Below are 144,179 nucleotides of genomic sequence, written 5' to 3' on the forward strand. Positions count from 1 at the left end.
GTTATTGTTCTTTTCCGACTCCGACGGTGTTACGTATGGAGCCCTAGGGAGTCTTTCACTTTCATGCCCTTCATGACCCTTGTCTGTCTTTGGCTGACACCTTCATTTCTCGACGTATCGTTTCCCTTCCATTCTTTTTCCTCGAATTAGTATTAATAGAAGATGGTTGCCCGGTTGTACTTACTCTGAAACCAATAATCACCACCAACACGGTATAATATTTGTGTATGCCAGTTGGTTAACAGATCGAACGTTTTCGGTAACGAAAGGTTGAGAAAGGGTTTGGTATTTGAAGTTAGCCGCTGTGGCGTTAATTACAGTCCAGCATTTGCGTAGTGTGAGAGTGGGAAACCACGGAACACTATCTTCAAGGCTGTCGGGATTAGAATCCGCTATCTCCCCAATGCAAGCGATCCTAACCGCATGGCCAAGTCGCTCGGCGTCTTAACATTTCCTTTTACTCTAAATCAATATGGATTTCCCTCCAGTAGATGGTTTTCCATTGGGCTCGAGGGGATCAGTGGAACCTAAAGGGTAAGGATAACGCCGATCGGTATCAAATTATTGCAGATGTGAGTCATTTTTAAGTTTATTTTATTGAGTTCTTGCTCTTCATCATGTAATTATGAAACAAAATATTTTTCAAATTGAAGTGTTTTATCCAATTTGATCGTCCATTAGTGAACTTGTGTTGAAGTTAATTGTGCTCTGGATCCATTTGATATAGTGAGAAACTTCAGTAAAGACGCCTGGGTACCCCTTAATAGCACAGGGCTTCCTAGACCACGATACTATGCCCACCTCATAGCCGTTGGACAGGAGTGGGCCACCGGAATCACCCTGAAAAAAAAAAGAACAACAAAGAAACACATGATTTAAAAGCAGTTTAATACCAGCACAGTAGACTATATATTTTGGGATAGATTGCCTTGGGAATATTTGCAGTGAACTTTGGATCACACTTAAGGCGATTCTGAATACCTTGTTAAACAAATTGATCTCTCATTATGGCCAAATTCCAAAGATAATGATTTTCCCATACGAGGAGCAACTAATCAAAATATGTAATGACCATTATGACATTTTTTATGGAGAAGCAGAAAACGGATAGCTGCTAAAGTATTCAGTAAAATATAATGCAGTTTTCGCAATTAGTTTCTTATTAAGATACTGAATTACATGTCATGTTGCAAGAGGTCAAGAATTTATTGAAGATGCTAGACAGTTAATTTGTTTTTAAACAATATACGTTTTAATATATTTTATATAGTGTGTATTTTGATGAGTTTACTGCATTTCTGTCATCATTAGTTCACATTAATTTTATTACCTGGAAATTAAAATTTACAAAATTAGACTTTCAGTCAGCTCCACCTAAAGAACTACTGGGTGGATTCAGTAGTTTAGTTGTGTTTTAGGTGGTCCCAATCCCGAATAAAGGAGAAGGTCTGGAGCGACTACCAATCGCTCTGTAAGAATCATCAACACTCCCGAATAAGATTCGGAGTGGCCAACCTTGAACCCTGTGTAAATCACTTTACTAGCTCTTATGCGATGCCCTTACTGATGAACAGGAACGGCACCATGGACGACCTGGCAGAAATTGAAAGACGTATCCTCCGAAGAATTCATGGACCAATAGTGCTCCCAGATGGAATTACCGGCTGAAAGCGACCTCTGAACTCTACTAACGGTTGGAAATGACTAACGCTAGTATGCGACGAAGCCGTCTGAAGTTTAACGGGCACCTTCTGAGATTGGACAACGGCAGGCTTACGAAGAACTTCTTACTCATCCAAAGCTACAAGACTGGAAGCATGTGGCTCAATGGAGTAAAACAGGACTTAGCTTCCGCTGGGATTTATGATACTGATATCTCAGACCACCCTCAATTTGTAAATCGGTAAATTCGTGGTATCCTCTACCAAAAGATTTAAATCTCGCAAACCTCTGTCACAGGAAAGGAAGAAGAAACTAATAGCAGGACTCAAGAGATATTGGCAACGAAAGCGAGCATCCAAAAAGAACTAGGCATGAGCTCTCCCTAGTGGGCTTAAATCACAAATAAATAGACTTTAATTCACTTTAAGCTGCCTAGAACAGTATAACGTGTATATCTACCCTTAGGAATTCCACAAAGACTATAATGACTTTGAAATAACTTGTTCAGTACAATAATTTGTTATGACCAGAATAGGCTACATTTATTACATTTTATGAAAGGAAAATAAAATGAAAATATGTCAATGGTGGACATTATAAGTTCTGATTCAGTTACCCGCGTGAATGATATACGATTTGTTCTAACCGCTCACCTTCAATGTTACAATATACAGATGAATACAATCTGAATGCGGCAACCTGTAGAGCATGAAACATACTTCCTAAAACTGCAGCAAACTCAATTTTGTCCAGAGGTGGACATTATGCGTTTTTATTGGTTGCTGCTCATATTACTGCCCATAACATTTTCTCCGTAACAGTAATATCTGAAAATTTGAAGTCCACTTGAATGGCCAGCCTAGTGCTATTCTAAGCCCCGGTTTATTATCAATCTTAGTTAAAATAATACTAACGCACTGTTTGTTAACCGTGCGTTAAAATTTAGCAGCATGTTAAGATTCTTGCGTTTATCCAAACATTTCTTGGAAACTGTTAGCCAAAACGGTGTTAATTCTCACAAGAATCACGATCAGTAAGAATCTAGGAGGCAGTGACAGAACCATGCAATTTTTTGAGGGAGCTCAGTTGCGCTTTTGTTCAAATACAGCTGTAAACCAAGGCGCTTGAGGTCAACGTTTATTAGAATTTTTGCCTTAACCGTGAATTTTCTGTTGCTCTATAGACCAATATGAAAAAAGGCGAGTAAAGTCGGAAATTATTTCCATGTATGTACCTATTATATAAAGTATGCAAAATTATGGATCCGTACTCAAAGCTAAAAGTGACTCTCGGCAAAATATTTTTAGCGATTTCAATGTACATAGTGACGGTAGCTAACGAACGATTAAGCAACGTAAAAAACTGTATGCACATATTCTCTCCTGTTTCTCTTTCTGAAAAAGCCCTGTCATATTCCAAGTATTCAAGATAGAGAAGTTCTGCACCTCATGCCCCTCCCATATTTTGAGATAAAAGAGAATTTAACTGATTGAACTTGGGCAGTTAAGTTAACTGAGAGTTTAACAGACTCCTAGTCTCAACCAATGTTGATTAAATGCTAATTTGGTTAAGTTCACTGTCAAATTATTTTAACATGCAGTTAAATGTTAACTGAGGTTGAATAAACCGGGCCTAAGTCTTCAAACTGCTTTAGTAACATTCTTGTTGCATGGACAGTAGATATACCTTCTTAAATTTGTGAATCAACAATGTGAATCTTCTAAGGCAATGTATCGGTGGAATTTGGTGAAAATGATGAGAAATCTCCATTTGTTTTACGTTTCTACTATATTCACACTTTGTAATTTATTTTTGCGCTTTGTTTTATTTTAATATATAAGCCATATAAAGCCGTTAGCGGCCATTTAAATGACTCTGCGTAAGTGGGCGTTGCATCACATTGTCACTATTCTCATAAATGATATATTTAGTTTTGTTTTTCGTAGAATCACCAAAACATGACAGTAGCAACAGGTAGCAGCAGGTAGTATGTAAAATAATACCTGTGTATCAAGAACTTGCTTGGGATGAGATTTTAAAGCGTTATACAGTATGTAAAATACAGAATTCCGATGAATCATTGCATAGTGTACGTGCCCGAAGAAAGTGTTTGTGTCAAAGAAGAATCGGAGATTGCTGTAACATCAGCAATTGCTGAATTGAGCATGGGTTGTGAAGCAAGTGAGAAACCAAAAGCTAGTGTTAGGGGTATTAAGTTAGCAGCTCAGGACAGAAAATTAGTGTAATTAGGAACAAGCATAGAGTGTCTGAACGACAAGGGTTCAAAACAGCCCGAAGGAAACTACAACTCTCAAAAACTGCTGGTGAGACCAGGATGAAGGCAGCAAAAGGTGCTGCGAATTTTAAGTGAACTACATTCAGGTACTGTACTATTGCTCACCTCTATAATTTCAATCCCATTTTTCTCAGAATTTTTCCTAGCACTTTTCAATATTCAAAATGCTACTCATGCCACAACTTTCCACCAATCTAAGATCATTTCAGATACAACAGAGTAACAAACTGATATGCAAATTTTACAATAAATGAAATATTTTAGGAGGAATTTGTTTTTTTTTCTCATCATAATCATAATAAAATATCAAAATTGAGTTATGCCTATGTAAGATACTTTTTCTTTTAGTGTAATTAAAATGTGTCAAAAATGTACATAATTTCTTTTATTATTAGTACTTTAGAACTGAGATGAAATTTTCAGCCAGATCTATTGAACCATTTGGCCTGAGGAGAATTTTATAAATACGACGAAAAGTTTAAAAATATTGTTACAGTTTTTAATATCTCAAAAACTGTTGATATAAATTTGATACTTTGTATGTTGTATCATGTTGATATTAACATGGTCAGAATTATTAGGCGAAAGGATGAAAATGTTAGATTTTAGGATTTTCACAGATGCACTGACAAGAAAACGAACGCTAAAACGAATGTTAACGATACAGCATGGTCCTCAGATATTCTAGCATACGGGTACAACTTCAGCATTTGAGCACCTTCCAGTCACGAAACATTCTTCTCTTCTAGGCAGGAATTTCTGGTTACTTTCTTGATTAGAAAATGTTCCAACCTTTCAGATGATAAGAAGAGGCCATCATTAAAATTCACATAAGATTTGGATATATGTTCTCATGTTGCGATATCCCCTGCCCGGTGATGTTCCCAGCTACGTGGAACCATCTTGCTATTCGAATTCCCAAAAAGCTGAGAGCGAATAAGAAGACAACTACCGTGTGGTGGTCCTCTTTTTATTCTCCATGCGGAGAGCCCGTAGTTTTATGTAGGCTGAGGATAAGTCATGAAAGATCTTCGCACTCTTATCACCTATGCCTCTGTGGGTGCGGCGGTAGAATAACACCCATGGTATTCTCTGTCTGGCGTAAAATGGGACTAAATGGGGATCCAGGGGCTCTTAACTTGGGAGCGTGAGTTGGTGATCACGGGGCCCTTAGCTGATTACTGACTTTGCTTCCAGTTACGTGTGCCAGGCTCCTCACTTTCATCTATCCTATTCGATCTCCCTTGGTCAACTCTTGTTCTTTTCCGACCCCGACTCTTTATAGTCTTTCATTTTCACGCCCTTGGTGGCCGTTGTCTTTCTTTGGTCGATACCTTCATTTTGCAAAGTGTCGGATACCTTCCATTTCTTCTTCTTTCTGATTAGTGTTATATAAAGGATGGTAGCCTATTTGCATTTCCTCTTAAAACAATAACCACCGCTACCACCACATTTGTGGTGCCGATTTCAGCGCGGCCCAAATCCTCACGGAGTGCGCCGACCTCTCTAGCCTAAGACGGAACCTCACCCTCACATCAGCCGAAGGCGCGACTACTGCTGATCTCGTCGTTCGCTTGATGTGTGAGAGTGGATTAATCAAGGGCATATGTAATATTTCAAGTGTTCTGTTACTCAGGGAACTTACATTCCCTTTTGATCCGTTTGTGACCGTTCCGGTTTAATACAATATTGTTAGTTTTTTAAATTTTGTAACTCATTTCGAAATTCCTTCGTTGAATAAATAATTGTCTTTTATTTTAATTTTTCCCCAATTAACTTGTTCAGAGAGGATGATTTAATTACCTAGTTGTACTTTCTCTTAAAACAATAATCACCACTCCTTTTTGTTTTTACGTAAGGTTCTTACAATCACTCAGCACTGTTTCGAAGGTGTTTTGACATAGTGCGTGGGAAGACAGTATGTAGCTAAAGACGCTCACCATGTAGTAGGGTGGGGGATCGTTCATAGCCAGAATTTTAATCTCGTATTTATCACGTTTGAGGATACATAAACCCGGAAGGGGCACTTTCCCCGAGTCCCTAACAATTGCCCATCTATTGTCAGATACAGGAGGATTTGCAATGAAATATGAATAATGTCCAAAACTCACATATAGGGGCAAATTTATAGTCACGATTTCGGATAGCAGATACGAAACGCAAACATGTTACGAGGAATCGAAATCTCTTTTCACACATCATACACCTTTAAACCCATGAGCCGTACGACGCGACGGCCACATTCCTGATGTTCTGAAAATGCTATCTTATAGACAACCAGGTACAAGAGTCCAATAAGGGCCCGCATTTCAGACGGTTTGGTCTCTTTCAAAATCGATGAACTGACAGGTAAGTTTCCCTTCACCATTCTATCTCCTAAATAGTGTATTTTACAATAATTTCAATCATGTATTGGTCTATCAGTACTTCAAATGTATGTTTTACAGATACCATAAATCTAGCATTTTTAATTGAGTTTGGGCCGATGACCTTAGATGTTATGCACCATTAAGCAACAAGCATCATCATCATTAATTGCGTGGGGAATACGCACAATATTTCGTGCTGAAGTCTTGGTGAATTGGAGGAAGAGATGACCACACATGTCCGTTTTTATCTTTCACTGTAGATCCTGTAGGCTGGCCATTTTTGACGCCAGAAGAATCTGTTTCAATTTCTTATTCCTCCTCTGAATTAATTCCAACATTGTCTTCACAGGAAGAAATGTCATCTTCGATCATGCAATGAGAGAACAGATAAGTGTTTGAGTCATAGCACGCAGTGTGAACAGTTATACGGTGATGATGATGATGATCAGGTGCCATCAAGTCGATGTCAACTCCTGGACTGCCTCCAGAGGTTTCGGTCTCAACCATATACCTTAGATCCTTCAGTGACATGCTCATGTTGAATTTGATGGAATCGGTTCATCTCAATGCTGGCCACCCTGGTCCCCGAGACCACTCCACCTTCCGAAGCATAATAGTATTTTCCGAAGAATCAGAGAATCTCATAGTGAGTCTAAAATAAGACAGATGTAATATTGTGATGAATTACTCAAGAGGCAGATCTGGTTTGATCTTTTGAATAACCCACGCATGTGTCTTCTTGGCTGTACAAGAGACACACAATATCCGTCTCCAACAGCAGAGCTCAAATGCATCAATATGTTTCCTATCTCACTTCCTTATGGTCCAGCTTTCACAACCATGTGTAGCTCTGGGAAGGGCTAATGTCTTAACAATTCTGACTTTAGGATGCAAAGATACATCTGAACACTTGAAGATCTTACTCATGCCTTTGAGCGCTGCTTTTCCAAGGGCAAGGCATTGGTAATTTTCTGTACTGTTTGAGCCACTTCTTCTGATGGTTGATCCAAAAAACAAACTATTATCCACTTTATACGGTAAAAACGAAGATATTCTTGGGTGGGTTGACTTACCACCCCGTGTTGTCTATATAGTGTTAAATTATCAGTTACAAGAGTCTCTAAGCATGTGGAATTTGTATGAGTAACTATAGAAAAGCTTGTTGCAGTGATCTAAACCGTGTGGTAGGTGGATATTCCTCGGTGAAGGATATTTACATACACTGCATTGTCCCTTGCCACCTTCTGGAACGCCAGCACAAATATTGCTGGAATGAGGTCGCCCGGAATGAGCTTTCAAGCAGTCTTCATCAGAGTACACTTGAAGTTCTACCATCTGCAGAGTGGGCATCACCATCCCTCCAGACTGAAATAGAGAAGAGGAAAAATTATTAGTAAATATGGCATCCGGCAAAACCAAGGCAGAGGTAGTAATGCTCATCTTCTGTCCACGTTTCTCTAGCAAAGGAAGTATTTATTTATTGCATGTAATAGTTTGACATAATGTGAATTCAGTGCTGTTATGACGTTGATTTCTACAATTATTATACCCACAATAGAGGAGAAGGTGTTAATCGCGGAACATATTTTCAGCCATACGGAGTGGGCGTCAGAATGAGCCGAGTTAGCTTCACGTTAAAGAACAGTACGAGAACCGATTTAATGAGGAGGCACCAAATAACGGTACAATGTTAGTTGTCGTTGATAAGTTCCGTTATACTGGATCGGACTTACGTCAGCGAAAGGGGACCAGAGAGTGACCAAGAACAGTTAGTCCAATCTTGTAATGATTAAAAGGGGGCCCCTCAGGGCGTTATTATTGCACCTTTATGTTTTCTTATGTACGTATATGAATGATATGAGTAAAGATCTGGAATCAAAGATAAGGCGATTTGCAGAGACATTATATAGAGTAGTAAATGAGTTTCAGGATTGTGTGCGACTGCAGGAGGACTTAAACAATGTTGTGGACAGCAGATAATGGTATGATTGTAAATGGGATGAAAAGTGAAGTTGTAAGTTTCACCAAGAGGAAAAGTCCTTTCATTTTCAATTATTGTATTGATGGGATGATAGTAACTTATGGGGATCACCTTTATAACATCCTTTGGCACATGCTTCGGCCTTGATGGCATTCTGTAACAAAAATAGCCTCCTTAAAGCACTAGCCTATATTCAGACCACGTACGGTAGCCCAAATTTAGACCATGACCATGGTCTACAGTTATTAAAAATAAACTCGAGTGTTTCGCCAACTGGTATTTAAGAGCACGTTTCACATACCCCGGTATCTCTTTTTGCGATGAATGACAAGCAAAGGAATGTTTCAATCTTACCTGTAAAACGTTTAGCAGCACCTGGGGTGACTGCAACACGAGATGTACGGATGGATCACTTCCTCCCCCCAGACTGACTCGTCTTATCTTCCTGCCTTCCGGCCTTAAGCCTCATAATCTCCAACACACAGTATCGTGCAAGGCTAGCACATTTGGACCACTTTGTCTACCTGTACATATTGAACTATAACCTGTTCCGTACCCCAGTGACTCTCCGCGTGTGAGCGTGGAATTGCGGCCATGGAGCCGAGCTGAGCCTGGTATTGTTTCTACTCATTTGTCTCATTCTCCGGTAAACATGTAGCCCGGCTGTCATGTTATTTGTAATGTTACATTAAATGGGAAATAATGAAATCTTATTAGGAGAGCATCTCAGAGGAGAGGTGTGTTCATTGCGAAGTCGAGGAACCCACCATCCCGCCCGAAGAAGTCTACTTACTTTTATAACCTAATGAAGACTGTTACACGCCATTTTCATTTCTGAAGTAGCTACTTGCATCCCTATTGGCCAATGTGAAGTGCAACGTGATGTCGTTGCAGTCAACAATGTTAATCATAATCCGTTACCAACCCCAGCACAGTAAAAGCACAACAAAGTGTAACATGTTAAAGGAACAATGTACAATACACAACAGCAATAAAGATATGTGAAACTTACCTCAATTTCATGTAATCTTAAATTAGAGGCTTCAAATGAGGTATTTTTCCTGGCAATAGCAAATCAAGTACATTGCACACCCCATTCGACTAGTCGACATCGAAAGCTTATTTGTTCAACTCTTTTGCGACACTTAATCACACACAATGGAACATCACGTCCACAGTTTTCACAAACTGTTTTATTGGATAGCAAAGCGTGACGTTGATAGAACTCCACTAAATCATTTAAATTGCTTTTATATTTTATAGCGGCTTCAGAAGGACTTTTAACGCAACCACGACAGGCAGACATTTTTCCATTTCATGAACAATGAATCAACAATGTCCAAGTAACTTATATTGGACAGAACGTCAGTAGCGAGTAAAAGTACACAAAGAACTTGTAATTCATATTACAAATATATTCATATTAGACGGATCGACAGTAGCGAATAAAAGTACACAAGGAAGTTGTAATTCATATTACAAACACTAGACGTCGTAGAATGCGCTGCTTTCGTGACACCATTGCCATAATAAATACATTGCGTTACCAATCCCGGCTGAATAAAAGGCAAATCGTGTTTCCACACGAAAATAGAGGTCTAGGGCCGCTTCGCGGCTTCTAACCGTCCAGACCAATGGTCTTGTCCACGGCAAAAATCCTAACCGTCCAGACCAATCGTCTTGTCCACGGCAAGAATCCTAAACCGTCCAGACCAATCGTCATCCGTCCAGACCAATCGTGATTACACATGAAAGTAGAGGTCTAGGGCCGCTTCGCGGCTTCTAACCGTCCTGACCAATGGTCTTGTCCACGGCAAGAATCCTAACCGTCCAGACCAAACGTCTTGTCCACGGCAAGAATCCTAACCGCCCAGACCAATCATCTTCCGTTCAGACCAATCGTGTTCCCTCACGAAAGTAAGGGCCACTTCGCGACTTCCAACCGTCCAGACCAATGGTCTTGTCCAGATCCTATCTTAACCGTCCGCACGGCAAGAACCACTCGAGACCAATCGTGTTTCCACACTAAACTAAAGGCCTAGGGCCGCTTCGCAGCTTCTAACCTGGGGGCTTAGACCCCCAGACCCCCTTTCGTTGTCACTCAATTACTTCCTAAGTACAGAGGTTGTCAGCACTGAAGACCGTTTGACAACATCCTTCCCTAGAAGGCAGCGAGCGTGTAAACAAACGACAAACGTTACGCGGGTGTGAATGTCAAAGGACAATCTTTGCGCGGGTGTGAAAATCTTGACAGCCGGGCTACAGTATTAATCATTCTCCTTGCATATATCTTACATATCCAACCTCCTATAGCCAACGCTAGTAACCTTCATGTGGCTCTTAACTTGGAAGAGTGGGTTGGCGATCACGAGGCCCTTAGCTCAGTCCTGTCATTGTTTCCACTTACTTATACCCCACTTGAATCTATCCTATCCAACCTCCCTTGATCAACTCTTGTTCTCTTTCTGACCTCTACGTCCATGATGGCCGTTTTCTTTCTTTGGCCGATGCCTTCATTTTTCAAAGGAATTTTATCTCACTGATTAGCGTTAAAGGATGGTTGCCCGGTTGTACTTCCTCTTCCATCACCAGCATTTAGACTCGTGAGGCCTACACTGGCTTGTATTTTTGATGATGTCTTCCATCTATAGCTTGTTTATGGTTAAGAGGGGATAATTGTCCTCAAACAATAGTCCCAGTCACTCCTTCCTTGGTCAAGAAGAATTTACTCACGTAAGGATATCCCCAGCCGATCAGAGTCGCCGAAGTCCCTCCAGGTGTTTCTTGCATCTCCTCTGGCAGCTTCACAGGCTGAATCATGCCATTGAATGTTAGTGGCGTCATCAACTGAAACAATACAATATCATCCGTCATCAATATTCAGCATGCTAGTAAACAACGTGGAGCGGGTATGAGTGTTCGAGGGTGGGCCAGCCTGTTTCCAGTTTCAACCGGGTCAGGAATGGAAAGAATGCCATTTAACAGCGAGGATAGGAAATGTACCGACTGCCGAAGCCTGCCGAACTCCTGTGGGGCCATGATTAATGACTGACAGATGAGGTGAAATGGTATTGGAGAGTGCTGTTCTAACGAAAGATAAGGAAATTTGGAGTACCCGGAGAAAAATCTGTCCCGCCTCCACTTTGTCCAGTAAAAACATCACATGGAGAGACCAGGATTTGAATCACGAAACCCAGCGGTGAAAGGCTGGCGCGCTGCCGTTTGAGCCATGGAGATTCTATATTGATAAATAATTTACATGTTTACATGAAGTTAACCAATCAGATCATTTCGCAGGCGAATTCAAGTTGAGTTTGGTAGGCGGTGTTGTTAAGCCTGCACACCGCTTAAGAACTGTTTGAGAGCACCAATCGAAGAAAAAACTTCGGCAAGGGAGGGATTTGGATATGGACCTCTACGCTGACAGGATCGCGCTATAGCATGGACGCTACAATGGCACCGGCTGAAACGCATGGTGTGTTTGTGTTTGATGCTGATTTCTCAGCATAGGTAGCTGCGAATTCAAGTGGATCTTATGAGGCGGTGTGGCAAAATTTGAACGTGGCTTAAGACCGAAGAAGGCTTGCGTTGCAATGCAAGTTCAGATCCACTACACGACTGCCTAACGAAGATTTCCAAAAACAGTATTTCGTAATGTTGCCATATTTATTTTATTCGTGTAATATAGGACTAAGGCTAACAGCGCACGGGACCGCCAACCACCGTGGAACGCAGTCGCGGTCGCGTGGTTTGTTCTCGCGGGCCCCGCAGCGGTTCCGGGTAGTGTACAAAATGTTATGGCGAATAGCAGATCAATCACGCTACATAATTTTAACAAATTTAGTAGTATAAAACTGACAAATAATGTATTCGTAAGACCCCTGTGGGTGGGGGCTGTACAATAACACCCACGGTATCCCCTGCCTGTCATAAGAGGCGACTAAAAGTGTCCCCAAGGGCTCATAACTTGGGAGCGTTGGTTGGCGACCACGGGCCCCTTAGCCCCGTCCTGGAATTGCTTCCACTTACTTGTGCGAAGCTTCTCACTTTTTTCTATCATATCCGACCTCCTTTGGTCAACTCTTGTTCTTTTCCGACCGCGAAGCTATTAGGTTTCCGAGGGCTAGGGTGTCTTTCATTGTCACGCCCTTCGTGGCCCTTGTCTTTCCTCGACAGATACTTTCATTTTTCGAAGTGTCGGGTCACTTCCATTTTTTCTCTCTGAGCAGTGTTATATAGAGGATGGTTGCCTAGTTGTATTTCCTCTTAAAACAGTAATCACCACCACCACCTCTATACGTAGGCTGTATTCTGTATAAACGTGTTAAGAACTTAAATTATGGTTGTCATTTAAGTACTTGTATAAAATTTTACTGGAAGTGGCAAATAAGGCCATATTTTAAGCGTGTAAATAATACTGTAATACTCTCAATCGAAATAAGTATAATAAAATCACGTACAGTATGTTTCAACAGATTTTTACTTACATAGTATGCAAACGAATATTGATAAATCTGTAACGTAACACAAAACTAAAAAAATATGTTAAAAATCATTTAATGAAATTAGAAAGCAAACTTACGCAGTTTTTCTTCTCATCTTGTGACATTTCTTTCCTTACAAATAGGCCTTCGTCGAACTATTTCCTTCCACATTTTAATTTTTAAGAGTCGATCACTGGACTCATTCACATTCATATTCCATAATGAAGGACGAGATTGCATCTCAAAAATAAGCTTTTCAACGTCGAAATCCATAGACAGACGCCCTTTCCCGAATAGAAGCCGTGCAGAAATGTAACGTCGTGCGTTATCTGCCTGTAAGTCTGCGCAAATCGGCCATCGAGTGACCGCGAGGTAGTCGAGTTTACCGCGGCCAATAGCGTCGGCCGCGCACTCGCGCGGTTAGGTGGAGGCCAATGCGTTGTCTTTTATGTGTTTCTACACACATCGACAGCCGCTCGACCGTCAACCGTCGCAGCAGTGCGTTGTTACCCTTATATTTCCTTTCCGTTAATGTTTCATTTTGAGTAACATCATTTACATGAACATACTTTCTAAGTGCCCAAAAATTATAAAACAATATGACAGTTGGCTGCTAATTACAAGTCTGGATCTGGAAACTTAACTGAGAAAATTCACTTGGTGCAATTGTTCGATCAATGGAACGGATGGTGTTTTCCAAAGACCAAGCGTTTTACAAGCGTAGTAACTCGAATTGAAGATAAACTTCTTCATTAGCTCTGTTTCTGTACTTCGTTTTCACTTGTATGAGAACAGAAAATGTACAATCACACGGCTATTTTTTCATGAAAGGCATTAAATGTAGTAGGCCCTACTTCCTTTGTGAAAATTGCAGAGTAAAGATGATGTTATTCCCTTGTGGGTGGGGACGGTAAAATAAGGGCAACGGTATCTCATACCTGTCGTAAGAGGAGACTAAAAGGGCACCATGGGAACTCAACTTGGGAACGTATATTGGCGACCACGGGGCCCGTAGATGAGTCCTAGCTTTCTTTCGACGTACTTGTATCAGGCTCCTCACTTTCATCTATCATATAAGACCTCCCTTGGTCGCTATTGTTCTTTTCCTACCCCGACGCTATTACGTATGGAGGCCTAAGGAGTATTTCATTTTCACGTTCTTCGCGGCCCTTGTCTTTCTTTGGCTGATACCTTCGTGTTTCGAAGTGTCGGACCCCTTCTATTTTTCTCTCTGATTTTCTCTTTGAAGTTGCAAATACCATCGAGAAGAAACAGCCTAACTTCAACAATCAATTCAAACATGCGGGTCAAAATTTTGTTTCTCGACAACTTGCAGGGATTCTTTGAGCACATCATTCAGTTCTGCAGGCAAGAGGGGGCGACAGCGAAATTAAGACCCCCCAGCTAAAACTGCCGTTTGGTTCTCTGGATTTACCTGGTTGCCAACCATTAAGGATTTACGTAGGTATTTCCCTTCTCTGTCCCTTCACTATTGTTATTTCGTCTCCGTGTTTTCCAAATTCGTGCGTTCCTCGCCGCTAGATGTTTCATTCCAGGCTTGTGTCAATATCATACACGTGTCAGTGTCATATGTTACGTACATATGACCCTCTTAGACTGATTCTGATGGTTCGGTCAGCTTCCGCTGTGCCACGACCGGGGAGCCGTCTGGTGACAAATGAACGTACCATTTCCACTTCTATTATGACGTCTAAATTTCAAAAAGTCATTGTTTAAGAAGGCTTTCTCGTGGACAGTCGAGATGACGCAGAGCACAGTTCTCTGCGAAACGTAAAGTATTTCACCTTATTTTCTTGACACGGCATAAGACCAAAAGCCTATATAGTATCAGGGCATATTTGTGTTTTGCTCCCCGTCCTCAAACGTTAGGGAACTTGAAGTGATGTCCGTGTCTGCGGAAGGAGTAGAATATGCTGATACTCTGCGAATCGCTCGAGACCCACCAAATCCTTCTAATATTTCTCGGCCACCTACTCGCAGAAATTTCACTCTCTGCAAATGTTATGCGCGTGGGTGTGCGGACAATTTACGAAATAAGTGTCCCCTGTTAAATAACAATGGATCTGAGAATGGATCGTCGTCTTCTGCAGGATGTTTCAAACGGGGATCATTTACACACCTGGATAAAAATTGTAATAGTACACCTTCTTGTTCTACCTCTAGTAACAACAACAACAACAACAACAACAATAACAGAATTAGACTAGAGTTCCAGGCTGAGTCCACTTCTCAGTCTGTCTTTCCGGGCTCAGGCCACTTTCAATCTGACTATACCATTGTATGTTCTGAGGAAAGAAGACCGTCTCAAGCTTTCTTTGAAGGTCCTAAGGAATGTCTAAAAATTGCCTTTGATACTCCAGGATTTGTTCCATTCCTCAAAATTGAAATAAACAATGAATCTGTTACTGCCTTCTTAGATTCAGGAAGTATTGTGTCCATTTTATCTGAATCATGGTATTCTAATATAAAGTACTGTTGTAAATTTTCTGAATATGTTTCTTCTTTTGTAAAATACGTTTCGGCTAACTCCTCTCCGTTAGAAATTTTAGGATTTATGCACGTGAAATTTTGTATTTCAAAATTTAATTTATTTGTTGCTAAAAGATTGTCCTTCCCTGTAATATTAGGGGCCAATTCCACGGCTAACTCCGGTCTCAGACCTGATCTTCAAAAGATGTTATGCACATTCAGGTTTGATAATAATGTCCACATGGTCATTTTGACGTGTCATTCTGATTCATGTCCGCTCATTTCGCCTCTTCACTGTGAAATGGCGTTAGACCTTACGCATCTACGTGAGGATCAGGCTAACTGCATTCGTAAATTATGTCATTTTCCGACGTGTTTCGGAAATCTTGGGCTGACTGACTTAACTGAATGTAAGATAGAGGTTACGGATTCGAATCCCGTAAGATTTCCTCATGTATGCTATCTTCGCCTAAAATGTATGCCCTCAAGGAAATTATAGACAGGATGTTGAGTGATGGTACCATTCGACCCACCAAGTCGGAGTATTCTTCACCTATTTTTGTGATGCCAAAACCACAAGGCAGCTTCAGGCCAGTAGTTGATTACAGGGCGTTGAATCATAATTTTTTCTACATTCAGTACCCCTTCCCGACGTGTAATCATGTTTTTCTTGGTGTCGTGTGGCTAAGTTCATCATCTTAGATCTACACCAAGCCTATAATCAGATACCTCTGGCGACAGAATCGAAACATCTGACAGCTTCCGCTACCGAATGGAACCTGAACGATTACAACCGCGTGTGCCTTTTGGACTCCCCACGGGCGTGGGGGTTCTTACTAGGCTGCTAGCCAGGATCATATCTGACATTGAATTTGAATAACTTTTTCATTTTTTAGATGATGTTATTTTTTTTCTGAGACCTTCGAAGAACATCTGTAAAACGCCTTCGTAAAGCGGGTTTGACGGTCAAGCTGTCAAAAGTATCTTTCTCTAAACCATCTAAGTCTTTCTTGGGGCATATTGTTTCACCTGATGGAGTTTCGGTAGATCATTCCAGAACTCAAGCCACCCATGGTTTTAGGCCTCCCAAAGATGTTAAAAGGGTTGCTAGATTCATCGGCATGGTAAATTTCTTTAGGAAATTCAACCCCAAATTCGCTAATAGAGCGGCACCCCTGAATCTTCTTCGCAGGAAATGTCTCAAATCCAAATGGGTTCCCTTTCTGGATCTCATATTAGCCCTCTGCAACGCCCCTGTCTGGGCTATTCCAGATTTTTCTAGCAAATTTATTGCACAGACCGACGCGTCTACATCGGTGGTCGTTGCGGTTCTTCTTCAGGAATCTTTACTCGGAAGACGGCCCATCGCCTATGCGTCTCGGAACTTGTCACCTCAAGAGGCCAAATACTCTATTTTCGGTATTAGAAGGACTAGCAGTACTCTTTGCCTTAGAGCCTTTACCTCGAGCAGCCCGGTCTCGAAAGCCAACGGCCGAGAGGATTCGTCGTGCTGACCACACGACACATCGTAATCTGCAGGACTTCGGGCTGAGCAGCAGTCGCATGGTAGGCCAAGGCCCTTCAAGGGCTGTAGTGCCATGGGGTTTTGGTTTTTTACCTTGAGCATGTTAAATTTGAATTAGAGACCGACAATCAGGCCCTAAGCTTGGTATTAGCCAGACCTCGTCCTACCGGGCGCACAGCCCGCTGGGATGTTAGAATTCCAGCTTTCCAGTTTGACGTGCGACACATTTTTGGATCTGAGAATGTGGTCGCAGATGTGTTAAGCCGAATACTTTCCACTGATCCTAATTCTGTTGACTCGGAGGAAAGCCCCCCGCTTTCTCTTTCCACACCTTCTGGTGTAAGTGCAATTCTGACTGACGCCCCTATGCTACATCATGACATAGCGAAATACCAACGTGCAAATCCGGGTCTGGCTCCCATTATGGAAATCCTTTCTTCTGGGGAACATGTCAACCCTTATGTTTTGAGAAATGTGTTGTGTTGCCCTTCAAGGCACGATCAAGAGATGAAAATTGTTGTTCCAACAGTTCTAGTACCTATTATTTTCAAATATTACCATGAGACCCCATTAGGGGGACATATGGGCATCATTAAACCAGAGAGAAGATAAGAGAATTGTTTATCTGGAAGAGTATGGACGGCGAAATTAAAGAACTGGTTAAAGCATGTAAAACTTGTTTGATTAGCTAGCCCACGTTTTCTACCAAAGTAGGGCTATTGTCATCACACCAAAGCTCTCGCTCTATGGAGCGATTATATATCGATTATGTGGGACCTTTCCCGCAATCCAAAGGGAACGGGAATAAATTCATTCTTGTGTGTGTGTGGATGGTTCTACACGATTCTCACGGCTGTTTCCGATCAGGCTTGCTACTGCACAAAATACTATTTATTTTCTCAATTCAATACTTGTATCTTTTGGACCCTGTCAGTATATTGTTTCAGATACGGATAAGGCGTTCACTTCAAATTTATTTCGTAAGTTCTGTTTTCATCTCTCTATTTCAGATGTCACTACGTCGGCATATTACTCACAGCTTCTCTAGCTGGGCGGGTTAATCGAAATCTTCGATCAGCCCTTATTGCCTTCCACCACGAAGATAATTCTCGTAGGGACACGTCTCTACAGTGGTTACCATTAGCCTCTAACTCGGCCGTTCAGGAGTCCCACAAGTTTTCTCCAATCTCTCTTATGTTTAAAATTGTCCCAAACACTCCCTTGTCAAATTTGTAGTCAATCAATGAGCTATTACCAGAGACGATAGGTCCAGATAATATCTGGGATCTACGGAGAAAGACTAGAAATAATTTTAGGGCATCTCATAAGAGAGTGTAAATGAGGTATGACCATGGACGAAAACTTTGTTAGATTTCATGGACCCTGTATTCTTTTAGATTTTCTTACTCCTGTCAGCCTTTTGGTGAGTGATCCGAAAATTTTTTTTTTGTGTTCACCTGTCTCAAGTCAAGCCAGTGTGAAGACCTTCGCTTTGTTCAGTAAATGCCACCAAGCGATCATGTTGCAGAATTAATTATATTTCTTTCCTTAGTATATTTATTAGTTTAAGTTTTATGGAAGTAAAGTGAAGGAGGCCTGCTGCTCCATTTGGTTATCAAAAGTTATGTTTGTAAACTCCAATTTATTTACATTTTTAAGTTACATCCAAAGTTAATTTCGGCACGTTGTTAAAATCCCTTTGTAAACATCTTCCCTTCTATAAGTTATATGTAATCTGCCATGAAAGCTCCTGCCTCCAAACCTGAATCAGAAACTCCATGTGCTCCTCCTCCGTAGTCGCGAACCTTATCTACAGCATATGTGACACCGTTTGAGAAACAGTTACTGTCGCCACAAAATTGAATGTTACAGTGCCCAACTTTCATCCGAGGCCATGTCATATCAAAATGGGAGAGATGCCGGCGCGGGGTTTCGGCCTGCCTCGTTCTGACTAAGACTCCAGATAAACGGCCTCCTTTCAGACTGTCATCATTGGGAGTTCCCGGGAGGCTTGATTCAATCTCTCAGTCCATCCTCGGAATGAGACGTGCTACTTGGTCTTTGGCTTTCATCACCTTGGTTTCAGCCCTCAATATATCGGGAGGATGGTATCTCAGGGTACCTAGGGGTCCGAGTGACTCCATCCAAACATCGGCAGTGGTGGCCTCTCCTGCCGCCAACCCTGGGCGCTACAGCCCGGACTTAGACTACTTCGGCAATGCTGTCAAGACTACTCTATGTGGATAATCCGAAGCAAGTAAACTAGAATGGACTCTCCGTCAATATATACTCCGACTTATTTATTTTTCTGATAATTAATGTACTCAGGATTTCAAGATTTCAAGCTGTTTATCCCATTATAAAACCTTAGGGGGTGGAGGTCTGTACCAGGGGTACACCATCTCCGGCCAGTTAAACTGCGCGCCTTCTATAAGGCTATCTCTACAAACAAACTTGAACTGGTGTATGACCAGATACTTTGGTTTCCAACTGTTAGATACCGGGAAGTACGCCTTAACCCCTTGCATTTAAATGAAGCGCCCTGAAGAACGCTATCTAACACATAAAGTTTGCAACAACTATTTAAAGAAATTTGGACATTTCTCCATAGATGTCTAATTCGAGGGGAAGATTTACAATCCTTAATAATGCAACTGTAAAAATCCGAAAATGTAAATTTTTCTTTCTTCTCATGTAAAAGTTTAACTAGTCTATAATACTTAACTAAAAACAGGGGATAGAGAGTGCGTTATCTTCTCGTAGTCCCCTTCAATATATTTTGAAGGTGACTACGAGCTTGTAACTGTTTTCACTATTGTACATACATACATACATATCTTTATTGCCCACCCTAGTGTACACCATCGGCTTACAGGCAATAAAGACAGACAGAGCGAAACAAAGGAAAACAAGCAATAATAACAACTACATATCTCTTAAAACTACTTAACTACATTTACTACCTCTACATCTACTCAGTATCATCCCACACGTACGCGGATAGCCAGCACACATGCACTATTGTAAATTGTAAGTTATCTTGTCCATCTAGTCACCTGAGTAGTGTGGGATTAGCCTGTGTGTCGTCGGGCTACAAGCCCAAGTAGGGTTTTAAGTCTTTGATCTTAAGGAGCGCATGTATCCCCCTCCATAACATTTTTTTAGTTTTGGGGCAATAACTTTGACCTGCACTTTTTCATAAAGGCCCGGTTGAATGGGTATTCGATACCCTTTATTATTTATTCTATGTAAACTTAAAAGACAACTAATACGGTCTTGTAAATTGTAGGTTGTGCCTAGAGAGGCCTGAAGGTGTAAATTTTATTGAGCAAAGACGCTCTAATCACAAATGTAAAAGTTAAAGGTTGCCTTGAGTAGGCTGTAAGGGTTTGGGAGCGTAGGCTCCCTGGCAGAATTATAGAGCATAGAGGCTCTTTCTTGTAACTTGTGAAAATATTGAATGGTGCCTTTGGAAGGCCGTACTTTGTAACCTTTGGTGCAAAAGGTGCTCGTGAAAATTGTGTGTGATTTAAATATCCTGTAAAAGAAATTGGGAGAATCGTCTCCTTGACTATGTAACTAAACGTAACAGTAGTGATGTAGGGACTTTTGTAAATTGGGAGCTGGATGCTCGAAGTTTGTAAGTAACGTTACTGGGTTTTTCTGTTTTTCCTACTTTGTACCAAACTAGGTCTGTGCCTAAAAATCTTGTTCTTTCGCCTATTGAATAGTTTTGTTAAAATTTAATATCTGAAAAGAAATGTAACCTTTATTTCTAAAGTTTTAAATTAACCTTTGACTGTCGTGGATAGACCCATTCCAGCCAGCACCTTTTTTGACCTCTCTGTTCTACGAAAACGCGGACGCGGTACCAGCTATCATCTCTTTGGTTGCTCCCTCTAGTGGGACGAACTCATATTACTCTAGAAAAGAAAGTTTACTTTTGCTGTTGCCAAACCTTAGGTTTTGAGGATTGTTTTGTTTAGGTATCAAAGTTGTCAGCACTTTAGCTGGTTCCCTCTTCATTAGTGATGAGCCTATCAGAAACTTGCAAATGTTTTCTCTAGCCAATTAAAATAGGTGGTGTGTACAGGAATCCAGCCTTTCAGTAAAGAGTTCTGGGAGCTTCCCCTCAAAAATACTATAAAAGATGGGCTCTTTAGGGACGTATTGTCTGAATTGCTCCAGTTATTTTCAGTGCTGCAAGGTCGCGGGTGGCGTTAGGAAGTCCTTTCCTACTTGGAAATACAGTATGTAACGTGAGCGAACAAAGAATGATTACCCTCTGCCTGTTCCCATTCAAGTTGGCATGGAGTGACTACAGTTTTTAAAACCTATACATTTCTTTAATCATATTTGGCTGTAGTATTCCTCACTTAGTCACCCCGCTGAAGAATAGGCTTAGCTTCTGTATCATTGGGCCATAAGTCCACTTAGGATTTTATCTATTTCTATAAGGAGAGCAAGTGTTTCGCCTCCTAGCATTTTATTTATAGCCAATCACGTTCAACCTTTGCTTTTTACTAAGGCCACTTAGTATGAGCAATTATGCCCCTGTAAATTTATTGTTGTGTGTAGAATTGTTTCTGGCGTGAAGTTCCCTTCAGGATCAGTAGGTCATAAACTGTTGAGCAATAGATAAGTCAACATCGGGGCTACTTAGTGTAAATACTATAATTGAGGATAACCGATGGATTGTCAGGTGTAACTTAGGTGCGCTATAATAAATTGATTCCTCTGCGAGGCTGGACTATAGTACCTTTCGGGAACTCAGAGTCCTATGTCGTATAAAGAATGAGAGGAAACATGCTCTTTGTAAAATACTGTCCCTATCAAGAGCAATAACGCTATTTTCTATGTAAATCAACCAAACTATCAACAATTGTAAATTTTGTACCTGATTTTCGGACTTTTAAGTCCTTGTTATTGCTAGAGCTGATGAGCTCATTAATATTGTTGTTATTCATTGAGCTTTTCTATTTATCAATTTTAAATTAAAAAAGAAAGGAAACAATAAAATTTCAGAATATGTTGTGTTGAGTTCTGCTGGAATTAAATTCTTTGTCCTCCCATTCAACCTCCACGGTTCTTACAACTCTGTGATCCACGAAATTTCCTTAACACTTCTGTAAATAATATGTGTTAAAATTTTGCAGACGTGAGATACTAAACTAATGGTGGGGTAGTTTTCACACTTGTCAGCACCGGCTTTCTTGGGAATAGGTATAATAACATTTTGCCGAATATCGAATGGCACTTCTCTCGCCATGCTGGTTTCTCCCAAGGCAGTGAGTAATTCAGAGGGTAATGCCATTAATTCCCAGTGTCTTGTTTTTATTTAGGTCTCGCAAAGCTCTGTCAAATTCTGACGTGAAATTTAGGTCTCCCATTTCATCAGCAACAAGAACCTCTTCTTGTTCCAGAACCATTCCATCTACTTTTTTTACCTTGATACAACTGTTGGATATGTCACTGTTATTCTCTTACCTTGTATTCCTTCTCATAAGTGGTTTTCGATCTGAGTTCTTAATAGTTGTACACATAATTTTCCTTTCTCCAAATACTTCCTTGACTTTCTTGTATGCTGCATCTACCTTTCCTACGACCATACAACCTTCAACATCCTTGCACTTCTCCTTCAGCCATTCTTCCTTAGCTGTTCTGAACTTTCTATCCACTTCATTCTTTAATCGCCTGTATTACTTTCTACCCTCTTCGTTTTTGCATTGTTGTACTTTCGTCGTTCATCAATCAGGTATTGTATCTCCTGAGTTATCCATTGATTCATAGGTGATCTTTCCTTTTCCCCTATAATTTCCTCAGCAGCCCTAGAGACCTCTTTCCTCACAACTGTGCATTCTTCCTCTATTGTGTTTCCTTCAGCCTTTTCATTTAGTCCTTGTGCAACATGTCCCTTGAAACAGTCCTCCACACTCTTTTAATTCAACTTGTCTAGATCCCATCTCCTTGAATTCCTCCCTTTCTTCAATTTCAGGTGGCATTTCATGACTAACAAGTTGTGGCCAGAGTCCATGTCTGCTCCTGAGAAAGTTTTGGAATCCAACATCTGGTTTCTGAATCTCTGCCTAATCATAATGAGGTATATATGATACCTCCCAGTGTCTCCAGGTCTCGTCCACGTGTACAGCCATCTTTTTTTTTCGTTTGAACCAAGTATTAGCAAGGGCTAAATTATGATCGGTGCAGAATTCAACCAGCCGGCTTTCTCTTTCATTTCTTTGTCCCAATCCAATTCTCGTACTGTGTTATCTTCTTTTCCTTGGCCATCAGTGCATTCCAGTTCCCGATCAAAATTAGATTCTCGTCACGTTTTACATATTGTATTAAATCTTATATTTCTTCATGTATATTTTCGATTTCATCATATTGAACTAGTAGTCATATAGTCCTGCACCATTGTGGTGGGCATTGGTTTGATGTCCATCTTGACAACAATAATCCTTTCACTATGCTGATCATAGTAGCTTACCCGCTGCCCTATTTTCTTATTCACTATTAAACCAACTTCTGCATTTCCCCTGTTTGATTTTCTGTTCATAATTCTGTAGTCGCCTGACCAGAAATCATGCTCTTCCTGTCTACGTGCTTCACTTATACCAACTACATCTAACTTTATTCTATCCATCTCCCGTTTCAGATTCTCTAACCTACCACAACAACGTAATGATTACCGTCTTGTAAGTCTGACGATCCATGTGCTAAAAAGATCTCTGCGTATTATACATGCACGCATAAGATCAAATTGGGCTTGGGCGGCAACCAAATGGGGCATCGTTCAGAGTAAGTGTTCTCTTTCAAAGATACCGTGAACAACGCAAAGATGTATTTGCATGTTTCATTGATTATGAGAAGGCATTCGACAGAGTCAAAAACGAGATTCTCCAGCAGAAACAGACATAAAAGATATCCTCATCATTCAAAATCTTTACTGGAACCACCGAGCCACCTTTGGACGAACAAGAACTTCAGAGATAAGTATCAAAAGAGGAGTTAGCCAAGGTTGCATAGTCTCGCCGCTCTATGCCGATCACTTCTTCAAAGAAGCCTTGCATGATACTGAGCTAGGTGTGAAAGTAAATGGAGTCGTCATAAACAATATTAGATATGCAGATGACGCCCTAATTATATGAGACAGCTCAGGACTGATCAGTAGAATTCATATCATTGTATTAACGTATGGTCTAAACATCAATACCACAAAAACGAAATTCATGGTATTTAGTAGAATCAACCATGAAGGTGTCTCCATTTCATTAAATAATCGAAACATTGAATGAATAAGTCAGTTCACATAACTTGCGAACACCATAACAGACAATCTGGACCCTGAAAAAGATATCAGACGCCGTATTGGGATTTCCAGATAATCTTTCCATTGTTTTGTGATAATAATTTAAACCTCAAACGCTGGCAAAAGCTGTTGCGATGTTACGTGTGGTCAACACTGCTTTATGGAGTAGAGACATGGACTGTCAAAACTACCTCCATGAACAAATTAGAGGCCTTTGAAATGTGGTTATGTAGGAGAATGCTCAGAATAGACTGGGCAGATCTCGTAACGAATGATGAAGTGTTATGGAGAGCTGGAGCTGAACGTGAGCTGGCAAAACATCAACAAAGCCAGGAAGACAATTTATTTAGGCCATGTTCTACGTCGTAGAAATTACTGGCTTCTATACCTCCTATTACGTAGAAAGAAAGACAGAAGGCAAGCGAAGAGCTGGTAGAGCACTGATGTCATGACTCCAAAACATTAAAGACTAGACTTGCATCAACAACACCGAGCAACTCTTCAAGTTAGTTAAAGAGAGGGGTGCTTTCTCCAGGGAGATCACCAACGTCTGAGGGTCTGATATGTTACTTGAAGAAGAAGGAGAAGAAGGGAGAAGAGAGCCTATCTCTCTAGCGTAGTGGTTAGTGTGATTAGGTGCCACCCCCGGAGGACCGGGTTCGATTCCCGGCTCTTCCAAGAAATTTGAAAAGTGGTACGATAACTGGAACGGGTTCAACTCAGCCTCGGGAAGACAACTGAGTAGAGGGGTTCGATTCCCATCTTAGCCATTCTCGAAGTGGTTTCCCACTTCTTCTCTAAGCAAATATTGGTCTGATACCTAACATAAGGTCACGGCCACTTCCTTCTCTCTTCCTTGTCTTTCCCTTCTAATCATCCCATCCCCCAAAACGCCCCTGATCCGTATAGCAGGTCAGGTCGCCTGGGCGAGATACTGGCCCTCCTCTCCAGTTGTAAGCCCGACCAAATGTCTCACGCTCCAAGACATTGTCCTTAAGGCGGTTGAGATGGAATCCCTCGCTGAGTCCGGCGGAAAAGCCAAACCTAGAGGTAAAACGGATTAAATAAAGAATAATACTTGTAGGGTATATTGAAAGTCAGGCTTTTCATTTACAGCATCAAAGTAGTATAATAGGAGAGTTCTGCGGCCTCCTCCCGCGGGAAATTTGAATTCTGGCGGGAAATTTGAATTTTTGGCGGGAAATTTGAATTTTGGCGCGAGATTTGAATTTGTAAACAAAGCCACGTGCTTTTTGACAGCTGTCATCGACAACAACGCATCGCTAACCTCACTGCTGCCATCTTGACGGGCCTAAACCTCAGTAGTGCTAACTTAACCTAACTAGCGCGAGGTAAACAAAGACACGTGTTTTTTGACAGCCACGTGCTTTTTGACAGGTGTCATCGACAACAACGCATCGCTAACCTCAGTACTGCCATCTTGACGGGCCTAAACCTCAGTGGTACCAACTTAACCTAACTAGCGCGAGATAAACAAAGCCACGTGTTTTTTGGCAGCCACGTGCTTTTTGACAGACAACAACGCATCGCTAACCTCAGTACTGCCATCTTGACGGGCTTAAACCTCAGTGGTACCAACTTAACCTAACTAACGCGAGATAAACAAATCCACGTGTTTTTTGACAGCCACGTGCTTTTTTGACAGCTGTCATCCGCCATCTTTAAACTACAGAGCACCGTGCTGCCCTCTTTATCGCAGTAGCTGCAAATTCGTCACCTGTCATCGGCAGTGCTGCCATCTTGGCGGGCCTAAACCTTAGTGCTACTAACTTAACCTCACTAGCGCGAGATAAACAAATCCACGTGCTTTTTTGACAGCTGTCATCCGCCATCTTTAAACTACAGAGCACTGTGCTGCCCTCTTTATCGCAGTAGCTGTAAATTCGCCACCTGTCATCCGCAGTGCTGCGATCTTGGCGGATCTAAACCTTAGTGCTACCAACTTAACCTCACTAGCGCGAGATAAACAAATCCACGTGCTTTTTTGACAGCTGTCATCCGCCATCTTTAATCTATAGAACACAGTGCTGCCCTCTTTAGCTACTTATCTTTGAAATGTGGTGGCGGATAATTTGAAAAATGCTTTTTGACAGCAGCCATCTTTGAGCACCGTGCTGCCCTCTTTAGCTAGATACCTGTGGTGGCAGGCAATTCCACGTGACAGCAGCCATCTTTAATCAAAAGAGCACCGTGCTGCCCTCTGTGTGGTGGCGGCAAATTCTACATGCTCTTGTTTGGAAACAAACTCACGCGCTTTTTTGACAGCCGTCATCCGCCATCTTTAATCAACAGAGCACAGTGCTGCCCTCTTTAGCTAGATACCTTTGAAATGTGGTGGCGGCAAATTCTACGTGCTCTTGTTTGGAAACAAAGCCATGTGCTTTTTATTGACACCTGTCATCCGCCATCTTTAATCAACAGAGCACAGTGCTGCCCTCTTTAGCTACTTACCTTTGAAATGTGGTACGCCACAGCTGTCATCCGCAGTGCTGCCATCTTAACGGGCCTAAACCTTAGTGCTACCAACTTAACCTTACTAGCGCGAGATTTGAATTGGTAAACAAATCCACGTGCTTTTTTGACAGCTGTCATCCACCATCTTTAATCCATAGAGCACAGTGGTGCCCTCTTTTGCTACTTACCTTTGAAATGTGGTGGCGGATAATTTGAAAAATGCCTTTTGATAGCAGCCATCTTTGAGCACCGTGCTGCCCTCTTTAGCTAGATACCTGTGGTGGCAGGCAATTCCACATGACAGCAGCCATCTTTAATCAAGAGGGCACCGTGCTACCCTCTTTGTGGTGGTAGCAAATTCCACGTGCTTTACAAGCTCACGTGCTTTTTTCTGACAGCTGTCATCCGCCATCTTGCATCACAAACCTCAGTGCTGCGCTCTTTAGCTAGTTACCTTTGAAATGTGGTGGCGGCAAATTCTATGTGCTCTTGTTTAGTAAACAAAGCCACGTGCTTTTTTTGACAGCTGTCATCCACCATCTTTAATCAATAGAGCACTGTGCTGCTAACATGCGGGCAATTTCGTCAGCTGTCATCCGCCATCTTTAATCTACAGAGCACCGTGCTGCCCTCTATGTAGTAGCGGGCAATTTGAAAAGTTCTGTTAGCTGTCATCCGCCATCTTTAATCAAGAGAGCACCGTGCTGCCATCTTTAGCTAGATACCTTTGAAATGTGGTGGCGGCAAATTCTATGTGCTCTTGTTTAGTAAACAAAGCCAGGTGCTTTTTTTTGACAGCTGTCATCCACCATCTTTAATCAATAGAGCACTGTGCTGCTATCATGCAGGCAATTTCATCAGCTGTCATCCGCCATCTTTAATCCACAGAGCACCGTGCTGCACTCTGTAGTAGCGGGCAATTTGAAAAGTTCTGTTAGCTGTCATCCACCATCTTTAATCAAGAGAGCACCGTGCTGCCATCTTTAGCTAGATACCTTTGAAATGTGGTGGCGGCAAATTCCACGTGCTCTTGTTTAGTAAACAAACTCACGCGCTTTTTGTCAGCTTCATCCGCCATCTTTAATCTATAGAGCTCAGTGCTACACTCTTTAGGTACATACCTTTGAAATATGGTGGCGGATAATTTAAAAAGAAAAATTCTACATCAGCCATCTCTCGACGCTAATTGCACAAGATGGTGGCTATACATGACTCCTTAAAGGTGCCTATGCAAGATGGCCACTATACATAGGTTCTTATGAGATGCCCTTGGGATGCTTGCGCAAGATGGCGGTTATACAAGGCTCCTTATGAGACGCCCTATAGATGCTTGCGCAAGATGGCGGTTGCTCTTATGAGGCGGCTTAAGGGTCCTTGCACAAGATGGCTAGAGATGCCCTAAAGATGCTTGCGCAAGATGGCGGACGCAAGATGGTGGCTTTACACGACTCCTTATGAGACGCCTTAAGGGTGCTTGTGCAAGATGGCTGCTGCTCATATGAAGAAAGCTAGCTTAGAGGCTAACGTGTCGTGCTAGTTCGATTCATTAAATTTGGGACTTAAATGCATAATGTTAAATATCTCGAAAACGGCGCATCGTAGAGCAAAACGGACAAAATTTTTCTACCCAATACCTCGGTTCGCAGTATGGGGAGCAAGAAAAACATAGTCTAATGATGAGATCAACGGTTCGGTTCTAACTTACGCCCTTTGGCATTAGCTCTGTTTCAGCTCGTAATGAAGCAAGTCTTCGTAACATGATCAGGTCTAGCTATGGTAGAGAGTATAACGTACCGTGCAGGTTCGATTCATTACATTTGGGGCTTAAATGCAAAATGTTAAATATCTCGAAAACGGACAAAATTTTTCTACCTGATACCTAGGTTTGCAGTATCAGGAACAAGAAAAAAACATAGTCTAATGATGAGATCGACGGTTCGATTCCTACTTAGGCCCTTTGGCATTGGCAGCTATCTACTTCTACAAGATGGCGGCTATACATAGCTTCTTATGAGACAGCTTAAGAGCGCTTGCACAAGATGACTGCTGCTCTTATGAGACGCCCTAGGGGTGCTTGCGGGAGGTAGCAGTGACAAGACGATGACTATACACAGCTGCTTATGATACGGCCTAGAGGTGCTTACACAAGATGGTGGCTGCTCTGATGAAGAAAGCTAGCTTTGAATCGTGCAGGTAATTTTACAGCACTAAACCTCATACTTTTGAAATGTGGTGGCGGGTAATTTGAAAAATTCGACGTGCTTTTTCATAAGCTGTTAAGGCCTCCTCTTATGTCAAGGCATAGCTCTATCGAACAAGTTTAAACCTGCATCGGAATAGCTAGAGTAAGCACGTGCTGCAGTGATGACGTCATTAAGCATGTTTAGACTTGCAAATCACAGAAGAAACGTAACAAGGCTGGAATCGAAAACTGCACTCTATGCCGTTAACTTTATCATGTGATCGGAACATTGATTGAAGTGTTTAGAACACTAAATAAGTAGAACCGAACACTGTACTCGGTACAACATGTGTTTAGAACATGTCAGGGGATACCTTTGTTCTAAGAAGATTAGTTTACCGCACATTCCTTGTAGGGCTAATAGGCTAAAGGGCTAATGGGCTAATGGGCAAAAGGGCTAAAGGGCTAAAGGGCTAAAGGAGCAACAACCTCATCGATCGCTACCAGCAAGAACGCTTGTACTTTGTTAAGTGTAGAAAATTAATCTTTATTTGTAAATGGTTTCATGTTCAGAACAAGGAATGGAACCTAGGGGTTACGTCTTACCTAATAAAATCCCCGAGGTGCGATGAGTTACGTTTTTCGAACTAGTGTTTGGAACACTGCACTTTTCAAGATGATAGCAGAGAGTTTAGCAATGTTCTGTTGTTGGATTATAAATTCCGCGCTACAACATGCATAAGGTGGCAGCCTTGAGGTTTACTGCCGTAAAGATGACAAGAGTGAGGTTAACAATGTTCCGTTGTTGGATTTGAAATTCCGCGCTGTAACATGCATAAGGTGGCAGCCTTGAGGTTTACCGCCGTAAAGATGGCAGCAGTGAGGCTAGCGACACTCTATTGTCCTTCAATGTGAGGTTAGGATTCGTCAAGAAGACAGTTGTCAAAAAAAAGCACGTGACTATGTTTACCAAACAAGAGCACGTGGTCGTGACGTCACGGTCAAGTAATCAATCCTTAGCTCGACGTCGTTAAGAGCAGCATTAGGATTAGCTATGCTTAAAAGTCTTGGGAACAGAGCAGCAGTATCAATTGCCATGTTTCAAAGCGTGTACACATCACCTATCGATTTTACATGCATCGACCATCGAACTAAACTTCTTCCGCTAGATAGTGCTGCTATCTTAGCATAACCTATACCCATAAAATTAAAGTACAATGAATAGCCATGTTTCAAAGCGTGTACACATTTCCTATCGATTTTGCATGCATCGACTCTCGTACTAAACTTCTTCCGCTAGATTGTGCTGCTATCCTAGCATAACCTATACGCATGACCTTAAGGTACAAAGAATAGCCATGTTTCAAAGTGTGTACACATCACCTATCGATTTTGCATGCAACAAATATCGTACTAAACTTCTTCCGCTAGATTGTGCTGCTATCTTAGCATAACTTATACACATAAACTTAAAGTACGAAGAATAGCCATGTTTCAAAGTGTGTACACATTGCTTATTGATTTTGCATGCATCAAATATCGTACTAAATTTCTTCCGCTAGATTGTGCTGCTATCTTAGCATAACCTATACCCATGAACTTAAAGTACAATGAATAGTCATGTTTCAAAGCATGTACGCATCAACTAACGAATTTGCATGTATCGACTCTCGTACTAAACTTCTGCAGGTAGATTGTGCTGCTATCTTAGCATAACTAAGACGCATGAACTTAAGGTACAAAGAATAGCTATGTCTCAAAGCGTGTACACGTTACCTATCGATTTTGCAAGCATCGACTCTCGTACTAAACTTCTTCCGCTAGATTGTGCTGCTATCTTAGCATAACCTATACGCATGTCCTTAAGGTACAAAGAATAGCCATGTTTCAAAGCGTGTACACATTACCTATCGACTTTGCATGCAACAAATATCGTACTAAACTTCTTCCGCTAGGTTGTGCTGCTATCTTAGCATAACCTATACCCATAAAATTAAAGTACAATGAATAGCCATGTTTCAAAGTGTGTACACATTTCCTATCGATTTTGCATGCATCGACTCTCGTACTAAACTTCTTCCGCTAGATTGTGCTGCTATCTTAGCATAACCTATACGCATGGCCTTAAAGTACAAAGAATAGCCATGTTTCAAAGTGTGTACACACTACTTATTGATTTTGCATGCATCAAATATCGCACTAAATGTCTTCCGCTAGATTGTGCTGCTATCTTAGCATAACCTATACCCATGAACTTAAAGTACAATGAATAGTCATGTTTCAAAACATGTACGCATCAACTATCGATTTTGCATGTATCGACTCTCGTACAAAACTTCTTCAGGTAGATTGTGTTGCTATGTTAGCATAACTAAGACGCATGAACTTAAAGTACAAAGAATAGCTATGTCTCAAAGCGTGTACACATCACTTATCGATTTTGCATTCATCGACTCTCGTACTAAACTTCTTACGCTAGACTGTGCTGCTATCTTAGCCTAACATATACGCATGAACTTAAAGTACGAAGAATAACCATGTTTTAAAGCGTGTACACGTCACCTATCGATTTTGCATGCATCAAATATCGTACTAAACTTCTTCCGCTAGGTTGTGCTGCTATCTTAGCATAACCTGTACGCATGAACTTAAAGTACAAAGAATAGCCTTGTTTCAAAGCGTGTACACATTACCTAATGATTTTGCATGAAACGACTATCATACTAAACTTTTTCCACTAGATTGTGCTAAAATTGTGTAAGTGTGCTGCTACCTTAGCAAAACCTATCGATTTTACATGCATCGACTATCGTACTAGACTTCTTCCGCTAGAGCATGTAGCAATCGCTTTTGTGTATCCCTAACCCATGTGCACGAACTTAAAGCACAAAGAAGAGCTATATTCTAAAGCGTGTACACATCACCCACCGATAATGTATGTATCGAATATCGTACTAAACTTCTCCTGCCAGAGCGTACGACTATCGCTTGTGTGTGCACGAACTTAAAGCATAAAGGATAGCAATGTATAAAAATCTTGTAAACAAAGCAGCAGCATTAAGTATAGCCATGTTTAAATGCGTGTACACATCATGTATCTATGATGCACGCAGTACTAAACATATTCCATTAGAATGTACAAAGTTCGCATGCGTTTGTGCTGCAATCTTAGCATAGCCTATGTGCATGAACTTAAAGCATAAAGAATAGTTATGTGTAAAACATCTTGTGAACATAGCAGAATGTTTACTACGTAGGTGTAGACATTGAACTTTGAATGCTGAGGCAGCATACTACGTGACCGTGACGTCACGACCACGTGCTCTTGTTTGGTAAACATAGTCACGTGCTTTTTTTTTGACATCTGTCTTTATGACGAACCCTAACCTCACATTGAAGGACAATAGAGCGTCGCTAACCTCACTGCTGCCATCTTTACGGCGGTAAACCTCAAGGCTGCCACCTTATGCATGTTATAGCGCGGAATTTAAAATCCAACAACGGAACATTGTTAACCTCACTCTTGTCATCTTTACGGCAGTAAACCTCAGGCTGCCACCTTATGCATGTTGTAGCGCGGAATTTATAATCCAACAACAGAACATTGCTAAACTCTCTGCTATCATCTTGAAAAGTGCAGTGTTCCAAACACTAGTTCGAAAAACGTAACTCATCGCACCTCGGGGATTTTATTAGGTAAGACGTAACCCCTAGGTTCCATTCCTTGTTCTGAACATGAAACCATTTACAAATAAAGATTAATTTTCTACACTTAACACAGTACAAGCGTTCTTGCTGATAGCGATCGATGAGGTTGTTGCTCCTTTAGCCCTTTAGCCCTTTAGCCCATTAGCCCTTTAGCCCTTTTGCCCATTAGCCCATTAGCCCTTTAGCCTATTAGCCCTACAAGGAATGTGCGGTAAACTAATCTTCTTAGAACAAAGGTATCCCCTGACATGTTCTAAACACATGTTGTATCGAGTACAGTGCTCGGTTCTACTTATTTAGTGTTCTAAACACTTCAATCAATGTTCCGATCACATGATAAAGTTAACGGCATAGAGTGCAGTTTTCGATTCCAGCCTTGTTACGTTTCTTCTGTGATTTGCAAGTCTAAACATGCTTAATGACGTCATCACTGCAGCACGTGCTTACTCTAGCTATTCCGATGCAGGTTTAAACTTGTTCGATAGAGCTATGCCTTGACATAAGAGGAGGCCTTAACAGCTTATGAAAAAGCACGTCGAATTTTTCAAATTACCCGCCACCACATTTTAAAGGTATGAGGTTTAGTGCTGTAAAAATACCTGCACGATGCAAAGCTAGCTTTCTTCATCAGAGCAGCCACCATCTTGTGTAAGCACCTCTAGGCCGTATCATAAGCAGCTGTGTATAGTCATCGTCTTGTCACTGCTACCTCCCGCAAGCACCCCTAGGGCGTCTCATAAGAGCAGCAGTCATCTTGTGCAAGCGCTCTTAAGCTGTCTCATAAGAAGCTATGTATAGCCGCCATCTTGTAGAAGTAGATAGCTGCCAATGCCAAAGGGCCTAAGTAGGAATCGAACCGTCGATCTCATCATTAGACTATGTTTTTTTCTTGTTCCTGATACTGCAAACCCAGGTATCAGGTAGAAAAATTTTGTCCGTTTTCGAGATATTTAACATTTTGCATTTAAGCCCCAAATGTAATGAATCGAACCTGCACGGTACGTTATACTCTCTACCATAGCTAGACCTGATCATGTTACGAAGACTTGCTTCATTACGAGCTGAAACAGAGCTAATGCCAAAGGGCGTAAGTTAGAACCGAACCGTTGATCTCATCATTAGACTATGTTTTTCTTGCTCCCCATACTGCGAACCGAGGTATTGGGTAGAAAAATTTTGTCCGTTTTGCTCTACGTTGCGCCGTTTTCGAGATATTTAACATTATGCATTTAAGTCCCAAATTTAATGAATCGAACTAGCACGACACGTTAGCCTCTAAGCTAGCTTTCTTCATAAGAGCAGCAGCCATCTTGCACAAGCACCCTTAAGGCGTCTCATAAGGAGTCGTGTATAGCCACCATCTTGCGTCCGCCATCTTGCGCAGGCATCTTTAGGGCATCTCTAGCCATCTTGTGCAAGGACCCTTAAGCCGCCTCATAAGAGCAACCGCCATCTTGCGCAAGCATCTATAGGGCGTCTCATAAGGAGCCTTGTATAACCGCCATCTTGCGCAAGCATCCCAAGGGCATCTCATAAGAACCTATGTATAGCGGTCATCTTGCATAAGCACCTTTAAGGAGTCATGTATAGCCACCATCTTGTGCAATTAGCGTCGAGAGATGGCTGATGTAGAATTTTTCTTTTTAAATTATCCGCCACCATATTTCAAAGGTATGTACCTAAAGGGTGTAGCACTGAGCTCTATAGATTAAAGATGGCGGATGAAGCTGACAAAAAGCGCGTGAGTTTGTTTACTAAACAAGAGCACGTGGAATTTGCCGCCACCACATTTCAAAGGTATCTAGCTAAAGATGGCAGCACGGTACTCTCTTGATTAAAGATGGTGGATGACAGCTAACAGAACTTTTCAAATTGCCCGCTACTACAGAGAGCAGCACGGTGCTCTGTGTATTAAAGATGGCGGATGACAGCTGATGAAATTGCCTCCATGATAGCAGCACAGTGCTCTATTGATTAAAGATGGTGGATGACAGCTGTCAAAAAAAGCACGTGGCTTTGTTTACTAAACAAGAGCACATAGAATTTGCCGCCACTACATTTCAAAGGTATCTAGCTAAAGATGGCAGCACGGTGCTCTCTTGATTAAAGATGGCGGATGACAGCTAACAGAACTTTTCAAATTGCCCGCTACTACATAGAGGGCAGCACGGTGCTCTGTAGATTAAAGATGGCGGATGGCAGCTGACGAAATTGCCCGCATGATAGCAGCACAGTGCTCTATTGATTAAAGATGGTGGATGACAGCTGTCAAAAAAAGCACGTGGCTTTGTTTACTAAACAAGAGCACATAGAATTTGCCGCCACCACATTTCAAAGGTAACTAGCTAAAGAGCGCAGCACTGAGGTTTGTGATGCAAGATGGCGGATGACAGCTGTCAGAAAAAAGCACGTGAGTTTGTAAAGCACGTGGAATTTGCTACCACCACAAAGAGGGTAGCACGGTGCCCTCTTGATTAAAGATGGCTGCTGTCACGTGGAATTGCCTGCCACCACAGGTATCTAGCTAAAGAGGGCAGCACGGTGCTCAAAGATGGCTGCTATCAAAAGGCATTTTTCAAATTATCCGCCACCACATTTCAAAGGTAAGTAGCAAAAGAGGGCACCACTGTGCTCTATGGATTAAAGATGGTGGATGACAGCTGTCAAAAAAGCACGTGGATTTGTTTACCGATTCAAATCTCGCGCTAGTAAGGTTAAGTTGGTAGCACTAAGGTTTAGGCCCGTTAAGATGGCAGCACTGCGGATGACAGCTGTGGCGTACCACATTTCAAAGGTAAGTAGCTAAAGAGGGCAGCACTGTGCTCTGTTGATTAAAGATGGCGGATGACAGGTGTCAATAAAAAGCACATGGCTTTGTTTCCAAACAAGAGCACGTAGAATTTGCCGCCACCACATTTCAAAGGTATCTAGCTAAAGAGGGCAGCACTGTGCTCTGTTGATTAAAGATGGCGGATGACGGCTGTCAAAAAAGCGCGTGAGTTTGTTTCCAAACAAGAGCATGTAGAATTTGCCGCCACCACACAGAGGGCAGCACGGTGCTCTTTTGATTAAAGATGGCTGCTGTCACGTGGAATTGCCTGCCACCACAGGTATCTAGCTAAAGAGGGCAGCACGGTGCTCAAAGATGGCTGCTGTCAAAAAGCATTTTTCAAATTATCCGCCACCACATTTCAAAGGTAAGTAGCTAAAGAGGGCAGCACTGTGTTCTATAGATTAAAGATGGCGGATGACAGCTGTCAAAAAAGCACGTGGATTTGTTTATCTCGCGCTAGTGAGGTTAAGTTGGTAGCACTAAGGTTTAGATCCGCCAAGATGGCAGCACTGCGTATGACAGGTGGCGAATTTACAGCTACTGCGATAAAGAGGGCAGCACAGTGCTCTGTAGTTTAAAGATGGCGGATGACAGCTGTCAAAAAAGCACGTGGATTTGTTTATCTCGCGCTAGTGAGGTTAAGTTAGTAGCACTAAGGTTTAGGCCCGCCAAGATGGCAGCACTGCCGATGACAGGTGACGAATTTGCAGCTACTGCGATAAAGAGGGCAGCACGGTGCTCTGTAGTTTAAAGATGGCGGATGACAGCTGTCAAAAAAGCACGTGGCTGTCAAAAAACACGTGGATTTGTTTATCTCGCGTTAGTTAGGTTAAGTTGGTACCACTGAGGTTTAAGCCCGTCAAGATGGCAGTACTGAGGTTAGCGATGCGTTGTTGTCTGTCAAAAAGCACGTGGCTGTCAAAAACACGTGGCTTTGTTTATCTCGCGCTAGTTAGGTTAAGTTGGTACCACTGAGGTTTAGGCCCGTCAAGATGGCAGTACTGAGGTTAGCGATGCGTTGTTGTCGATGACACCTGTCAAAAAGCACGTGGCTGTCAAAAGACACGTGTCTTTGTTTACCTCGCGCTAGTTAGGTTAAGTTAGCACTACTGAGGTTTAGGCCCGTCGAGATGGCAGCAGTGAGGTTAGCGATGCGTTGTTGTCGATGACAGCTGTCAAAAAGCACGTGTTTTTGTTTACAAATTCAAATCTCGCGCCAAAATTCAAATTTCCCGCCAAAAATTCAAATTTCCCGCCAGAATTCAAATTTCCTGCGGGAGGAGGCCGCAGAACTCTCCCATTATACTACTCATCAACTACGGAAAACTCTCAATTTATATTTCTTTTCTTATTTAATGAAACAAAATACATAGAGTAACAACTTTATTTTTACCCAGTCCCTAAGTCGTACGTTGTACCAAACTGCTGCTATTCTATGAACCTGTTGGAATTGTATAAAAGCATTCTGTAATTTAATCTTGTTAACTGTGTCCATGGAAATGTGTTGGTGTGATTGCCATACATTACAGCTAAATTGGACTTTAAACTTTAAATACCTGTAATACAGCGATGTCATTTTCATAGTTATTCTCCTCGGAGTAATTTGGGTGATAGATAGCCTTGTACACAGACACGACAGTTCCAGCATCAGCGCTAAGCTCCGTTGTTCCGGCCTGTACATCAAACAGTGAAGATCTGCTGACAGAAGGAAGAAACAGCAAGCGTTCAGAATGCACATTACAATAACATTTATTTACGAAATGGATCTGACGTCATAAACTTGTTAGAACATGGACACTGAAATGCTTGAAATGAAACGAACACCGTTTCATGAACCGAGTTGCCATGGCCTACTATGCTGAATGAAGAAGATCACACATCGTGGGTGGGGGCTGTAGAATAACATACTTTAAGATTAGGGCAACGTGTATTTCGCTATCTTTTCTGTAAATGGCCAGGACCTTCTGCCAGGTAACTGAAGAATGCTACCAGACAGTTATGGGTATATTTCGTAGATCTAGAGAAGCCATGTGACCGAGTACCGAGCGAAAATATTTTCGGCGCACTGGAACAATAGGAGATTAAAGGTAGATAATTAAAAGCATTCAAACGCATTAGTGTTGTCAATTGGACTGCGATGAGAATTGACGGCAGAATGAGTTCATGGTTGAAGATACTTCCAGAAGTTAACAAAGGCTGTAATCTTTCACGTTTTTCTTCATAATTTACATGAATCATTTACTGAAAATTAAAAGTGGTATGGAGGGATTAATATGGGTGGAAATCTAGTAATCAGGTTGGCTAATACCACGACTTGGTCTTAATGGCAGATTGTGCTGAAAGCCTGCAATGTAATATCTTGGAACTTGAAAATACGTGCAATGTGTATGATGTGAAAATAGCCTATCCGAGACTAAAGTGATGACAGTAGAGAAGAAACCTACGAGTACTGAATGCAGACTGGGAAAACTGGAACAGGTAGACAGTGGTGGTGGTGGTGGTGGTGATTATTTTTTAAGAGGGAGTACAACTGCGCAACCATACTCTATGTAACGCTAATCAGAAAGAAAGAATGGAAGGGATCCGAGACTTCAGAAAACTTATAACCCTACTCTAAACCACTGGTAGCACTTGATATCGGCCAAAGGAAGACAAGGGTCACGAAGGGCGTGAAAATGAAAGACTCCCTAGGCCTTGATAGCTAATAATGTCGGAGTCGGAAAAGAACAAAAGTTCACCAAGTGAGGTCGGATAGGATAGATGAAAGTGAGGAGCCTGGCACAAGTAGAAACAATGCCATAACTCAGCTCAGGGCCACGTAGTGGTGATTATTGTTTTAAGAGGAAGTGCAGCTAGGGAACCATCCTCTATAGAACACTAATCCGAGAGAAAAACTTAAAGGGAACCCGACAATTCGAAAAATGAAGTCATAGGCCAAAGGAAAACAAGGGCCGCGAAGGGCGTGACAATGAAAGACTCCCTAGGCCTCGAGTGCTCTAATACCGTCGGTGCTGGAAAAGAACAAGAGATGAAAGTGAGGAGCCTGACACAAGTAAGTGGAAGCAATATCAGGACTCAGCTAAGGGCCCCATGGTCGCCAACCCACGCTCCAAATTTCAGGGCCCCTGGGACCCAGTTTAGTTGCATCTTACGACAGGCAGGGGATACCGTGGGTGTTATTCTACCGCTACCAACCACAGGTGGTATGTGGTGGTGATCATTGTTTTACGAGGGAGTACAGCCAGGCAACCATCCTCTGTATATAACACTAATCAGAGAGAGAGAGAAAAACAAGAAGGGATCGACACTTCGAAATGTACAGGTATCGGCCAAAGAAAGACAAGGGCCACGAAGGGCGTGAAAATGAAAGACTCCCTGGGCCTCGGAAAACTAATACCTTCGGGGTCGGAAAAGAACAAGATTTGACCAAGGGAGATCGGATAGTACAGATGAGTGTGAGGGGCCTGGCACAATTAAGCGGAAGCAATGCCAGGATTCATCTGAGGGTCACATGATCGCCAACCCACGCTCCTACGTTGTGAACCCCTGGGACCCCATTTTAGTCGCCTCTTACGACAGACAGGGGTACCATGGGTATAATTTTACCGCCCCCATGTACAGGGGAGAATCGGTAGACCGTTTCAAGTATGTAGGATGTGTGTTCTCCCACGATGGTGGTATAGTAAGATTGATTCAAGCTGGAGCAAAGCAAATGTAGTGAGTTCACACTTGCGATCAACGGTGTTCTGAAAGAAGGAAGTCAGCTCCCGGGCGAAACTATCTTTTCACCGGTCTGCTTTCAGGCCGAATTTGCTGCATGGGAATGAAAGCTAGGTTGACTCACATAAGAATCAGACTTTAGAGTAGCTAGAATGATCGGTGGTATAAACAGGTGGCAACAATGGCAGGTGGGTACTCGGAATTATGAGATAAATGCTGTAGGAATGAAATTAATAATTGATGAAGTTGTGTGTATATACCGGCTTCGATAGTGGGGTCATGTGAGGCGAATATAGGAGGGCAAGTTACGTAGGAGAATAATGGATCTGGTCAGGTAGAAAGAGAAGCAGAGGGTTAGACTCATTCTCCCCCTGTGGGTGGGATCAAGAGAATAACACGCACGGTATCCCTTGCCTGTCGTAAGAGGCAGCTTAACCTTAATTTGCTCGCGCAGACGACAGATTGGCCGCATTTTTTTTATTGTGTAGCACATTTCGTGCCAGAGAGTTGAGAAAGGCCTGGGTGGGGCAGGTATTTCTTAGTTAGTTATCTCGTCGCCAGCCGGAGTTCGATTTCAGCCCGTCCACCACTCTCTACCATCTCAGTACAGTCCGAAAGCTGACAGTCACGGCCAAGCTGCCGTCTTGCGAGCGGAAGTGACAATTATTTTTCCATCCCTCACCAGAAGACGTAAGTAAATATTTACTTATTTTTGCTAGTGTTTCGGAATTATATTCATCTTTCGGTAAACTAGTGGGACATAAAGTTTTTCGTTGACAATAGCTTCCTCTTTTTTGCCAGTACTAACGATGAGTTACCTACTCTTTTGTTCATGGCTCAACGATATAGCGATTCTGAAGATATTTTTCGAATTCAGGAGGAACTGGGGAAGGAGAAAAAGGAAGTAACAGTTCTGGATTTCTGTTATTATTTTATTAGTACCATTTTCTCTTAAAGGAAACATGTAAAAAATGTAAGTAGGTCTTAGAGAGACTTTAATCTTTTTAATTTTATATAAGTTTTTCTATAAATACCTTTTACTGAGAGAAATAGTAAAGAAAAATAAATTACAAGGATAAAAAATGTGTTATTATTTTACTATCCAAAAGATAAGAAAAGCTAAATTCATTTCGAAGATGTCTGTGGTGTACGTAATGCATATTTCTGTGAATTATTTAATTAATATTTTTAGTCGAAACTGTGCTTGTGAAGTCTGTCAGCACCGCAGTCCTGATTAATTTGAAGAGGTGCGGGTGAAGTGGAGAGAATGTAATGAAAATGAAACACGATTGGCGGCCGCGCGAGTGCAAACATGACGCCAGGCCGCGTGGGCGGATGAAGGTAAAAGGGGCCTCAGGGGCTCTGAATTTGGGAGCGTGGATTGGAGACCACGGGGCCCTTATTTGAGTTCACTTACTTGTGCCAGATTCCTCACTTTCATCTCTCATATCTGTACCGGGAGGTACACTCCAACGCCGCGCATTTAAACCTAGCGCCTAAAAGAACTCTACTGGTGAAACAGTGAAATTGAAACTAGACCAACTTATAAATTTACTCAGAAGATGTCATCACTAAAATATGATATAATTTTTTTATTGTGAAGTTTCCTGAACTGACTGTATTTCTACTTGTTTGGTTTGCTATTCATCAAGAAGTTTGGACATTCTTCTATAGATGTCACTACTAAAAACTATGCTCATGCACCCTGGTGTGAAGTGAAAGAACTTTTGATTTAAAGAAGTTTTGCATTCATAAGATTTTTTACTAATTGATGTTCATTTATTTTTGGGTTGGCAATATTTATCTTTTCTTTCCGCCAGTTTTGAATCCAGCCAATTCCTAATTTCTGTAATTAATTTTCTACCAATCACAGTCTTCTTCTTCTTCTTCTTCGATTTTGAGTGTAACTTTTAAATTACCCAATACAATGAGAGGGTGTGGCTAGTTTAATCTTGAATGGTCTCGGACTTTCCCCGATGGTTTATAAACTGCAGAATTTCACGTCACTTGGCCAATTGATCGTCATCTTACTGAGTGTGTGTGTCAAGCAGGATGCGGGAGGCCTCTTCGTCAGCTGCTAGAACTTCTATAAGGAAATGGCCACATAACATCTTTATTTCTTGCTAGCTCCTCAGTTTAACCCGAGGGAAAGGTCTGAAATCGTTAACCATGTAACCTTCTTTTCTAAAAATGTAACTTTCTGCCGGCTAATGTAATAACTTCATAAAATCTTCAACTGTAAATCGGGGATAGAGAGTGATGTAACCTCTCGTGCTCCCCTTCATCTTGGTTTGAGGTGCCACGCTTTTGTAATCTTTCGTTTCTGCCATGTATTAAAGTTATTTCTATACGAGTCACCTCAGTAGTTTGGGAATAGCTCTTGTTTCATCGGCCTAGTGCCCATTAGGTTTTAAGAGTTCATATCTGGGAGTGCAAGTACACGCCTCCATTCAATTTGTGTTTCGGGCCCTTTACTTAACCTGATCTTTTCCGCAAAGGCCAAATAGGTTGGGTACAAGATACCCTTGTTTCAAATTTGTAAGTTGTGCCTTGATGGCGAGTGATTGTGATTTTCTGATATTGCCTTGAATAGGCTAGAAGAAACTGAGAGCCTGTTAGCTCTGTTTCAAAGTAAGATTTCGGAATGCCTCTGGAAGGCTAGGTGTTGTAATGTTGGGAGCAAGTGCTCCATGAATTAGTGGGATTTCTGCCCTTGAGTAAGTTTGTGATTTTTGTAAACTTGAGCGTGTAACTCAGGAAATGTAAAGCTAGGGGCTTAAAGCCCAAGGTGTTAAGATTCAGAATCTTGGAATTTTTAGCAATATTATTTAACGTTTGCTACTTGTAAAAACTGTCAATTTTGGTGTCTAAAAATTTAACCTTCACATTAAGTTTTACATGCTATTCTAGACATTGTAGTTAGACCCATTCATCCCGGCACCTTCTTTCACCTCTGCGATCCAAAAATACCCCGGAACAAGTGGTAGCAGAGCGTGGTTGAATGGGTCTCAATTAAGCCCCTTTTCACGGCTAAACATTGAATACACACCGAACTCTAAGAATTTTCTCAGTCGCTGGAATTTTTTTCCTTTTCTAAATTTGTAAATTGCTTTCATCATGTCTGGTCCTCGCGAAGTCCTCCATCCCGGCTACTTGCGCAAGGAGGAATTGATTTATGAATTACTTATTAGGAATGTTCAATCTGGAGGCACGGTTGCGGCAGATATAACCAAACTGAAGGAGTCCCTAGAATTGCCTATTAGTATCCCAACTTTGGGAGAGAAGGATATTGATGAGGCTCTAACCACTATCACGGACAACACCACCGAACTAGCTTCTGTAGTAAGTCCATCTCCTAACCAACTCAAAAGAGTACAGGTAAGATTGTTTCACTTTTACAATAGAGTTAGGGACCTATTGTCTCTCAAGTTAAAAGAAGGTCATGCTAAGGAGGCGAGTAATCTAGTTGATCATCTATCAAAGATGTCCAATAAAGTTAGTCAATTGTTAACTGGGGCAGCTGCTCCCAAAACCGACCAAGCCACTGTGGTAAACATTGTAAGTAAGGAGGATTCTTCCCAAGGACGAAGAAGGCAGAAAATCTGTAGCACCGCAACAAACATCTGCCCCATTAGGAATTGAGCCTGATCGTCGTACATCCATTCCACCTTTCTTTTTAATAATGCTGTGTCTGAAGCTTCTTCACCCCCTAGGCCGTTACCTACTATGACACCTGGGTTCAGCAGTTTGCCTCATCCTTTGGCTATGTTGCTTAGGGGAATCTCTAAATTTTCTATTAATTCTACTAATGATGTCATTTCATTTTTAAGATTCTTAGTTGAATTTCAAGATCACGCTCTAGTGTTTTCTCTCTCTTTTTCTCAAATTCTTCAAATTATTTACCCTTATTCCATAGGTGCCCTTTCGGACAAAATAGTCAGAGCAATAGTTGAACAATCTTCCATAGAAGACTTCCACGCACATCTCTTAGCTAACTTCATTCCGGCTCGGGCAATGTCATCATTAATTCAAAGGTACTATTTCAGAGTACAGCGACTGGATGAAAACCTGGCAGACTTCATCCAAGACAGTAAGTTCTACACAAGGGCATTCGCTTTTCATTTACCGGAAGATCAAATCGTGCAGACCATTGTGGAAGTCATCTCCCCACCCTATAGATCATATCTGTGTTTCGCGTTGCGTCCTCAAACCTTTGCTGAATTGGATTGGAGGCTATGGCGGTATCAGACGAAGGAGTTAGGTATGCCGACACCTTACGGGTCGCTAAGGAGCCCCCTCCGTCTTCGAGACTTTCGGCCTCAACCTCGCCGAACTTTCACCACCCGCAAATGTGATGCTTGTGGGTCGGCAGATCATCTGCGTAACAAGTGCCCAGTAGTAAAATCGAGTGGGACAAAGAATGGACCAGGGTCATCACAAGGATGTTTTTAATGTGGCTCGTTTTCTCATATCGCCAAGAATTGCCCTAACCTCAACAGCACACACTCCTGTTCAACTTCTGGTGCAACCTCCGCGAACTTTAATAATGGGAAGTGACTAGTGTCATCGGCGAGTCGGCGTGTTCATCTTTTCCAGGCTCAGCCCCTGTTAAACCCAGCGAAAGCTCAGGTACGGACCAAGGTTCCTCTAATTTATCATTCGAAGGTCCTAAAGAATGCCTCAGGATTGCAGCGGACTCCCCCGCACTGGTACCTTTTCTCAAAATTGAGTTGAACAATGAACCGGTCACTGCCCTGTTAGACTCAGGGAGTGTTTGTTCCATTATTTCGGCTGAATGTAAACTGTCTGTAAACTTTCTGATTCTTGTATGACTTCGGTTCATTGCGTTTCGGCTAATTCCTCTCCATTAGAAATTTTTTGTTTCATCTTTGCCAAAATTAGGATTTATAAGTTCACCTGGAAAATTAAATTGTTTGCGGCTAAGCACTTGTCTTGCCCCATAATATTATAAGCAGACTTCATGTCTCATACCGGTCTAGTGCTCGACATTTAGAGCAAGTCGTGCACCTTCAAATTTGATAGTAACTGTAAAATTCCCTTGCTTAAATGTAATTCTGTATCATGTTCATCTGTTTCGCCTACCCAGGATGAGATGTTGTTAGACCTTAGACATCTACCTGAGGAGCAGGCTGAGAGTATTCGTAAGTTGTGTCAATCATTTCCGGATGTATTTTCCGATACTCTTGGCGTTAATGACCTTATTGAATACAAGATTGAGGTTACGGATTCGATCCCAGTTAGGTTCCGCCTTATAGGCTATTTCCTCCTAGAATGAAGGCTCTCAAAGAGATCATCGACCAGATGTTAAAAGATGATATTATTCGACCTTGTATCTGATACATTGTTTTCCTTCACTAAGTGAAGACTTTGTTAAGTTTTGAGATTTGAAAAGAAATATAACGTTTATTTAAAGTTTTAAGTTAATTTTGATATCGTAGTTAGACCCATTCCAAGCAGCACCTTCTTTCACCTCTCTGTGATCCACTAAACCCCGGTAACTGTATCATCTCTTGACTCTGACGAAGAGTTCATTCCATCAGGAGAAATTCTTGATAATGTAAGCCTGGGCCTTTCTGATACTGATATTTCACACTGCGAAAACATTGCGAGTAAGCTGTCTAAAGCTGTGATGGGAGAAGTTCTATAAATAGCTGCTGAAGCATCAAGGAGTAATGCGATCCTTAACAGCATTAAGCCTGAAGGTACTGCTATACCATCGGGATCCGAAATTGTAGTGGGACATTCCGAGATAACCAGTGAAGGGGCTCAAGAAGAAATTTGTATGACTTCTGTGTACATTAAAGTCCCTGAAACAATTGAGGTTGAAGCTGTTGAAGTAACTGTGGAATCTCAGTGTGTAATGGAACCCTCTCAGGCCAGTGTCGAAGTTCAGAAAACTGTTAGCGAAACGTCATTAAATGCTGAGTGTAGTGGTACCTCAGACATTTTAATGGCTGCGTTTTTAAATGAAAATAAAGTGAACGATAGTGTGAATTCCCAGCCAGCATGTCTTAGAAGTGATTCCATTAGTGAAGGCAGGTTTGTCTTAGCTTTGATGAAGAAATCAAAAAGGTATTGTAAGCATCCATTTGTGACAGTGAACATACTGGATGAAGATCATTTCAGTGCAACTATTCTGAAACCTTTGAATCGGCTGCGAAAAGTGTATATAAGGGCCGATCAAAGACTGTATTTCTTGGCATGGATCGTATTGTTGAGAAGTTACCTTCCCCATCGATATATATGGCTCAGAAACTAACAAAAGAGATCAGCTTTCATGTTCACTCTTTTGAGTAACCTGTTACCATGCTTGTGTAAAATGGTTTGTCGTGTTATACAACCCGCCAGTACCACTTACTAATAAACTCTAAGGATTTTTATAAAACATTGTAGGTAATTAAATTTTGGTATCTGCAGTTAAGCGGTGTTATTATTTGCAAGTCAACTATTGATACATCACCTTGTCAACCACTGAAAATTTCAGAAGTTAAAGTGTCCACTACTGACTTAAATCAGAGCACTGAGAAATTTTATATATCTCCTTTCTTAGCAAAAGTAACGTACTTTTAAATGGAGATTCTCCAGGAGAAAGCATGGAGTATAGAGGGAAGCAAAAATAGAGGTGCTGTTACAGAAATTACAGAAATTAAAGCAAATATGGATGAAATTGTACAAAATATTTCTTATACTGTCAACTACGAGTGATTTTACCCTATAGACTATAGAGAATACATGCCACTTTGAGATATATCGCAAGACATTGATTGTCAGCGCACCTTGCGGGACGGCCTTTAAATTCAGTGTAGTAGTACACTATACATGATGATTTATGCCAAAAGGCGCAGGTTCCAAGTTGTTTTTAATTAAAAAGTGGTTACAGGAGTTTCCCCATTTCACATCGGGCGGTAAAATCATATTCTGTGACTTCTGCAGCAAAGAGTTGAGTGAAACGTGTTTTATACTTAGCCCTAACCAATTATTATCAATTTAGAAAAATAAGCATGGTATTTTAATTGATGCCTATTAATATACGTAAAATTGAATCTGCATAGAAATATTTTGGAACCTATTTGAGAGTCTGTTTTAGGCAGCTAAAATAACATTTAAGCACTTAAGTATCCGAGGTCTAGTAATCACTATTGCATGTTTTTGTGGTGGTTAGATGTGTAGTGTGTTGTCTGAATATGAACAAAAATGGCTTGGAACAAGCACCCAGTCCCCGAGCCAGAAGTATTAATTAGACGCGTTTCAAATCCCCGATCTGGCCTGGAATCGAATCCGGGACCTTCTGAACCGAAGGCCTCAACGCAGACCATTCAGCCAAGGATTTGGACAAAACGAAATCATTATTGAGTTTCATTATTTCTATCAATTTCAACATGCAACTTATGTAGTTTCAGTCTTACCGCCTGATATTTAACGCCGGGCCGCCAGGTGCGCCACTGTCAACATGTCTCTCAGTTTAGTATGGGAGAATACGGAAGTGTTCAGTATTGTCCAGTGGCGGCTCGTTTGGGAGGCGCTAAGGCGCGCGCCCCCCACGGGGTTCCATTAAATTAGGGAATCTTAAATGTTAAAAGGGAAATATTTTACTATTATTATCAAGGGCGCGAGTTGTACTGTACTGCGGCCCGATGCGCTGCTGGCCCTGCGCAGGAGGGCGCTCTCTCATAGCGGACCAAATACTCCGAGTTTCGCTCGACTGGCCTTGAGGGAGCCAATCAGAGGCGCAGTAGAGATGTGCTGTTCTAACGGAGATTCCGGCGCGTTTCTGCCGCGGCCTATCGTTGTAGCCAACCTACCCGAAACATTGCTGATTTGATTTCTATTTAACAGGGGTCAATTTGTGCCATTTCTATCCTAAAACTAGGAACTATTTTACTGACGCACTTACCTGAGTTAAATGTGCCGGTATATATTTAAAATAGTCTTGTACTGTTTGGGATTATTAACTAACGAAACGAGTAACGACTGTAACTACTGTCTCCTCGCACTTGACTCATGTTGGCGATACTCACTGGAGAGCGCGATGTTTAGCTGATAGCTGTGTGTTGATGAATGATCTCGTGAGGTGACTGTGACGAGGTGAAATTAGGAGAAAGGTTGTGACTTATATGTAGGCGTAGTGTTATGTTTGCACTTCGTACAGTATGATTACCGTCGAACATATTAAAGAACTAACGTTTTCTTCTTTTTCTATCGAAAAGAAAGTCGCACTGAAGGAGTGTGGTAGGCCTACACCAGACATCTCGTTGAAAAAACCGGAGACCAAGGAAAATGAAAATAGGGTTTTTCAAAGACAAATTAATTCTCCTGACGTATATAACAAGAACGCGCGGATATGTGGAAGTGATATCTCAGAAACCTTTTACTACATTCCTTGCCTGCTATTCTCCCGTTCTAGGAAAGGAGATAAATTGATCACCATAGGGGTGATATCTGAAATGCTTGGTAATGTCAATGTCGTGTCTTGTTTGAGTGATCACTACAGTGAAACTATTCGTAAACATAATTCGATCGTGGACAAGAACAGACAAATGTTAATAATAATAATAATAATAATAATAATAATAATAATAATGATAATAATAATAATAATAATAATAATAATAATAATACAACAAACAAAAGCGGACATGAAGAACGCACAAATTCAACCCGAAGACATTTTGAATCGAAATATATATAGAAAGAAAATTGACAAGTGGGAAGTTACTCCAGAGAATGAAGTACCAAAAAGAGCAGGTACCAAGTGGACGGAAGAAAGGAAGAGGATCATTAGTGAACAGATGAAAGCATCCTGGATCCTCCGTGAACGAAATCATAAATAAAGCTTCGTGTGTTCCGAAAGAGACCATTCACGAATAATAATAATAATAATAATAATAATAATAATAATAATAATAATAATAATAATTGCATATGCGTTGCACCGTAAAGTGTTCGAAGTGTGTATTTTGATAACATGGTTTGAAGAACTTGAGATATATTATGGAATTATGAAACTAAGGCGCGCCCCCCACTGCTGATATCCACTAGCCGCCACTGGTATTGTCTATAGTGTACTTCCTTTAACTCATTTCCTACAAAAGTGCTTCTAGACCCACTCATTTATGTTTCTAGTTTCATGAAGTTACCATAAAGAGAAAGTTACTCTTCGTTGGAGAAAGGGGGTTGAAATTTTATAGGAAAAATTATCCTTCATCCTACCAGACTGTTCTAAGGAAAGTTAACAACCATCTAGTGTACAGAATATGAACTGCGCAGGGGATCTATTACAGCACCGAAGTGACCGGTCTCCAAATCTTTGTGACCTTAGTCAATGGATTTCACAGTAAACCCAACCCCCATCCTCTCCTCCTCTCGCAGCTCTAAGTGAGGGTATGGTGCTGGTGAAGGAAAGAGGAAGTTCACAACTAGAATGTGACAATTGTTATGTTGCCAAGTTTTTTCTATCCTACGAGAAGAGAGCGTAAGATATAAACTGTACAGAAACCATTAAAAACTTTATAAATACTGTTCGTTTTCCTTTAATTGCTTCAAGGATGGCAGGGTACATGACCATATGACCTAAGGGCAGAACCACGCCTATTGTTATTAACCAACTTATTACCTACAAGACTCGACATAATGGTCTGGTACCTCCAGTAACCTTGAACGCCACCCTGTCATAATCTACTAGTCTTCATGAACTTGTCAACTTTCCTCTGATTCTCATGTTATCTTGCGTTATGAAGTATTTACCAGCTTTCCACCCACGTCAAATATGACGTGCATGTGAAGATCTCAAGACTCTCACGCCTACAATTATCACCCTTGAGAGTGATATTCCAGTTCTGAACCAGATGACGTATCCAATCTCATACGGTACAGTAATGTATTTCCGCTGATAAGGTGATGAGCTCTTTACTTTCGTACAATAATTTTATCAGTATGATATTATTATCTATTGAAATGAAGCTGAATATATGTTTCACTATAACACCTAACACTGTAATTTTGAACTTCAGATTAATTTAGTATATGTAAAAGTTTATGATAAACTACCTATCCATGTCAATAATCATAATTAATCAGATGTTTGTTTCTTATTTTATTGAGATTTCCGTAAAAAATCTCAACCGTTCTAAATATTAATTTCCGTCTCCTTCGGATATTACAACCGAACATCTAAAAGATTGTAAAGGTAATGTTAAAGAATCCTTAAACATCCCAAGTCTATTTTCATCCTGGTCTAAAGAGAAGAAGAGTTCATCAAGGGAAGGTGAACAAGAAAGATGACATGAGATGTTTGTTCCAAGAAAATTGAAGCTATGCTATAATTATTCATCCATGAGTATCATGAAGTGTGATTCCCCGCTAAGTATTAATATGCGCCCGCCGGTTGCAATATTACTACCACGCGGCGTGCGCCTGAGTGCCGCTGTTAGTAATACTACTACCACGATTTTGAAATTCAGCCACTCGAAAGCTATTCACGTTATCGAATTAGTTTTTGCTTTGACGTGTTGTCGATTTCCTTTACTATCGTTAGGTGGTGTTGTCGATCAATAGTGATTGGTGGTGCAACTTAGGGACGATGTTTCGTAGCCACGTGCGCTCAGTTAGATCTTACGTAATTGCTGACATTCGTATTCCACTCTCGCTCCGGTTAGATAAGCTCAAATTTATGTGCGTGTGTTGTAATGATAGATTATATGACTCCACAGATTTAGAATGAAAGTGTAATGAGACAACAGCCTGCAATCATTTCTCAAGTAGTCGATTTATTCTGTATACTTATGACCATCTGAGGGACTGTCAGACTAAAGCAGCTGGCACCGTGATGCCAAATCGGAAAGGAATGCCAAAATCAGAGTTCGCGAAAAAACTGAAAAAGGGTGAAAAAATATCATTACAGAAAGAACACCTTCTAGCAATAAAGTGGCGAAATGTTCGAGACGTGTATATGCTGAGCACTGCACATGATGACACGATTGAAGTACCTGCAACAAGAGGGGGCCATGAGAAATCCAAACCATCAGAAGTAGTAGACTATAACAAATTCAGTATTGGCGTTGATAAGTCCGACCAATTGTTGGCATATTATGCATTCACAAGGAAATCGATCAAGTTGTGGAAAAATTTATTCTTCCATCTGTTTGATCTTGCCATAGGGAATGCCTATATACTGTACCGTAAGGCTTCTTCACAAAAACTTCCCCTTTCGAAATTTTGTGAACGTTTAGCAGATGATTTGGTGAGTAGTGTTGGGGCTGAAATTACTGAAGAATCACGAGCATCGACTGCGGGAGGGCTGGTAGGTAGAGATCATTTTACAGACAGAGTACCTGCAGTAGGAGCGAAGAAGGAAGAACACGCGCAAGGTTTGCTACGACAAGTCCAAACATAACACCGGTCGTGCTGTGAAGAAAATGACAACCATATATTGTCAAAAATGTGACATAGGTCTTTGGAAAGGAGAATATTTTGAGTGTTACCATACCAAAGCTAGGTATAGTGAATAACAATGTGTAATTCTGTTATTCAGTGACTAAAAACTATCGAACTTTTCTAGTGAATTAGAAATTCAAGCGCGTGAACAAGGATATCAGAATGGACCAGTATTGTAGCCTAAGTTTCTTTCCAATGCTGCAGGTAAGCATTTTTTATTTGTTTTCATGGGATAGCCTACTCATTGTACAACACGTATATAAATTTGTTAATTTATAATGCGAAAACTGACAGAACTGTGATTTTTTTTCTGAGAATCTAAATTACGCCGGCACTGGGTAGGGACGCCATCTTGAAACGTCCGGGCTCACAGTGTTAATTTCATTTCCATTATACACTGAGTGGCCGAGTCACGGGAAGGGACGTCCCATTAAAAAAATGTGCCGTGTATAACCCCGGAGTGCTGTGGCTAGTTGCGGCGTAGCTGAGCGGTCTGTCACAGACACCAGTGTCGTGAAGATGGCAACAGCCGCTATTTAACAGACTTTGAACGTGGGATGATCATCTGCGCACGGCGCATGGGTCATAGCATTGCAGAGATTACACGTGAATTCGGAATTCCCAGGTCAACAGCGTCGAGGGCGGATCTTCAATATTGCAGAGAGAATGTTCCCACACTCATAAACCGCCGCACGGGAATACCACAGGCGTTTAACGAACGGACATCACGTCGCCTCCGTAGAACCATACTGAGCGCTCGACGGGCTACTGTGAGTCAGATCACCGGCCAGTAGAATGTAGAGAGTCAGGAACCCATTTCTACCAGGACTGTAAGGAGGCAACTGCACCGCATAGGCTTCACCTGCCGGCGACCAATTCGTGTCCCTTTGCTGACACCGCGACAAAGAGCTCAACGACGTGCATGGGCCCGCGAACATCGACAATGGACCATGGAACAGTGGCGGCGTGTGGTATGGTCCGATGAATCCCTGTTCCAGTTGTATCGAGCTGATGGGCGGGCGAGAGTGTGGCGTACGCCCCATAAAGATATGGATCCTGCGTGTCAACAAGGTTGTGTCCAGACGGGAGGTGACTCACTTCTGGTCTGGGCGGCGTTCTCAGGGTCTCAATTAGGCCCATGCGTCCAGCTGCAGGGAGCGCTTATAGGTGCACGTTATGTGGAGATTCCTTCAGACTATCTGCATCCCGTTTTGGTCCTAGAGAACCGTGATCGAGACGCCATGTTTCAGCAGGACAATGCGACATGTCACCGCTCTGTGGTGGCACGCAGGTATTTGGGTGAGCACTGCAGTGAAGTTACGACCATGGATTGGCCCTACACATCCCCCAATCTTAGTCCAATGGAGCATTCATGGGATGCTGTTGATGCTGGTGTACGCTACATGAACCCCGCACCAACTACACAAGACCAGTTATGGGTAGCAGTGCAAGATGCATGGGTCCAGATCCCTCCAGAACGATTCCAACACCTTGTAGAGTCGGTGACTCGGAGTGTTGCTGCCGTTTTGAGGACTCGCGGATGATAAACTCATTATTAACATCACATTCAGTGCCTTCCCATGATTTTTGGATACTCAGTGTATGCACCTTTGAACAACAAACGAACAATGAAGTGTTAGACCCACCAATAAAAGTTTCTTCCTCAAAAGATATTTGGAAATGGAAATTGGCTGAAGGATATCACACAATACCATTCCCTCAACTAGCTTAGCTGCAAGTTACTTTATTTTGTACTTACCTATAAACACAGTGAGCTGCAGTAAGGATCCAGAACTCGTTTATAATACTGCCACCACATATATGCTGCTCTCCCTGGCGCAGTGAAACCTATACAGAAATCATTTCTATGAGGTTGAGGATACAACTGCATGTAAAAATGCTCATAGGTTTTATCAAAGACGGCCACGAATTCTGAACTTACGCAGAGTTCTTTCACACTGTGCAGTCATCACTCCCTACCATTCTCGCCTGACTCCTGCATGGATGAAGAATAATCAAAGGTGAGACAACGTTACTATATTTGAAATTGATACTGGATATCCCCCAAGCTCCGAAGCAAAGACAACTTATGTTTATGGTCACAGACAGAACATGGACAACGGACATACCATGTTGCATGCGAAGGTTCCGTTCAAACACGCAAGTTAAGTAAAACTGGGTAAGGTCAGTACTTGGATGGATGGCCAATATCGCTTAATAACATGCAACTATGAGCTGTTGGAGTTTCGAAATGCACACAGATGAGTGGACCACTTTCTGCTAACTATACTCATCTTTCGCTCTGTCGAATTTTCACCCCCACTTTACAACCACGATCAGTAGATACAGTATTTGCACCTGTGTTACGACTGGCATGCAGCACTGCAATATTTTACACTTCATATCCTTTGGCCGACTCTGTGTTAGATTATTAACTGTCAGAAGAAAGGAAGGGTATATTATAGTCAACATTTTATCGAGAGATTAGAAACATCACAAACCATTTTTGTAAACTAAAGGATTCAACAATAGAATACTCTTCAGATTGCACCCGTCCCCCTGCACTGTTAAATGCACCGACAATGGCTCAGGGTCACGTTCAATCCGAGGTATGGACGACATTCTAAAATTATGGGCCTAGGAACTAACTACTACGAATGAGAAACAAATATATGTTAAATAAAAAAAGGGTTATTACCACTTGGTGATAATGAATAATGAAACAAAATCAACCCAGATGCATACAAACAAATGACATAATCATTACGCAAACTAATAATTTTCTGAATTATCTTTGTCGAGGGTAAGACGGAATGCAACTGTAAGGAGTGTCATTGTTATGGTTCCCCCATTGTGGGTGGGGCGGTAGAATAACATCCACGGTAACTCCTGCCTATCGTAAAAGGCAACTAAAAGGTGCCCTAGGGGCTTTTAACTTAGGAGCTTGGGTTGGCGACCACGGAGTCCTTAGTTGAGTCTTGGCATTGCTTCCACTTTCTTGTGCCAGGCTCCTCACTTTCGTCTACACTATCCGACCGCCCTCAGTCAACTCTTGTCCTTTTCCGGTCCAGACAGTATTAGAGCATTCGAAGCCGAGGGACTGTTTCATTTTCACGCTATTTGTGGCCCTTGCCTTTCTTAGGCCGATACATTCATTTTTCGAAGTGTCGGACCACTTCAATTTTTCTCTCTGGTAGGTGTTATATAGAGTATGGTTGCCTAGTTGTACTTCCTCTTAAAACAATAATCACGACCACTTTGTTATGACATTAGCGTGTGGAGACATAATTACCAAATGCCTTCGGTCGGGGATGAACAGAGAGTAGATGACCGAACAAAAATACATAATTAAATGGGATCTGATTTTTAAATATTTGCGGAAGTCCCAGTCGTAATCAAACCGCCTCTAACACAAATTTTCAGCAATCAACTTTTACCCAGTCGTACAACACCACACTGTAATTAGTTTTCTAACCCCTTATAAACTTATAAATCATTTAGAGATGAACGTATTAAAATAAACCCCACAGGGAAACGGTTTAACGAAGGGCATTATAATAACAATATTAATAAAACATAATTTGTAAGAACTACTCAAATGTGAAGAACATAAGAAGCCCATATACACTTCAATTTAAGAAGAAAAATTACAAGCGTAGAAACAGGAATTCATACGAGATGTGATTTTCAGAAATTTTACTTGAAGTAGTCCGGGTAATATGACCTCGTGAAAACTGATGTCGTTATCCAAGAAGATATTTTCGAAGATGCATGACGAGTAGGCCAGGATGATAACTCAGAACCTGAACTTACGGATCTTTAGGTCAGGTAAAATAATCCAGGGTTGTGTAAAATAATAATCACTGCAGTGCACGTTACTGACTATGAAAGCGTGGGTCTTGGAAATTAGAAATAATAACTAAATATATATATATATTATAGAAATAACGAGGACGACGAAGTCTGGAACAGTTTAGGATGAACACACCCTACTTAAAACGTTTCATCCAGAATCCATATCGCCAGAGAAGGCCTCCCTTAGACTGTGATACACCAACCAACGTTGATCCATTACGACTTCAGACTATCAGTTGCTGGCCGCCAGGTCGAATCTAAGCCTACATGCCGTGCTCTTAGTGGCCAGATACAAATCAGAAGTTTGTCTCGCTACCGACAAGTGGCAGCATCTGACGGGAAGCAGTGTTGAAAACACAGAGGTGATAGTAAATTCAGAAATAAGAGTGACAGAAAGTCACGGAGAAGGTAAATGAAGATAGAATAAGGGAAAATAAATCTCAGGGGACACAAATTTCAAAGGGGGAACCGTATATCGAAAATATTAATGGAAGGTGGGTAGAATAAATTCTATTACAGCCCCCTTCCCAAAATTGGCATATATACAGATATTACTTATTTCATAATACCGTAGTGTAGAATATACTAATGTTTACAATACGATTCACATAAGAAATTGACCACAGGTACCAAACAGACCTTCAAAGGCACCATACCATATAGATAATGCTTCATACTTAAGTACCACGCCTTCTTCCAGGTTAAATTCATGTTAGGTTTTACACCCACCTCGTTCATTTAAATGAAGCGCCTTGGAGAATGCTTTCTAAAGTCTAAAACTCACAACAACTAATACAAGAAGATACAGATGCCTCTACTATAAACTTAGTTTATGTTCTCTGGTGTGAAGATTGACTATGAAAATTGTAAAGTAATTTTTTATTTTAAGGTTTACTAAACTTAGTTGGTTATTCTTTATTCTTGGTGTGTTAAAGTTTACAACACTTCTGTCTTAAGATGTTGGCCAATAGAAAATTTTGTATATTTATTATTCACCCAAGGAAAGGTTTCTGGTATTTATTAAATTACGCAATAAGAATTGGGGTGTGTCGGGCCTTAGCCCAGAGTTTTCCGGAACTTTCCCCTCGGGTATAAAATGTGGCACATTTTTGGGCCAGGTTGTCTTATTGATCGTTCCAGTTTATTGAATGTGTGGTTAGAAAGGATGTGGTGGCGCCTCGTCCATCTTAGAGAAGTCCACCAGCTCAAGGTAATGGCAGTTATGGTTTAACTAAGTGATAGTCTTTGAAAGCTAGCTCGGGGGAAGGTTTTCAATCTTTAATAATGTAACTTCATTTTTAAAATGTAAATTTCAAACTTTAAATGTAAATTTCAAACAATCCGAAGTAACTTAACCGAAATCAGGGAATAGAGAGTGAGCTACCCTCTCGTGTTCCCTATCAACTTGATTTGAGGTGACTATGATTTTGTAGCCGTTTTTCAGTTTCTAATCTTTGTAACTTGAATGTTCTCTCCATCTCTTCACCTCTGTAGTAGCCTCTGTAACTTAGGGCCATAAGCTCAAATAAGGTTTTAGGTTTTTCATTACAATTTTCCAGGAGTGCACGTGTCTGTCTTCTCACCATTTTGATTTTTGGGCCAGTAACTTTAACCTGTTGTTCTTCACAAAGCCCTGGTATACTGGTTACTCGATGCCCCTGTTAAACTCTATTTCATTTCTTTCATGTAAAGATGTTAGTCAGTTGAGAATATAGGACAGTTAATACTGCTTGAATTTGTAAAATGCAGGTTATGCCTAGATAGGCCTGGACATTTCTGGAAACGGGTTCCTAAGTGTAAAGTTTTATAGAGCAAGGACGCTCTTTCAAATTATAAAGGTTGAATGGTGCCTTTGGAAGACTGTAATGGTGTAATGTTTGGAGAGTAGTCTCCAAGATAATTTTGTGGGGCAAAGGTGCTCTTATCATTTATTATATTACTTCTATATCTCATTGTTGTACCAGAAATCTTGTTTTCGCTTAGCGAATTGTTTGTTAAAATTTAACATTTGAAAAGAAACCAAAAAGTAGCAAAGAAAGAAATATAGCTCTAATTATAAAGTTTTAAATTAATTTTCTGATTGTCTTACATCGACCCATTTATACCCGCACCTTCTTTCACATCTGTGATCCACATAAATACTGTAATAATAATTATTATTATTATTCAATCATTCAATCAGTCACTACTGATCTGCATTTAGGGCAGTCGCCCAGGTGGCAGATTCACTATCTGTTGTTTTCTAGCCTTTTCTTAAATGATCGCAAATAAATTGGAAAATTATTGAGCATTTCTCTTGGTAAGCTATTCCAATCAATAACTCCCCTTCCTAATTTTTATTATTAGCACAAAGCTGATCGAATAATCCGTCCGCGCACACGGGTTCTTTATCGGCATTTATACTGATCCTAAATCACTCTAATAATGTTTTTCTTCACAATGTATGCATAAATTATTCTTACAAAGGAGAAAGTTCCACCAGATCGCCACATGTCTGTCCGGCACGAGATAGAGTAGTTATGTGTGTGTGGAAGGGTTGCCGAGATATTTACATGACATCAGATAAAAATGGCGTAACTTTGGATGACTTCCCCAGTACAAAATCGAGTACTTCCTTTCCACGGGCTTTTACTGATAAAATAGTCCGGTGGTCAGGTAGCCAATATTATTAGGTACAATTTGAGATTGGTCCGTAAAGAATCCGATCGTAAATTACCCAATAATGAGTATCGTGTTATTTTCCTCTCCCTGTTTGAGTTATCTGTCGGAAGATAGCCATTTGGCTTGTGGGAATTTCCGCTGTTATGTAGGACACATTATAACTATTTTTATCATCTGCAGTACAATATAGTATGCAACTGGTTCTTATAAATTCAAATATTAATATTCTGGATTTTTGACTTCATGTTCCACGTCGTACTAGTTAAATAATTGAAGTGAAATCAACGAGATCAATATCGGTCATACTCTCTTCGGATAGGGTTGGAGAGTTCGTTCACTAGAGATGATACCTCTCTTCGCTATCTGAGGGCACGTGACTGAATCAATCCACTCCTTCCTAGGGGATTCCATGGTTCGTTCCCCTGCATTTCCCTCACCCCCTACGAGTACGGGTTGCGTGTCACTTCTTAGCACTCCACGCTTCAAAATTACGCAAGCTACTTCTGCATACAAAGAAATAAACTTTATGATATATCTTCTAACCAGTGGTTCGTGTCCCTGTCGGGTACAATACCAAGGATACTCACCATGAATGGGAATTGTCCAGGTCTAGCATCAGTACCATTTACAATTCGGTTGCCAATGGCATCGTCAGTATCCGTCGCTCCTGTAAAGAAACATCACTTGCTGGCAATAGGATTTCTCGTCATTGTACTCTGCTAAAAACTCACACAAGTGAAAGACAGTGACACTGAGGTGGTTGGTGTGAATGTTCATATTGTCGGTTAATATAGGTACCTGTGTTCAACATTGGGGGTGGGGTGGGGTGGAGTAACACTCACGATATCCCATTCGTGTCGTAAGAGGCGACTAAAAGGGGACCTAGGGCTGTCAAGTTGGGAGCGTGGGTTGGCGACCACTGTGTCCACAATGAGAAGCATGGGCGTATCCTCAATCAGATGTTGGAGTCACCAAAACGAAGTCTTCGACGAACGTTCTTGAAACTAAACATCAGCGATACGTCGCTTAGGCGATTGTTTAAAGACCTCCGTACAGAATACTGGTTGGATAACAATTGCAGGAGCAAGATATGCATACCAGGATTGTGTATCGTGCAAGAGTTTTGGGTACGGTGTATGAGGATCCAGATTTCTTGCGCAATGTGTGATTCTCCGACGGAATTCACATTCATCTGGATGGTTTCACCAATCGCAGAACAACTCGCTTTCTTGATTTCGAGAGGCCAGATGTTAAAGGACAAAGTGATCAGCTGCACAGATCCACCCATAACTGTGCCTGCATTACGTGAGAAGTTCGATTTTCAGGAATGTGCAGCAACCTATGTTTCAGGGTATGTTTCAGAATCAGCGTGACCATATGAAGACTGCCTACAGCGCGATGGTGCACATTTTGAACACTCATTTTATCGTCCCTTTAATTAACAAATAATAGCTCCAGTTCTGTATACTCTGGGGCATACTGTACCTTTAAGTCTAAGTTGCCTATCTATTCTATGGCTGCGGGTGCTGACAATAAGAAATCAAACTAGGCTACCAGACCTTCTCTTCCGCTGAAATTGCTGTATACACTACCGGTACGACGAAACTCGATAACAACAGAGAGCATAGCTCTGTTGGTTGATAGCCATTTCTGTACGAGCGCAAATATGATCTATCACATTCAAAAACGCAATCTGGTGGACTGTCTGTGAAGGAGCACCCAGGTCGCATTGGCGAGGAGGGATTGAACCCCATTTAAAGAATGATTCGGCACAGATTCCGTGGTTAGTTCAAATCGTATTGAGGGCAGTCCACATCCCTCTAGACTGGTCAAAACTTGGAGCAAGGCTGTTTCCGATTAAATAACTCCAAACTTGAAGGTTGATGTTATTACACCATTCATTCTTCAATCGGATCTTCGGCTCAAAATGGTTTTCTGTGACGGTCCTAGCATTGTTGATTGGTGGATGTCTAGATTTCAGACTCGCGGATCAGGGCGACTTTCTTCCGTAGATTGCTGACAAGGAAGGGTACCTAGCTGTTGTACATTTTGAATTTTTATAGTGCATTTTATAGACAATATTGAAATATGCATACCATCCAAATTACAGCCGTTATGGATAAGAAACACATAGGAGCTACGAGCTGCCAAATATAGACTATAAGTACACATAAAGACAGGAATCTTCGTGCAGATTCATCCAATGTGGCTGAGTGTAGATGGGTGAGCAAATGCACTCAGTAACATTTAAATACTGGAAATAAAATAATTTACGCACCCATAGCAGTTCAAGTGCAGTAGAGATGAAGGTCGATAAATAATCCGTGGTCTAGACATAAACATCTATCCAAACCACTCTCGAAACACAGTATTCAGAATGTGTCCGAAATGATCCGGGATGTTCATCGGTGTAACCGCATTATTTTGAAGAAAGCAAATCGGATCAGTTGTCTGAATCTATTCGCCGAAAATTGAAAGTGTACAAAGGATTGAATCCGACGAAACTTTTTCTCTTTGCCGCACTTTATCTGTGGACGATAACACTATCGTATCAGTGATGAACCGTACCATACTTTTGAATGGACGGAAAAGAAAACGTCCGCTGGTTGTACCAAACCAGTACATTTTGCATGGATCAGATTATTATGAAACAACATCTTTTGGAACTGTCTCATGGCATAGAACATCATCTTTATTTGTCGCCCAAGAATCAAACAACAGAAGAACTAAATCTTTGCCGTGCAAATCCGGCCATAACACCTGTTCCAGGAACACTTTCAAATCCCATTTTGTCATGTTTGGTGATTTGCTAGTATATGCTTTCATATTGGGTAATTTCAAGTGTCATGCTTGCCGTAAATTTCCCACTGGGTTCCGAGATAAGAACATACATGTCTGGAAGAAGGGTGTCATCCATTACAACAACAGGTATTATCATATATGAATCGGTGATTGCTACAACTGAATCCTCAGAACCATAAATCATCTTTGCTCCGTTAATGGCAAGAGTTCTCCCAGAACGTAAATCTTTACAGAATCTTGACTGATCTGCATTAATTATCTGCTCTGGTGTAAAATTATACTTATCACTGAAACACCTTACTTCCCTGACAAACTCGTCAGCTTTCTCTTCTACATCAGTGGCATCACCAACAAATCTGCTGCAAACTTTATGCGTGATCTTGAGAGAAACAATCTTGTTTTTATCCTTTAACCGCTGCAGCTATGATATTTGAAGCTTTTTGTTTGGATAAATTTGTGCTCTAAAATACATCTCCCAGATTCGTAGCGTTCGGTCAAATTCACTACTGTAATGGCACGAAAAAGTAGTCTTTAGGTCTTCATTGTTTAAGAGGTTGACCGCTCTTTCTTTCTGCTTCAATTAATGTTAATGTAATTCCTTGTTAAATCTCTTAAAGTAACCACAACCAGCAGAGTGCCACATATTATTAGTCACGTTCTGAACCTGTTGTTTCTGGTTTAGGTTCTGAATAGAGTTTATGAGCACATGATCTGGGAGATCCTCATGAGTGTACTCAACGAACTCTCTTTTAAAATAATCGGGCATTACTTCGTTTCGTACGTCCCCATCCAGAAGACGTGATGAGGTGACCTTCGGATTACAGCTTAATCTGATGTTTCCACTTTCATGTACCAGCCTGCTGTCCTTCATTTTACCCAACTGACGTCAACTGATAATTCTCTTCTTATGTTGACACCATTTTGCTTCCTTGGTGTAGGAAGTCTTTCATTTTCCAACTCCCTTGATAAGCCTTTACTTGATTCTCTTCTTTTACTAGAGGTCTATGTCTTGCTTCCTTCGGTATCGGGAGCTCGTAAGCACATTTGAGGAGTGTCTGTTCGAAAGGTGTTATTTCCGCCTTAGGAAAGATGTGTGAAAAGCGCAAGAAACGTAACATAAAAGGCACTTGAAACGTACCCATGATCGGATTTGGCACACATTTTAAGGAATTACAACTTCCCGGTCTGGATTGCTCGTGTCAATCGATAATTTCAGCTACTGTTTGTTTGTGGACGAAATACTGCTTTATTTTTCGGAACGTTTTGAACAGACACTCCTCATTTTAAAAAGCCGCGTTGCAAATGTCACACTACCATCACTGCTCCCGCTAATAAACATCGTCCGCATTTTATGTCCTTTTCTTTTCTTTAATCAACATCATAGACGTATCGGATCTCTTCCTTCTCTCCTCTTTAAAATATTTTACGCAGCTGAGGTGCTCTGTGTTTTGTCCCTTAAAACTTCGATCACCGCCGGCAAAGGAAGTATTTTCATTTCCACATCCTTATTCGTCTTCGTCTTTCTTTAGTAAATAATGTCGTCTTCCTGGAGGTAAGAACTTCCACTTCTTCTACCATTAATGGTAAATCAGTTACTATTCGCCTATTTACACCATAATTAACTCTACTATCGTCAACAGAAACGTTAAATCTATACATGCAATTGATAAATCCTTAACCTAAATAAAAGCATTGGGTTAATAATCTGTAACATGTACATTGTTTACTGTAATGTATTAACAATGCAAATCTTACCTAGAAAAGAGGCACTTGTTGTCAGACAGATAGTTAAGTGGAGAAGCATTTTCATATCATAGTTATATTGCCTTTACAGTCAGGTTTCTTCGATACAATGTAGGCTGATGAAATGTATTCCAGGATCTGAAATCCAAAAGAGTAGGAAACTGAAAATAATGAACTGAAATGATGTATTTGCGTGGAATATCCAGAGTTGAAATTACCAAGGCTTCGGACGAAATACTAAACACTGATGTCAAAGACCTGTATGCATTCTGCATTACGAATTCTAGAAAATTAATTCACTTTAAGATAGTTATTGAGGTTGTAATGTACATTTATTCATTTCGGAAATATTTGTCATAACAGTGTCTTGACTTACCGGTACCTGTACAATTTTTACCTCCTACGCTTACGTACGACAAGAGCAAAGTGAAAGATTTTTGAATGAGTCAAGATATAGCCGCGTCTTGTCAGGGTCATTCAAACAAAAATGACTACACACAGAGGTAGTATCTTCTGTTAGCAACTATATATTCATGTCTACTTCAGTTCGATTTTTCCAATTCATGCAGTTTTGTTGTACTCATGAAGTTGGCTGTCCACACAAGTAGTGGTTTTACAGGGCTCCGGCGGTCACCTCAGGCTCCTGAGAGGCGACCTCCAACTCAGGGATGTGCCGGCTAATAGTGCATGCTTAACCTCACAGCCTTGCATTTTACTCCAGGCTTAACCTCACAGGGTCACTAAACGTACAGACCCGAGTTCGATGCAATAGAGTGCAAGTTTAACCTAAAAGTGGACGTGATCACGTAACCTGCCTTAACCTTACAGATTCAAAGTTCGATATCCTGGATAACCACATAAGAGTGCAAGCTTAACCGTACAGGCTAGTATTCGACTCCAGTCTTAACCTCATAGGAGTGCTAAACTCACAGACGCTTTGATTCAGTTCCAGGCTTAACTGAACTGACATTCTGGATAAGATAGCTGTTCTACATTGCTCTTATGGGACTAATTCTGGAGAGCTATCTCAGGGTCTCACAGCTTGTAACTTAGGACCTATTCGTCTTATCGATAATTTTACGGTACTATCACAAGGGCTACTGGGCAAGGTGACTGCTATGCATTGCTCTTAGCGGGCTAACTCTGGAGAGCAACTTCAGGGGATCACAACTAGTAACTTACGACTTATTTGATTTATCACACAAAATTCCGCTGCGTTGATTTTCCGTTCTCTCACAGGGCCTCTCCCACTGCAATGCCACCCCAAGAACAGTTCACTCCGCAAAATGCACTGATTCGCTCCGGTCTGGCTCTCGCTCTCGCTCTGGCTCCACCCATTCCTGCACCCTCAGCCATAATGTCACAATATATTCTTCGCTAGAATTTCGCCAAATAATTTTCTGTTCAGGCACTCTTAACTTGTGGTCATGGATTGGCGAGCATGGGGCCCGTAGCTGAATCCTGGCATTGCTTCCACCTACTTGTGCCAGGTTCCTCTTTAATCTATTCCATCCGACCTACCTTGGCCAGCTCTTGTTCTTTATCTGACTTCGACGGTATTAGAGCATTTGAGGCCTAAGGATTCTTTCATTTTCACGCCCTTCAAGGATGTTGTCTTTCTTTGCCCGAAATCATCATTATTCGATGTGTCGGATCTCTTCCATTTTATCCCTCTAATTACTGGTAGTAAAGGATGGTTGGCCAGTTTTACTTCCTCTTTAAACAATAATCATCACCCCCACCATTCTCTGTTCACCGAAATTATTCAGATCGAGCGATTTGGCCGTGCGGTTAGGGTCGCGTAGGTATGAGCTTGCATTCGGGAGATGGTGGGTTCGAAATGCACCATCGGTAGCCCTGCAGATGGTTACCCATGGTTTCCTATTTCCACACCAGGCAAATGCCTTAGTTAAGGACACCGCCACTACCTTCTCATTCCTAGTTCTTCCCATCGTTGCGTCACCGAAATGTCTTCGATGTGTTAGTGCGACGTTAATCAACTAGCAAAATAATTAAAAACCAGTGACTCTTTACATGTGATCCGATCTACTAATCCTACCCTCAGTTTTCTTTCTTTCTTTCTTTCTTTCTTTCTTTCTTTCTTTCTTTCTTTCTTTCTTCTTCTTATTCTTATTTCATTTTGGGCAGCTATGGAATACGCTACTTCAACCGTTTTCTGCCTTGAGCTTTAACACTCCCCCAGTACTTCCGCATCCTCTTTTCGGTGAGCTTCCTTCTTCGATCCATTTTAGATTTTGTTCGAAAATCCTGTTGTCATTCAAGTTTCTTCTTTAAAGGGTCTCGTTCCAAGATATCATCACATATTATTATTATTATTATTATTATTATTATTATTATTATTATTATTATTATTATTACCTTGAGCTCCGATAGAACACATCCACAGGACCCCTATTTGCCGAAAGAGTTAACGCTAGGTAGTCACTCTCCACAGATTCTTATATTGGTTATGTAGTAGTATGGTGATCATCGGGTTCCTAGCTGAGTTGGAATTGCTTCCACTTACTCGTGCTATGTTCCTCACTTAGAAGTTTCCTCTCCGACGTTCCTTATCAAACACTTCTTCTCTTTGGAATTGAACGGTTTTAGATTTGCGAGCCCGAGAGCCAACGACCGCTCCCAAGTTGAGAACCCCTGGGGCCCCTTTTATTCGCCTCTTACGACAGGCAGGGATAACGTATAAGTTATTTACCGCCCCCAACCACAAGGGAATGAGGTGGGAGCGACCGTGGCCTACAGAAGGATTAGTCCCCGTGTTGGCCTTAGCGAGGAGAATTGAAATGCACCGAAAACCATTCTGAAGAGAACCACCGCCTCCCGAATGCAGAGCCGTACACCTGTTACGTGAAGCTACTCTACTCGGTCGGAATAGACTACTGTAATCCGCGACGTAGCCGAAAACCGGGAATGTATTCTACGCTGTCGGCCACAGCGAAATGGCAGTGCAGAGCAAGGTAAGTTCATTTCTCAACGTTACTATTTGGGTTTGGTAAAACTGATGTCCATAGCGCCGTAATTGAAGCAGGAGACCGTGCGAACCTCGAAATGCATGGATGGTGCTCTTGCTACCATCTGCCGGAAGAATGAGTAAACTATTTCCTCTTCAATCGGTTAGTTCGCCTGTCTCACTCTAGATAGCAGACGATGGCTTATATTTTATTGATGGATGGAATCACTGCTCACTTGATGTACAGGTGCTGCAGGAAGCGCGGCAAGCCCTTCAGCTGATCGATTAGGGCGGTCTAAATGAATGTTATGAATTGTTCTCGTGAAAGTAATACATAGTTATTCATATCATTATTTTTATAATTAAGGCGGTCGACGTAGAAAGGCAAAATTGACCTATGGGCTCGTTTTACGCAGAATAAATAGGGTTTCCCGCCATTTTCTCTAGTTAATACATACATGCATATATACGTACATACATGCATACATACATACATGAGTGCGAGTCGGCTGAGATGTTCATCTCAAATACCCGTAAACCGTTAAAGATATTGAACACCTGTGTTCAGTTTCGGTAATGTTACCAAGGCGCTCATGACGAGGTTCAACCAAATACTTTAATATGACAATACGGGACAGCTTGCTGTTTTCAGCGAGAAAGTCGATAGTGCTGCTACCTACACAGCTTGGTGTGACCAACTCTTCAATAACATATTGCTATCTGCATGATTCTTGACGCACTGCCGTGTTGTTTATAATGTATCAGTGTTTGTCACTAAATAATCTTACATTGCAGTTATATTCCAAGAAAAGTGTTATGCGCTGAACAAATTACCCAGCAAGATAATGGGCAAGGGAACTGATAAGGACCGCAAGTATTAAAAAAGTAATGACCTCGCATCTGTGTTGAGGTTACATTCTATGCTCCTTATATTAAGAAAATCAATCAAATACTCTACTGAAATGTTAGTGGGACCTAAAACCAATAATCTTAACAAATATGGAACTCTAGTATACTCAAACTTGAGGGTCCACATTATTAAACAGTACCATAAATTTCACAATCGGAAACTTGTGGGCCTGTAGCGTAATGGTTATCGTGGTAGTCTTGAAATTGATAATTGAAGGACATGAGTTTCGAATCCAGTCACCTTTTTTTACTGTAAGAAAATAATAATAATATATTTTTTACATCCCACTAAGTACTTTTACGGAGACGCCGAGGTGCCGGAATATAGTCCCGCAGGAATTCTGTGTTGGACCTCTTCCATTTCCCTTCTGATTAGTGTTAATAGAGGATGGCTGGCCAGTTGTACTTCCTCTTAAAATAATCACCACGGAATGGTCAGCGTACTGCCTTCAGTTCAGAGGGCGCTGGTACAATTTCCGGCTGAGTCGGAGATTTTAATCGCGTCTGTTAATTCCTGTAGATCGAGGGCTACGGATTTGTGTTCGTATTCATACGCATCTTCAAGTATATACAACACATCATACAGAAAACAACCACAAAAACACGCGATAGTGAGTACGGTATATATCCCTCCACATATGATTGCTGTTAGGAAAGGCATCCGGCCGGAAAACTAGGCTAAGTCCATACAAAATCCTGCGCTAGGTAATTGAGAAAAGGCTGAAAATAAGAGGAGAGAGTAGTTGTTAAATATTTTCCCCAGAGGCTGGGTTGATCCTCAAACAAATTCTGCTTTATAATTTTTAAGACAGCGAAAGGCACGGCTAAAATAATGCTCGTTTGGAGGTTTATGAAGGAGGCATTTCATATATTAAAATTTCATTATTATTATTATTATTATTATTATTATTATTATTATTGTTATTATTATTCAATTATTTTAACAAAAACATTTCCAATGAGTGTAGTGCATTACTCTCCCGTTGGTCTTGACTGTAGCATAGACAAGCATGCAGTTCACACCAACACGCTAGATGTCACCACCGTCGCTGTTCGCACTCCACTAAATGCTGTTGAGATAGAGCTGTCCGGTATTGGTGTATTAAAGTATTTGGTTCAACTAAGGTAACCTTAATAACTTTGATTAGGCTATAACCGAGCGAGTTGGCCGTGCCGTTAGGGGCGCGCAGGTGCGAGCTTGCATTCGGGAGATAGTGGGTTCGGACCCCAGTGTCGGCAGGCATGATTTCCCATTTTTAACACCAGGCAAATGCTGACGCTGTACTTTAGTTAAGGTCACAGCCACTTCCTTCCCACTCCTAGCCCTTTCCTATCCTATCGTCGCCGTTAGACCTATCTGTGTCGGTGCGACGTAAAGCAACTTGTGAAAAAGACTTTGTTATTAAATGGAACGTTGTTTTCTATATCTAACATTAGAGCCTTGGGCATTGAAAATTCAGGAGTGTGATTAGTCTTAAAATCCGACAAGCAGCCTACTTTACGAGGAAACAAAGTTTCTAGAAACGTGCTTCGTTCGCCATTCGAATGAATCAGTAACCAGGCAACAAACGCAGAGTTCCTTCATCGTCTTCTGACAGCCAGGCATTCACTCCACTGTGTCCATGAATAAAATTATGTGAGTTAAATCCATTAATAAAAGTAAAGGTGGCGATTACTGTTTTGAGAGGAAGTAGGCTACAGCTAGGCAACCATACTCTGCTAACACTAATCTGAGAGAAAAAAGGGGTGCGACACTTCGAAAATGAAGGTATCGGTCAAAGAAAGACAGGAACCATGAAGTCAAATACGTTACAAAGTTAAATAAGTTCCAAGATTGCAAGCAACTGCAAAAAGACTTCGACAATGTAGTGAGATAAACAGCAGGCAGTGGTGTGATGATAAATGGGATTAAACGTCAGGTCGTGAGTCTCATCCCCCTGTGGGTGGGGGCGGTAGAATAACACCCACGGTATTCCCTGCCTGTCGTAAGAGGCGACTAAAAGGGGCCTCAGGGGCTCTGAACTTTGGAGCGTGGGTTGGCGACCACGGGGCTCTTAGCTGAGTCCTGGCATTGCTTCCACTTACTTGTGCCAGGCTCCTCACTTTTATCTATACTATCCGACCTCCCTTGGTCAACTCTTGTTCTTTTCCGACCCCGACGCTATTAGGTTTGCGAGGGCTAGGGAGTCTTTCATTTTCACGCCCTTCGTGGCCCTTGTCTTCCTTTGGCCGATATCTTCATTTTTCGAAGTATCGGACCCCTTCCATTTTTTCTCTCTGATTAGTGTTATATAGAGGATGGTTGCCTAGTTGTACTTCCTCTTAAAACAGTAATCACCACCACCACCACTCGTGAGTCTCACTGATAGGAAAAGTCATCTCAGTTTTAATTAGTGTGTTGATGGGGTGAGGATCACTGTGACTACCGAGGTATTAATATAAGGAAATCATCATTGGGGTAATCACATAAACAGGATCGTAAATAAAGGGTATGGATCCCTGCGCATGGTTATGAGGGTATGACCCCAACTAGAGCACGGTTCCAGTGTATGGGACCCTCACCAGGATTACCTGATTCGAGAACTGGAAAAACCAAAAGCAAAGAAAAGCAGCTCGATTTGTTCTGACATTGCTTCAACTTACTTGCGCCACGCTCCTCAATTTCATCTACCCTATGCGACTTCCCTTCGTCAACTCTGGTTCTTTTCCGACCCCGGTCGTATTAGGTCTCCAAGGCCTAAGGAGACTTTCATTTTCACGCCCTTCGTGGCCCTTGTCTTTCTTTGGTCTATGACTCATTTTTCCGAAGCGTAGGATCTCTTCCTTTTTCCCCTCTGATTAGTGTTATACAGGTATAGCCATGATGATGTTACAAACTTTCAGGGGTGATGGAGGACGACAAATGGATCAATCTGAGAGAAGGAACCGTAGTCTGGAAACGTTCAAGTCAAAAATAATCCATGTTGTTTAATGCCCGCCCGCTCTTAACAGACCCCGGGGTGTCTGAATTTCGTCCCGAAGTAGTTTTTTGACGTGACGTGGCCATGGTAAAAGCATTGTGTGCGAGACACCTGTCGAGACTGAAGAGGCTCTCTTGGCAAGAATTCTCGCTGCCTGTTCAAACGACACGGGGGATATTGGAACGGGTACAACAAAACTTGGTGCGATTGACGCAGGGGGGCGCCATTTCGAACATTTGTTGTAAATGGAACAGCTTGTGAAACTTGTGCAGGTAAACGGATTTAAATGAGTAGAATTTTGCTTGACTCGATCGTTTCCTGTATATGGTTCCTTATTTGAAATTGATCCAATCGCCGTCCTACAGCATCCATGAAAATTTGTAACATCATCACGGATACACTCTGTATGGAGGATGGTTACCTAGTTGTACTTCCTCATAAAATAATAATCACCACCAACACGCTTCCACCTCAAGTTCTCCATATCTCAAATCACCGCAACACATCTCCTGGCCTGAGACAGGGTATCACCTTCTAGCAGGCCCGATCAAGGTATGGAATGAAAATTTAGTAGTAGTAGTAATCTGTCCCGAAGTCCGGAGATACAAACGTCCCGTATTTGATCAAATTAGAAATGATGTGTCAGGTTTGCTTCATGCCTTTACTAACACGTCTGTTGTATGAATTACTCTATATGTGGAAAGGGATCCAAAGTCCGCAATGGAAATTTTCCAGCAGAGCTGAATAAAGTGTCTGTGGTATAAACATCCACAGTTCGAGCCCTTTACGCAAGAAACTCAATGTTGAAAACATCTTAGGGATATGAGTTACGAATTTTAGGTAAACAAAATATAATACAGTACGTGGAAGCCCCTTCCACGATGCCACTACAACAGACCACCATCAGAAAGGTGCCGGCGGTCAGGTACGTAGGAGAGTGCATCTCTGCAAACCAGAGAGGGAACCTAGTCATAAACACCAGGTGCACCAAGTTTGAGAGGGCCTACCTCTCCTGCAGAAACATCTACGCATCGAAATACCTCTCCAAGGGCCTCGAACTCAGGCACAATCCGTTCTCTACGCCTCTGAGTGTCTCGTGAAGACCAGGAAAGGTCATCCCAGAGAATTACAACTAAAAGAAAGGAAGACCCTGAAGAAAATACTGGGATCCATAAAAGAAGAGGAAGCACCTATACAAATATCAGAAAGACATCGTTACTTGTATAAGAAAAAGGCGACCGGTCTTCTATAAAGACCTAAACCACATGAACCTCTGCAGAGTTACCAAAAGGATCTTCGCTGTGGAAGGCAGAGGGAAGGCATCCAGAAACAAGTGGATATCTTCGGTCAAGTCGGATCTGGAACAAATCCCGCATGAGTCCATACATGACCCGCCCACAGTTTCAGCAAGCCATCCAGCAGGGAATTTTTCAGTCACTTACGAGCAGAAAGAACACAGGAACCAGCAGGCATATATGGACGGAGAAAAGAAAGCTGGCTGACAGCCAGAAAATGAAAGGAATACTGGAAGAGAAGAAAACAGAAGGCCCAAGTGACGAGACGTTACCAGTCCCGTGGTCCTCCGTAGGTCCAAACGACAAGGAAGGAGATGAAGAACAAATGTATGAGAATATTTTTTATTTATTGCTAAAATGACAAAACGTTTCTTAATCATCGTTATCCGGTCGATTAGATTAGCAGTTTGCTTTTCCCTACCACTACGAGCGCTAATGTGAGTCAATGCATTGTTTCACTTAAGTACCATTACGAGCGCTAATGCGAGACAATGCACAGTTTCACTTAAGTACCACTACGAGCGCTAATGCGAGACAATGCACAGTTTCACTTAAGCCCTTATAACTACGTTCGGTGTGGGCATTCAATCAAAGGACACATTACAGAAATACTTAGGTAAATAAGTTAATTTGGTTAGGTTTTGAATAAAAAAAGTAAACGAGTAAAAGAAAAAGCGATGTTAGGCTGTTTTTCCGGAACTACATATAAGCCAGAAGTGATTTTCGAAGTTTGCTTTTTAAGTTTGATGGATATGTCCAAGACTCACAATTTGAAACTTTTCCTGGCGCTTTAGCCCTTCAACTTTCGGTACAATAGGAAAAATTGCTTAAAGTTGACGTTTTTCGTAGTGTGGAGAACACTACTTTGTCTGCTAAGAAAAGTTTTCAACATTAAAATTGCTTTTCTATGTTTTGACCTCTTGTGCTACCTGTGAGTCTTCTTAACAAATTACAGTAAGTTGCACATCCGTTCGAGCTTTCGCCACTCAATATCACGAAAACTTTGTACAATTGGTAGGGAAATTAGTGAAAGCTGTAAGTACGTTTTTCTCAAATTTGAGATTTCTTAATAGCAAGAGTCAAAAATTAATATCTTCTTAAGAATGATAGGACACATCTTAAGACACCCAGGACTTGTTAAGTTGGTTTTTGAAGGAAGTGTAGTTGGTAAGAACGGTAGGGGTAGAGCAAGGTATGAATATGACAAGCAGATTAGAGCAGATGTAGGATGCAATAGTTACGTAGAAATGAAAAGGTTAGAACAGGATAGGGTGGCATGGAAAGCTGCATCAAACCAGTCTATGGACTGATGATTCAAACAACAACAAGTATTACACCCAGAAGCATGACCTCTTTTTAGTGCTCAGTACCTTATACCAATTTTTGAACCACAAGAACCTCAAAAATGAAAAATCCGACTTCAGGTCCCTTTCCGCGCAATGGGTCACATATCGACATTTCCTCAACTGAGAATGATTATTTGACGGTTTATAAGTGGGTAGAAATTTCGACATAAATATGTATTAGAGCTGGAGGTGATTCTAAAATATCTGTAATGAAATAGTGCCATGTAACAAAATGTGTGACGCAATGTTACCTAGCAACAGTACCTTGAGAGCTGCAAAGGCCATGGATTTCTATGCCATGGCCATCCGGAATACTTCACATCACAGCCTGCAAGGTTGCTAGGTAACATCGCGTCACTCATTGTATTGAATCATATACACTGAGTGGCCAAACGTCGCGAGTAGGGGTGTCCCATTAAAAATGTGCCATGTATGACGCCTGTGGCTAGCTGCGGCGTAGCTGAGCAGTCTGTCAGACACTTGTGTCGTGAAGACGGGAACACGTCGCGAGTTAACCAACTTTGAACGTGGGATGATATTCGGTCACAGCGCATGGGTCATAGCATTGCGGAGATTACACGCGAATTCGGATTTCCCAGGTCAACAATGTCGACAGTGGATCTTCAATATCGCATAGAGAATGTCACCTCCCTCGTAAACCGCCGCACAGGAATACCAAAGTTGTTTAACGAACGGACATCACGTCACCTCCGCGGGACCACACTGGGCGCTCGATGGTCTTCTGTAAGTCAGATCACCGCCCAGTTGAATGTTGGGAGTTAGGAACCCATTTCTACCAGGACTGTAAGGAGGGAACTGCACCGCATAGGCTTCACCAGCCGACGACTAACTCGTGTCCCTTTGCTGACACCTCGACACAGAGCTCAACGACGTGCAAGGGCCCGCGAACATCGGCAGTTAATAATGGAACAGTGGCGGCGTGTGGTATGGTCCGATGAATCCCGGTTCCAGTTGTATCGAGCTGTTGGGCGCGTGAGAGTGTGACGTATACCCCATGAAGTTATGGATCTTGCCGGTCAACAAGGTTGTGTCCAGGAGGGAGGTGGCTAAGTTCTAGTCTGAGCAGCGTTCTCATGGTCGCAATTAGGCCCCATTGTCCGGCTGCAGGGAGATCTGACAGGTGCACGTTATGTGGACATTCTTTCAGACCAACTGCATCCCTTCCTGGCCCTGGAGTACCCTGACGGAGATGAAAGTTTCAACAGAACAATGCGCCTTGTCACCGCTCTGCGTTGGCACGCAGGTGGTTGGAGGAGCGCTCCAGTGAAGTTACGACCATGGATTGGTCCTAGAGATCTCCCGATCTTAATCCAGTCGATGCTGTCGATGTTGGCGTACGCTCCATGAACCCCGCACCAACTACACAAAACCAATTTTGGGTAGCAGTGCAAGATGCTTGGGTCCAGATCCCTCCAGAACGATTCTAACCCCGTGTAGAGTCGATGCCTCGTCGTATTGCTGCCTTTTTGAGGGCTCGCGAACACATTGAGTGTCTTCCCGTGACTTTTGGCCACTGAGTATATTTATTATCATCTGACTTTCCCAAAGGGAATTTTAAACATACGGCAACATTTTAGAAACCTCCAGTTACCCGATGGACATGGTTTTCTAAGTGAATCGCGCTTTCATCACGTTGACTTCCTCCATTCTTTACCAATCACAATACAGACTAGAAGTACCTTCAAATGCGAAAAACAGCTATCAGATAATTTAGGGAGGATATCTGTAGTAATAATACCTACTAAGTCCGACTCGTTGGCTGAATGGTCAGCGTACTGGCCTTCGGTTCAGAGGATCCCGGGTTCGATTCCCGACCGGGTCGGGGATTTTAACCTTCATTGGTTAATTCCAATGGCCCGGGGGCTGGGTGTTTGTGCTGTCCCCAACATCCCTGCAACTCACACACCACACATAACACTATCCTCCACAACAATAACACGCAGTTACCTACACATGCAGATGCCGCCCACCCTCATCGGAGGGTTTGCCTTACAATGGCTGCACTCGGCTAGAAATAGCCACACGAAATTATTATTATTATTATTATTATTATACCTACTAAGCCCAAAGAATCGTTGAAACATTTATAAATCATTATAACCCTTAAAAAAACTGGCTTCGTAATTCAAATTGATTCTTTATATTAAGGACACAAGAAAATGAAGACAGTCTCTCTGAAGAGAAATCAATATACATAGCGACATAGCGGCAATGCCAGAATAAACAAATCTCAATCACATGCAACACATAGTTGCGTGTCAGAAAAAATCTCTATTACAGACATGGATTCGAACCCTGATCTCTCTGTTTAATGCAAGGATAAAAAAATTCCTTATTTCGCGAGCTGTCTACACATGACAACGGAAAACTTGGTTATAGCATACACAAGAATGCATTGATCTATGTAACATCAACTTCATGACACAAACACATGGTCACCGTGTCAGAAAAAATCTCAGACACAGACATGGACTCGAACTATAATCTCATTCTTCACTGCCAGAATAAAAAAATCTCTATTACATGGATGGATTCTAACTCTGAAACTCAACGGCAAACTACCTCACTCCTTAGTTCGCGAGCTGTCTACACATAACAACGGGAAACGTTGTTATAGCATACACACATGCATTGAACTATATAACATCAACTTCATGACACTAACACATGGTCGCAGTAACAGAATTATATACTCGAACACTGATCTCTCTGTTTAATGCCATGTAACACATAGTCACCGTGTCCGAAAATAATCTCTATTTCAGACATGTATTCGAACTATGATCTCACTGTATGCACGTATATATTTCAACACTGCGCGCAGTAAAAATAACTTAGATGTAGCAAACATACGAGCTTGATTTTCTGCACATTTCAGTCACATGTGCGCAGTAAAAGAACGTAGATATAGCAAACACACGATTTTAATTCTTCATTCACATTTTTTGGTATATAATTCCGTTTACCTCAGATTACCAATATATACTTACACGTGGAAAATAATAAGGGGAATATTAAATCATATTTTAAGATTTTTGTATGTGGGAGTGTGTTTAGTGCGAAGCCATGGAAAGAAATGAACGAGATACTGCGAACACCGTGTCTGCCTGCACGTCACTGGGGGCAGGACCGGACGTTGACTCAGCATATGCATGCAAGTACAACACTTTACTCTTACCTGCAGTACCGAGAAATATAATAACATAATTATTACATTTGCGTCGCGGTGTAGGGGTTGTGTTATTGAAAAAATGTGAAAACCATAACATATTAACAATATGAATATATGTTGCATTGTTAATCGATTCTAACACCGTTCAATTTTTATCACCTCTCTATCGGATATCCTAGGAGTTTTCCTAACCTGCCCAGGAAATCAAACCCGGGATCTGACCGGGGTCGCTATCTTACTATGGGAGGTTGAATCTATAGCTGAGTAGTCACTGTCATATACAGTATCTCTAGTAAGGCAGACTCTCCAGTCCTCTCCGAGGCTGCATGCCATTATTATTATTATTATTATTATTATTATTATTATTATTATTATTATTATTATTATTATTATTATTATTATTATTATTATTGTTACGGAGTTATCCGTGGAAGGCAGGGGTGAAAGAAAGTGCGGGCTGGAATAGGTCTCAAATACAAAATTAAAGTTAATTTTAAAACTTTAACAAAGGTTATATTTTCTTTTCGAAATCAACAAATAACAGAGTATGACAGGTACCAAGTAGCAGATCAACAAATTAAGAAATTATAAATTACAGTTCATTACAAGATTTGGGCTTCGAGCTCCAAGTATAATTTCTGAGCTCAAAGCTCACAACCACAATTGCTAAAGGGTAGAAAACCCCTAGATGCATAGAGCACTTGCTCCCAACTTTTAACTCAAGCCTCCTAGAGGCACCTTTCACACACAAGAAAGAGCTGACCCGCTCTCAAAATTTTCAAACCTATTTAAGAGGCCATTAACTGACTTTCCACTAACTGCCCTCAAGGCACACATATAATAGTACAGGGGTACCTCGTACCCAATCTACAGGGCCTTCTCGAGAAGAAAACAAAACATCAGGTTAAGTTACTGGCCCAAAGTACAGAAAGGACTGGAGGCGTGAACTTGCACTCCTAAATACACTTTTAAAACCTAAGTGGCTCTAGACCGGTACACAGGGGCTAATCCCAAGCTAGGGAGGTGACCCGTATGAGAACTTTAATGCATTAAGGAAGAGAAGAAACGGTTATGAAAACGTAGTCACCTCAATTTCCAAATGGAGGGGAGTTCGAGAGGGTATAGCACTCTCTACTCCCGCTTTACAGTTAAAGAGCTTTGTAGTTTTTACATAGAGTGAAAAGGAATCTACATATTAAAGTGGTAGGTTACATATTAAAGGTTTCGAACCTTCCCCGAGAGTTAGACTGCTGAGCTAGCAAGAAATAAAGATGTTAAAAGGCCATTACCTTGTAGAAGAACTGTTGCATGAAGAAAGAGGCGCTTCCCGCCCCCTGCTACATATCCACACACTAAGTTAGATGTTACTGAAGTAGCACCGAGACAAGAAAATCAGCAGTTTTTATACCCTTGTGGAAAATTCGAGACCTTTCAGGGATGAGTAGACACACCCCCTCAATTTTATTGGGTCGCTAAAAGTTATACATCAACATCGAAGAAGAAAGACACTATTGGTCAAAAATTAATTAAAGAAATTCGGGATTGGCTGAGTTCAAAACTGGCGGACAGAAAGATTAATATTGCCAACCCCAAAAATAAAAGAACAAAATTTAGTAAAGACAAAACTTAAGAATACAAAATGTCTTCAAGAGAGTTCATTCCATTGCGCCAGAGTGTATTACCATAGTTATTTTTGGTAGAGACATCTGTTAGAGAATGTTCACACTTCTTGATCAATGAAAAACAAAAGAAAATCAAAAACACTCAGTGACCTCTTCTGATAACTAGTAGAGTTAGTTCAGTGGTTAAAGTTCCGGGTTTCTCCAGTAGAGAAGTTTCAATTGGCGCAAGATAAGAACTTGCGTCGCGTAGAGGTGTACCGCCCGGTACAATTATTATTATTCAATCCTTGTAAAAACTTCACATAACTTGAACTGTAATTCGGGGATAGAGAGTGCTTTACCCTCTCGAGCTCCCCTTCATTTTGAAATTAAGGTGACTACGTTTTCGTGACCGTTTCTACTCTTTCTTAATGTGTTAAAGTTTTCTCATATGAGTCACCTCCCTAGATTGGGATTAGCCCCTGTGTAATCGGCCTAGTGCCTCTTAGGTTTTAAAATGTGTATTTAGGAGTGTTAATTCACGCCTCCATTCCTTTTGCGTTTTGGGCCATTTAAATTAACCTTGTATTTGTCCACTAAGGCCCAGTAGATTGGGTACGAGGTACCCCTGTGCCATTATAAGTTGTGCCTTGATGGCAGTTAAGTGTAATAAGCTGTTATCGCCTTTAATAGGCTTGGACGATTGAGAGCGGCTCAGCTCTTTCTGGTATTTTGAAAGGTGCCTCTAGGAGGTTTGACTTTACGAGGTGGGAGCAAATGCTCCATGTAATTAGGGGTTTTCTGCCCTTTGGTAATTTGTGGTTGTGAGCTGAGAGCTCAGAAATTGTAAAATTTTGGGGCTCGTAGCCCAGAATTGTAAAAACCCCTTAACTTGTGCTTTCGTTTATAAAATTGCATTGTACCTGATTTTCCGTTGTTATTTCACCTAGTGAAAATTGTTAAATGTTGTTATCTGTTGAAAATATAACCTTTATTTAAATTTTTAAATTCATCTTTAGGACTTGCATTTAGACCCATTCCAGCCCGCACCTTCTTTCACCTCTGCCTTCCACGGATAACTCCGTAACAATTATTATTATTATTATTTAGAAATTGCTCTTATCGTGACAAAAATATGGAATAATTGTTAATTCTCTAATTCTTCACTGTAGGCAGGAGATGCTATTTTATAACAGTGCTAGGGGGCTCCCAACTTACGAGCGGGTGCTTGTGACCGGGTTCGAACCAAAAACCAAACCCCATAGCACTTGGCCTACGAAGTTGCCGCTATATAGCCCCCGAAAGCCTGCAGATTACGAGGTGTCGTGTGGTCAGCACGAAGAATCCTCTTGACCGTTATTCTTAGCTCTCGAGACCAGGGCCGCTGCCTGACCGTTAGAAAGCTCCTCAATTGAAATTACTTAGGCTGAGTAGACCTCGAACCACCCCACAGATCGAGATGAAAAATCCTTGACCTAGCCGGGAATCGAACCCGGAGGGGCAACGGAAAACTATCTTCAGGGCTGGCACCTGTAGGGTTTAAAACCCAGATGCAATTTAACAGCTGCGCGCCTATCCATACAATCATAGGAGGCTTAACTATATACACAATCAGAATCTTGGGGCGCAATTTTACGGTAAGATAACCCCCCTGTCGTCATTTTTTGAAGGAGACTACTAAGTTATTATGACACACAGGACGCCAGTGGGCGTTAAATGAAGAGACCTGCCCTGTTATAGTGGCCTAATTACACACACACACACACACACACACACACACACACACACACACACACACACACACACACACACACACACACACACACACACACACACAAAATTACTATCTTGTGCTCAGTTTTACGGTTAGATAACCCTCCTGTCATCATTTTTTGAAGGAGACTACTAAGTTATTATGACACACAGGACGCCAACGGGCGTTAAATCAAAAGACCTGCACTGTTATAGTGGCCTAACTACACTCACACAATTACTATATTGTACGCAGTTTAACGGTTAGATGTTCCTCCTAACACTATTTTAGAAGGTACCAATTGGGTTATCTTTATTACAACGTGCAATTGCTTCTCAATTTATTAGCATTATATGTCTGTAGTGAAAATACGAAACCACGGAAAACTATCTTGAGGGCTGCTAACAGTGTGGTTCAATGCAAGCTTACAGCTGCGCGTTATTCCTATCCACACAGCCAACTCACACAGTCATAGGGGGTCCATCTACACACACGATCACTATCTTGAGGCACAATTTTACGGTTGGATAACCAGCATACCGAGTTCTCCTTATTACAACATGCAGGACGCCTACAGAGCGTCAAATCAAAAGACCTGCACTGTTATAGATACAAATAATTACCCTCTTGTGCACAGTTTTACGGTTAGATGTCCCTCCTACTACTATTTTTGGAAGGTACCTACTGAGTCATTCTTATTACGACATGCAGAACGCCTTCGGCTTAAGGGCCTGCACACACGAAAAAATCTAAATTATAAATAATTATTATTTCTGGCCCGTCTGCTTTACATGCGTGTGCAGTTCGTATCGTACATACTGCGAGGCCTTTGTCGTGGCGTGAAGCTGCTCTCTGAACTAACTACAGTATACAAATGTGTTAAAACAAAAATTGTTTAAATTAATATTAAATATATTCCCGCTAAGTGGCTGCACTGGCATGCTTTTAGGAGATAGTGGGTTGCATTAAAGGCCTGGTTCGCGGCCGGGGTTTTGTATCTCCGCGGGGAATTTTACCACACCGCGCCTACCTCTGCTCCTCGGGTTCGATTCCCGGCTAGGGATTTTTAACTCGATCTGTGGGCTGGTTAGAGGTCTACTCAGCCTACGTAATTTTATTTGAGGAGCTATTTGACGGTCAGAGAGCGGTCACCGTCCTCGAAAGCTAAGCATAACGGTCGAGAGGATTCGTCGTGCTGACTACCCGGCACCTCGTAATCTGCAGGCCTTCGGAGGCTGTGCAGCGGCCGCTTAGTAGCTCAAGTGCTATGGGGCGAGAGGATTCGTCGTGCTGACCACACGACACCTCGTAATCTGCAGGCCTTCGGAGACTGTGCAGCGGCAACTTGGTAGGCCAAGTGCTATGGGGTTTGGTTTTTGGTTCGAACCCGGTCACAAGCACCCGCTCGTAGGTTGGGAGCCACCTAGCACTGTTATAAAATAGCATCTTCTGCCTACAGTCAAGAATTACAGAGTTAACAATTATTCCACTTCTTTTATCACGATAAGAGCATTTTCTAAATAATAATAATAATAATAATAATAATAATAATAATAATAATAATAATAATAATAATAATAATAATAATAATAAAAAGTCCGCCTCTGTGGTGTAGTGGTTAGCGTGATTAGCTGCCACCCCCGGAGGCCCGGGTTCGATTCCCGGCTCTGCCACGAAATTTGAAAAGTGGTGCGAGGGCTGGAACGGGGTCCACTCAGTCTCGGGAGGTCAACTGAGTAGAGGTGGGTTCGATTCCCACCTCAGCCATCCTGGAAGTGGTTTTCCGTGGTTTCCCACTTCTCCTCCAGGCGAATGCCGGGATGGTACCTAACTTAAGGCCACGGCCGCTTCCATCCCTCTCCCTTGCCTATCCCTTCCAATCTTCCCCATCCCTCCACAAGGCCCCTGTTCAGCATAGCAGGTGAGGCCGCCTGGGCGAGGTACTGGCCATTCTCCCCAGTTGTATCCCCCGACCAAGAGTCTGAAGTTCCAGGACACTGCCCTTGAGGCGGTAGAGGTGGGATCCCTCGCTGAGTCCGAGGGAAAAACCGAACCTGGAGGGTAAACAGATGATGATGATGATTATGATAATAATAATAATAATAATAATTGTACCGGGAGGTACATCTCAACCCTGCGCCTTTAAAAGAAGCGCCCTGAAGAACGTTATCTATCATACAAAACTTCAAGAAGTTGGGATATTGATCACTACTAATTGACAGATTAATATGTTATTTTGAAGTTTTCTAAACTGACTGGATTTCCTTGTTTTGTTTTGGTGTATCACTGGTTGCAACAACTATTTCAAGAAATTTGGACTTTTCTCCATAGATGTCTCTATGAAAGAACTGATTCATGCACTCTGGTGCAAAGTGAAACAACTAGGCATTTAAAGAAGTTTTGTGTTTATAGGTTTTTTCAACTGAATTGGCTTTCATTATTTTTGATATTTGAATTTTTTATACTCTTCGCTTTCATTCCGCCAGCTTTGGAGTCTGGCCAATCACAAATTTTCTGTATTTATTTTTCAGCCAATCAAACGTTCCTTGTACCTATTTTATCAGCGAATAAAAATGAGAGGGTGTGTCCGGATTTAGTCCAGAGCCTTCTCGAAACTAACCCTCGGGTATAAAAGCTGTAGCTTTTTCTAGCTAACTTGTCTTATTGATCGTCGAATTACTGAGTGTGTGTGTGTTAAGACAGGAGGCGGAGGCCTCTATCTTCGCCAGGCAGAACATCAGCTAAGGTAGGCCAACAGTTTTTCCATCTAACAAGGGGGCATTCCCTAATCATCACCACCGATTTCGCTCAAATTTATAGAACTTGCAGGGCTTGGCTAGAAATGGAAGTACCCAAAGTGGGAACTCCAGATGGCCAAGCGTATAGAAAATAAAAATGAAAATAAGAATGTTGACGCGGCTCTCGCATCGTATAAGCCACTTACGTTCACGCCGAGCAATTATTGGCTTAGCGGTAAGAGCTCGGACAGATAATTCGATGGTCGTGGGTTCGATCGCCGTGTCAACTTTTATATTATTCATGTTCTAATTAAGCAAAGAGGTGAATAATTCATTTTATTTATTTATACACAAAAGGTATAGAAAAGGTAAAAAATTGGGATTTCATTGTCAGACTTTTTTCTTCCTGCGCCAAGAATCTATTGTTTGTGTACAGCCGCCAGGAGCAACCTTCACTTGTCAGATGAAAACGAATCTTACAGCGAAACGACTATTCACGTTTATAGCACATTCCCCAAGGAGGGGAGATAGCCAATAAAGGAGACAAAAGAAGAATTTCTGTTTGAACACGTCGGGAAAGTTTGCAACTCCAAATTTTCTACAATTGTGCGCTCATTAAAAAAATGACGTCCTACTGTATATGCCCTTTGCATATAAATAAATAAATAAATAAATAAAAATAAATTAAAATAAATGAATAATATGAAAATTGAGAAAAATGTTCTCGACACAGGGAGTCGACCCCACCGCCATCGAATTACGACTCCAAGCTCTTACCGCTACGCCAACTACTGTTCGCGTGCGCACTAACGTAAGTGGCTTATACGATGCGAGAGCCGCGTCAACATTCTTATTTTCATTTTTATTTTCTATACGCTTGGCCATCTGGAGTGTCCACTTTGGGTACTTCCATTTCTGCCAAGCCCTGCATGTTCTATAAATTTGAGCGAAATCGGTGGTGACGAGTAGGGAATGCCCCCTTTTAAGTAGTTATCATCGCAAGCTAACCCGAGGGGAAGGTTCTAACGTTTAACTGTGTAACCACCTGTTTTCTAAAATGTAAACTTTATTCCTACTCATGTAAAATTTCATGTAAGTCCTAAAGACTTAAACCAGTAAATCGGGGATAGAGAGTGCGTTACCCTCTCGAGTTCCCCTTCAATTTATCTTGAGGTGACTTGCGATTTTGTAACTGTTTTTCTCCTGTAAATCATATATTAAGTTTTCCTTCTAGTCACCTCACTAGTGTGGGATTAGCGTCTGCATCGTCGGGTTGCAAGCCCAAGTAGGGTGTTAACCTTTGTTTCTAGGAGTGCAAGTGTACGCCTCCATACATTTTTGAGTTTGGGCCAGTAACTTAACCTGTTCTTTTTCACGAAGGCCCAGTAGAATAGGTACTTTAAACCCCTGTGTCAACTAAAATTCGTATGTTATTGTAAACTGCAGGTTGTGTCTAGAGAGGCCTGAAGGTGTAATTGTATCGAGCAAAGACACCCTAGGAAAAGTTAAGGGTTGTAAGGGTTTGGGAGCGCGGTCTCCTTGGCAGAAGTTGTAGAGCATGTAAGCTCTTTTGTGATTATTTAATAGTTTTCTGTGTACTATTGAGTGGGGCCTTTAGAAGACCGTCATTGTAATCGTTGGAGCAAAGTGCTCTTGAAAATTGTATTTTGGGAGATATCTCTCCTTATCTCTCTAACAAAACGCAACATTAGCGACGTTGTAAACTTGTAGATTAGGAACTTGAAGCTCAAAATTTGTGAATTACCAATCCTTGGGTTTTCTATTTTGGCATCAAAATTGCTATGTACCTGAAATCTTGTTCTTTCAGCAAGTGAAGAGCATTTTTGAAATTTAATTTCTGAAAAGAAATATAACCTTTATTTTAACGTTTTAAATGAATATTTGAATTTCGTAGATAGATCAATTCCAGCCCACACCTTCTTCCACCTCTGTGATCCACGAAAACTCGGTAACGAGTGATAGCAGAACGTAGTTGAATGGGTCTAGATAAAGCCCATTTTGACGGCTAAACCTAGAATTCGCCCCGAACTCTAAACATTTTCTCGGTTGCTGGAAATTTTCGAAATTATTGAATTTTTTCTGTCAACATGTCTGGTCCTCGCGAAGTCCTCGCTCCCGGGTACTTGTGCAAGGAGGAATTATTTACGAGCTCCTCGTTAGCAATGTCCAATCTGGAGGCACGGTTGTGGCAGATATTGCCAAACTTAAAGAGTCAATAGAACACCCTATTTGCATCCCAGTTTTTGGGGAGAAAGAAATTGATGAGTTTCTATCCACTATCACAGACAATACCACCGAGCTAGCGTCTGTAGTTAGTTTTTTGAAGTGAGTGATCCATCTGCTAACCAACTTAAAAGAGTACATGCTAGGCTGTTTCATTTCTGCAATAGGGCTAGGGACCTATTGTCTCTAAAGTTAAAGGATGATCATGCTAAGGAGGCTAGCAATTGTTTTGAACATCTGTCAGATATGTCTAATAGAGTTAGTCAATTGTTGACAGGGGCCGCTACTCCTAGGGCCGAACAAATTCTTTCGGTAAACCTACATAAGGAAGAGGATCCTCGTAAATCTATGAAAAGTACGAATCCGTCACCACTCAATAAACATATGCCCCATTGGAAACTGATTCTGGCCATCCAAGACAAATTCCTCCTTTCATTTTGACTAATGCTGTGTTTGAACCTTCTCAACCACCTATGCCGTCACCTATTATGTCACCCGGTTTCAGTAGTTTGCCTGACCCAGTGGCTATGTTGCTTAAGGGCACTTCAAAATTTTCAGTGAATTTAACTAATGATGTCATTTCCTTCCTAAGGTTCTTAGTAGAATTTCAAGACCATGCGCTAGTGTTTTCCCTTTCTCATTCCCAAATACTTCAAATTATGTATCCTTATTATGTAGGCGTCCTTTCGGACAAAATTGTTAAAGCAATAGCTGAACGATCTTCTATAGAAGACTTCCACGCCCACCTCTTGGCAAACTTTATTCCGGCTAGAGCCATGTCCTCGTTAATCCAAACGTTCTATTTTAGAGTACAACGATGGGATGAACATCTTGCAGACTTCATTCAAGACATTAAGTTTTACACCAGGGTATTCGCTCTTCATTTCTCTGAAGACCAAATAGTGCAAACGATTGTCGAAGGCATCTCTCCGCCCTATAGGTCGTATCTATGTTTCGCATTTCGACCTCAAACCTTCCCGGAATTAGAGGCAATGGCTGTATCAGCCGAAGGAGTAAGGTACGCTGACACATTTCGGGTCGCTAAGGAGCCCCCTCCGTCTTCTAACAGTTTTCGGCCACAACCCCGCCGAACCCTTCCAACTCGCAAATATTATGCATGTGGATCATCGGAACATCTTCAAAACAAATGCCCCTTGATAAAATCGAGCGGAAATAGGAACGGAGCCGGTCCCTCTCAAGGTTGCTTTAAATGCGGCTCGTTTTCTCATCTTGCCAGGAATTGTACAGATCTTGATAGCACACCATCTTGCTCAACTTCTGGTGCTACCTCCGCTAACGCCGATAATAGGAAGTGACTAATGTCCTTGGCTGAGTCAGCGTGTTTGCCTTTCCGAGACTCGACCCCGTTAAACCAAGTAAAAATTCTGTTTGTTCTGATTTGTCATTTGAAGGCCCTAGAGAATATCTTAAGATTGCGGAAGAGGCCCCAGGATTCGTGCCGTTTCTGAGAATTGAACAAATAACGAACCTGTCAGGGCTCTATTAGACTCAGGGAGTGTGAGTTCCATAATTTCTTAAGAATGGTATTCTAAATTAAAAACTGCTTGTAAGTTTCCGAACTATTGTTCCTCTTCTGTTAATGTGATTCGGCTGACTCATCTCCGTTAGAAATTTTAGGTTTCATTTTTGCTAAAGTTCGTAGTGTAGTGTAGTGTAATGCAAACACTCTTGTATAAAATTTGACCTTCTGGATAAAATCTGCTAGATTCTCATCTAGCCTTTTGACTCGGAAGTGGTATTTTTGCACTAATGATGACAAAGCTCATGCGGGCATGAAATACCTTTTTATCACCCCGTTTTGGAAATCTGTCCTTCAGTATTACGGAACTGCAGGTTGGATATTCAAGCCGTTCCATAAACTTTCTCACGGTATGGCAGGTTCTCAGGAGGGTGGCTTTCTTTGGGTTTATTGCGGCCAGAGAGCTATGCAGGTTTTTCGGAATAACACCAGTAGGCCTACATCATAATACAGGCGTTGTATTTCTATTGCCAGTTCTGTGTATTTTGATATCTTTGTGTCTATTGCTGTTCGCAGGTTGGAGGTGTTTGGACAAGCAATTTCTATAACGGATGTAGATCTTTGTAATTTCTCGATTAGAATAATATCTGGCTTATTGTTGCTGAGCGTGATATAGGTTATGTCTTCTCGGTCCCATAGAAGCTTGTATGAAGAGATGTGTATTTCCAATATGCAGTTGATGACTGAAGAAATTCATATTTTACAGTGAGTTTCTAGTAAATGATTTTTAGCTATCTGATCATGTCGGTGCTTGTAATCAGTGTTGGCCAAGTGTGGACAGCCAGAGATGACGTGCTGTTTGTTCTCTCTATTTTTAGAACAGCGGAGGCGGTTGTCTGTGACAACTCTTGGATCATTCATGATGAATCTACGGTACTTACGTGTAACAATTATTTCTTCTTCTTCTTCTTATTATTATTATTGGCTTTACGTCGCACAGACACAGAAAATTCTTATGGCGATGATGGAAGAGGAAAGGGCATTTTAGTTACAGCTCTGTACCGCGAGTACTAAGTTACGGATAAAGAAAACTTTCAGCTTGAACCCCTTCATAAGCCTGCACGACCTGTTCAGAGGTGACTACTCTCTCTCTCTCTCTCTCTCTTTGCTAAATGAAACTTTTCCCTCTGTTTTCTAAAATACATATCCTAGTAAGTTCCTCCATGAAATAAACAAGAACTCTTTGAAATTACTCTAAAAATTTCATACCACGTACGTTACTACTGTAGTATTTTAACGTAGAAGAGCTGAGTAGAGCTTAAGGGTGATCCGAGTTAGTTTACATCTCCTGCACAGGAAATGGAATTTTACTCGAGCGGAAAGCTGTAAACTCTCTGTTAATGGAATGCTCTGTCTGGGTGGTTCAGTGGAGTTGGGGTTGTTAATATTGAGTGATACGGACGTGCAGGTAATTTCAGACATACAATAAAGAGGCTATTCATAGTCATAATTCATCTTTCTCTAACTGAATGCATTTGAAAGCAGGCGCGCCGACTTCGGGTTATTATTCGGGGCAGGGGGCATGGTTAACATGAACACAGGCATGTGAAATGAGGAACAACTATTAAGGCAAACATTTCTAGAAAATAACAATATTCACAAACTAACAGAAAAATCAGAACAATATATATATTTTTGTTTTTTTGCTATTTTGCTTTACGTCGCACCGACACAGATAGGTCTTATGGCGACGATGGGACCGGAAAGGCCTAGGAATGGGAAGGAAGCGGCCGTGGCCTTAATTAAGGTACAGCCCCAGCATTTGCCTGGTGTGAAAATGGGAAACCACGGAAAACCATCTTCAGGGCTGCCGACAGTGGGATTCGAACCCACTATCTCCCGATTACTGGACACTGGCCGACTTAAGCGACTGCAGCTATCGAGCTCGGTCTGAACAATAATAAGAGCTTGTTTCTGAAATCCATTCTGAAACGAGTGTTACGTACGGAGTTAAAAAAATTCACAAGTGAACAGAAAACTAGGGTCCGCTTCTATGATGTAGTGGTTAGTGTGATTAGCTGCCACCCCGGAGGGCCGGGTTCGATTCGCGGCTCTGCCACGAAATTTGAAAAGTGGTACGAGGGTTGGAATGGGGTTTACTCAGCCTAGGGAGGTCAAGTGAGTTGACGTGGGTTCGATTCCCACCTCAGTCATCCTGGAAGTGGTTTTCCGTGGTTTCCCACTTCTCCTCCAGGCAAATGCCGGGATGGTACCTAACTTAAGGCCACGGCCGCTTCTTTCCCTCTTCCTTGTCTATCCCCTCCAATCTTCCCATCCCCCCACAAGGCCCCTGTTCAGCATAGCAGGTGAGGCAACCTGGACGAGGTACTGGCCATTCTCCCCAGTTGTATCCCCCGACCCAATGTCTCACGCTCCAGGACACTGCCCTTGAGGTGGCAGAGGTGGGATCATTCGCTGAGTCCGAGGAAAAAACCAACTCTGAAGGATAAACAGATTAAGAAAGAAAGAAAGAAAGAAAAAACATAAAACTAGAACTTGACTGACATCGACCTTCAAGCTATTAGGTCATGTTGCGTACATCCGCGGGTCGATTTCGATTAATGCGGTCGTGTAAATTCAATATTCACTGACTTAGCCCACAACAGGCGACTTGAACGCACTCTAGAGTGTGACGATGGTAGTGTCAGACCTGTAGCTTTGATCCTTTCCAACAGAACAAAGATGACCACTACTACTAAATGTTTTCATTCCTCCCGTGAAAGGGGAGGCCGGCCTCTTAGACCGTGACGCCGTCTCTCAGGCGGGAGGTTTGTTACTGTGAAGATGTGCGGTGAAGGGGATGGGCTTGGCGGCCCTGGCGTATACTAGAATCTCTCCCGGCACTGGCCTTAGTGCAGGAGAATGGAAAACCATTCTCAGCACAGCCGACCGTGGGGACCAGGCCACGAGCGTTACCCTGCTTGACTGTTGTTCAAAAGATAAAGCTCATAGGCATTCGACAATGTTGATTGGACCAAGCTATTTAAGATTTTAAAGGTTATCGGAATCAGATACCGAAAAAAAAATAATCATCTACAATCTGTTCAAAAGTCAGTCTGCAGTGATAAGACTCGAGGGTTTTGAAAAAGAAGCAACAATCCATAAAGGAGTGAGTCGATGCGCAATTTCCCCTCCCCCTCCATTTCAATGTTTATATAGAACAGGTGGTAAAGGAAATTAAAGGGGAATATAAAAAGAGAATCACATTCCCAGGAGGGGAATTCAAAACTCTGAGATTTGGCGATGATATTTGTTATTTTATCTGAATCTGCAGATGTGGAGAAATTCCTGAATGGTATGGGTAGAGCCGTGGGGAAGGTGTACAAGATGAACATAAGTGCAAAACCAATGTACCCCGGAACTGAGATAGTAAGAATCATATTCCGGATTAAATGTTAACTCTGAGAGACCAACATTCAGGTTTTCATCAATTTAAAGAGAACATCGTTTATGACTCACTAGCTGACCCGCACCGACTTCGCACGGATGGCCATACATATTAAATATCTCCGTATATACTACATCACGTGACTCTCCATCTGGGTCAACATGTTTTGTTTGGTAGCCATTTCAAAGTTGAACAATATTGACAGATAATAGTTATAGCACCTATCGAAAATATCGGATAATTTATGCAATCTATCGTGCAATCGTAATACTTTGCTGAACATTTTAACCAAAAATTATACGTGTTATAAGCGCAGTGTGATATTGTTGTGCATGTCTGGTGCGATATCTGATCACACGCTGTCCTCTATCAACAGGCCTTTCTCTCTCTCTTTGGAACCTATAACTTTCACGATCTTGAGATAATCTACCGTTTCGTTTCAGGGAAATTTGCCTATCCCTCCGCAAAGGTTGATTTGCTGTTTCACTCACTAAACGGTCTTCTCTTTCATCATAACTTTCAATATTGCGTAGTACACCTAGTCTTTTAGCATTTGCCGCATGTCGTCGAAGCATGACAAAATCGCAAAGGAAACAAAACCGACGACTTTTTCACAATCTACGTTATTGCTCAGCGTGACCATTCATTGCAATATACAAAACTCATTTGATGCGATCTTTTTTTATAGACAGCGCCAGCGATCACATTCTAAACTATATGACTCGCTTGCTTGACATAAACCGTGACAGCTCAGCTAATGTACACCATTTATATATTAAAACGGACCGACTTCACTTTAAACTATGTACACATTTTATTTCTATTAAAACATTCTTCTGGCTGTTTGCACATTTTGTTACAGGAGTACTGATTTGTTTCCGTATAATGAATTCAAGGACCTAATACTTAAAGAGAAATAAGAAATATACTGATAGAAAAAGAATGTATTTTTATAATAAATGTTATGAATTTTAAAACTCTTCATGCAGAGAAAAGTCTTTAAATAAATGTTGGAGTATTTGTTAGATATGTAGACTGTTCTACGCTTTCCGTAGCCACGCTTTGTTTATCGAATAATGCTCAGTAATGCAGAACCTATTAAGAGAAACGGCATTAAATCCCATGCTCTGTATTCTAGGGAGCTCTGCGCGAGTCTACTCTACTCTGCGTAGAGGACTGACCTACATTCCCAGTAGCTGAGTATATTGCGAGCTATAAATATATACCATTATTATGCAATATGTGTTCTCTACAAAGCTAGATTTGTACTAATGCCATGACTCGCATTTATAAAGAAAGGCTACTTTATTTCTCGCTACCTTTTTTCTGCTAGACTTGGAAACACATGAAAGTAAATCAACTGCATAGGACTTGTTTTTCTTTCGCGAAGGATTATTATTTGAAAACAAATCTATGCAAATATTTATGTTATTGCACGTTAATTAAAACAACTCAACTGGTACTGAAAATAGGACAGCAATCTACAGGCTGTATCAGAACTATCGACAAAATATCAGGGATGTTCTTTGTGTTATGTTACGAATGAGGTGCAATCGGATTGGCGGAAAAAAATGAGGTTACTTTTTTAGTACATCGGGCGCGCTATTCAAATTGACGAACTCGACGCAGGTAACATGTACCTTGTTAAAAAATGATGTATCAGTTTAAACAAAAAGCGTTCACTCTGAAAGGCTTTGTGAATATCGGGCCGATGACCTAGATGTTAGGCATTTTGAAACAAGAAGCAAGCTCCACAATCCACTATTTGTAACTCGCTCTGTAACCTCGTTTAGTTCTCTGCCTCTTATCCTGAGGACTTCTGCACTTGCGCTGTGTGTGGCAGCCGCTGAGTATGCTGCTTCTGAGTGGCACGCTTCAGTACATGCTAAGCAGGTTGGTATTGTGATCAACGATACAGCAAGAATGATCTTGGGATGACTAAAACCAACGCCAGTGCAGAAACTGTACCCGATTGTTGGAATAACCCTACCCAACATCTGGAGGGACACTCCTGAAGACGTCGGGAGAACAAAGCAGGAAGAATGACCTTTGATATCCACTCCATTAACTGGTCACCAAGCAGCAAGGTCTCGCCTCGGATCCTGCAAGAGCTTCCTTGCTAGGACTCTGCCGCTTGACGCAACACCAGAGACAACTCGTGTTAACAGATGGAGGGCCGCACTGCCCACAGACATGTCACCAATCCGCAGATCTGCCTTATCCTGTACGGAGGCCCCTCAACCACTTAAGTGTAGGAGTTCGTCGATACAAGACCAATCAGAAGAAATGGGGTATCCTTCCAGCAAACTCAGAAACCTCGTGTGAATTTGGTGCAGAAGAAGACCCAAGCCACTTACTTATCTGTTCCATCCTGGACAACCCATGCACACCACAAGATATTTCTAGATGAAACAACAACGCCATCGCAGCTGCAGCTTTTTGGGAAATGCTGATTGGACACATGGATGAATGAATGATTATAAACCGAGTCTAACCATCATCGTCTTGGTCTCCCTCTACTTCTCTTATCCTCCATTGCCAAGTACTTTATCCTCCTAGGTAGCCTATCCTGCTCCGTTCTCCTCACGTAATCCCACAACCGAAGTCGGTTTATGCGTAGATCTTCATCAAACGAGTTCTTTCCTAACTCATTCTTTATCTCCTCATTCCCAGTACCCTACTGCAATTGTTCCCACCTGTTTGTATCAGCGATCATCCTCGCTATTTTCATATCTGTTACTTCTAACTTATGAATAATATATTCTGCGTCCATTCAGAATTTACTCCTGTAAAGCAAAGTTGGTCTGAAAATATACCGGTGTAAACATAGTTTCGTTCGGGAGCTGACTTCTTTCTTACAGAATACTGCTGATCGCAACTGCTAGCACACCTTGACTTAGTCTCACTTACTTTACTACCATCTTGGAATAATACACATCCTCAATACTTGAAATGATCTACCTCTTCCAGCTTTGTATTTCCAACCTGACTGCTGGGCTGAGTGCTTCAGACGGTTGAGGCACTGGCCTTCTGATCCGAAAGTGGCAGGTTCGATCCTGGTTCCGTCCGGTGCTCAAATACTTCAGCCTGGTGTCCATAGATTTACTGGCACGCTGATGAATTCCTGGATACTGAATGCCGGCACCTCCACGTCTCCGAAAACCGTAAACGTAGTTATTGGGACGTAAAGTCAATAACATTAATTACATTATCCAACCTGATATTCAGTTCTGTTAGGTTTCTTACCTACTGACATAACTTTAATCTTGGAAATACTAATTTTCATATTATACCCATTGCACCTGTTACAGAGTATCAATTTAAATTTATATTGCCTAAAAAATCAACAAAAACTAATAAAGGTACTCTTCTGCACACACAGCCTTTGAGTAGAATTACGACCTAAAGAAAAGAACACCTTGTCATAGAGAGTACATAACTAGTTAATGCAGAGAGGTATTCTACACTTTGAGAGTGAACTTCTGTGCATTTAAATGATAGCATTCCCTGCATTCACTGCGTACCAAGAATTAATGTAAGTGAAGGTGAAAATAAACAAATGTGACACCCCAAAAATTTAAATACGTAACTAAACACAACATCGAAAGCTGTAACATTTCTCTGAACAGCTGGGAAGATCTTGCTGACCATTACACTGCTTGGAAGAAAACCATATTTAGTGAAGCTGAAGGAAGGCGAGCTAGAAGGAAGCTCGGGCAAGGTATCCAAACAAAGGGATCTCTTCCAGTCGGAAAATTATACCCGCACTCTGGAAGAACATACGATTCAATGTCTGATCTTTTCAGCTACCTGAAGAGACACCCTAGCAGTATGTTGCATACGAAGACCATCATACTCGCTTACGAGGGATCGCTCGACAACGATGTCGACCTAAATTTGTTGTATACAACAAATATATTGTAGCGGGGCCCACCTCGAAGAAGCTATCTTGCTAAGGCTCCCGTCGCAAGTGACGTCACCTAGTAGGGTCCACCCGCTCGCTTCAGCTGGCAACCAGTCAGAGACGAGATAGGCGCGAATTGGCTAGCCTATCCCTTAACACCACCTTTACGTCACTGAAGGCCTAACGGCGGTGTGAAATGGGGCTCGGGGTGTAAACAGTGCATTGGGTCTCCAGAGAGTTCCAGCGGTTTCTCCTCATTCGAAGAATCTGGAAGGGCCAACCTGCCTATAAAAGACAGGCCGAAGGAGGTTCGGCGGTTCAGTTTGAGCTCAGGCAGTAAGCGAATGAGAGTGGAGGAGTGCCACAGTCAGTGCAGCTAAGGACAGCGCTGAGTACTGGATCAGCGTGCTGCAGTATTGCGTGTGGACTAATGGAACAGTGCAGCTGAGCTACGAGGGACGACAGTATGGCTGTGCGATGTGGGGCAGTGTGTGAAGACTGCCGTTAGTGTACGAACTCCGTGTGAGGTGCACGCGTCGTTATTGCAGTACAGTGAGTTGAAGATGTGACCGTAGCGTAATAGTTTTAGCTCGTAAGTGTTAGACTAATTAACTTGCTTCACTTAGGATTGGCAACCGAGGTTATCCATTAGTTGCCGGATGTAGTTCAGTCTAGACCTGCCTCTAAGGTTTCTTCCTTCCACAGAATTCCCCAGGACGGTTGCCACTAGACTTCCATGCCTCGTTATGCGTCCAGACCAAATGTTCCTTCTATTCCTCATGTACTGTGCCAAACATGGTGTCCTTCCTACTCTTCTCAGTACTTCTTGGTTGTTGTTAACTCTTTCTTTCCACGGTTTCTTGAGCACTCATCTGTAACACCATCATCCGAATGCTTCAATCATTCTTCTACCCATCATGCCTCGTGTCCAGGTCTCACTTCCATAGAAACATAAGTTCCACACATTTGTCTTGACCAGTTGTTTTCTTAGTCTCAAGCTGATGCTGTTAGCTTAACATTCTTATTGAACGCTATCTTTGATCGGTTAATTTTGATAACCAAATATTTTTTAATTCTACTATTAGCTGTTACTTTTCATCCTAAGTAAGTAAACTCTTCCACGTTTTTGGCATTTTTCCCATGCAGATTTATTTCAACTTCGGTTTGACGCGTCGTCAAATAATTTATTACGTGTTAAGGAATAAACTTGACAAGACCCGCGGGAATAATCTAGTTTTCCAATAAGCTAATGGGCTTGGAAGGAACTAAGTCTAAGTCCTCATGAGAACGTAACGAAATTGAGCAATTTATGAATGATGGTTCATTTTTTATAAAAAATATCATTGTCCGGCTCAGTGGATAAATCGTTAGCGTGCTGGCCTTTAGTCACAGGGGTCCCGGGTTTGATTCCCGGCAGGGTCGGGAATTTTAACCATCATTGGTTAATTTTGCTGGCACGGGGGCTGGGTGTTTGTGTCGTCTTCATCATCCTTTCATCTTCATTACGACGAGCAGGTCGCCTACGGACGTCGATTCAAAAGAATGCACCTGGCGAGCCAAACATGTCCTCGGACACTCCTGGTACTAACAACCATACACCATTTCATTTGATTTTCACAAACATCATTAAATAATACACGGGAATTTTCAAAGCAGTTTTACGTAACTGTTGATGTGGTCATAGCCACGAGCGGGGACGTGACTTTTCTTTTCAAAAAATTCACATGCGTTTGCAGGATTTGAGTCCTTGGTCTTTTTCTTGCAAGTTGCTTTACGTCGCACCGATACAGATAAGTCTTATGGCGACGATGGGAGAGGAAAAGGCTAGGATAGGGAAGGAAGAGGCCGTGGCCTTCATTAAGGTACAGGCCCAGCATTTGCCTGGTGTGAAATTGGGAAACCACAGAAAACCATCTTCAGGGCTGCCGACAGTGGGGTTCGAACCCACTATCTCCCGAATATTGGATACTAGCCGCACTTAAGCGACTCAGCTATCGAGCTCGGTTGAATCCTTGGTGAGAACTGACAATGTCACTCGGCTGTATCCTCCACCCCCACGATCATTTTTAATATGGTGTGAATTGTGCAGTCGATTTTGGAAGGATGAAACCTACAATGTTTTTATATTTGATAGTTGATTTAATTACCTAGAGCATCTCTCTTTTTCTTGACACTAACTGTACTTTAGGTACGTCTGGTAGTCGGTTCCCTGTAACTACCAGGTACATAAGTGCCAGCAATGCATCTCGGAAGTCGACTATCCCCACGCAGCACTCAATCTTACGTCAACACAGGCCTGAGACCGGTGCAGCAAGGGGCATACCATAAACAACACTGACCAATCTGAGTGAAAATCAAACTTAACTAAAATCTAGAAATTTCGAGAAAACATTACAATTCCCAACGCTTCTAGAATTTTCTTCCAAATTGTCGTTGATGTTATTGCCAGGGTTATCAGTAAATTGACGGTTTGATGCAGCGCTCCATGCCACCCTATCTTGAAATTCTGTTTTCATATTTAACAAGTAACTAATGCATACTACATCTACTCTAATCTATGTGTCATATTCGTGATTTGCTAATTCTTTATCGTTTCCTCAAATACTTAACTGAACAAGTTCTGGGTGTCTCAAGATGAGTCCAGACCATCTGTCTCTTCTTCTGGTCATATTTCGTCAAATAGTTCTCCTCTCACCAACAGGATTCATTCTCTCTTCGTTGTGATCCGAACTACTCATCTCATATTCATCCTGTAACACCACATTTCAAAACTTCGCTTCTTTATATCGTTCTGCACTACTTATTGTCCATGCTTCTCTTCCTTACAACTAATCTGTCCATATTCCATACCTTCTTAATAAGTTCAACCCTGAGGACATCGAGGTCATAGAGCTCATGTTGGGTGCAAAGGGCACCATTTCTAAACTACTGGTCACCTAGTTACGACGCTTTGGTGTACCGAATGAGACCATCTTGAGGCAACACATCTACACTCAATCCACTTAATTAAGTCTGTACCGGGAGGTACACTTCTACGCCGCTCATTTAAATCTTGCGCCTAAAAGAACTCCACTACAGGAGAAACAGTGAACTTGAAAGCTAGACCTACTTAAACTTTTTCTCAGAAGATGTCACTACTGTAATTCGACGTAATTTTGTTATTCTGAAGTTTTCAGTACTGTGTGAATTTCAACTTGTTTTATTTTCCGTTCATCAAGAAGTTTGGACCTTCTCTCATAGATCTCACTGCTAGAAAACTATGATCATGCACCCTGGTGCGAAGTGAAAGAACATTTTTGATGAAGTTTTTGTAATCATAAGTTTTTTTTACTAATTGATGTTCATTTATTTTTGGGTTGGCAATATTTATCTTTTCTTTCCGCCAGTTTTGAATCCAGCCAATACCTATTTTTTGTAATTAATTTACAACCAATCTTGTAATTCTTCTTCGATTCTGAGGGCCACTTTTAAATTTGACCAATATAATTCTGTGGTTGTGTCTTGATTATTCATGAAATGTCTCGAACTTCCCCCGAGAGTTTATAAACTGCGGATTTTTACACCTCTTGGTCTTTTGATCAACATCTAACTAAGTGTGTGTGTCAAGCAGGAGGCGGGAGGTGCCTCTTTCATCAGGCAGCAGTACTCCGACAAGGTATGGCCACTTAACATCTTCACTTTTAGCTAGCTCCTCAGTTTAACACGAGGGAAAGGTTCGGAACTTTAACTATGTAACTAACTTCTTTAAAATGTAAATCTCCTTTCGGCTCATGTAAAAATGTCATAAATCTTTAACTGTAAATCGGGGATAGAGAGTGATGCACCCTCTCGAGCTCCCCTTCATGTTTGTTTGAGGTGACTACGTTTTGGCAACTGGTTTTCTTCCTTTCCGTAGTGTCTTAAATTTCTTTCTTATACGAGTCACCTCCATAGTTTGGGAATAGCCCCTGTTTCATCGGCCAAGTGCCCCTTAGGTTTTAAGAAATCTGTTGTAGGAGTGCAAGTACTCGCCTCTATTCTATTTGTGTGTAGGGCCATTTACTTAACCATTATTCGTGTTCCATGAAGGCCCAGTAGGTTGAGTACAAGATACCCCTGTTTCATTTTTTGTAAGTTGTGTCTTGGTGGCAAGTAATTGTAAGTTTTCTGATATTGCCTTGAATAGGCTTGAAAAACTGAGAGCGTGTCAGCTCTTTCAAGTGTTGTAAAAGTTCCTCTGGGAGGCTTGATATTTGAAGTTGGGAGCAAGAGCTTCAGGTATTAGGGGCTTTCTGCCCTTTGAACAAATTTGGGCTCGTCTGTAAAATTTGAGCTGGGAACTCAAAATTGTAATACTAGGGGCTTGTAGCCCAAGAATGTTAAAGTTCTGGAATCTTGGATCTTTCTAAGTCTTGTTTCTAAATTGCTATGTCATTGTTATCTCACTAAGTGAGAAGTTGTTAAAGTTTTGTTGTTTTTCAAAAATATAACCTTTGTTAAAATTTTAAATTAACTTTGACTTTGTAGTTAGACCCATTCATCCCGGCACCTTCTTTCCCTTCTGCTGGTCCACGGATAGCCCCGTAACAAAGTCAATTAAAGTAATTTATCTGTTGCTTCTTTGTTTTCTGTATATTATCAAAAGAATGATTGTTTTTACTCTGTAGTTCGTACTAAATTTATATTGTAAGGTAACCTTCGTCGGTTTTAGAACCTCAGTCACTTGAGAAAAAATAATTATAATTATTACTTCCTAATATGCATATTTACGCAACGAAATCTGTACAAATCCCCCTTGCCCGCACTGGACAGTATTTCATGTCCTCATTACTTCCGCTATCATGAGTTATTTTAATAAGTATCAATATTCATATATTGTTGCTGCGGAAGCAGTACCGCGTATCTGGCAACGTCTTTCTTAACCATTATTTTCCTTAAGACTGGTCACAGCTCTCAGCCACATACGGATATGTTGACCATCATAAACATTTCCGTTGCGCTCATTTTCCTAAGCTAATCTGTAAAGAAGGAGCAGGAGTGTCTAAATATGTCATGCACACGTACATTCCTACAGAACGTTACTTGAATGTTCATTTTCTTTTACACATTCACTTATGAAAATTAACATAGCGAAAATAGTTCTGATGGACTGCATAATAAGTGCATTGTCAGATAAGAGGTATTAAATCCGCAGCGGCGATATACGAAGGCTGTAAATAATGTTGTGGCAATGCGGACAGAACGGAATATTTAATGAACTGACAAGTACAGTTGCATTATATTTCTTCAATGTAGTCACCCCCAAAGTCTATTAAATTTTGCAAAATGTCAGGAAGCCGTTGGGGACCGTTGCCAAGGTGTTCTCTGTTGATGACGGAGACGCAGCTCCCTACTGCGTGGAGTACAGATGCCACGTCAGGAAATTGGCGGCCTTGGAGGGGTTCCTTTAACTTCGAAACAGGCCGAAGTCACAAGGACTCATGTCTGGTGGGTACGGAGGGTGTTCTAAGACCTCCCAGTGCCACCGTTGCAATAAGAACTTGGACACTTTTTCGCGAAATGACAAAGTGCGTTGTCATGCAACACGATACGGCGATCGTCTCGCAGTAAATGTGCACGTTCGCGCCGCATCGCCGGACGCAAATGTCGCTCCAGAAATTATCATTAGTAGTTACTGTTGACGGTTTGTCCCTCAGGCACAGCAGGCGTAAGAATAACACCCTCGTAGTCGTATGCCACAATCAGCATTAGCTTCACACGACTCGCTTCCTTGTCGAAATTTCTGTAGACGTGGCGAACTTGACTGACACCATTAATTCAATTCAAACTTTCATTCAGGCCCACGTCTCATGAATGGCGATAATACGCTGCAGTAATGTGGCCCCTTCATTGCGGTATCGGTTTAGGCTGATTGATGTACGTCGATGTGCTGATGTGGAGCCCAACGGGATGCAATTTTCCGCACGTTAAGACATTTCGTCAGTAGGTGCCAAACCGTTTTATGACTAAGACTAACATTTACGGATAATTCCCGTACAGTCCATCGATAGTCTACGGAAACAAGACCGCTCACGATGACAATATGAGGTATGGACGGCCGACCTATGCGGTGCAAATTCGCATTCTCATTCCAATCCGCACGGAACGCCTTGACCTACCATGCAACCGTCCTATACGGTAATGCATTCTTATCAACGGCTTCACGTAATCCTCGATAACATTCTGATGCATTTTTGCCACGTGAAACCTCGATTTTAATCCAAAAACGCTGATAAGCTTTTGAAAACATGCTTTAGAGTGGAGAAATCGACACTCTTCACTTCAACGCCACACAGCAACAACACTCCCAAATGGATGCCCGTCAAATTCACACTGCACATCAACAACAGAGCCACCTGATTGTTTCCATATCCTATTTGCTGATGCCCGATCTCCTGCGAGTGTCTGGACTATGTTTCCCGTACTTTATTTACAGCCTTTAAGGCTTAACTGCCTAACGCAACATTTTGTCAACATCTGACTTTATATTCCATTCCTTCCCGTTACTTTTCTATTGGCTTTATTTTCAGTATGACAGTCTCGTACTCCTTCTTCAAGACTGTGTTCATACCATTCAGCAATTTCTCCAGATCCTCTGCTGATAAGGTTTCTCGCAATGCATATAAATATCCTCAAAACTACTTCCATCCACCAGTCACTCAGTAGGATTGCATGTCAACCACATTTGCAGGGAAAACGTTAGTAAACATTAAACGTGTGATGTAGCCTAATAACTCGAACGCCCACTCTTAAGATTGCTTAGCAGGCCATGAAAAAGTACATCAGTTCACCAATAAAAATTCACATGTAAATTTTTCCGGTACACGGAAAAGCATAAAATTATGAATATGTTTTCTGGACTTAGCGGACGAGAGAACGAGTGCGGATTCTTTGGTTGTTCCCCTCTTAGTAGTCTCTTACAACATGCTAGTGGTATAGATAATGCATCCTTTTTTCACTCCACCCACATGGGAGATAAGGAATTCCTATAAATCGAAAGACAGTTGTAGCATCATTATCTACGTTCAACAATATGGCAGCTGATCCGGCACACAATATTCCCATGCCATGTCACATCTCGAGATCTAGTCCAATAAAATGGTCGCTGATTCAGCACACAGTTTTTGTGGCAATAAATATTAGCAAGAAACTTATTTTGAGGAAAAATAAAAAATAAACGTTATTTTTTGCTAAGAGATTATAATCATGAATATGTCTTCAGTGAGTGAAACTCGATGTTATATCCAAGGTAGTTAAAAGTAAGAGGTAGGGATCACGCGCAGGTCTCCCCACCACGCTTGGCCATCGATGACGTCAAAGTGAACCCTCAGCGCCTTGTCTTCTGTGTGAGGTAGGCTAATACATTGCTGAAAGCTATTCTGTTTTAGCCACAAGTTAGAGATAAGAGAACTTCATTGGTATTTTAACATCACCTAAGAAAATGCATTCCACTTCACTATTACAGTACAGTAATAAGGAGATCAAATACAGTGTGAATCCGGCAGCGTTTCTGAAGTATTTCGATCTGTATAAAAGGTTGTAACAATGTTAAGACTGTGATCGCAGTGGAATGGCCATTCCATATGTTCATGTTCTCAACACCTAACAATAACAAGGGGCTCTAATTGTTACAGACTCGAACATTAAAGCTTGATGACTGCAAGAAATATGTCCGTTTTTACAAGCAGTATTGGGAAACTATGTATACTGTCAACAACACAAACAGCAAATGTTAGGAAACTGTCCACAACACAAACAGTACAGTAAATGTTCTCCAAGTGCCAGGAAATGAACATTCCACGTTAACATTAGATAGGCCATATTAATGAGCCTGTATATTAATATTCTTAGCACTGGTTTCATATACAACATAATAAATTGCCTTTCATTAAAAAAATAACAGGTATGTTATACACAAAGAATAATGCTGATATAAAAAAACAATATCAAACACACTTATCCATAGCATCAGTGGAATTTCTTTGCTTTTCTTCTTTATTTATCGGTGTTGTATTAACTGAAACCCGGTCTCTTGAATGTCTTACTTTTGTTTAAAGCGTCCATTCGAATAAGAGAACGGCTTCTCACGAAGCAACTTGCAAGCTCATAAATTTCGGGGAATTTGTTTTTCAGGATATCCGTAAGGTTTGTGATGATATTAGAACCCTCTTTCAGTTCTTTCCCGTGGTAAAATTGAAACTACCGAGCTCGATAGGTGTAGTCGCTTAAGTGCGGCCAGTATCCAATATTCGAGAGATTGGGTTCGAACCCCACTGTCGGCAGCCCTGAAGATGTTTTACTGTGGTTTCCCATTTTGACACCAAGCAAATGCTCGAACATTAAAGCTTGATGACTGCAATAAATATGTCCGTTTTTACAAGCAGTATTGGGAAACTATGTATACTGTCAACAACACAAACAGCAAATGTTAGGAATCTGTCCACAACACAAACCTTAATTAAGGCCACGGACGCTTCCTTCCCACTCCTAGACCTTTCCTGTCCCATCGTCGCCGTAAGACCTATCTGTGTCGGTGCGACGTAAAGCAACTTGCAAAAAAATTTGGGACCCTTTTTGAAATTTAATTTCCACCCCTTTTAGTTTGACCTGTTTTCTCTCCGTAATTACTTTCTATATCGAGTTTCTTCTTTATCCTAAAATTTATATAGCCAGTGAAGTCTTCAAGAAGCTCCTTGGTTTCACGACTGTACTCGAGCTGTTTTACTAGATCTTCAAGGGCTTTAACGAACCCTTGCTCATCCTCCGATAAAAATAGGATGTTGTGGGCTCAACGCTGGCCTTAGACTGGCACACGATATCCGAGTTTTGATCGAGTTCAGCAGTACATATTTGGGCGTAATATTTCATAATCTTCCGGAAAACAGTTGGAATTTCTTATCGCCTCGGAAGCATTGAGGCTAGATGCAATGATTTCACCTTTCGCGTCACAGCTGTCGGAAGAGGATCGTCATAAAGCCTTCCGAACCCTCGAAGCTGAGAAAGATAGCTTTCGATAATGTCTTGATTACTTCTGTCACCATTTATTTACGTCAGTGGGTTTAGGGAATACATGAAAGTGTGTGTTTCGTTCCTTCGGGTGCCTGCTGTGCAGCCTGCAATGGCATGACAAAGCATACTGAAAAGTGTACACTATTACTGCTTTTTACGTTTTATCTCATAAAATAAACACACACGGTTTCTTATACACCACAGATATGTTGCTATCGTGTATTATTAGCACCTAGCTTCTGCGTGCAGAGCGATTCTTATTCGAACTACCTCTACCTCATTTAGAGCAGATTCAACGCGAGGGTCCAGCGTGACGTCACAGCTCTGCTTTGCCACTGCGCACCTCTCTCGTGATCCCTACCTTGTATTCTACGTACCTTGTGTTATATCAAGGAGAACTGCAGCTCTACGTTAAAGGAACTTGTAGCCGAAGCATCTTTGGCGACCAAGGTCTATGGTAAAGACTAATGTGACGTCGCTTTCATGCCCTTTCTGTTGCGTTACGTTACACACATTTTCGAACGAACCCCAGCCAAGAGACATATTCATGTCAAAATTCTGCTGCCTTCGATGACATTACCGCGTGTAAGGAAGGGCTTTGCCGTGATCTAGGCGAAATGCCAAAGACAATGGAAACTTGTTAAGAGCACGTATATAGAAGGCAGTGTTCTGGCACACGGTGATAACGCGAGGAAGAAGTCTTATGCGCGGTTGTACTGTTCTCTGTAAATAGCAGGTGTTATGAAACCACGGTAAAACTCTTACGGTGGTATTATCATTAACCTGTTGCAGCATTGCTAATCTCTGGTTTCGAGACCGCAGCTTATTGACGATCGTTTTTCTCGCTATTATTCCCCTCAAAGTAATTCAAAGTAGTATTCAGAAGGCAGTGATGAGTTCGACAGTCTCTTGTATTTAATTTATTCAGAAAGCAGTGATATTTTCGAGTCATTTGTCTCTAATTTATCCAGTTCCCTGTTGTTTACGTTTTGTCTGGAACCGTCAGCTGTCTTTTTATTTCTAGGACGAATATTATTTAAATAACTTTAGACTTTTATAAAAGAGTATTAAATACATTTTCTCTTTGTCAGAAACATTGTAGTCATTTTTATCATATCTTATATTGTAGCTCTTTATTTCTAAGATTAATTAATTTTGTCAGGTTAGTTTAGGTTATCATCAGTATCAGCTGGTATGGAAAAGGAATAGCGAAGTGCATTTGAAACTGAAATGCTCACTGACTTAGATTACTTCTTGGCGAAACAGGATTATTTCTATCCGTTGGGAACTCGAGTTGGTCACCTATTAATTGTTACAAGGGCGCCACAGTTTCTCTTTGCTCATTAACCTCAATATACTGTAGATATACAAAAGCTGGTGCCAAATTATTTTAACGGTAAGATCGCGGCACTTTGGATGCACGCAATGTGAGTTTATATCGCTCACTCATGACCGGTAAACCAGTATCCAGTATCCAGTATTCGGGAGATAGTAGGTTCGAACCCCACTGTCGACAGCCCTGAAGATGGTTTTCCGTGGTTTCCCATTTTCATACCAGGCAAATACTGGGGCTGTACCTTAATTAAGGCCACGGCCGCTTCCTTCCCACTCCTAGCCCTTTCCTGTCCCATCGTCGCCGTAAGACCTATCTGTGTCGGTGCGACGTAAAACAACTATAAAAAAAACTTTATCGGATCACGACTCGTTTGATGCACGTTCAGGTGCGTCCACCCCAAGATGGCTTCGTTAACCTTGTTAATAAACAAAATAGCGTGTTCGTTAACTTTTCAAGCATGTTAATAAACAACATATTTTAAACTTTTGTGAACGAAACTTTTCATTAACATTTTGTACTTTCGTTAAACATTTCGGTTCGATATGCGCAAGGTCGCAATCAGAGCAAGCAAATTCGTAGCGCGGAATGCGATGCTTTCTTATTTCTTCTAAACATCAACTGTCAAAGCGCAAGCGGAAGTTCTAAACTGCAGTAGGCCTACTTTTAATTCAGTATGATATTCTTTTAGCTGTGTTCTAATGTAGTTTCATTTCCAGCTCCGCTCCTCGCTGAATAATCTAACCTTCCATAATGACTTGTATATCATCTTAACAAGGTTGAATTGAGATTTTCTTTATTTCGTACATTTACCAATTACTTGATATTGCTGTATAAAGTTCTGGCATAGAGTAAGTATTCCTACTGAACTTAATTCTAAACGTATTTCCAATAATTTTCTTTGCCACACTTGGCGTCTGTTTTCTTCTTCCTGCCCCTATGATTCATAACCTCATAAAAAGCTTTTCTGGTATGGACATATTGTTGAAGAAGTTTGCTAAAAAATGTTTATTAATTATGTTGAGAAACGTTTTCATTAACATTGTTTATTGACCTTCTCTTGTTAACATAGTTTATTGACTTTCGTGTGGACTAGCCATAATATACAACTTACGCGTGAGATTATGTAGCGTACGTTGGGCTTAACGCCTCGGTTAGCTGCTTAGCCACTGGCTCACGACCGATTAATTTTTAACCGCGGTAAAAGGTCACTAATTTCAAAACCGGGCGTGATGCAACAGAAATTCAGCTTAACTATGGTAAGCTATCCATTTTACCACGGTTAAGTCGTAACCGAGGTTGATGCACGCGGCCAGTGGTATAGACAGATGACGAACGCTGGTTGACTGGTTACAAAGGTGTCCGTTTTCTGTCCACGAAAACGTGTGATACAAATTGGTAAAGATAATTCCAGATAGACATCCAACAGAAAAACATATCTATATTCAAATATTGTATTATGGTCGTTGTTGGTATGGCGATAACAAAAACAACATGGTCTTATTCTTCTTTCCTTAAATAATTAATTCACAATGTCTTATCTGGAGTGAGGATTAGATACGTGACAGTGACGTGATGAAGTGGAGCGTGCGAGTTGGTGCTACTTGTTGCTCTAATTATCAGCCTTTCGTGCAAATGATGGATTTAGTCGCAAGCGAGGAGCTCGATGCGGCTGGCTCTATTACCCCCTCTAAATATCATTTAATGTCTAGGCCAAACATAAATGCAGCTTCCTTTAAAACCCTGTAACACTAGATAATAAACACAGTGGAATAGATAGCCTCATGATATGATTTTTGCCATAATTGGATTTATCTTTGGAGAGGTGTGAGAAGAATAGACTAGAATAAAATAGAATAGATTAGACTAGAATAGAATACTCCCATCTCCTAGTTCCGGATAGCCTGGGATTGAGGATAGCAAGACCGTACCCAGGAATTATTTTCTGAGGGGGTTAGGATATGGGCGGTGGAAGGGGGGAGGGAGACTACCGAAAACAAAAACCGATTACCGAGGCATACCAGAATGTTCCACCTAGTATGTTACTGTACAATGAGCAGAAAAGTCTTCACAACGTCGTGTTGAAAACTGTTTAAACATAGGTGGTAAATATTTCGAGTATTTCCTGCGCTGAATATGAAGGGTACCCTCCTGCGATCTACAGACCATCATGTCGCAGTCCAACCTATAAAAATGGTCCTTTTCAGGACCATATAAAAATTCACTCGTTTGAACATGCAGGGATTATAACAACTCCTCATTAAATTGGTATAGCTCTTTCGTGAAAACGGAAATCAAATAAGTACTTCAAATATGACACTATATCCCATCCCATTGTATTTAGTATATCCCCAGAATATGTACCAATTCCAATTTCCACTGTAAGCAGTATAAATTGAAAAAGTATACCAGCGTAAGAGCTGAACCTGTTTCCTGACAACTTCGCTCCGCAACAGCAGCGATCGGTAATTTAGCAACCTTAGCTACGGAATGCCATGCGTATGACTAGCAAGTATGAAACTTCTAAGAATTACCCAGCTATTTTTCTGCAATTAACTACCGTTGATCCTACAGCAAAGCTATAAAAATTAGAGCTATTGGAATAGACAAAGAAGTGACTGAATGGGTGGCTAAATTTCTAGAAAGTAGAACTCAAAAAATTAGAGTAGATGAAGCATTATCTGATCATGTAGTATTTAACGGGGGTCCCGCAAGGCAGTGAAATTGGAGCTCTGTGTTTTCATATATAATAATACATGATTAAGTAACAGTTACCACAGCTAAGGTTTTTTTGCGGATGATGTTATGCTGTATATGGTAATAAATAAGTTACAAGATTGTGGACGACTGTAAAAAGACCCAGACAATGTTGTGAGATGGACAGCGGACAATGGTATGATGAAATGTCAGGTTGTAAGTTACACTAAGCGGAAAAGTCCTCTCAGTTTTATTACTTTGCTGATGGGGTCAAACCGCCTCACGGGATCACTAAAAGTACCTAGGGAAGATCTTCAGAAGGGACTTTAAATAGTACAATTTGTTTTACGTTCCACCGAGATAGACAGGCCTTGTGGCTAGGAGTGGGAAGGAAGCGGCCGTGGCCTTAATTAAGGTACAGCCCCAGCATTTGCGTGGTGCGAAAACGGGAAACCACGGAAAACAATCTTCAGGGCTGCCGACAGTGGAGTTCTAACCCACTATCCTTCGGATGCAAGCTCACAGCCAACTCGCCCGGCGGACTTTAAATAAAGGTTACAAATCTCTTCTCATGACTACGAGGGTATTTAACGGTTGTACTAGGGATGTAAGCGAGAGGGAGTATAAGTCACTCGTAGATCCCCAATTAGAGTACGGGACTCTCATCAGGAGTACTTGATACAAGAACTGGAAATATTCAAAGGAAAGTAGCACGATTTGCTCTGAGAGATTTACGACGAAAGCGTAATGTTACGAAACGTTGGAAGCTTTGGGCTGAGAAGACTTGGAATGAGGGAGACGAACAGCTCGCCTAAGTTCAGTGTTTCGAGCTGTCAGTAGAGAGATGGCGTGTAATGAAACTGGTAGACGAATAAGCTTGAGTAGAATTCTTAAAGTGAGAACAATCATAAAACGAAGATAAAGTTGGAATTCAAGAGTACAAATTAGGCCAAGTACTCATTTTTAGGAAGGGGAATTCGGGAATGGAATAATTTATCAATGGAGATGTTTGATAAATTTTCAATTACTTAGAAATCATTTAAGAAATATCTGGGTAAACAACTGAGAATGGTTCATGTTTGTGGGTTACTGTAGTCACGTCCTAGTTCGTGAACCATGGGCAACGGCTGAGTGGCCTAGTAAGTGGTCCTGAGAGTCGGGATACCAGTTGCTATGGAATGGGAGTGGGCATCTCGGACATATTCTGAGTCGTGGCCCTCCTTGTGCTCAGGCGGCTCGGACTATACAATCCACCGGTGGTCCATAACCCGTTAGAGGAGAGATCCTCACTTGGACTATGTGCAAGTAGGGCAGCATACTGCTTCATGAATTTACCAAGCTCAGAACACTTTAAGCAAGCCTCGGACCTATGGGAGTAATGGAGTCCCACTCCCATTTGACAGGCGAGGGACTCCTTGGAAACAACTTGGCGAACGAAATGGAATTCGATGGGGAGCTATCAATATTAATGGGGCTTATGGAAGAAAGAAGGTAGAACTGGCTGAGTCAGCAAAGACGATGCATCTGGATGTGCTAGGAGTAAGTGATATTCGGGTAAGGGCAGATAATGAGGAAGAGATAGGAGATTATAAAGTGTACTTGACGGGTGTTAGAAAGGGAAGGGCAGAGTCTGGGGTAGGGCTCTTTATCAGGAATACCATTGCACGCAACATAGTTTCCGTTAGGCACGTAAATGAGCGAATGATGTGGGTAGATTTGTCAGTGGGAGGAATTAGGACAAAAATTGTGTCCGTGTATTCACCATGTGAGGGTGCCGATGAGGATGAAGTTGACAAGTTTTATGAAGCATTGAGTGACATCGTGGTCAGGGTCAACAGCAAGGATAGAATAGTGCTACTGGGCGATTTCAATGCGAGAGTTGGGAATAGAACTGAAGGATACGAAAGGGTGATTGGTAAATGTGGGGAAGATATGGAAGCTAATGGGAATGGGAAGCGTTTGCTGGACTTCTGTGCTAGTATGGGTTTAGCTGTTACGAATACATTCTTCAAGCGTAAGGCTATTCACCGCTACACATGGGAGGCTAGGGGTACCAGATCCATAATAGACTATATCTTAACAGACTTTGAATTCAGGAAATCTGTTAGGAATGTACGAGTTTTTCGCGGATTTTTCGATGATACAGACCACTATCTGATCTGTAGTGAACTAAGTATCTCTAGGCCTAGGGTAGATAAAGTGAAATCTGTCTGCAAACGAATAAGGGTAGAAAGTCTCCAGGACGAGGAAATTAGACAGAAGTACATGGATATGATTAGTGAGAAGTTTCGAACAGTAGACAGTAAGCAGCTTCAGGATATAGAAAGTGAATGGGTGGCATACAGGGATGCTGTAATAGAAACAGCAAGGGAATGCCTAGGAACAACTGTGTGTAAAGATGGGAAAAGGCGAACATCTTGGTGGAATGATGAAGTGAGAGCAGCCTGTAAATGTAAAAAGAAGGCTTATCAGAAATGGCTCTAAACAAGGGCCAAGGCAGACAGGGATTGGTACGTAGATAAAAGAAATAGAGCCAAACAAATAGTTGTTGAATCCAAAAAGAAGTCATGGGAAGATTTTGGTAATAACCTGGAAAGAATAGGTCAAGCAGCAGGGAAACCTTTCTGGACGGTAATAAAGAATCTTAGGAAGGAAGGGAAAAAGGAAATGAACAGTGTTTTGAGTAATTCAGGTGAACTCATAATAGATCCCAGGGAATCACTGGAAAGGTGGAGGGAATATTTTGAACATCTTCTCAATGTAAAAGGAAATCATCATGGTGGTGTTGCAAACAGCTAAGCTCATGGGGAGGAGGAAAAGGATGTTGGTGAAATTATGCTTGAGGAAGTGGAAAGGATAGTAAATAAACTCCATTGTCATAAGGCATCAGGAATAGATGAAATTAGACCTGAAATGGTGAAGTACAGTGGGAAGGCAGGGATGAAATGGCTTCATAGAGTAGTAAAATTGTCGTGGAGTGTTGGTAAGGTACTTTCAGATTGGACAAAAGCAGTAATTGCACCTATCTATAAGCAAGGGAACAGGAAGGATTGCAACAACTATCGAGGTATCTCATTGATTAGTATACCAGGCAAAGTATTCACTGGCATCCTGGAAGGGAGGGTGCGATCAGTCGTTGAGAGGAAGTTGGATGAAAACCAGTGTGGTTTCTGACCACAGAGAGGCTGTTAGGATCAGATTTTCAGTATGCGCCAGGTAACTGAAAAATGCTACGAGAGGAATAGGCAGTTGTGTTTATGTTTCGTAGATCTAGAGAAAGCATATGACAGGGTACCGACTGAAAAGGTGTTCGCCACATTGGGGGACTATGGAATTAAATGTAGATTATTAAAATCTATCAAAGGCATTTATGTTGACAATTGGGCTTCAGTGAGAATTGATGGTAGAATGAGTTCTTGGTTCAGGGTACTTACAGGAGTTAGACAAGGCTGTAATCTTTCACCTTTGCAGTTCGTAGTTTACATGAATTATCTGCTGAAAGGTATAAAATGGCAGGGAGGGATTCAGTTAGGTGGAAATGTAGTAAGCAGTTTGGCCTATGCTGACGACTTGGTCTTAATGGCAGACTGTGCCGAAAGCCTGCAGTCTAATATCTTGGAACTTGAAAATAGGTGCAATGAGTATGGTATGAAAATTAGCCTCTCAAAGACTAAATTGATGTCAGTTGGTAAGAAATTCATCAGAATCGAATGTCAGATTGGTGATACAAATCTAGAACAGGTCGATAAATTCAAGTATTTAGGTTGTGTGTTCTCCCAGGATGGTAATATAGTAAGTGAGATTGAATCAAGATGTAGTAAAGCTAATGCAGTGAGCTCGCAGCTGCGATCAGCAGTATTCTGTAAGAAGGAAGTCAGCTCCCAGACGAAACTATCTTTACATCGGTCTGTTTTCAGACCAACTTTGCTTTACGGGAGCGAAAGCTGGGTGGACTCAGGATATCTTATTCATAAGTTAGAAGTAACAGACATGAAAGTAGCAAGAATGATTGCTGGTACAAACAGATGGGAACAATGGCAGGAGGGTACTCGGAATGAGGAGATAAAGGCTAATTTAGGAATGAACTCGATGGATGAAGCTGTACGCATAAACCGGCTTCGGTGGTGGGGTCATGTGAGGCGAATGGAGGAGGATAGGTTACCTAGGATAATAATGGACTCTGTTATGGAGGGTAAGAGAAGTAGAGGGAGACCAAGACGACGATGGTTAGACTCGGTTTCTAACGATTTAAAGATAAGAGGTATAGAACTAAGTGAGGCCACAACACTAGTTGCAATCGAGGATTGTGGCGACGTTTAGTAAATTCCCAGAGGCTTGCAGACTGAACGCTGAAAGGCATAACAGTCTATAATGATAATGTATGTATGTATGTATGTATGTATGTATGTATGTATGTATGTATGTATGTATGTATGTATGTATGTAACAAGTGAGAGGGAATCTGCCACTTGGGCAACAGCCCTAAATGTAGATCAATGATGACTGACTGATTGATTGATTGATTGATTGACTGATTGATTGGTCCATCGATTGACTGATTGATTGATTATTTGATTGATTGATTGATTGATTGAAATGGTTCCTATTGTGAAATTCAGGATATATCAATTGATTGTTCACCCGAGGTTTATTGAAATCTATCTGGTTGAATGTAAGATGTGCATGTTCCTTTCTTATCCTCCGTATACACGCAACCATTCATGGATCCTTGAGTTGAGTTAATGAAGCTCTTACAATGGGAGCTGTACCTTGGGTAATGTAAATGTAAGCCAGGCAGTGTATTTATACAGCACCATGGAGAGCAAGGTATTATTACAAATAATAACCCCGACGGGAAAGTTATCATATCTTTAATACAAACTTTATCCTCTGAGCGCAGAGTTATTTCCACATGGAAAACTTAGTAAAGGCTGCCGCTGCCCTCGTTCTTAATAATGTTACGAGAGAGAAGAAGAAAGTTGTCGCGCGATGAATACGCAACACTTCTGAAGTAGCGGATCGTATGAACACGTTACCATAATACTCATTGTGATTCCAAACACCAGGCTCCGTCTTTAAAAGCCTCTATGCATACGAGGATACTTATTTATGTGAAGAAAGTAAAAATGAATTATATTAATCGTTTGATAGGAAGAATAATACAAATCCCTGATATCGGCTAACGAAATATACACTGAGAAAATTTCTTTGGGCTAATGACGTAGATGTTACGACCTTTTAAGCAACAATCGGCATCATAATACTAATTAATCATCATCAACATAAATTACTCACTTTGGATCTTTGTATTTACTTAAAATTCTACTACCCTAATGACAAATCGGTATGAGAATAATCGCTATTTATATGAATTCATCATCAATGTCTAAAGGCAGTGCCTTATCTACGCAACCATTGTTCTCTGTTATCATGAAGATTCTGTGCCGCGTCTTGTCCTCAGCCTTTCTTCCCCGTGATTTTACCTTCCAGCAGATTGGTTAGAAAGGCATTATGTTGCAAGATGTGACCAGCAAATATAGCTCCTTTTCTCTCTATTGTTAGCATCAGTTCTCTCTTCTCTTGAATTTCTTGCTGAATGCTTTCGTTTGTTCTCTTTTCAACGCATTTAAACCGTAATATTCTTCTCCAGACTCACATCTCAAACGCTTTAAGTCTTTTTCAATCCCGATCTGAGTGTCCAAGATTCACATCGATACAATAGAACACTCCGCACAAAAAACATCACAAATTTCTTTCTAATTCCAAAAACTAAATTTGCACTATTTTCGATGTGTCTTAACCTGAAGTGTTGGTAAATTGCTTTTTTATGCGCTGAAGTTGTCAGCACTACATAGCCTCCTCCGTTTTGAAAGTAGTAGCTAATCAGACATTTTGCACATATATTTAATAACCAATCAAAATTATAGGTGTGTACAGGCTATCGGCCTAGAGAATTCTGGAACTTTCCGCGATAAAAGCTGGGAGCTTTCGAGCCATGTTGTCATCTTCATTGCTCCCGTCTACAGTGCATTAGTGGAGGCAGGGAAAGGCATTGCCCGCCGTCGTAAGGCCCACCAGCTCAAGGTAATGGCAGACATCTTTTAAATATGTGATAACTCCAGGAACGTAATTCGAAGGGAAGGTTTCAAGAATATGCAAATTTCTAAAGTTTAACATAATCTTTTAAATGTAAATTTTCAGTCAAGTCTACGGACTATAGTCAAATTCCTGCGGGGAAATAAAGAGTGTTCACCCTCTTTTAATTCCCATTCAACTTGGTATTAGGGTGAATATGATTCTGTAAAACATTAACTCTGTGTCTTCTTTTGGAACTCAATATTTTTCTCCCTCAAATCACCATCCGTAGTATAGGCTTAGCCTCTGTAACTTATAGCCATAAACCCACATATACCGAGCTCGATAGCGGCAGTCGTTTAAGTGCGGCCAGTATCCAGTATTCGGGAGATAGTAGGTTCGAACCCCACTGTCGGCAGCCCTGAAAGTGGTTTTCCGTGGTTTCCCATTTTCCCACCAGGCAAATGCTGGGGCTGTACCTTAATAAAGGCCAGGGCCGCCTCCTTCCCACTCCTAGCCCTTTCCTGTCCCATCGTCGCCATAAAACCTATCTGTATCGGTGCGACGTAAAACAACTAGCATACATACATACATACATCATCATTATAGACTGTTATGCCCTTCAGCGTTCAGTCTGCAAGCCTCTGAGACTTTACTAAACGTCGCCACAATCCTCGATTTGCAACTAGTGTTGTGGCCTCATTTAGTTCTATACCTCTTATCTTTAAATCGTTAGAAACCGAGTCTAACCATCGTCGTCTTGGTCTCCCTCTACTTCTCTTACCCTCCATAACAAAGTCCATTATTCACATAGGTAACCTATCCTCCTCCATTCGCCTCACATGACCCCACCACCGAAGCCGGTTTATGCGTACAGCTTCATCCATCGAGTTCATTCCTAAATTAGCATTTATCTCCTCATTCCGAGTACCCTCCTGACATTGTTCCCACCTGTTTGTACCAGCAATCATTCTTGCTACTTTCATGTCTGTTACTTCTAACTTATGAATAAGATATCCTGAGTCCACCCAGCTTTCGCTCCCATAAAGAAAAGTTGGTCTGAAAACAGACCGATGTAAAGATAGTTTCGTCTGGGAGCTGACTTCCTTCTTACAGAATACTGCTGATAGCAACTGCGAGCTCACTGCATTAGCTTTACTACACCTTGATTCAATCTCACTTACTATATTACCATCCTGGGAGAACACACAACCTAAATACTTGAAATTTTCGACCTGTTCTAGCTTTGTATCACCTACCTGACATTCAGTTCTGTTGAATTTCTTACCTACTGACATCAATTTAGTCTTTGAGAGGCTAATTTTCATACCATACTCATTGCACCTATTTTCAAGTTCCAAGATATTAGCCTGCAGGCTTTCGGCACAGTCTGCCATTAAGACCAAGTCGTCAGCATAGGCCAAACTGCTTACTACATTTCCACCTAACTGAATCCCTCCCTGCCATTTTATACCTTTCAGCAGATGATTCATGTAAACTATGAACAACAAAGGTGAAAGATTACAGCCTTGTCTAACTCCTGTAAGTACCCTGAACCAAGAACTCATTCTACCATCAATTCTCACTGAAGCCCAATTGTCAACATAAATGCCTTTGATAGATTTTAATAATCTACCTTTAACTTCATAGTCCCCCAGTATGGCGAACATCTTTTCCCTCGGTACCCTGTCATATGCTTTCTCTAGATCTACGAAACATAAACACAACTGCCTATTCCTCTCGTAGCATTTTTCAATTATCTGGCGCATACTGAAAATCTGGTCCTGACAGCCTCTCTGTGGTCTGAAACCACACTGGTTTTCATCCAACTTCCTCTCAACGACTGATCGCACCCTCCCTTCCAAGATGCCAGTGAATACTTTGCCTGGTATACTAATCAATGAGATACCTCGATAGTTGTTGCAATCCTTCCTGTTCCCTTGCTTATAGATAGGTGCAATTACTGCTTTTGTCCAATCTGAAGGTACCTTACCATCACTCCACGACAATTTTAGTACTCTATGAAGCCATTTCATCCCTGCCTTCCCACTATACTTCACCATTTCAGGTCTAATTTCATCTATTCCTGATGCCTTATGACAATGGAGTTTATTTACTATCCTTTCCACTTCCTCAAGCATAATTTCACCAACATCATTTTCCTCCTCCCCATGAGCTTGGCTGTTTGCAACACCACCAGGATGATTTCCTTTTACATTGAGAAGATGTTCAAAATATTCCCTCCACCTCTCCAGTGATTCCCTGGGATCTATGAGTTCACCTGAATTACTCAAAACACTGTTCATTTCCTTTTTCCCTCCCTTCCTAAGATTCTTTATTACCGTCCAGAAAGGTTTCCCTGCTGCTTGACCTATCCTTTCCAGGTTATTACCAAAATCTTCCCGTGACTTCTTTTTGGATTCAACAACTATTTGTTTCGCTCTGTTTCTTTCATCTACGTACCAATCCCTGTCTGCCTCGGCCCTTGTTTGGAGCCATTTCTGATAAGCCTTCTTTTTACGTTTACAGGCTGCTCTCACTTCATCATTCCACCAAGATGTTCGCCTTTTCCCATCTTTACACACAGTTGTTCCTAGGCATTCCCTTGCTGTTTCTACTACAGCATCCCTGTATGCCACCCATTCACTTTCTATATCCTGAAGCTGCTTACTGTCTACTGTTCGAAACTTCTCACTAATCATATCCATGTACTTCTGTCTAATTTCCTCGTCCTGGAGACTTTCTACCCTTATTCGTTTGCAGACAGATTTCACTTTATCTACCCTAGGCCTAGAGATACTTAGTTCACTACAGATCAGATAGTGGTCTGTATCATCGAAAAATCCGCGAAAAACTCGTACATTCCTAACAGATTTCCTGAATTCAAAGTCTGTTAAGATATAGTCTATTATGGATCTGGTACCCCTAGCCTCCCATGTGTAGCGGTGAATAGCCTTACGCTTGAAGAATGTATTCGTAACAGCTAAACCCATACTAGCACAGAAGTCCAGCAAACGCTTCCCATTCCCATTAGCTTCCATATCTTCCCCACATTTACCAATCACCCTTTCGTATCCTTCAGTTCTATTCCCAACTCTCGCATTGAAATCGCCCAGTAGCACTATTCTGTCCTTGATGTTGACCCTGACCACTATGTCACTCATTGTTTCATCAAACTTGTCAACTTCCATCCTCATCTGCACCCTCACATGGTGAATACACGGACACAATTCTTGTCGTAATTCCTCCAACTGACAAATCTACCCACATCATTCGCTCATTTACGTGCCTAACAGAAACTATGTTGCGTGCAATGGTATTCCTGATAAGCAGCCCTACCCCAGACTCTGCCCTTCCCTTTCTAACACCCGTCAAGTACACTTTATAATCTCCTATCTCTTCCTCATTATCTCCCCTTACCCGAATATCACTTACTCCTAGCACATCCAGATGCATCCTCTTTGCTGACTCAGCCAGTTCTACTTTCTTTCTTCCATAAGCCCCATTAATATTGATAGCTCCCCATCGAATTCCATTTCGTTCGCCAAGTTGTTTCCAAGGAGTCCCTCGCCTGTCAAATGGGAGTGGGACTCCGTTACTCCCATAGGTCCGAGGCTTGCTTAAAGTGTTCTGAGCTCGGTGAATTCATGAAGCAGGATGCTGCCCTACTTGCACATAGTCCAAGTGAGGATCTCTCCTCTAACGGGTTATGGACCACCGGTGGATTGTATAGTCCGAGCCGCCTGAGCACAAGGAGGGCCACGACTCAGAATATGTCCGAGATGCCCACTCCCATTCCATAGCCACTGGTATCCCGACGCACATATGATCTGAAGTGTCTCAAGGTATGTTTCGCCTCCTAGCATGGCCGATTTCTAAAACCTTTTCTTTTCACCACTAAGGTCATTTAGTATGGGCACTTATTGTTCCGGTTTGATTTCTAAGCGTGAATCGGACGGGTGAGCGGGTAAGAAAGTAAAACTGTTTTTTAATGATCTAATGTTAAATTTGGATTACAAACTTGTGCTTTTGAGAGGCTGGAAAGTTGTAAGTTTTGGAGCTCAGTCAGCTAGAGTGAAAATTGAGTGGAGCAAAGGTGCTCTTTGGAATAGTGTAAGTTTGTAGCTACAAGCTCATTCTGCAAATTATTTTGTAACTGAACTTGGATCGTTCCTGTTATTTCAGCCGATGAGCTACTGAATAGTTGTTGTTGTTGTTTATCAACGTTAAAGTGAAGGAAAGAAGAAAGAAAGAAAATATCAAATTTTAGTGTTTTAAATTATGTCAGCATGTTTTCTCTGTCTACCCATTCAAGCCCACGCTTTGCTATACTTCTGCATTCCACAGAAACTCCTTAACAATAATGATAATAATAATAATAATAATAATAATAATACGTCATAGAATACTGAAATCCAAGGGCATAGTCACTACTATGTGGATTTCAAAAGGCCTTTCATTCTATCAACAGAGAAACTTTAGATAAAACAATACGGGAATTTGGATGCAATCTAAATTAGCAAACCTCTAATAGGAAACAATTACAGACACAGTTTCAAAACAAAATTTATGGGTGAAATATCAAAACCTATCAAGATAAATACTGGTGTACGGTAAGGTTGTGGATTATAGCCAATTTCTGTTCAACTGTATCATAGAGAGTCCGCCTCTGTGTTGTAGTGGTTAGCGTGATTAGCTGCCACCCCCGGAGGCCCGGGTTCGATTCCCGGTTCTGCCACGAAATTTGAAAAGTGGTACGAGGGCTGGAACGGGGTCCACTCAGCCTCGGGAGGTCAATTGAGTAGGGGTGGGTTCGATTCCCACCTCAGCCATCCTGGAAGTGGTTTTCCGTGGTTTCCCACTTCTTCTCTAGGCGAATGCCGGGATGGTACCTAACTTAAGGCCACGGCCGCTTCCTTCCCTCTTCCTTGCCTATCCCTTCCAATCTCCCCATCCCTCCACAAGGCCCCTGTTCAGCATAGCAGGTGAGGCCGCCTGGGCGAGGTACTGGTCATACTCCCCAGTTGTATCCCTCGACCAAGAGTCTGAAGCTCCAGGACACTGCCCTCGAGGCGGTAGAAGTTGGATCCCTCGCTAAGTCCGAGGGAAAAACCGAACCTGGAGGGTAAACAGATGATGATGATGATGATGATGTATCATAGAGAAATGTGTATAAATTTGGAATGTAAAAATAAAAGAACATAAATTTCACCAATATCTTCGGGGAGGAAAAACAAAGGAGATGAAATTAATTGCGTGGCATTTGCAGACGACAGATGCAACAGCACAAACAATCTCTTGGAAGAAATAGGCAACTTAACAGGTGCGAGAATCTTTATAGAAAAGAAAAAAATGTTACCAACTTAAAAAAGGTCCAAAATTTTTGACAACACAGTCCAGTAGAGAAAGTAAATAAATTGGAATACCTGGACAAAAGAATTCAGAAAAATGGATTAGAAAAATCTGCTTTAGAAGAAAGGTAAAATAAGATGCAAAGAACGTATTGCATCATTAAGAATTTTTACAACAAGAAACGCTTACCTAAGAATATTAAAGTAAGGCACCAAACTCTTAGTTACAGAATCATTGACTGCTAAAAGGAAAGACTTGTTAAATCGAGTCCGAGACCAGTTCGGAGTGCGTAACGTTTGGACCCAGGAAGGAAGAATCGCAGTTCTAGGCAAAAGCAAGAACAAATTTACAGTGACCACAAAAACGGAACTAAACGCTGTTATTTCAGGGCTAGGTAATTATTAGAGTACATGAGTCATGGATTTACGTTTAAATTATAGGTGGTTTTATTATATGTTTAGTGTGAGTGATTATTTAAATGATTCAAGAGGAAACCATGGTAAGTTGCTTCCTGTTTATTTTTGATTATGGCTGTTAGGTGCAGTCTGTCTCACCGTGTTTGAGAGACGGAGTATGCAAACTGTGCAACGTTTGGTTTTAGGAACACACTCCATACATTAACATCTGCACAAAAATCAACGTTGCTCAACTTGCATAGTTTGGAAGAAATTTAACAAGCCTAACATTTTGTTTATTATTAGCAATATAATTTCAGTATCCCTTATTCTTCCCACATGCATATACAAGTACGTTACATAACCCAGACATAGGGATGGAAGTCACTTGACGGAAGAGTTTGCGGTAAACGACGATCCGTTTCGCAAACATTGTTCTTTGAGCCCAGTAGCTCAGTGCTTGCTAATCTGAAGCACATGTGCCCAAATTACTTGTTCGCTTGTTCTACGCTTATTATTAATAAAAATAATACACAACGTTTATTATTTATATTTTTTATTTAGTTGGAAGTGCAAACGCCCGTGCAGTATGTGTGAGTGCGAGAGAGAGAATGCGCTTTATTTGCAAACCATTGTGAACCATTTGTAAACCATACCAGTCTGTGGTTATACACAAAAAAGGAAAACCACAAACGAGTAGTGAAAAGAGGTGTGTGTTAAATATATTTTCCAAATTTCGTGAAGAATACTCTGGATGAGATAACCGTGCAGTGAGCGACGTAATAGATATTTCTAAGGCAAGCATTTACCTTGCTAGGAAATAACTTTAAGGTTGATAGGAAACTGGTTACTCCTAAGTAAAGGCGTAAAGCAACAAAGCTAAGTGGAAAGTACGACAGATTTACGAAAGACGTTATCGTGAAGAATTCACGACTTCTTTCTAAGAAATGAAATTCAACTCTTAAAAAACCATTACCTTCAGTTAATAGTGACGATACTTTGCCTACGTTTTCTCGTGCAACTATTCACAGACTTTTGAAAATTATGAACTTCACTATATTGTCTTGAAATCGCCAATGGGCGCTTATTAAAAGGAATGAAATAGTGTTGTGGGGAAGAAAGTATTTACGTCAGATTCAGAAATTTCGTGAAGGAGGTAGATCTATTTGTTTTCTTGATGAAACGTTTGTAAATACACGGCTAACTAGTACCAAATTTAGAAAGATGAGACTGTAAAATCTAGTAAAGCTGGATTCCTTACGGGATTATCGAGTTGGTTAAAATCATCTTCCGGCAAGGGAAAACACAGAAAATGAAAACGGTTTGCTCAGGTGAAACAGTCTAATGAACGAAAGAGAAATGTTTTGGAACAGGTAGTACTCCAGGTTACACGTGCTTGCGATTGCTTTCTTTGACTCTCAAACATGATGAGACAGACTGTAGTCAAATTTGGTCAAGATATTGACAGTAGAAATTCATTCTGATTTCTTATTGATTCTGTTAGATTTTGCTTAATCATGAAAGCTGTTCCAAGTATTGGTTTTGGCTACTGTAGATTTTCCTTTAAAAATCCTGAATTCCTCAGATTCAAAAGCATCTTCACCGATATATGTAGTTCTCTAGAGCACGGATGAGGATATTACGTCTGTTAATCACATCTGTCAGCTGTTTCAATCTAGAAGGATTTAACGCAGTTTTTCACAATAGACCGAAGCGCCGTGGAGGAGTAGCTCTATGCTACAGAAACACTTTGACGGGAAATATTATAGAAACTTAACAGAATGTATGTTTGTTGAACTATCTGTTGACAACTCATTGGAGTTGTTTACAAACCGCCAAAAGCAGGAAACTTTATTGAATAATAACAAAACCTACTAAGACTCATACCTTTCTACGAACATGTACTCATAGACTCCACTGAAGGAAATCATTTACAGAACCTCTTGTAACATGTCAGTACATACATACATACATACATTTATTGAACATAACAGGCGACTTCGCCCCTATACATGTTCACATGCAATAATAATAATAATAATAATAATAATAATAATAATAATAATAATAATAATAATAATAATAATAATAATAATAATAATAATAATAATAATGATAAAATGAATAATAAATAATAATAATAATAAAATGGATAATAATAATAATAATAATAATAATAATAATAAGGATAATAATAATAAGAATAATTAGCAGTCATTAGCTGAAGCAGTTCACTCACTCAGTGTTCATCCAGTGTCCTTATTGTGCTCTGTACTTGCGTCACATTCTTGTTACTGACCTACACCTGATCAATAATCAAACAACAACACTCAGCATTTCAGCACTTGCATTCCAGCTCACTTTAAAACAAACAGACCATGCAATCCTGTCCTCTTACCCAACTCCACCTAACTAAGTACTCAGTCCCTATATTCCCTAATACATTAGAATTTTAACATACTATCCCCTTCCCTTATACAGATAACTATTCCACCCCCCTATTCTCCTGCCCACCCTCTAACTCACTCTCCTTCATTTTACTCTCGCAGGCCTTTTTTGTCGCACAAAAATACCTGTTCAATTCACCCCCTTTTTCCCATTGTTTAATAATCCATCTCAGTATTGCGTTCTCATCCCCTCTCCCCAATATTTCCCGATGCTCGGCACTCAATAATCCATGTCTTAACCCCCTCGTTACCTCACAGTCTCTTAGCAAGTGAAACTCATCATTTACATCTCCACAAAGTACACACCTTGTCTTATCCCTCCCCTGTAACCAGCCTGTATTCCTTGGCAAACCTAAAAGCCACCACATCATCCCATATCGTTTTGACCTATCGACGTATCTAATATTCAACCCTGCTATCTCCTCTATTTTCGTCAAAACAGTCAGCGAATTTCTTAGTCTGCTTTCCCCCAATAATTTCTGCCTATGGATATCTCTAATTCTCCTTTCCAGTATATTCATCCCTCTCACTTCTGTCCTTGACCAAACCTCCCCCCACAGGTGTCCTAATCCTATCCTCTCCAAATATCCCTTTATTTTTTCTAACCATCCACCCTTATACATGCTCTTAAATTGCTGTACATATGCTGCCTGTAAAACTCTCCCACCTTCCTGTCTTTTTAAATTCATCCAGTATCTAACTATTCTTTTCACACCCTCTGATTCCAAATCCTCCCCACACATTAATTCCGCCCCTACATTTGCTGTACACCTCGGTAAGCCCATCACTAACTTAGCAAAACTACTAACAATCCTTCTTAGTTCCTCTCTTTTCTCATCCAGCCCCCAAACTTCTGCTCCGTATAATACCCTCCCAACGATTACCGACCTGAACACGAGTCTCAGTGTTTTATAACTGATCCCCGGGTACTTGAGTAGCAAATTTCTGACTGAGGCTAAGGCTGCCAATCCTCTATATTTCACTCTTTTGATCTGGTCACTCCAAGTTCCTTTATCATTAAAAATAACTCCTAGATATTCCAACTTCCTTACCTGTTCCAATCTTTCTCCCTGAATTACCCAATTCCCTTCTATCTTTCTTCTTTTGTCCACCTGTACTACCAATATTTTAGACTTATTTCCATTAATTTTCAATCCCCATTTCCTCGCAAATAGCGTCACTGACTCTAAGGCCCTATTCATCGCCCCTGAAGTAAGCGTCATCAATAACACATCATCCGCAAATATCAGTCCTGGTACTTCCATACCATTAATTACTGGTACAGCCCAATTTTCTGCCCCAAACCCCTCTAAAATATCGTTAATAAATAAAATAAACAATATTGGCGATAACTTGCATCCTTGTTTTAAACCCACCTTGGACTCTAATGGTCCACTCAGTCTCCCTTCTCCCAATTTTACACAAAACCTGACGTCCCTATATATTCCTTCCACTGCCCTCAACATCTTCTCCGAAATCCCTAACCTACCTAATTTCTCTAGTAGGGCCTCTCTATTCACCTTGTCAAAAGCTTTCTCAAAATCTATTGCTGCTACATAAACCGTGCTTCTAGCCATATTCTTATGTTGTTGTTGTTGTTGTTGTTGTTGTTGTTAGTCGTTTAGTCGCTTTCGACTCTCCGTGACCCCATAGACCAAAGTGCGCCATTTCTTCCTGTCGTATACAATTTTCCGAAGTCTTTCTAAATTGAGAGCCGTGGCTTCCTTGATGTCATCAATCCACCTCATCCGTTGTCGCCCTCTTCTCCTGTTACCATCAGTCTTCCCCAGCATTAAGGTCTTTTCCAGTGAATCATGTTTTCTCATGATATGACCGAAGTACTTTAGTTTTTGCCTGAGTATTTGACCTTCCAGTGAACAGCCTGGGTTGATTTCCTGTAATATGGACTTATTAGATCTCTTCGCAGTCCACGGAACTCTAAGGAGTTTTCTCCAACACCATAGTTCAAATGCATCTATTCTTCGGCGCTCAGCCTTTCTTACTGTCCAGGTTTCGCTTCCGTACATTGCTACTGGGAAGACCATAGCCTTCACTATACGAATCTTCGTTCTTAAAGTTACGTCTCTACTCTTGAAAACGTTATCAAGGTTGGCCATTGCCTTCCTCCCAAGGAGCAAGCGTCTCTTAATTTCATGGCTGCAATCGCCATCAGCAGTTATTTTGGAGCCCAAGTAGATGAAACTAGGAACAACCTCCATTGTTTCACCATTTATATGCCAGGAGGTGATAGGTTTAGTTGCCATGATCTTTGTTTTCTTGACATTCAACCTTAGTCCAGCTTTTGCACTTTCTTCTTTCACCTTCATTAGTAGATACTTAAGTTGTTCTTCACTTTCTGCCAACAGGGTGGTGTCATCAGCATATCTAAGGTTATTTATATGTATCCCACCAATTTTAGCTCCAGTTTCTGTTTCATCTAATTTGGCATTCCTCATCACATACTCTGCATATAAGTTGAATAAGTAAGGTGACAATATGCAGCCTTGACGTACACCTTTCTCAATCTTGACCCATTCAGTTGTTCCATATAGGGTTCTCACCGTAGCTTCCTGATCAGAGTAGAGATTTCTCATAAGGCAAATAAGATGATCTGGTACTCCCATAGTCTTGAGTACTTGCCACAATTTATTGTGGTCGACACAGTCAAAGGCTTGAGCATAGTCAATAAAGCATAAGTATAGGTCTTTCTGAAATTCTCTTGCTTTCTCCATAATCCAGCGAATATTAGCAATTTGATCTCTGGTTCCTCTGCCTTTGCGGAAACCGGCTTGTTCTTCAGGTAGTTCTCGATCTACATACTGCCGAAGCCTATTTTGCAGGATCTTGAGCATAACCTTACTAGCATGCGATATAAGTGCGATTGTTCGGTAGTTTGAACATTCTTTAGCGCTGCCCTTCTTTGGAATTGGGATGAACACTGAGTTTTTCCAATCTTATACTTTTCTAAAATAGTCTTTACTATCATTATATTATCCACTGTTCTTTTCTTTTTCCTAAATCCCCCTTGGTAATCTGTCAAAATTTCATTTTCTTCCGCCCACCCGCTTATTCTGTTCGCTAGCACCCCAGTATATATTTTACTCAAAGAATCCAACAGAGATATACCTCTATAACTGTTCACATTTGTAACATGTCAGTAACTCACCACGTGACTGATCCTCACTCTGACAGATTTACTCGTCACAAACAATCCTCAGCAAATACTAAAACTCGGACAAACTTCGGTATAATCTACCGCGATCTCATACATTTAGCTTATTGTTTGAAAGTTCCCAAAACAAAGCCGAAGCTGTAGAGATATGAAAAAGTTAAATCCACAACAATTAAAATACGACGCTATTCGCTGCCCGTGGGACGAAATGAAGAAATGAATGAAAATGAAGGAAAAGTAAAATAGTTTAACACATGATTGTTGGGATTGTATAACCAACATACCTAAATGTATTTGTAGGCTGACTTGCAAAGCTGCTCCGTGATTATGAAATGACATCAAGTGCCTAATGGCTACATATGTTACAAGCAGACTTTATCAACTGACAATTTTGAAAAGTCCTAGATGGGACGAGAAATAGAGTTAAACAAATAATCAGAAACCAAAAAATGTGCGTACTTCCAACAGTTAGTCAGTAACGTAAACGCTAAAAGTCCCTGGCAAGAACTCAGATTCGTAGGAATTGTGAGGCAAGCCAGATGAATTAAATGTCCACTTTACTAGAGAAACATTTAGTGCCCATCCTCAGATCATACAAACAATACATTCTCTTCAATGTGCTCCGTTACCACAACGGCCTTTGTTCAAATTTTGTAAAGTAAATGAAACTGATGTAAGGAGAAAACTAACATTAATAAAATCACAAGCAATTGGAGTGGACGACATCCAGATATCCTTCGTCGTTATCCTGCTAGATGTAGTATTGCCAATTCTACCCCACATATATAACTCGTGTCTTTTAGAAGGCTACTTCCCAGCTATTTGGAAGGATACTTTAATTTTTCCAGCACCAAAAAATATCTCTAGCAAATTCTCCATCTGATTAACGGCCTGTCTATATAATTTCTTCACTTTACAAAGTCTTGGGAAACCTCAGGTACGAACAACAGATTCATTATTTGACGCAGCATTCGTTACTTGAACATTTGCAATCTGGATTTAAAAATAAAATACATCTACTGCTCTTCTAAAAATTACGGATGACGTAAGGAAATAGATAGATGAACGTAAAGTGACCGTGCTCATTCTCCTAGACTTCAGCAGTGCTTTTCACACAGTCAATACGGACATATTAATAGTGAAATTACATTCCTTCTATCTTAGCCACGCTGCTCTTAATCTGTTCACTTCCTGTCTCCATAACCGACGGCAATGTGTTGTCGTGAAAGAAAAGAGAATGGAGGGGATGTACAAAGTTAATGGTGTACCACAAGCTTTGATACTCGGCCCCTATTATTTATTTTATATGTGAATGACATCTCTTCTACGCTGGAAAACTGCAACTACCTTCTCTATGCCAACAACCTTCAAATTTACTGTCACACAAAAGTGAATTATATAAATGAAGCTATTGAAAATATGAACCGAAACTTACAGCAGATCAGCTGTTATGCAGCTGAGAATTCTCTCTCCACCAACCCAATTAAAACGAAAGCTATTATGCTAGAGTAGAGAAAACTGCTTGCCCGTTTACACAGTTTAGAACTTCCAGTTATTCAACTTAATCGCATTGCTATCCTACTCTACGAATCAGTAAAAAGCCTTGGAGTAATTATAAATGAAACTTTAAACTGGAACGAGCATGTCACTAATTAATGTATGCAGGAAAGTTCATTCATCACTTCATTCCCTTAAGATTCATCAGTCCGTATTACGTCTCAACTTAAAAATTAAACTGGTTCAAACATTGATACATCCAATTTTGAACTACTGTGACGCTGTGTTGGTCGATGCTACCAATTAATAAAATAAGAAACTGCAGAGAGCTTTGAACGCCTGCATTAGATTCACTTTTTCATTGAACTTTGCCTCACAACTTTCTTGGTTAACAGTAAAGCAGCACAGAAATCAGCATGTATCAACCCCAATATATTGACCATGTAAATATACCTGAATATCTCTCCAGTAATTTCCGTTTCCTATCTTCCTTTCCTGACCGTGACACGCAATCTGGGCAATAATTGCAATACCAGACGTGCTCCAAGCTAGATAGTATAACATTTATTCTTCCTCAAATGACTGCTGTATTATGTATTTTGTATTATGTATTTTTCCTAACAATATTGATCAGTAGAGAATTTCATTTGAAAGAATAACTTCTATGTCGTGTATGTACAGCAAGTCATCCCTGAAGTGTTGACTTTAATTTGCTACAAATTAAATATATCCACTTAACTTGCCACTTAAATGGGTTTCTGTGCCTGAATTTGCTTTTCTTTTCATCGTAATGGTTGTATCCACTTAATTGCCATTAGCAATAAGTATGGCCTCAGGGTGTCGGACAATATCGGTTCTATCGCCTAATCCCCTGCAGTGCCGCGCCAATGGAAACAATAGCACACGGTACCTAATTACCAGGCCACCAGGTAAACTGAGTTAATGTCATTCCGTGCTTTACAATGAAACGCTTAAAACTGTTTGTGAATTAGATTTTAAATCTCATCATCCATATTATGACATATCAAGCAGTTTTCTTCTAGCTTTCGAAGTGAACTCTTCTCATTGTATGATGCGTGAACCGTAATAGCTGTAAACATTCTTGAACTTATTCAGACCACAACTAATTCCCTCGCACAGCAAGCAAATACCATCGCTGTTACAACAAAACCTAGTATATCCCAAGGCTCTTCCTATGCATTATTTTCCTTAAGCCCTATCACCTCGATGTTCTCAAGGTTATACTTATTGAAGTAATATGTAATGGTTGGTGACCGGACGAGTTGGCCGTGCGGTTAGTGGCGCGCAGTTGTGAGCTTGCAACCGGGAGATAGTGGGTTCGAACCCCACTGTCGGCAGCCCTGAAGATGGTTTTCCGTGGTTTCCCATTTTCGCACTAGGCAAATGCTGGGGCTGTACCTTAATTAAGGCCACGGCTGCTTCCTTCCCACTCCTCGGCCTTTCCTATCCCATCGTCGCCATAAGACCTATCTGTGTCGGTGCGACGTAAAGCAAATAGCAAGTAGCTTTCTTCCCTTTCCTAACCATTTTTTATCCAGTCGTCGCCATAATACATACCTGTGTCGGCGGGACGTAAAGCAAAATTGTAAAAAGAGATTGATTGACTCAGTAGTTTGTTAGCGTGTGTTTTTATTTGTATATACACGTGTACTTGGGGAGATGCTCCTTTTATCGAAGCCTTCTTCCGTTTAAATTTATAGAAACATGATGTTTGGCTACAGAAGCGACAGAGAACCGGGATAGTATTCGGCATTGTTCTGTTTCACAATTGTTCATAGGAGAGTAGGTTGAGCATGTTAAGCACCTATAAAAAGTAAATGCCTTTTATTTTGTACTTCATACTTTATAGAACACTTTAAAGTATTTATTTATATTGTGTTTCGCGCATTTTATTCAAACGCCGTGTCTAACATATTTCCTTGTTTGTCCTTATTTGAAGTAATATACACATGTATGTTACGGAGTACCGTAGTTATGAACGTGTAATGTTCACCCCTCCTGGCTTGCGCTATCTGATAATGTCCTGGGCTAGCGCTCGTAACAGCTGTCAGTCAGCTCGTGACCTCGTGTCGCATAGAAACTGCACAGTCCAGCTCCATGTCTAAATGGTTAGTGTGCTGGCCTTTGGTCACAGGCGTCGCGGGTACGATTCCCGGTAGTGTCGGGAATTTTAACCACAATTGGTTATTTCCGCCGGCACGAGGGCTGGGTGTATATGTCGTCTTCATCATCATTTCATCCTCATCACGACAATCAGGTCGCCTACGGGCGTCAAATCAAAAGACCTGCACGTGGCGAGCCGAACATGTCCACGGACACTCCCGGCACTGAAAGACACACACCATTTCATTTCAGGAACTACACACGTCCAATGTGTTCTTTCTTCAGAACTCCAGTAACCAAACCGTACTGGATAGTGCTGTCATCCCTGCGGATTTTATGCCAACTCATACTTCTGCGAAAAGCATTAGTTTAGAATTCAGTATCCCGCAATATTATACTCTTTGGCATCTCGTGGTCTCTAAGCTGGTGAAGACTAGCTTGAGTTACTGTTATTATGTACTGTAACATTGTCCATGTACTAGCTTCGAAAAAACACAGAGTAATCGTGTCTATCAATTGAGTTTTCATATAGATGTAAGGCAATCATCAACTCGATAGATACAATATTAGAAAGTGGTACCTTTACATTCCAACAGCGCAGTTAGGCGAGTGACAAACAGTTCACTACGATATTATTACTGTTAAATTTTGTGAACATCCAGTCTTCTATTTGACCGTGCTTGATGATAATTGATAGATGATTTGTAGATGATTCGGTGTTGTTGTTGACTCCGATTTAACTCTGTTTACTTTCTCGCCCTTTAACCTTTATAATGCTATTGAAGAAAGGGTTCATAACTATCAATCTACTTGTTTAAATTTAGCTGGTTGTGGCAATGATATTAGGATACAAACTGAAGGGGAGTCATGGCTGAAAGTTTGAGCCTCTACAAGTTACCACTTATCAAAACCAAATTTAAAACACAAGCACATATTAGAAAAACATAGCCCGACGCAAAACTTGGAGTTGATTAGTTAATTGGTGACAAAGTAATTGACAAATAATATTTATTTTTATATGTTGCATGGAGAATGCTTCTTCCGTGACAGTTTTCATTTCTTTGGGCTATAATTTGACAGACTTGTCAAAAATACTCATATATTTAAAAATAACTCCGGGTTTTCCAGTCAGATATAAACTATTGGAGATACAATTTTTTCAGTTTTCATTATTAATTCAATAGGAAAAACTCTAGTTTCGTTGTATTTAAGGAGTAAAAAGTATGAAGATTAGCTGCCACCCCCGGAGGCCCGGGTTCGATTCGCGGCTCTGCCACGAAATTTGAAAAGTGGTACGAGGGCTGGAACGGGGTGCACTCAGTCTCGGGAGGTCAACTGAGTAGAGGATGGTTCGATTCCCTCCTCAGCCATCCTCGAAGTGGTTTTCCGTGCTTTCCCACTTCTCTTCCAGGAAAATGCCGGGATGGTACCTAACTTAAGGCCACGGCTGCTTCCTTCCCTCTTCCTTGTCTATTCCTTCCAATCTTCTTATCCCCCGACAAGGCCCCTGTTCAGCATAGCAGGTGAGGCTGCCTGTACGAGGTACTGGTCATTCTCCCCAGTTGTATCACCGACCCAAAGTCTCACGCTCCAGGACACTGCCCTTGAGGTGGTAGAAGTGAGATCCCTCGCAGAGTCTGAGGGATAAACCAACCCTGGAGGGTAAACAGATTAAGAAGAAGAAGAAAATATGAAGATAATATTCAACTGATAATAAAATGCAGAAATACGTTTAATTACTGTACTGTACATATTCGAACATTCTCTGAAAATTTCCAGGTGAATCTGATAATACCTCTGCGGCAAGGAACTTTTTATGCATATGCAAGAGCTGAAAAGTTTTCTTTTGTTTGCTATTTGCTTTACCGACAGAGATAGGTCGTATGGCGAAGAGAAAAGTTTTTAAGGTAGATACAAGCAATTGAATGTTTTAATGTTTTGCTTGAAAACTGTCCTGGATTGTAAATTAATCTCTCAGACGTATTTTACCTCTTACGCACAACGTAGGCCTACAACAAGGTAACATATTTCAGCGGTATTATTGAAATGGTAGTCCAAAAGGCTTTTGAAGCTAATGTTGGCACACAGTGAGAGAAAGGGGCGTGGACCTGCTCTATATACGCCGATCCACTACCCTTTAGAGCATTAAAATTGCGTTAGGGTAAACTGAAAGCGGGATTTGGAAGAGAAAAAGTTGGGGGATTTTTAAAGGTTAAAATTGAAAATTTGATTTTGTTGGGGTCCAAAATCGCAACATTTCAGTCATGACTACCATTAGAAATTTTAAAAACCAGAAAAAATGTTTTAATGTGTCAATATGACTAGCAGCTAAACTGATGTTTGTTCGAGTAGGCCTAACAATATGCAGACACTTCAATAATGTGCCTTCTGACCATGGTCTCTTGCTCAGAATCGGAAGATGACTTTAAATCACGTGTGATGTAGGATTTGGCATCGAAAAGGACTTTTATTTCATGCTATAACGTAATTGCCTTCTTTCCATACCCAGAGAAGTACGGAAATTTACACTTTCCCCTACTGTAATTACTTTTTTCATTAATTTGTTAGAAATCGTCTCGGATCGGTTGAGCTGCGCTTCGAAATAATGTAGAACGGATAATCTATGAATCAGAGCATCCAACTTAAAGTTGTCGATTTGTTTCTCCACTTGATTGCAGCACTGTAGTTCCATATCCATTTACATAGAGCATTCTCTGCTCAATTAATCTGCCGCCATCACCACTGAATAGGTTAATTTATTTCTGATAGATATATATCGCATTTATCACAGTTCATCCTAAAGTACGTATTACCTTCATTAATACAGGATCTGAAACCATGTTTACGTCTCTGGTAGCTTAGCGGACCATTCGCTGTATCAAATGACATTCATTTTTATGTTTTATTACCACACAACTCCATGTAGACACCTCTTATATCATTATTAGCAAGACACGAGCAACAAAACGTAAAAAAAACCCACGTTTCTTTACGAGTCAAACAAGGATGATTTTCATGACGTTATGTAAAATATACTTCCATACTTAACGTTTATCCGCTCGCGCCGACGGCAACTTGACCGTCAATCATGTTTGACCATTCTTATTCAATTTTCTCCATTTCACCCACATCGCTTCAAAATAATTAGGACTGCAGTTCTGACAGTACTTCACAAGCACAGTTTGGACCAAAAATACTGGTTAAATAATTCACAGGAAAATTTATTACGTACACCGGTGAAATTTTTAAAATGAATTTACTTCTTATCTTTTGGTTAGTAAAATGATAACGTCCGCCTCTGTGGTGTAGTGGTTAGTGTGATTAGCTGCCACCCACGGAGGCCCGGGTTCGATTCCCAGCTCTGCCACGAAATTTGAAAAGTGGTACGAGGGTTGGAACCGGGTCCACTCAGCCTCGGGAGATCAACTAAGTAGAGGTGGGTTCGATTCCCTCCTCAACCATCCTGAAGGTGGTTTTCCGTGGTTTCCCACTTCTCCTCCAGGCAAATGTCGGGATTGTACCTAAATTAAGGCCACGGCCGCTTCCTTCCCTCTTCCTTGTCTATCCCTTCCAATCTTCCCATCCCCCACCAAGGCCCCTGTTCAGCATAGCACGTGAGGCCGCCTGGGCGGGACACTGGTCATCCTCTCCAGTTGTATCCCCCGACCCAATGTCTCACGCTGCAGGTCACTGCCCTTGAGGCGGTACAGATGATATCCCCCCCCCCTGAATCCGAGGGAAAAGCCAACCCTGGATGGTAAACAGATTAAAAAGAAGAAGTAAATGATAACACATTTTCAGTCCTTCAAGTTTAGTTTTTCTTTACTATTCCCCCCCCCCCCAAAAGAAAGGTTTTCCTTATAGAAAAGCATATACCGGGTGGTTCACCAGCCCCTTATTTCTTCGGAGATAGGCAACCCAAATAATGCGTGCAACATAAAGATCCTTCTAATTTACTTTTATGATCATCAAATAACTTAAAATTTCTCCTTGTGGTCGATAAGGCTCTCCCCTACCTGGTTATCATCACTTTATATTGATCCATGGACCTACGAAATGAAAAATTACTATGCACATTGCCGCGCCAAATATTAAGGAACAATCTGCAAACATGTGATTTATTGCACCTTGAAATAACACAGGTGTATGTCTCTGTGGTGTAGTGGTTAGCGTGCTTAGCTGCCGTACCCAGAGGCCCGGGTTCGATTCCCGGCTTCTGAAACGAAATTAGAAATGTGGTACGAGGGCTGGAACGGGGTCCACTCAGCCTCGTGAGGTCAACTGAGTAGAGGGGAGTTCGAATCCCTCCTCAGCCATCCTCGAAGTGGTTTCCCGTGGTTTCCCACTTCTCCTCCAGGCAAATGCCGAGATGGTACCTAACTTAAGGCCTAGGCCGCTGAAGTGGGAATCGAACCCATATCTACTTAGTTGACCTCTCGAGGCCGAGTGGACCCAGTTCCAGCCCTCGTACCACTTTTCAAATTTTGTGGCAGAGCCGGGAATCGAACCCGGGCCTTTGGGGGTGGCAGTTAATCACACTAACCAGTACACCACGGAGGCGGAGAATTGAACGTACCCATGAGCGGTTGTGGTACACCTTTGAAGGATTTACATCTTTCTGGTCTGGATTGCTCATGGAAATCGATAATATTCAACTACTGTAATGCATGTGGACGAAATACTGATTTTTTGGGAGTGGACATAGCTAGCACCATTTCAAGAAACACTTCTCAACGAAAATATTGTACAGAATCCACTAACGTGATAAGATTACGTTACTCGTTTCCAAATTCCGTGTAAATATCTCTCTCGCAATCTGAAAGGTCATTTTGCGTGGCTGTTGCGTGAATAACTATTGCTTGACCACTGCACATTGTCTCTGAAGAAACGAAACCTAGTGTGTTAAAATATTCTTCCTATACATTATTTCCCTTAAAACTGGTCACGCATCCCAGGCACATGATGCAGTCCATCAGAACAATTTTCGTTGTGTTCATTTTTGTGATGAATCTTACCTAGGATTCACCAGACGCGGGGTGCTCCTAAGAAACACGCGGCACCACCAGACCAGATTCTTCATTGCCGAAGAACTGAGGAAGAAGGGATTCATTGTTCATGAGGAGGTACACGGACTGGTCAAAAACGAGAGTTCGCAGAGAATTGACATCATAGCCTTTCAAGAAAACAGTTCTAGGGTTTCATTTTAGATCAGACTGTCAGGTTCGAATAACATATCGGTCACCCACTATCTATTACTACAAATCTAAATACCACCTACAGGAAATTGAAATAATAGGGATAATGGTCGGAGTTCATGGTACTGTACCTCGCCGCTTTGTCGCCACGTGGAAGCGCTTCCATCTTCCAATGAAGCTCATACCTGAAATTGTGATTCTCGTCCTTCGAGGCTCTATCAAGTTCCTGAGACACCACCTCTACAGCACTGAAATGGTGCGCTGATTATACTGTTTACCATATTCCTTTATCATTTAGAGTTTTCTTTCATTAACAGAAATGTATAGTTAAAATTTGCTACATTTTACCAGCTTTTTAATGGCAGCCTGTAAATACAGGAGGTTCTTCTTAAATAAATGGAAATGTATATGTGTTTATGGTTCATTTTCCTTTACACTTCTACATAGGAAAATGTACACAACGAACGTTGTTTGTTTTTCTACTGTTATTGGATTTAGGTCCCACTAACTACTCTTTTACGGTTTTCGGAGACTCCGGGGTGCCGGAATTTAGTCCCCCAGGAGTTATTTTACGTGCCAGTAAATATGCCGACACCAACCTGACGTATTTGAACACCTTCAAATACCATCCGACTGAGCCAGGATCGAACCTGCCAAGTTGGAGTCAGAAGGCCAGCGCCTCAACCGTCTGAACCACTCACCCCGGCTACGTCGTTCGTTGGACGGCATACCCGTACGTCGCTGGGAGGCGTGTCAAGTCTTTGAGTTAATAATAGATAGGAAGAGCATCTTGATATAAGAGGTTTGGTTTCTTCATCGTTGAAATCCTACAAAATGAGTAGTACAGACCGTAGAGCACTGCCCTTCAGGTTGACAGGTTGGATCCTGGCCCAGTGGTATTTGAAGGTGTTCGTATGGGTAGATTTATCGCACGTTTAAGTCCGACTCGTTGGCTGAACGGTCAGCGTACTGGCCTTCGGTTCAGAGGGTCCCGGGTTCGATTCCCGGCCGGGTCGGGGATTTTAACCTTAATTGGTTAATTCCTACGGCACGGGGGCTGGGTGTATGTGTCGTCTTCATCATCATTTCATCCTCATCACGACGCGCAGGTCGCCTACGGGTGTCAAATAGGAAGACCTGCACCTTGGCGAGCCGAACCCGTCCTGAGATATCCCGGCACTAAAAAAAAAGCCACACGACATTTTTTTTCTATCGCACGTTAAAGAACTCCGGCGGGATACAATTCCGGCACCTTGGCGTCTGCGAAATGCTTGAAATAATTTAGTGGGACGTAAAACATTAAAATTCTTTCTTTCCCTCTTTCTCCGTTCGGATCTTCTAGGGACCACGGAACAATTTCAATGCTTCAACTTTTGTTGTTCCTTCTTCCTCCAATACTCCTCCATCTGCTCATTGTGTCTCATGTTTCTCTCCTCGGACCATTTTGAACCTACTTTCCTTTCCTCTCGACCTTGGAATCCTCCCAATTTTAACACTTTCTTTCTAAACATTTCTCTCTCTCTCTCTCTCTCTCTTTGCTGCTTTTTCTCTTATATTGTATCTTTCCAAATATTTGTTGACTTCATGAATCCAGGTTGTTATTGACTCCCTGTTACAAAGATATTTGAAGATCTGTTTAGTTAACCTGTTGTCGTCCATTCTGTGTAGATGTCCAAAATTATTAATCACCTCTTCCACGTTATTTCTGTTATGGTTTCTATGTTCGGTATATTTATTCATCACTTCTTGATATCCAGAGTTCTGTAGTTCTTAATGGACTGGGTATTTTCTGCATAATAATTTTCTTCCCAGTACTTATAATTTATTCAGCTTGTAATTAAGTACTAGACATTCACTCGCGTATAGGCATTTCGCTTTGATTACTACTCGTATGTTGTAGTGATGTATTTTGTGATGTTTAGATAAACACTTTTTGTTGTAGATATTCCTAGTTATACCGAGTGCTTTTTCCATCGTGTGTATTCTTTATTCTACAGTAGACTTTTCCAAACGATTTTCTTGAATAGTTTTCTCCAAAATTTCGGAATTTCTTTACATTATTATTATTAAACCAAGGAAGTTATTTCCTAATGTTAGTTCACATGTTCGTAAAAAGTACGTTCGTATGTAAAATGGAGCTACGTAACCACAGTCCAGAGGTAGCGAGCTTGCTTCTTAGCGGGAGTCGCCGGGCTCAGTCTCAAGCATGGCGAGGACTTGTTAATTGCATCAGCTCAATTGAGCAGCTATGTGAAGGTGAGATAGCGGCCACTGGTTAGGAAGCCAAGAATAACGGCGAGCAGAATTCGTTCCTTGCGTCTCCACATAATCTGCAGGCCTTCGGGCTGAGTAGCAGTCGCCATGACCTTGTAGCACCATGGAATATGGTTTTGGTCTGGATTTTGAAATCATACCATATCTCAAGCTATTGCAGTTGGGCAGACCGGAACAGTCAGCTGTTCCGAAACATTAGGAGCTTGAGGTAGAGTGGTTTGTTACATTGTGAGTGCGCGGAAGAGATAACTTCATGAGACAACATGACTTGTTCCGGGTCGTATGGGCAAGTGCCTGTACCAGAAGTGCTCTGTGTAGTTTCGGCGAGGATAAAGGAACAGTTGAAACACTGAAATTCATGCCGCCCTTCCGCCACCAAAAAAAGTTTAGATATTGATTTTAGGATAAGAATGTTTTCATTAGTTCTGAAATACACCTGTCATTATTACACCGACAGTAGATGTGATTAAAAATATCATGTGCTACGATGATTGTTGTGTAAAGGGGTCTAACATCTAATGGTACGAGATGGGCGACATGATATGATAATAAAAATTTAAAAATGTATCCTCTGACTAGAATTTAAAACAAATGAAGTTGAATACTGATGGTGAAATTAAAATAATCAGTGGATCTAATTCGCAATGCCGTATTTTCGGTAATATGAAAGATGATAGGTTATTGCCTTAAAATTCAATAATATATCATGCAAATGACTGTTAAAACGTATTAAAACACATTACCGTATTTTGTATACGATATGTTATTAGGCTTCAATGAAAACAGTTGAAAACAAAACAGAACACAAGTGATTCGCAAGCACCGACGGCCAGTGGCCGGTGTAAATGAGCTCACAGAACAAAGAGGATATGACAGAACACTCCGGCACACGGTGGCACACTGGCAGCTTGGAGGCCAGGCGAGCTGCGTGCAGGGTGTCTTTACTCTCGTGCGGTCTCGGCTGGCACACGCTGACTCGACCGGAGAAATTCGAAGGAGATGCGTTAGGGGTACACAGTATTCCTTTCTTGGTTACGAACGAAGTTTACTACGTCTAAGCGAGAAATTCCCTCCATAAATATCGTTAATAAGGCACCGTAAGTTGTTAATTTACATGAAATCATAATAAACACATTATTGAATTGTACAAAGACAATAGAATTCTGGGCTACAGAAATACTACACACATTATCCAAATATTAAACGAAGAATCAAATCATGATATCTTTACGATACATAAAGTAATAAATTAAGAGTGTTCTAGTTGAAAAGAAAGGTGTGATGAAATAACTAAAAACATTCATGTCTACACCTTGGTCATCGTGGTTTAGCTTCCTAGGAAAAATAAAAATAATAAGTTGCCTGAAAGCGACGCATTTATGTTCACTAATTTTCTGAGCCCTGTTGATGTTTACTGGCTTGATGGTGATGACAGACTGTATTTTCATTTCTGCATTGAGATATATTTCTCTTAGACGAGATCGGAACCGAGATGTGTTGATCTTTATCCTGGAAAAGAACTGTTCACATCTGTAATTGCATTCAAAGATTGAAAGAATTTCTGGTGAAGAAAGACCGTTGTTTGGATATTACTGTTTGGTACTCTAATAATCTAATTTTTAAAAACATATCGCTTAACTATACTTACAGCTTTCAAAGTAATTCATAGTTCCGCTATTAATTTCAGCCTCTGATCATCAGTAATACCACTGTACTGATGTGCATGATATATCTCATAATGGCGCCTAACATTAAACGTTTGCAGACGGTATGCTTTTTACACACTAAGAATTGAGCTTCTCCTTCATGTTTGCGACTTAGAAAATAGTGTGACCATTCCGGGTCACATCTACCGTAAACTTTTTCCTCTTACCACCCGTCTTGCATCGTCGTTTTGTTTCACGTGGCAAGAAGAGATCTGATTGCGAGCGAACGTACTGTTAGTTTGACTCCCCTCCCACTGCGGGCACTGTTTGACACGCCTGTAGTAGGCGAAGGGCGAAGGGCAGTGCATACAGGTGCTTCTGACGGGATAGAGAGTCACTGCCTCGGTGTCGCTTGAGAATATTTCGAAACATTAACACTTGTTGTTCCGGAACAACGGAAAATAACTGTGCATCAGCACAGTGTGCCGGAACAAGGACATAGTGCTCAACCCTACAAGCTATGACGAGGTTCATGGTTGTGAAAATAACTCAGCATAGAGTTGCCTGTTCATCTGAAATACTGTAATCTTTGTGTACTTACCGCTAGGAAGAAGTGACGTATGTTTTTTAAGTGTTGTTTATTTCTTCTTTTTATACCCCATTTTAATCAGCGCAGCCTGATCGATATGCAGCACACATTGCTACAGTGTTCTGTGAAGTGTTTGCTATAGATAATCTAATCGGTAGGAGAAAGTGTCAGGTGTGCTTCCTTCTGGGCCAGGGAGTGACCTAATTGTTTTGTTGAAGGTGAGCCGTGTGGATAGGAAAATTATCGTTTGCACGTGGAGATAATATTCTAGAAGCTCGCAGCCTGTGATATCTTTGAGTCTCCCAGTCACTCTCCCTTGGTTAACACGTGTTCTTCCTGACGTCTCGTGTTAGATTTCCAGAATCTAATATTTTCCTTCTTGTAATGATTCTTGTCTCTTTTAAACGATTCTGTCTTTCGACATTCCCCTCTGGTTGAACGCATAGAATATATCCAAAACCATGATTTTGCACTCCCGAAATATATGAACATACAAAGTAATGGAAATCTACCATCCTTAATGGAAATCAATTTCTAAAACTTCTTTTTCATGTGCATCATTTCGATATGAGGATTAATAAGGGAGATATCAGGAACAGTCGGTTTTTCAGGCAAAGTCAAGCGTACACAGACCAAAAGGTGTTCTAAGTGGAGCAGATTCCTTATCTGTCTATACAAATAAAATCGTAACGACCCTGTGTCTGTACATTGGCTATTTTGGCAAAATGTTCGTACAGCTATCCCTTTAAAGGGCAATAATGAGCATCTGCACATTTTTTACCTTAGTATCCTGAATGTCCCCATTTTTATCCCCCTCCCCCAAAATCAAGATTGCGGCACAATCTTCCACACGAGCTAGAAAATTGAAATTTGTCAAAATTATACGTTTTAGCCTGTAACCGTCAAAAAAATTCCAAGATGTTTACATTTTTTACTTTTTATCCTCGAAGAATATCGAATTATCGAGGCAATTCTAATGGCCGCTCAGATGTTCGTTTCGTGATACTTCGTGGCTAAACGGTAAGTCCTATTACAAAACGGATGGCGCAAACTCCGTTCAAATTGGAGTGATCTACAACTTTGGTCCTATGACATTTTGTCGTATCTCTATCCCTTATATGTTAGATTTGTCTCTATTTCTCATCTGTAAGTAAATTTTGCCCTTTTTACACGCATAATTAAAACTTTGAATTAATAGGAAAGATAGAATAATCAAATTCTACACGATCTTTGGCCCACACAGTAGCCATATGTGAGCCAAATGCTATGTTTGTAGTGGTCACATAATTATACGAAGAGTAATGCACTGTGAGAGGGGCTGCCTGTCCGAGTCGATAAAGGCATGCTCGGTTCGCTCGGATGGACGTGGGTTCGAATCCCCGTCAGGAAGTCGTAACATTTAAGAAACGAGATTTCCACTTCCGGAGGTGCATATGGCCCTGAGGTTCACTCAGCCAAGTTAATTCCTGGGGGCAAAGGCGGCCGGGCGTAGAGCTAACCACTCTACCCCATCACGTGCCCAGTTTAACAATGGTGGAAGCCTTTACCTTCCACTCCTCCAAGGGCCTTCATGGCCTGTACGGAGGTGACTTTGCTTTGCTTAATGCACTTACCCAAATTTCACCCTAGTTAACGTTTCTAACTTAATTTCACCCATGAATACGGGAGACAGGAGAAAACATCTTAGGACCACCCATTTAAATCGCTAAATGAGGCGTCTTATGGTAAAATCCGTTTGTCGATATGATGTATCGTTTAGCAGCAGTTAATCTGTAAATGAATGTTTGCAATATTGTAAACATGCATATACTTTTGTATGTCAATATGTACACTGACTGACAGAGCAAATGCAACACCAAGAAGGAGTGGTCAGAACTTTATGCCAATTGCAGGGTAGACTGACGTCACTGAGGTATGCTCATGATGTGAAATGCGCCGCTGTGCTGCGCACGTAGCGAACGATAAATGGGACACGGCGTTGGCGAATGGCCCACTTCGTACCGTGATTTCTCAGCCGACAGTCATTGTAGAACGTGTTGTCGCGTGCCACAGGACACGTGTATAGCTAAGAATGCCAGGCCACCGTCAACGGAGGCATTTCCAGCAGACAGACGACTTTACGAGGGGTATGGTGATCGGGCTGAGAAGGGCAGGTTGGTCGCTTCGTCAAATCGCAGCCGATACCCATAGGGATGTGTCCACGGTGCAGCGCCTGTGGCGAAGATGGTTGGCGCAGGGACATGTGGCACGTGCGAGGGGTCCAGGCGCAGCCCGAGTGACGTCAGCACGCGAGGATCGGCGCATCCGCCGCCAAGCGGTGGCAGCCCCGCACGCCACGTCAACCGCCATTCTTCAGCATGTGCAAGACACCCTGGCTGTTCCAATATTGACCGGAACAATTTCCCGTCGATTGGTTGAAGGAGGCCTGCACTCCCGGCGTCCGCTCAGAAGACTACCATTGACTCCACAGCATAGACGTGCACGCCTGGCATGGTGCCGAGCTAGAGCGACTTGGATGAGGGAATGGCGGAACGTCGTGTTCTCCGATGAGTCACGCTTCTGTTCTGTCAGTGATAGTCACCGCAGACGAGTGTGGCGTCGGCGTGGAGAAAGGTCAAATCCGGCAGTAACTGTGGAGCGCCCTACCGCTAGACAACGCGGCATCATGGTTTGGGGCGCTATTGCGTATGATTCCACGTCACCTCTAGTGCGTATTCAAGGCACGTTAAATGCCCACCGCTACGTGCAGCATGTGCTGCGGCCGGTGGCACTCCCGTACCTTCAGGGGCTGCCCAATGCTCTGTTTCAGCAGGATAATGCCCGCCCACACACTGCTCGCATCTCCCAACAGGCTCTACGAGGTGTACAGATGCTTCCGTGGCCAGCGTACTCTCCGGATATCTCACCAATCGAACACGTGTGGGATCTCATTGGACACCGTTTGCAAACTCTGCCCCAGCCTCGTACGGACGACCAACTGTGGCAAATGGTTGACAGAGAATGGAGAACCATCCCTCAGGACACCATCCGCACTCTTATTGACTCTGTACCTCGACGTGTTTCTGCGTGCATCGCCGCTCGCGGTGGTCCTACATCCTACTGAGTCGATGCCGTGCGCATTGTGTAACCTGCATATCGGTTTGAAATAAACATCAATTATTCTTCCGTGCCGACTCTGTTTTTTTCCCGAACTTTCATCCCTTTCGAACCACTCCTCCTTGGTGTTGCATTTGCTCTGTCAGTCAGTGTATATGTAGGGTGTGTCTGCTATTGTAATGAGTACTCCCCACATCTACTTTGATTGGCAGTAGGCATGGAGTCCTTTCCCAACACCTGTATAAGTGGCATTAGTGAGGAGGGCCCACCATTGTAAAGAATAATTCCCTTCTCAATTTCACTTGCAGAAGGCAAGGGAGCGTGCAATGTTGTTCAAAACTCCCCTACCCAATCGTGTTTGGCTGTGGGCAAGTGTGCCCGCCATTATGAACAAGTGTACCCATCTAAAATGTGACTGGCATTCTGGCATTAGGAAAAGGGGCCTGTCATTATAACAGCATAACTCAATTTTGACTCTCAGTAGGGTAGTTGCCCACCATTATACTAAAAACTCCTCAACTGTAATCTGTCTGCAAGTAGGAAAGGGGACCTGTGATTCGAACGAAAACTTTCCAAAAAAGAATGTTGGCACCGCACTAGGCAATGGGGCCTGCCATTATAATGTTAACTTCCCAATTCCATTGCGAATGGCAGTAGGCAAGCGAGCCTGCCGTTATCATCACAACTCCGCAATTCGCACTTTACACTGGAAACAACTTATGGGGACCTCCCCATGTTCTTGCGCGGATAACGCTAAGAGGCATGCAATTTAAGAAAAAAATCTTATTCACTGCATGTATAACCCAGCCAGCGAATTGTTGCCGGTGGCGGAAATCGGAACTAATGAGCTCCGCCCAGCCACACGCTTGCGATAGAAGTGCAGTTGTCGCGAGCGAAACTTCATCGCATGTCGTGTGAGTGAATGATTCGTGCTGGGTCGTGCATTGTGCGTTGTAGATTAGTGAACCCGTGTACGTAAGTAAGTACGTACGTGAGTGAAAACAGTTAATAGACTATATTGTTCGTTGAGCAGTGGAGTAGTTGTACTTATACATAATAATAGTACATAGTACTTAGTACGAATAATAATAATAATAATAATAATAATAATAATAATAATAATAATAATAATAATAATAATAATAATAATAGTAATAATGGAAACGTCGAAACAGAAAAGAGGGAAAATAGACTCATTCCGCGGAGAAAACGATATACAATGTTGTACCGTTTTGTAAGCAAGAGAAAAAAGAGAAGAAAGTAATTATACCTCTTCAAAAAGCAATTTTAAGGGCGGCACATATGGTTGGTAAGTCCGAAAAAAACCGTAAGAAATATTTTGAAAGACATTGAAAAGGCGGAGCAAACTGGCGAAAAGGTTACAACACCACGAAAAAAAAAAAAAAAAGAAAACGGTCTGAAAGAAAAGTGATTTCTATTGATGACTGTGATAAATGTCGTATTCGTAGAAAATTCCTAGAGTATTTTTTTGCTAGGGGCTTTACGTCGCGCCGACACAGATAGGTCTTACGGCGACGATGGGATAGGGAAGGCCTAGGAGTTGGAAGGAAGCGGCCGTGGCCTTAATTAAGGTACAGCCCCAGCATTTGCCTGGTGTGAAAATGGGAAACCACGGAAAACCATTTTCAGGGCTGCCGATAGTGGGATTCGAACCTACTATCTCCCGGATGCAAGCTCACAGCCGCGCGCCTCTACGCGCACGGCCAACTCGCCCGGTAGAGTATTATGAACAAAAGAAAGAAATTCCAACACTGCGGAAACTGCTTGTATTTGCGAAATATGAAATACAGTTTAAGGGAGGAAAGGATTTTCCGGAAAATTGTAAAGGAAATGGGGTTTTATTTCCGGAAGTGTAAAAATAAACGAACTATCCTCGAGGGAAGGTCAGACATTGTTGCTAGACGTGCGGACTACTTACGAGCTATAAGAAATAACACGAAGGGTCCAAATAAACCAGTAGTGTACACGGATGAAACGTGGGTTCACACACACTACACTGTAAAAATATGTTGGCAACATGAAGACGTCGCAGGGGTTATGACGAATCACAGTCCAGGACATGTCAGAAAATAAACCCACTGGTCCTGATGGTCTCAGTCCTATCTTCCTTAGGAATACAGCAGTAAGTCTTTCATACGGTATTAGTGTGATATTCAATCGGTGCTTCTCAGTCGGCTACTTTCCGAGCTTCTGGAAACTTGCTTATATCACACCCGTTCTTAAAGGTGGACAGAGGTCGGATATCGCAAATTATCGCCCGGTCTCTATATTACCTGCTTTATCAATCATTTGTGAAAGGATCATCCATCAGCATTTGCTTGCGTTTACAATTCCATATATATCCCCTCAGCAGCATGGTTTCCTTCCTGGAAGCTCCTGCGTAACTAACTTGGCTATCCTCCTCCATCATGCCACGTCTGCCATCCACGCGGGCTCTCAACTTGATGCATGCTATATCGACATCGCGAAGGCCTTCGATACCGTGGATCACACGCTTCTTGCACACAAACTTTCTGAACGGTTTAATGTTCATGGGAGACTCCTAGCTCTAATTAATAGCTTTTTGAGCGAAAGACTACAGCGCGTGGTCCTTGATGGATGCAGGTCTTCTCCCACCACCCCCCTCTCTGGTGTCCCGCAGGGTAGTGTCCTAGGTCCACTTCTTTTTGCCCTGTTTATTGATGACCTTATCGATACTGTTTCCCACCATTCATGTGAAATCCTTCTCTTTGCAGATGATTGTAAAATCTTCAAGCAGATCGATTCTCCTACAGATACAATCCAATTGCAAAATGCTCTTGATTCACTGTCAGGTTGGTGTACTACATGGCGTCTTAAACCTCATCCCTCCAAGTGTTCCACCATTTCGTTCACACTTCGTAAATCCCCTGTTCTACAAGAATATCACCTACTGAACCAACCGATTGCTCTTGTTGACAATCAAAAAGACTTAGGAGTGCATTTTGACAGTAAATTGTTGTTTGTCTCGCACATGAACAAGGTTACCTCACGTGCTACGTCACTCCTCGGTTTACTCTACAGGTTCTGACATCACAGATGTAAATGCCCTCAGAGCACTCTACGTTTCCTGTATCTTACCTATTGTTGAATACGCCTCTCCAGTCTGGTCCATTTCTGCTTCTTCAAATCTCAGCCACCTTGACCGTGTACAATCATTTTTCTGTACTATCGTCAGAGCCAGGGTCCCTGCATGTCGGAACCTAAGCACTATCCAAGTGCTTGGGAAACTGAACCTCAAGACTCTTTCTGCTCGGAGGAAAGTAGCCGACCTAAAGCTGCTATACAAAGCAGCTAATGGTCTGTTTAGGTCTCCAGATTTAGCTTCCTTATTTCCTCTCCACGTCCCATCCTGTAGTACAAGAATGAAGACCCTATTCCATATTCCTTACTCCCGGCTTTCTCTCACCCAAAGGTCCTTTTCTATACGTAATCCAGCAACGTTTAATACATTATCTCTCAACAAGAACCTAGACATCTTCGTAACGCTTCCTTCCTTCTGTCATGATATTTCTAATATAACATAATTTTCCTTTTGTTCTTTCCAGTTCTGCTCCAGTATTTACTGTAAATGTATTTTTCTTTGTTAGTATCGCTGTTAATGCAAATATGTACTATATATGATTGTACAGTTTTTATTGTGTATATTTGTGTTCTTTGTAAATATTTATATATCATTCATTTTAGATTCATATCTATTGTACATAGCTCGGATCTTTGTAATTCGGCGTTATGCTGTTGCTGATCCTAAATAAATAAATAAATAAATAAATAAATAAATAAATAAATAAATAAATAAATAAATAAATAAATAAATAAATAAATAAATAAATAAATAAATAAATAAATAAATAAATAAATACTCACTTTCCACGTTCAGTAGTCATGAATACTGAAGTACAATTGAGCGTATCCTTCCGACCCGATAGAAGTGGTTGGAAGGAAGTCGCAGAGGTCGTTACTCCAAGAAAGGTGAAGTGGGCATTCGAATTTCTCGTCCCTTATAAAAATCCAGGAATGGCTGGGATCTTCCCAGCGCTTCTTCAGGAAGCGAGAGTAGTCCTTATATCCTACCCGGTCAGAATTTTTAGAACCTGTCTCACTATGGAGTACGTGTACTCCTTGTGGAGCCAGGCGAAAGTAGTATATATACTTCAAGCCAGTACTTAGTCTAGAGAGAAGAGGCGTGAGCAGGATGCTCATAAGATGGATTATGGCCTGACTGCAGGGCCGTCAAGTTCTGTTTACCCTGAACTCGGTAACGTTGAGAGCCAATATAGACAGGGAGTGTCCACAGGGGGGAGTATTATCACAAACATTATGGTGCCTGGTAGTGGATGAACTACTTACCAGGTTAAATGTTGGAGGAATTTATGCCAAAGGCTATGCAGACGACATTATCCTGATGGCGGTAGGAAATTTACGCAGTACAGTTTCGGAGCTCGTACAGAGCTCCCTGTGTAGGGTGAAAGATGGTGCCACTGTACGGACTTGTCGGTCAATCCGAACAAGACGGAGCTCGTGGTGTTTACCAGGAGGAGGAGGCTAGACGGACTGTCAGAGCCACTCATATTTGGGAAAAGATTAGTAAGACAACTTCAGTTAAGTATCTAGGGGTAATCCTCGAGGCAAGACTGAGTTGGAAAAAACATATAGACTACAAGGTGGATAAGGCTCGCAAGATTATGTGGGCCTGTGGCAGGGCCGTCGGTAAGACTTGGGGCCTAGGACCTAAGGTGGTCCAATGGCTTTATATTTCTATTGTACGGCCCACAATCACCTATGCATCTTTAGTCTGGTGGCCAGGTTCTGAGATTAAAACTGTGACCACCAAGTTAAACAGTGTCCAAAGACTTGCGTGTCTAGGAATAGCATGGGCACTGGACACCACACCATTATGCGCAATGGAGGCCATCCTATGCCTTCCCTCCCTTATATTTATATGTTAAGGAGATGGCGGGAATGAGAGCCTAACGCCTCTGGTCACTCGGAGGATGGTCTTTCAAGAATCCGAATAGAGGTCATGCTTCTATTCTTACAAGTCTTCATCAGATCTGGCCCACGACAATGATGATCGGGGACCTGATGAAACCTAGTTTTAATCTGAACTAAAAGTACACAGTGGTGATACCCACGAGGGAGGAGTGGGTCACGGATGCTGGGGCCCGTCTTAGGTCTGTGGGCTGTACGTGGTACACAGATGGCTCGCGGACGGAGACGGGCACGGGCTCCGGGTTCTGAGGGCCTAAGACAAGGCTCTCCCTACCTATGGGTAAATATGCTACTGTCTTCCAGGCCGAAGTATATGCAATACTGGCCCATGCTGTACATGAATGGAACATGCCTGGGCGCAGAAGATGCATCACCATTTGCAGCGACAGACAGGCAGCGTTACAAGCTCTTTGTGCAGCTAGAACATCATTCAAATGGTATGGGAGTGGCAAAGGATGTTAGATAATCTGTGTGAGCTTAGCTCATTTACCCTGTTATGGGTTCTTGGGCACACAAGAATCAGTGGAAATGAAGAAGCTGACCAACTGGCGCAACAAGGCTCAAAAGGTCCTTTTATAGGACCAAAGCCTTTCCTGGGAGTATCACTCCAAAGTGTGAAACTGGTAATATCCCAGTGGACAAACCAGTCTCACTTAGACATTTGGAAGAGGTTAACTACGGCAAGGCAGGCACGCGAACTTATCGAAGGGCCCAGCCAAAGATATAAATAGGTCCTAATAAACTTGAATAGGACCAGAATACGAATGGTAGTTGGACTGTTGACAGGACACAACACCTTACAGAGACACCTACACATCATGAAAATCAGTCAAGATTC

At 41.5% G+C, this 144,179-nt stretch overlaps 1 protein-coding gene across 1 annotated transcript; it reads right to left on the reverse strand.

The window, feature by feature from the left end:
• Positions 1-657: 657 nt before the first annotated feature.
• Positions 658-69,765, reverse strand: LOC136874326 (trypsin-like). The gene is made up of 7 exons (XM_068227713.1): positions 69,675-69,765; positions 57,595-57,674; positions 52,251-52,339; positions 36,874-37,012; positions 11,042-11,155; positions 7,549-7,692; positions 658-840 (listed from the first exon to the last, which is right to left on the reverse strand). The coding sequence occupies exons 1-7, from the start codon at positions 69,763-69,765 to the stop codon at positions 658-660; spliced, it is 840 nt and encodes a 279-aa protein (XP_068083814.1).
• Positions 69,766-144,179: the final 74,414 nt, after the last annotated feature.

This window comes from Anabrus simplex, chromosome 5, assembly GCF_040414725.1.
Source record: "Anabrus simplex isolate iqAnaSimp1 chromosome 5, ASM4041472v1, whole genome shotgun sequence".
In the NCBI taxonomy this organism is placed as follows: domain Eukaryota; kingdom Metazoa; phylum Arthropoda; class Insecta; order Orthoptera; family Tettigoniidae; genus Anabrus; species Anabrus simplex.

Coding starts and splice junctions, on each gene's coding strand:
- LOC136874326 (XM_068227713.1), bottom strand. CDS start 69,765: ATGCGGGATTTGTTCCAGATCCGACTTGACCGAAGATATCCACTTGTT. Junction 11,156..36,873: donor ATGACATCGCTGTATTACAG/GTATTTAAAGTT, acceptor GTATTGTTTCAG/TTGATGACGCCACTAACATT. Junction 841..7,548: donor GTGGCAAGGGACAATGCAGT/GTATGTAAATAT, acceptor TTTTTTTTTCAG/GGTGATTCCGGTGGCCCACT.